Source organism: Protomyctophum parallelum, assembly GCF_964188405.1.
Source record: "Protomyctophum parallelum genome assembly, chromosome: 12".
NCBI lineage: Eukaryota > Metazoa > Chordata > Actinopteri > Myctophiformes > Myctophidae > Protomyctophum > Protomyctophum parallelum.
Genome location: NC_139712.1, coordinates 30,994,758 through 31,138,936, shown reverse-complemented (window position 1 = coordinate 31,138,936; position 144,179 = coordinate 30,994,758). Strand labels below are relative to the sequence as shown.

At 41.5% G+C, this 144,179-nt stretch overlaps 9 protein-coding genes across 11 annotated transcripts; 3 read left to right on the top strand and 6 right to left on the bottom strand.

The window, feature by feature from the left end:
* Positions 1-8,973: 8,973 nt before the first annotated feature.
* Positions 8,974-18,913, bottom strand: LOC310867640 (phenolphthiocerol/phthiocerol polyketide synthase subunit C-like; the record flags this gene model as incomplete). The annotated part of the gene is made up of 8 exons (XM_083777758.1): positions 8,974-10,326; positions 10,972-11,164; positions 11,708-14,544; positions 15,690-15,871; positions 16,424-16,630; positions 16,766-16,926; positions 17,516-17,669; positions 18,856-18,913. 8 exons carry the CDS (start codon positions 18,911-18,913, stop codon positions 8,974-8,976), a joined length of 5,145 nt encoding a protein of 1,714 aa, XP_083633884.1.
* Positions 18,914-29,362: 10,449 nt separating this feature from the next.
* LOC310867639 (patched domain-containing protein 3-like) lies at positions 29,363-33,528 on the bottom strand (the record flags this gene model as incomplete). Its single annotated transcript, XM_083777757.1, has 4 exons — positions 29,363-31,041; positions 31,899-32,044; positions 32,602-32,729; positions 32,830-33,528. The coding sequence occupies 4 exons, from the start codon at positions 33,526-33,528 to the stop codon at positions 29,363-29,365; spliced, it is 2,652 nt and encodes an 883-aa protein (XP_083633883.1).
* Positions 33,529-41,899: 8,371 nt separating this feature from the next.
* Positions 41,900-48,062, top strand: rdh12l (retinol dehydrogenase 12, like). The gene is made up of 7 exons (XM_083777975.1): positions 41,900-42,065; positions 42,334-42,449; positions 44,462-44,617; positions 44,858-44,962; positions 45,557-45,766; positions 46,217-46,409; positions 47,182-48,062. The coding sequence occupies exons 1-7, from the start codon at positions 42,052-42,054 to the stop codon at positions 47,300-47,302; spliced, it is 915 nt and encodes a 304-aa protein (XP_083634101.1). The 5' UTR covers positions 41,900-42,051; the 3' UTR covers positions 47,303-48,062.
* Positions 48,063-50,956: 2,894 nt separating this feature from the next.
* Positions 50,957-62,066, bottom strand: LOC310867638 (phthioceranic/hydroxyphthioceranic acid synthase-like; the record flags this gene model as incomplete). Its single annotated transcript, XM_083777756.1, has 7 exons — positions 50,957-50,983; positions 51,579-57,038; positions 59,388-59,569; positions 60,573-60,779; positions 61,392-61,552; positions 61,657-61,810; positions 62,009-62,066. 7 exons carry the CDS (start codon positions 62,064-62,066, stop codon positions 50,957-50,959), a joined length of 6,249 nt encoding a protein of 2,082 aa, XP_083633882.1.
* Positions 62,067-64,192: 2,126 nt separating this feature from the next.
* ptchd3a (patched domain containing 3a) lies at positions 64,193-69,877 on the top strand (the record flags this gene model as incomplete). The annotated part of the gene is made up of 4 exons (XM_083777755.1): positions 64,193-64,930; positions 66,701-66,822; positions 67,526-67,671; positions 67,929-69,877. 4 exons carry the CDS (start codon positions 64,193-64,195, stop codon positions 69,875-69,877), a joined length of 2,955 nt encoding a protein of 984 aa, XP_083633881.1.
* A 5,894-nt stretch (positions 69,878-75,771) lies between these two features.
* Positions 75,772-85,904, bottom strand: pks1 (polyketide synthase 1; the record flags this gene model as incomplete). Its single annotated transcript, XM_083777754.1, has 7 exons — positions 75,772-77,076; positions 77,314-81,276; positions 81,986-82,167; positions 82,751-82,954; positions 84,213-84,373; positions 85,191-85,344; positions 85,844-85,904. 7 exons carry the CDS (start codon positions 85,902-85,904, stop codon positions 75,772-75,774), a joined length of 6,030 nt encoding a protein of 2,009 aa, XP_083633880.1.
* A 627-nt stretch (positions 85,905-86,531) lies between these two features.
* Positions 86,532-110,160, bottom strand: yme1l1a (YME1-like 1a). 2 transcript variants are annotated; one of them, XM_083778667.1, is made up of 18 exons: positions 109,975-110,160; positions 106,887-107,018; positions 105,299-105,470; positions 103,532-103,633; positions 103,333-103,439; positions 102,136-102,286; positions 101,213-101,320; positions 100,727-100,900; positions 99,720-99,872; positions 99,007-99,139; positions 98,372-98,434; positions 97,944-98,056; positions 96,977-97,132; positions 95,372-95,523; positions 92,386-92,512; positions 92,001-92,074; positions 90,144-90,230; positions 86,532-89,018 (listed from the first exon to the last, which is right to left on the bottom strand). In XM_083778667.1, the coding sequence occupies exons 1-18, from the start codon at positions 110,008-110,010 to the stop codon at positions 88,872-88,874; spliced, it is 2,187 nt and encodes a 728-aa protein (XP_083634793.1). In that variant the 5' UTR covers positions 110,011-110,160; the 3' UTR covers positions 86,532-88,871. The 2 variants fall into 2 exon arrangements, with proteins under 2 accessions (XP_083634793.1, XP_083634794.1); XM_083778668.1 differs by having other exon boundaries at positions 101,237-101,320.
* Positions 110,161-110,825: 665 nt separating this feature from the next.
* Positions 110,826-121,710, top strand: mastl (microtubule associated serine/threonine kinase-like). 2 transcript variants are annotated; one of them, XM_083778063.1, is made up of 13 exons: positions 110,826-111,132; positions 112,521-112,658; positions 113,188-113,327; positions 113,415-113,503; positions 113,601-113,707; positions 114,049-114,226; positions 115,151-115,299; positions 115,424-116,557; positions 117,420-117,561; positions 118,170-118,184; positions 119,691-119,804; positions 119,984-120,085; positions 121,021-121,710. In XM_083778063.1, the coding sequence occupies exons 1-13, from the start codon at positions 110,938-110,940 to the stop codon at positions 121,176-121,178; spliced, it is 2,661 nt and encodes an 886-aa protein (XP_083634189.1). In that variant the 5' UTR covers positions 110,826-110,937; the 3' UTR covers positions 121,179-121,710. The 2 variants fall into 2 exon arrangements, with proteins under 2 accessions (XP_083634189.1, XP_083634190.1); XM_083778064.1 differs by lacking the exon at positions 118,170-118,184.
* A 605-nt stretch (positions 121,711-122,315) lies between these two features.
* acbd5a (acyl-CoA binding domain containing 5a) lies at positions 122,316-143,976 on the bottom strand. Its single transcript, XM_083777584.1, has 13 exons — positions 143,844-143,976; positions 143,314-143,447; positions 142,712-142,832; positions 141,022-141,094; positions 139,244-139,361; positions 138,204-138,452; positions 137,578-137,766; positions 135,978-136,072; positions 134,688-134,898; positions 126,946-127,154; positions 126,250-126,309; positions 125,550-125,659; positions 122,316-124,731 (listed from the first exon to the last, which is right to left on the bottom strand). The coding sequence occupies exons 2-13, from the start codon at positions 143,405-143,407 to the stop codon at positions 124,719-124,721; spliced, it is 1,542 nt and encodes a 513-aa protein (XP_083633710.1). The 5' UTR covers positions 143,408-143,447; positions 143,844-143,976; the 3' UTR covers positions 122,316-124,718.
* Positions 143,977-144,179: the final 203 nt, after the last annotated feature.

The window sequence follows — 144,179 nt, the reverse complement described above, 5'->3', positions numbered from 1 at the left end:
CAGTGTAACAGGGACAGACTCCTAGAGCGTGTTACCGGCTGATATAGCCTCTCCCGACCTATACTAATTAAATATTCTTTTATATGTTTTATGGTCATGATTTGCCAGGAACATGGTCTGGAACCTTGGTTACAGACTTACAATAAAGTATATAAATATTTTCAGAAAGCAAAACATGAATGGGTTCGGTTTTCCATCGGTGCCACCACAAAATGGCCACCATTGCTATGCCCAGAACACTGCATGGTTTGCACGCTACAAGGAACATACCATGTAATGCTTTAGGCTTCTAACCAACAGACACAGTAGTACAGTATGTGTTGCATCTCCCTTGCACGGTATGTCATTCATTCATTAACTGCAGTTAATGTGCAACTACTGTAGATCACACTAGGAACCGCACTTTATTAGCTGATTTATTACATGAACAATCTCAAGTATCATAAAGATGTACATAGTTATATGAACTTAATACGGTTGTAAAGATCCCTCCCCTTTACTGCAGGGTTTCCACATGGGAGCGGAAATGCTAACCTACTATCCTGTAAGTGTAACACAAAGATCTCTTGTTCTACCTATGACCTTTGACATGTACAACTCATAAGTTAGTCATCTGCCTACTGATCATTCCCAGACAGACAGACAGACAGACAGACTTTTACAATTGAGGCATTGAGCAAACGCTCCCATAGTTTCTCTTCCGGATTTCCCAGTATGGGGGTACAGGGGGTATTTCTAAGGTGCTGATTACGAACATTTTCTTGATTATCGGGTGATAACGGTTGAATGGGGTGCTTAATCCAGAGCGATTTGCAATCAAATGCATAGAAATAGGAAACTAGGATCATATTCATAGGTAAACCAAGAGCATTTCATCCTTCTACTACAGTATTTAATATATATATAAAAAAAATCCATAATATCTACATTGAAACTATACAAACTATATATCTAAATTATATTTTAGCCTTTGCATAAGCCTGAAAGGTTGTCGAGGCTAGGGCAAGTGCTACGGGCTATATGGTAGAGTCTGAAGAGGCGAGTCTTGAATACGACTGACTGAATATGATGGCTGACTTGGCCCTCTCAGTTATGTACCAGACTCAGACTGCCAGTCATCGTTAGCTAAACTTACACATACCTGATCTATTTGCATCAAGAGGAAGCTACATTACAGTGTGTGACACAGGATCTCAGTAAGACTACCAGACATGGTGGGCTTTCTTCATTAGAGGTGCATGCATGGGACCAGTGTTTATTTTGTAACTAAAACTATGATGACAAATGGCATTGCAACGCTTTCAAGGCCTGACAATAAACATTTTTGTCGACAAACTGTCGATTTTGAATCGTATATTTAGTTGACTAAAACTAGTCAAAACTAGTAATATGACATGACATTTTAGTCAAAAGACTATGACTAAAACTAAATCCGATCTAAAGCCAATCCTAGCCCGAGAGTTACAAGTTTATTATGTGAAGGATGAGGTCGCGGCCCCCTCCCATGCCTGTGTATATTTGACTGATCTCGTGGTAATATTTACAGGGGGTAAAATACGGGTTGGTGGGGTGGAAAGATAACAACGATGATGCAACCATAGAAAATAAACAGAGCCAGGGAAAATAATCTTTCGGCCCTGACACACAATGACGACCATGAAGCCAACTTGAACATCCCACCACGGGGCCTTAAGCCGGATATTAACAGTCTGCTCATTAGGAATGAAAAACTTCCTCCACGCCAGTTCCTTAACAAGTCTCATGATCCAGGCGCTTCCAACTCAGTACAGAGGTTATGAGATGCCTGTGTTTAGTGAAACATAATCGTCTCTACTCTGACAGGTGGAAACCTCATAAGGCACTATATATGTGCAAAACTGTTACTTTTTAGAATTCCATATAAGGTTTTTTCGGACCGGGGTCGATTTAATCCGTGTTTTGCAGCTGTCTATGTGGTCTATGGGGTGTTGGTGGCAGGCTGACAGCTAGTAATAGCCTACTACTTTCGGAGTCGCAATATGCAACGAAAAAACATACGTGTGTGCAACCACCTTTAATTTACGGAAAAACACAAAAAGTTACAATATGGAGATACAAGGTTTCTGCCCGACAGCGTCAATATGTGAAATCACACCATGGTATGTCGTGTCTTTAACTAGTTTAAACCTTTCGTCCCTGCAATGGGCACAATGTGAAATATTCAGTTTTTTAACAAATGACAAATGACAGTGACAATTTTTTTTTTTTGCTAATTGATTTGCTAAAAGCTTGTAGATTTGCAATGCATTGTTAATGTTTTTTTGTGGCACTGACAGACAGTAGGCTGACAGGAAATGGGGAGAGAGATGGGGAGCTGACATGCAGTAAAGGCCGTCGAGATCAGGAGTCGAACCTGCGGCACACTGCCAGACTGGATTGCCAGCCAAGGTGTCTGGACCGCTGAGCCATGGCCCAGGCCATTTTATAATACTTTTATAATATTTTTGTGATGCGTACGCATTGAATCAGGACTTGTTGAGCTTTAGATATAGGCTATTTTTTATATTTCTAAAAGTAGGGCTTAAGAGGTTATCTTACAGTTGCACACACATCGAAATAAGAAGGTGTCCCAGGCAGGCTGCTACAATGATGTACTGCTGGTGCTCCAGGCTGCATTCAGGACCCCATGAGGACTGCAGTGGTACTGCACACTGCCCAAGATCTATATATAGCAGTGAATGTCACGGTAGAGGCATAATGACTGTCTGCTATCCTTCAACAAGCACACAGCCGGGCATCACCAGAGTGACACATAAGTGAGATAATTGAAGAATTACCTCTTTGATGGACAGAACAGAACATGTGAACACTGAATTTGCTTTGGTTCTAAAGCAGCTGCTCACATTCATCTTTTGTTTGTTTTCTCATATATTAGTTTCTAGCTGTACTGTGTCTCGGGTGCAGTACTTAGTTTAGACAGTTTTTGGTTTAGACTAGTCATTGGTTAGACCAGTCATTAGTCCTACAACTACAACCTATCTCAAACCCTCACCCTAAACTTAACCTCCCACGGGGGAGCACACCTAAACCTAACCTTAACCCATGTCTAACCAATGACTATAGTCTAAACTAAGTATGCACCCCCTGTGTCTCAAGTTAGTTGATGGTGGGTCCAGCTGATACTGTTGGCAGTCTGCAGTGATGGGCGATGATTAAATAGCCTCAGAAACAAAACAGGAGTCACAGGACTAACAGGAAAGAAGGAAAAATATACAGTATGATCAGTCATTTCCTCTGAAACATTCTGTCCAATCTGTCCGTGTTGCACATCCTGAGTCTTTATCTTATTACAACTATAGGCTACACAATGTAGAAAAGGAATATTCAATTCCCACTGCAGATGGACAATGTTACAAGCAATAAATAGAAAGGAGTATTCCCACCACACATTTAGACTAGAGAGACATTCTTGACCAGGGGTTCCTAAACCTTTTAGCTGACAAAAAAAAAAAAACATGATGGGACCCAAACTGGTGAACTGCATTTACAAACTCACAACGAGCATTTTATGAGCTTGTAGATCTGACATTTTTGCTATTTTCTAGTGAACCAAAAATGTTGGATTAAGCAATGCAGATGCATGATGACCACAATAAGCCCCTCTGTAAAAAAAAAAAAAAAAGAAGCTCCTCTGAGTTATAGGCTATACTACAGGGGGGCCTGCACTACACAATATGTAGTTGGGGGGTCTCTCGTCCCTGCTTCACCTCTCTCAGTTGAATGGTCCTTGGACGAAAAAACGTTGAAGACCCCTGTTGTAGAGTATTTATAGTTCACAGGAGAGATCTGGGTTATAGCTGGACGTACGTAAGGAGAAGATAAGGCCAATTAAGCGACGGTAACCCACAGTGTACATTCAGGGCCACGGGGGACAAAGAGAGGGTTATATTATATAACGCAACCCGCCATTGTCTCTTTCCAAACAAAATTATAATGATTGAGATGCCTCTTTGGGACTGTTTTTCCGCCCTTCCAAGATTAGCCGTGGCCTACAACAACAGAAGAATAGCCTGGGGTGACATATACAGTTTTTCTTTCAGTGGGGGTACAGCGGCTATTACCATACTATACGTATGGATACTCTGGGTTGACTCTGCACTCAGTCAACCGGCATCCAGTGGTGGAAAGTAACTAAGGACATGTACTCAAGTACTGTAGTACACTTTTGAGGTACTTTTACTACTGGAGTATTTCCAATTTCTATACTTTTACTTCTACTGTAGATTTCGATTATTATTATAAAACATACATTACCCTCTTACATTTCGGCCATTTGAAAATAGCTGATCTACAAGCTCACAAACTTGCATATCTGCTATTTTCAAAAGATTTTTATACATTATTCGAAAACATGTGAGACATTCTGCATAATGAGTACTTTCTACGTTTGGTACTTTAAGTAAGTAGGCTACATTTTTATACCAATACTTTGTACTTTCATTCAAGTACATTTGGAATTCCGGACCTTTTCTACATAGCAGTATCTGTTGATACGTTTACTTAAAAGTTAAAAATGTGAGTACTTTTTCCACCACTGCATCCAAAAGACCCCCAAAGCAAGCGGGGGAGATAGGGGGCTATCAGGGAGCACATGTGTGGCGTACAGTTAAGCACTACAATGTGCATCAGTCAACGATGCCGTGCTGACATGAAGGGGTCCTGTCATCTGGTGCCTAACAAGCTCATTGTGGGGGGGAAATAAATAAATAAAAAAGGCCCGCAATTACGATAGAATAGATTGGTATCTGTAGGGGAAATGCAAGTTGAAAAGGCCTTTAAAGAATTTAGAGAGATTGAATCAGTAATGGGTGAACGGTTTCAGTCACCAAGACAAATTACATGTTGCATAACCACTCACAACAGAGGGGAGTGTAAATACAGATAGGCTACAGTATATGGGGTGAGGTGGGATTGGGTGGAGTGGAGTGGGAGGAGAGGGAAAAGGGTGCAAACTTAAAGATAATGCTGAATATAGACAGAAAGATGAACCATTTATAAAGGTTCTCTCTGAACAGCAGAAGCGAGATGAAGATTTTGAGATGTTTTGTCATGACCATGCACACATGAAGCTGCATTCTTTGCAGTACAAATAGGATTACTGGCCCTGTTGTTTGGGGTTTGTGACCTTGCAGCAAAACCCTTATAGTGTAAACATTCAAGTTGCTCGCTCTGCCAACTCTACTACAGACCTCTGTTAAAGGACAACATAATGTCAGACTTGTTCCACCACCTCTGGCCATGCAGTCCCATAAACAGCACTGCTGATTTGTAACTGTTTATTTTATATTTTATTGTGTTTGCTCCGCCACAAAAGGTGAGGTGTGTTGTGCAACCTGACCAATTCACCTCTACGAAATGATATAATAGGAGTACACGAGTAATAAGAATGTACAGCACTGGGAGAATTGTTTAGTATTCTTAAGGGTAACAAGAAGACTCGACCCGTTTCTGTTTTCCTCCCAGAATTTTCCCCAATGTGAGGGGTGGGAGAGGCTGGACAGCAGACGGCTGGACTTTGAATTTCTCTAACTATAAACTTTCATGACAGCAGACAGCCTAAGTACAAATATAATTTATGAAAATCTACTACATTGAAGTCTGTTCACAGAAGTTGTTGTAGGATATGTGGGGATTATCTGACGAGGTACCATTTGAGTGTGCAAAACCTTACATATACTAAATAATACTAAATTGTTTATAGGGTCAATATAAGTAAAATAATATAGCCTTTCTACAGGAGTATCTTTTTATATTTTTCCAAAAAGAATACAAACAGCCAATAGCATATTACAAAGTTATCCCCCTCACTGGTGACAATTCCGGGAGGAAAAACGGGCAAGCACCGGGTCGAGTCTTCCGGTATTCTTATTAAGCACAATAATGTCAATTGACAAATGTACAATCAATGAATCAACACACAAATATCAATCAATTGTTCTCGTATACTGCGGGCAGCCTATTCAGATTGTTAGGACCAGATGTATGCATCTCGTCGCCTGGCTATTGTCTCTAGACTCTAGGAAGCCGCACGTGGCGCCAGCAACAGATTAAGTAAACTGTTATGACTGACTGACGGTTTTAACCAGTGAACCTGCATGGCAAACACTGTACGGTCTGCAATGGCCCTCTACAATGGTAAAACATGAAAGAAGACACACATATATATACACACAGATAACTGGTTGTTGTATCACAGATAGCAAATATTACAAGACTTATCATAGTTTTTTAGTTGGATTTAATTAATTCGTTTTTGATCTCTCTTACCCCTTGCCCCCCACCACCCCTTCCCTTCCTCTTTTGCACCTGTAAACCTGTGATGTGACAATTAAGTGGATTCTGATTCTGTATATATATATATTTTTTTTTAAGATATTTTTTTGCGGCTTACGCCTTTATTGATTTTTTAAGGGATAGAAAGTAGGCTGACAGGAAACGGGAGAGAGATGGGGGGATGACATGCGGTAAAGGCCGTGTCGGGTCCGGGAGTCGAACCCGCGGCACACCGCGACTGGATCACCAGTCCGGTGCCCAGACCGTTACGCTACGGCCTGGGCCCTGATTCTGTATATTTGGCTTTTTATTTACTGTAGTCAAATAACCACATTTGACTGAAAACAGCAAACTGGTGCCTTATCTTCTTTGTGTCATATACACAACCCCAACCATGCAAGGCCTATTTATACTGAATAAGTGAATTTTACCGCAAGCCTACAAAGTGACATTATATATTAACAAGGGTACAGTAGCAAACCACTTGACCCCACTTGTTGCTTGAATAAATCATGCAATAGGAAGCAGGGTGGTAGGGGTTAGGGGCAGCAAACAATACAATGCGGATGGAAGCACACAAACTTAATTTAACTCTGTCTCCAATGGGATATCCTGTTGTGATCCTTATCAGGCCAAATAAAAATGCTACTAATTACTGTAGGCCTATGTCCTGTTCAGTGCATGTAAAATAAAGACCTTTTTCTCTCAATCTGCCTCCCGCCTGTTTCCGTCTCCCTCAAGCACACATGCACACGCTAGTGGTGGAAAGTAACCAAGTACATTCAACTGTTACTTAAGAAAAACAATTTACAGATATTTTTTACTTTACTATAGTACTTCCGATTTTCAAGAATTGTACGTCTAAACATCTCAAAGGATTTTACTCCACTATAATTATTCGTAAACTTTACTAGCTATACTTTGTAGATTTAGATTACAAACCACCTCAGACATACCTCAGACACCTAGTTCTGATGTGGAAACCTGTGAAATGGGACTTCTGCAGTGAGTATTTTACTTTGGGTACTTTAAGTACATTTTGACGCCAATACTTTTGTACTTTTACTCAATTCATTTGTAAATTCCGAACTTGTAACAGACTATTTCTACAACAGTAAAAAGAAGGGGGGAAAAGTGAGTAGCCCACTACTTCCATCACGTCTGCGCGCTTACTATGACTCTTATATGTGTGGGGAGGAAATGTTTTCTCAAGGCCAACACACAATCAGCTGATGACAGGGCACCACGTTTCCTGCTGTCCAACGCCTGTCACTGTGACTGTATACTGCAGAGAAGGACATGGACATGATGATACAACATAATGAATGAACCATTCCTGCCTTTTCTCTAATCTATAAAGTTTTACCAAAGTTATAATGTATTAACCTGTCTTAAGTGTACGGCAGGCTTAGCTATGGGGACAGTATATATGTGTGGTTATAAATGGGTATGGGGTGCCCCCTGGTGGAAATAGTTTGAAAGTTCATGGATGGGTACCGGAGGGTCTAGGACTAGGTCTAGGTCTAGGACTACGGTCTACCACCAAGTGTGGCCACTGGCCAGTCATAGTGGTGGAAAAAGTACTCACATTCTTTAATTAAGTAAAATGATCAATACTGCAATGCAGAAATACGTTGTTAAAATTAAAAGTCCAGAATTCAAACTGTACTTGAGTAAAAATGCAAAAGCATTGGTTTCAAAATGTAAAGAACCATATAATAGCCGCTGTGTGCAGAATGTCCCATTTCAAATGTATACAATTTATTAAAAAAGAAAAATAAACATATTTTTACCCTTTCCAGTTCATAACAAAATGCTGAGAGTAGTGTTTGCATTTTTATTTTTTTGTGGAATGAAGTATGGCACCAAAAACTCATTCAACATAAAATACACATTCATATTTCATATCATCGAGTAAAATAATTCCATTGATTCATTAAATTCATTTCATTTTTTTTACAATTTGTTTTATTCTCGTCTTACAATATGGATTGTTACATAAATGTCAGAGATGTCTGTGTCTGTAAATATAGCCGTCTTTGTGTTTTTTTTAACAGTACATTGTTCACTTTGTATATCAGTGCCAGTATTTATGTTAATCTGCATCTCCTCTTTTGAGATTGCGTGCTTTTAGAGATGTGCTGTGTGATTTTAAGATTCTAGCTATTACTCTTTTCATACCCACATTTAATTGTTAGTTTTCTGTGATAGCACTGACGAAGGTCTGAGGACCGAAACGTTTGCTTTTTAATTGCACCATGAGCACAGAGCACCATGAGCACAGAGCATGATAAAATAAAATAAATAAGTCTCAGTCTAAGGAGTTTTACTTCTTTTTCTATACAGTGAGCGAGTCTTTTCCTGTCAAAGTTTCCCTTATGTTTTTGAGACCACCGCTACCGTAGTCAAGTTTGAAGAAAAAAAGGACGAAGAAAGGCGCAACAGTTTTCTCAGTGCTTCAGTAGTTTTCTGTGAACAAATTAACTTTACTGAAAAGGAGCAAATAAATGTCAAATAAAATCCACACGTGGGTAGATTTTAAGATCAGCCAGTTTTCTAACACGTCAGAAAACTGAGAATGTATTAGCTAAAAACATTAGCTAAAATGCTACAATCATAAAACAATACTTTGACTATGTACAGTTTCTGTGTTTGACAGTTCTAAAGCCTTGTTGAAAAAGCATCTGTCTCTTCAATCAAGGTGGAGCCTTGGTCATCATTCATAATATGTTCACTGCTAGATCCTTCAGTTACGATGGTTACCAATGTGGACAGTGTGGCATTTGGGTTCAGCAGTTTGACCAGAGGCACATTCACACCTCTCTCCTGAAAGATGAGGTTCTGCAGAGTCATCGCTTGCATTGAGTCAACGCCTAAAGAGGATAGCAACAATTCCTCACTCAACTCACTCTTATCAATGCCAACGGCCTCACTAAGTAGAGATTTGACATAGTCGGCTGGTGGGACTGAGTCAGTTTGTTTTGTCTGTGAATTCAACTGTTTGGATTTTTGGAAGAACTCTTCCACCATGGCAGACAAACGCGTCGACATGAAGGTATTTTGTGAGATGATGCTGGATGCAATGTTTTTGAAGTTAAACCTGCACACAGCCTGTTGGGGTCTGTTGATCACAAGGCATTGTTCCAAGCTTGCATGAATCTCTGCGACATCCAGCACCATGATTCCCTTAGCCTTCAGAAACTTGTGGAAGTGATCCTTGTTTAAAAGAAGACCCAGGTTCAAAGCTCCCCAGTTGATAGACTGGCCTGGGAGCCCAAGCTTGCGTCTATAATGGCAGAACATGTCGAGAAACGAATTGGCTGCCGCATAGTTTGTTTGTGATGCATTTCCCAGAAAGGACGAAATGGAGGAGTAACACACAAAGTAATCTAACTCACAATGTCGTGTGGCATGATGCAGATTCAGAACTCCGTTCACTTTGGGCTTGAGGACCTTCTCATACAGAGATTCGTTAAGGGTTTCAATCAACCCGTCATGCAAGACAACGGCACTGTGGAACACTCCTCTGATTGGGCAAGAGGGGAATTTCTGACTGATTTTGTCGATAGTCTTGCTCACACTCTCAGAGACCGATATGTCACATTGCATGGCGATGATGGATGACCAACACTGTTTCTCTACATTTCGTATCTCTTGCTGCAGCTCTGTGTTTGGACTGCTTCTGGAGAGTATGACAACATGTCCTCCACCTCTCTGACAAATGAACCTGACCGTTTCAAAGCCCAACCCTGTCAACCCGCCTGTCACAACGTACACAGCTTGCTTACGGAAAAGCGTTGTCTTTTTAGGCAGCAATGGAATAACAGACGAACCTTTTACAGATTTTGCCAGGTCCACCACAGGCAGGGTCTTTAAATTGAAGTACGACTGTGATCTTTCCAATTGGTGATTGTCAATACTTTCGGGTGTCACAGTCTGCAAGGTAAACTTCTTAAGGGAAAATGATTTCCCATCCAAATTCATGGACTTAAGCCAGTGGTAAACATGGGACATCTGCGCAGCCAGGGAGCCCTTATTAAGAACCAGAGGCATTTGAATGGTCTGTGGACGAACACCTTCCCTCACATTTTGAAATGTGTCCTGAACCATCGAACACTGGGATTGAGATTCACAGACTACGACGACATCTCGTACACCAGGAACGTTGAAAAGTTTAGCAACCATAGACTCATCAAACTGTGGCAGGAGAACAAAGGCGTCCACTTGTTTTCCATCTACAAAAGATCCATTGCACTGTGTACTACATATGACATTCCATCCTGATTTGTGAGCTGTGAGAGTCAAAACTTTCATCAGCACAGAGTCTGGGACTGAACATATAATTCCCAGGTTCTGTTTGTTTCCGGCCAAAGCTCTGCACAGGATCTCCCATGCAAGGACAAAGTATGAAACACAAGGTGTTCTCCTCAGGAATGGGAATCGTTTGCTTCTGTAGCATGAATCTGCTGGGACTGAGACTATGGTTTCTGCCTGAATGGGGTAACAAGCAACGACATGATCTCCAACTTTAAACTTTTTAACATCCTTTCCAACTGCTGTAATTGTGCCACTGAAATCAAGAGCGAGAAGCTTAAGGTTCTGGGATGCTTGTTCGTTGAAATAGATAGTCTGACCATATTTCATATGAGAAACACTGACAGGATAATAGTCAGAAGTATGAGCACACATCTTGCTGATCTGAATATCAACTGATGACTCAGCAATAGGCTGGCGGTTATTATCATTGAAAGGAACAGCGGACAGCTTGGTCATTTTATATGCATCAGCTGTCTGAAAGATGCAGGGATCAGACAGTGTGGAGCAGAAGTTGCCGTCAAAGCTGCTAATATCACTTTGAACAGGGGTACGGACAATGGAAGGTTTCAAAACTGTCCCATCTTTTACTACCAATTCTGGGTACTTACTGCATGAGTATGATCTCAGGATTTGAGACAGTGCAGTGATGTCCTGATTAGAGGTGGAACTTATGTCAATCAGTTGAAAAGAAAGCTCTCGTATCTCTGCAGCAAACGCTCTTGTCATGCCAATCAGAGCAAAGCCTGGGTTTACGTGGTCTACTGTGACTTCAGCAGCACGGTAGGTTATTGCTCTGATAGAGTGAGGGAAATCCATTAGCTTCAGTTCAAGGACTATTCGGCGGAAAATCTCACAGCAGCTCACCACATTCTGCAGGACATTATCGGCTGCCACCGAAGACAGATCTTCTTTGCCCCACAAAAACAAGACTTCATCAAAATGTTTCCCTACTTCTGTGATGTTGAGATTTACCAAAAAAGTATGGAAGCCATGACTCAAGATTTCCTTTGCATGTGAGATGGAAATGAATTGAGATCTTGTATCCAGGTGTTGTTGCATTGCTTTTCCTATGCCTAACCGGTCACAGAAAACCAAGGCCTTAGGAAGATCAGGGGATGTGATGTTTTCAGAGACAACATCATTGTATTCATTGTGGTAGAAGTATTCCTCAACCACAAGAGTGCGACTCCCAAGGTACTTGAGAAACACACCTTTGACCTCAACCAGCACTCTTCCCTTTTTATCTGTGAAGAAGCCACAGACTTCAAAGTGATCATCACCCAAATCAATTGCTCTAATGTAGATGACCATCTCACGTTGAACGGGTTCCAAGACCTTTATACTTCCAATTTTGACAGGGAATCCTGGTCTTCCTGCAAAGGCATATGCTACCGTAACGGGTATAACTAGAAGTTGCATCAGGTAGTCAAATACAACAGGATGGATGCAGTAGTCGTGTAACTGAGGCCATAAGTCCTCTGGAACTGTTGCAAATGAATATGTCTCCATCAATTCCTCCCCATAATACACATCCCCCTTATTCTGGAAAACAGGCCCGTGCTGAAAGCCAGCTTGTGAGAGATACAAATAGAGATGTTCAGATCTCACCACAGATGTGCATCTTTTGTAGATAGTACTTAAAGAAATACTCTGTTCCTCGATGACCCTTTCTTGCTTGCAAGCTATTGTGCCTGATGCGTAAGTGCGAGCTGCAGAGAACACCTTGAAAGTAGCGTCATTCCCTGCCGGCACTAGTTGCAATTTCATTTCTGGTGTGTTCTGCATCAATTCGAATGGACTATGAAAATCTACACTCAGTTGAAGAGAGCGGAGTGGTATCTTTGGCTTGGCGTTTGCCATGAAAGCAGCCAAACCCAACTCAACATAGAAGGCCCCAGGGACGATGGGTGTGCCGTTGAATTTATGCTCTTGCAGGTAGGATGATGAGTCAGACAACACATCACAGCTGAATGTGTTGCTGTCATTGACAGTTTGACGCAGCACAGGGTGGTTAGTTGTTGCGCTTCTCTGTGCTGCTTGAATGTTTATATCGCGTCTAGAGCAATCAAACTGGTATCTTGGGAAGGGCAATGGGGATGTCTCACGTCCTCTGTAGAACTGACTCCAGTCTACCTGCACCCCCAGCTCAAAAAGCTTAGGTACAAGGCTCAGCATTGTTTCATGATCTTTCTCTGGCAGAACTGATCCAAGAACAGGGGTGTTGTTTCCTAGAGTTTCCATGATGTTCCTTTGGAGAGCTCTCCTTGGGCCAATTTCTACAAAAAGTGAATTTCTCTTTCCTTTCGATGCTACCGTCACTGCCTGCTCAAATAATACTGGCTCCCGGACATTCCTGGCCCAGTACATACCTGTGCTAAAATCATGCTGTGCTACCTCCTTGCCTGTCACTGTTGAGATCAACTCTGACTCTAGATCGTGCACCTGTAAGGAGCCGATCCTGTCTGTAATGTCAGATAGAATTGGATCCATCATGTGGCTGTGGTAAGCGGCAGGAACATCCAGAACACGGAGAAACAGATTCTGACTACTGTCTGATGCATGCAACTCACTATAGAGGCTTTCAATAGCATCTGCATTACCAGAGAGAGTGCAGGACTGGGGACTGTTGACAGCAGCGAGACAAACCCTGTTAGAATAACGAGGGATGGCATTAAGAACCTCTGACACAGCCATGTTGCTGATGACCAGCATCTTGCCTCCTGTGACTTTGCTCTGGAGGGTACTGCGGTAGTAAATCACCTTCACTGCATCCTCAAGAGACAAGAGGCCAGAACAGTGAGCAGCAGCGACCTCACCAACAGAGTGCCCAAGAATGGTATCAGGTTTGATCCCCCAGAACTTGAGGAGGGTGGCAATGCCAACCTGGATAGCAAATAGGAGTGGTTGGATAACACCTGGGCTTGAGAAGTCACTACTCTCAAACTCACTCTCAAGTCTGTCCAAAATGCTCAGTCTACTGAATCTTTGGAAGAGTTTCTCAATCTCTTTGAGCTTTTCTCTGAATACAGACTCCCGTTTCAATAGTAGCTTACACATGCCATGGTAGGTCACACCATTCCCACAGAAGACAAACACTAGCTTCACATCTGTGAAGGAAGGGGTGATATCTTTGCTCAGGGTAGATTTTAGTTGGCTCTTAAGCTCGGCTAAAGAAGAAATCACAATGGCCTTCCTATATCTGTGTTTTAGATGGCTTCTTCGACAAGCTGATGTGTACACCAGCGAGTCTAGGTCAACAGTGCTGTCTGCATCTACCTGTTTAATGGTGTCTTCCATTGTGGAAATGAGGGATTTCTGTGAATTTGCTGACATGACCAAATATTTAGTTTGTTTCAATGTTTTGGTTAGAGGAAGGCTTGTCTGTTTGTATTGTTTGACAATAGCATGTGCGTTTGTTCCTCCAAAACCAAAGTTGTTTACCCCTGCAATTCTGTCACCAGAGAAATTCCACATCTCTACTTTAGCAGGAATCTTTACATTTAGGGCTTTGGCATCTATACTGGAACTGTGTTCAGAGTAGAACACAGTTGGAACAATGGTTTCATGCTTCATCATTAACAGTACCTTAATGAGCCCTGCCACCCCAGCTGCAGACTCTGTGTGTCCAATGTTGCTCTTCACAGAGCCGATGCGGAGTGTCTCTGAACCTGGAGGCCTGGCTTTGGCGATGACGTTTGAGATGCTGCCAGCCTCAGTTGGGTCTCCGACTGGGGTTCCAGTCCCATGTGCCTCGATGTAATGGACATTCTGCAGGTCAGACTCTGAGTAGATTGTGCGCAGCAGCTCCTCTTGTTGAACCATGGAGGGTTTGGTGATGGGAGAGACTGTATGACCATCTTGGTTGACTGCCGTCTTGGAAATGACACCCCATATATGGTCGTCGTCTTTTAAAGCCTGCGTAAATAGTAAGAAAATGTAATGATATCCAGTAGATTTATATATATATATTTATATAGAGAGAGTCATGGGTATCACTGCATAGGCAATACTTTTATTTTCAAAGGTATCCCTGGGTAGGCAACCAGGCCTGGTGAAGATCTGTGCTCAGAGTGCACTTTTCTAGTTAATGATGACACACACTGTTTACCTGCAATCCAATTGACTGATTGATTACTTCATTAAGAATTTAGAAAACAGTACGTCAGTACAGTAAAAAAACAATAAAACTAAGCACACAAAAGGCCCCAAGGCCTCAGGTCCCCACATAAATCGCCCACCTAAAGCCCAGGTAGAACCCACTTAAAGCCCACATGGGCAAACCCAGTTACGACCAACCTTATTGGGCCCACATAAAATTGCCTAGTTGGTGCCCAGGTCAGAGGAGTAGAGTAGTTTGACAGGTTAATTTTCACTGTTCCTGACAGAAGTCAGTCTCTCCCACTAGACTAGATGCTCCATTTCCAACAAAATAATAAGCACAGCAGCTTCCATTTGTTTACTTTTGGAGTAATTTAAATCAACGTTCTGTCATGTGTGTCATGAAATCTTCTGTTGACTGACTCAAATACTTTATTATTGTCAGCATGACCAAATATTTATTACAGTAATTACATTATTTTTTATGTTTAAAGGGGAATTCCGGACAAAAAGGTTTTCTTGTCTTATAGATCTGATGTTATCATATCCAAGAATGAGTGGTACATGTGAAAAATTACATAACTCCCTCCTGAGCCCACCACAGCTCTGACCAAAGTGACCATGCATGTGGTGGGTTTAGCGATAAATCGCTTATCTTGATCTCTCCCTCTGATTTCTATCAGCTTGCAGAGCTGATCATGTATCAGGCAGCTCATACTTCAACACTTCTCTCACTTTTTGGCCATTGGGTATTTTTAAGCCAATGGGGAGACTTTCCCCCCAGACTCAAAATGTCCCATAGACTGAGAGGACGTTTTCCCATAGCCTGGGAGGACAACAAAAGAAGCTGGAAAGTTTGGAATGTTAATCTGTCTCTCTCTCGGATATAATTAATCACATTAGATTATGGTAAAAAAAAACAGGTAATCCAGAATTCTCCTAAAGTTTTTGTCAATCCGTACCTTTTTCAGTGGCTTTAGCAGAACAAACCCACAGCCCTCTCCTCTGCCGTAGCCATCAGCTGTGCTGGAGAAAGGTTTACTGGTCCCATCAGGTGAGATCATCTTGGCCTTGCTGAGAGCAACCAAGACATTTGGCTCGATGATACAATTGACTCCTCCACACAGAGCCATCTCACAGTCTCCTGATGAGAGAAAGGCAGTAGTTTATAGTTATTCACGCCAGATTCACGCCAGATTGAACATGAACCATACAGTAGCATATAGGAATGTCATAATTGAAACAATTTGTGAAAATGGGTGAACATTTGGCAAAAATAGTTGATCTAGGCTACAAAGCTTGCAGCTATTTTTGCTATTGGCGTACAACAAAGTATGTAGTGCTGTAATCCTACGCATGACCAAACTAAACAGGCCTGACAATAAAGGCCTGGCCATAACTGGGTCCGACAAATTAGCATACATTTTAGGCCCGCTCGGCCCTAAAACGTTGTGTCGGGTTTGGGCAAAATTTTAGAATTCTATATAGATGTCCTATCCTCGGTTACAACTGACCCTGCACTACACTGATTCTTTCAATAGTGTGACCATAATATTGCTTGTAAAAACATGTTATGCCTTTTTACAAGTTGAGCACAGGTACAGGTTACCTACGAAAGAAATTGCATTCAAATAGTTCAAGAGGTCTTTGAGTAAAGAATTATCCCCGGTCTCTCCAAGTATACTAAACCGCCAACCTTGTTTAATGGCTTGACAGGCCAGATGAAGAGCCACGAGCGATGATGAACAAGCGCTGTCTATAGCCATCGAAGGTCCAGTGAGGTTGAAGGCGTAGGAGATCCGGTTTGCAGCGATGCTCATAGACATCCCAGTGCTGGTCCAGTGGTTGATCTCACTTGCATGCACTTTCGTAGTCATTTGCTCATACTCTCGGTTCATGAAACCTGCAATACGTATAGTTTAGTGCAGGGTTTCAAAATATATATAAACATATTTCTTTCTACACATTAAAATCCGAACAGATAATTTTTTACGTATCAGATACAGTAACGCTGATTAACATATTCCGACCACCTTACCCAGAAACACTCCTGTTTTTGTGCCGCTGGCCTTTTCCATTGGCAATCCAGCATCCTCTAAAGCCCTGTACACACACTCAAGAACCATCTTCTGCTGTGGATCCATGCGCTCCACTTCACTGTCACTGATGCCGAAGAACCTGTGGTCAAATTCATTGAACCTACAGGGGAAATTGTCAAGCATTAAAAAATATATATTTATTTACTCAGGTAGAAACCTCTTATCTCCATATTTTAAATGTTTGTGGGTTTTTTTGTAGATTAATGCACTACTTGATCATACTAATTTTGTAGCAAAGGCTTGTCAACTTCTGATGTGAGAAACCACAGTCTGATGTGGGAAAAACAGTTACTATCATTTGTACCTTTTGTAGCAAAAGCTGTAAATATCTAGGACCCACACAGAAGAAAACCCTTCACCTGTACTTTTTCTGCCTTGATCAACTTTCCCTCCCCCCTCTCTTCTTCCCTTTCTTTGCTTTTCTTGGAAAAAATGACAAAATGATCTTTACTGTGACAATAAAGCTGACTCTGATACTACAGCGTCACACAAATTACAATATAATCAAAAGTAATGCATGAACCACAAGCGTTTTGAGCTCGAGCTACTTTTGAATTTGAATCCTGAAAAGTAACAGTTTTGGACATGTGAGGTTTCCACCCGACAGAGGCGATATGGTCCTATGTTGATAGTTGTGTTTCATATTAAGGTATTTGAGTAAGAAAAAGATGAATGATGAATAACCGTACCCGTCAATGAGAGCAGCCTTCGCTGTGCGGCACTTGCCCGGTTTGCTGTCATCAGGATCATACCATCTCTCTATGTCGAATCTCTCCTTGGGAATTGTCACAGAACAGTTCTTCCCATTCACAAGAACTTGCCAGAAGTTTTCAAGCCCCTCTCCTGTATACAATGATATATGATTAATTCCTGTCATGGTGTGTGAACATGAATATTTTTGGCATATACACTTATTGTTTATTTGCCCTCAAGCAAAGCATTTAATATCATAACCGCTGGAGTATTATATTATGATAAAACTGTTAAGTTGTTTATGCAGGTCAGCAACTTTATCATGTGAAGTACCCTGGGTAAACATAGTACATAGTACCTTAAAGGACCACTTCACCACTTTTCAACCTATCTTCATTATAATAGGTCCTCACTAATAATCATGAAAAAATGGCACGATTTCTTTCTACTCAGTCTGTGTCTCATAGGAGGGCTGTGGGCAGTTTAGAAACCGTCTTCCAGTGACATCATCATTAGGCAGATTTATTTTTGAAACAAGATTTTTTTACAAAAATATTTAGATTTTCATTATCGTGAGAACGATGGCTTCCATTTTCACATTGCAACTTTTCAGGACTAGAAAGCCTGCAGTTACTATTAGCTTGTATTCCCCATCGATGAGGTCACTGGAAGACTGTTTCTGAACTGCCCACAGCCCTCCTATGAGACACAGACCGAGTAGAAAGAAATTGCACTATTTTTTCATGATTGTTAGTGAGGACCTATTATATGAAGATAGGTTGAAAAGTGGTGAAGTGGTCCTTTAAGTAAACAGGACATCTTAGGTGGAAAAGGTACTTTTCTTTTACATAAGTATCAATACCACATTATAAAAATACTCTGCTACAAGTAAGAGTAGAAGAGTAACTAAAAACGTATTGGCAAGTATTGGCATCAAAATATACCTACTTACAGTACCAAAGTAAAAGTACTGACATTTTTAGACATGTGTCAATGGTTTTTACAATAATAAATAACTCCCCACTATATTATAGTGGGGTTCTGGGGAATCTGGAAATGTATTATCTTCGGTAACCAACTGTCAGCTTTGCCAAATACACACATTGTACACACTAATAATACATTAATATCAGTTTAACTAGGCTAGGAAACCAGTAGTAATTAACTACGGTAAGTACATTTACTTTTACTCAGTTGGTTTCTATTTGTGCAGTAACATGGCATGGTTCACCCAGCACTTGTGCCCTCATTGGTAGAATAGTAGAAAGTGTCTGTGGCCGTGCGTGCCTTAAGAATATATTTTGCTTAGAATAGGTTTTGAAAGTAAAATCCTTACCCCCTGGGAAATTGCATCCCATGCCCACAACGGCAATTCCATCGTCTGCTTCTTCCATGGCTTCACTGCACTACACCGTGAACAACTTCAGCCAATCTGACAAGTATTCATTTTGCATTTCATTAAACTGAGAAACAATTTAGTGCGATATGATGCGCCCAGAGTAGGCTATGGCTCTCTCACAACACACCATTTATACCTGCATGTGTACCTGGCTTACTGGTGATACTTATAGGCGACCTTTCAATAGTCATGGAGATGAAGGACTTTGATTGCCCACGTTATAGGACTTTGAATTACCTCAGAAGTTTGATAATTATGATGATTACAAGTGGTTAATGATTCTTCTTTCCTTGTTCCTCTGAATCTTGTTTATGTTCAGTGAACTGTGAACTTGATGAATTTAATGCTGAATATAGGTTACATCGTGCTTATTATCGTAAGATAAGCATTTACAGGAACAGAACATGAAAGAGATAAGAAATGAATAGAATGTGTAAAACCATATAAAAGGAGATCATTTAAATCATTTTATTACAGGATTTATAGGCCTACATGCATCCCGACACACAGCGAGATGCTTTGACACAGGTTCTGTCAAAGGGGATCTAGTGCGCGCGCGTACCTGCGCATGCACGTCAATTTGTTTTGGTAGCATGCTGTGGTACCCCGTGCAACAAGCATGACACCACTTATGCATATGACATAACTGATGGTACATGACTTTCCCTGAAAAGGAGTCACAAGATTAGATTTATTGAATTTCCAGGCAATTGATTACAATAGTACAGTCAGCTGTGTCAAAAGCAGAAGGTTTAAAATTGAGAGGTCACCAGAATAAGAGGCAAGCAGTAGATTATTAGTGACCTTTTTCCGGTTTCTATGTGAAAAGCATTGAAACAAGCAACTGTCTTTTTTGGGCAATTGATTACAATAGTACAGTCAGCTGTGTCAAAAGCAGAACAGAGGGCCCAGGCCGTAGCATAACGGTCTGGGCACCGGACTGGTAATCCAGTCGCAGTGTGCCGCGGGTTCGACTCCCGGACCCGACACGGCCTTTACTGCATGTCATCCCCCCATCTCTCTCCCGTTTCCTGTCAGCCTACTGTCTGTCCCTTCAAAAATCAATAAAAAAAAGGCGTAAGCCGCAAAAAAAATATCTTATTAAAAAAAAAAAAAAAAAAGCAGAACAGAGGATGTTTAAAATCGAGAGGTCACCAGAATCAGAGGCAAGCAGTAGATCATTAGTGACCTTTTTCCGTTTTCTATGTGAAAAGCATAGAAACATTTTTTTTATTTTTTATTTCCCTGATATGGTAATTTAGCCAGGTTGGGTTCACAAATGTAATTTGAAAAGGTGCAATAATGGTCAGGAATAATTCATATTCTTTTAAAATAGAATATTTTGTGTGTGTGTGTGTGTGTGTGCATGCGTGCGTGCGTGAGTGAGTGAGTGCGTGCGTGTGTGTTTCTTTTTTGCTTTGCGTTGTGAATGCATGCCCTTTAGCTGACTTTGTTTGAGTTTCTGTGCTGAACGTCTGTGCTAAAAATGAGATATTCACCAAGAATCACCATACGACAGCTAGGGAATGTATACTTGCTATTCTTGGATAATTTTTCTGGTAAACCGGAAAAGGTTATTAATTCTAAATTGATTGTTATTATTATTATTATTAAAGCTGCACTATGTAACTTTGCTCTTGCTAGTGCTAGTGCAGATATCTTGATGGAGATAGAGTGATAGTCTCTGCCTGCTTGCTCAGGGGATAAATGTAATCTTTATCGTGTCAAAACAAAAACAGAATGGTGTCATATAGGTCATGTCTCAACTAGACACAGGATCCTAGGCCCCATTTAGACTGCAGTCACCAGTCAAATCTGATTCAAATCAGATGTATTTCTCAAATCTGATCTTTTGGCCCAACCGTTCACACTGCAGTTGCAAGTGACCAGATCACTTGCAGATCTGTCACAGATCTGTGTGTTCAGACTGGCAGCCAAATCCAGCCTGAATCAGATCTGTGCCACATCCAGATTGGAATCCGATTCCCGGAAATTGCACCACCCCGTAGTAGGCCTATATAGTACAATATCCCGAGTACAGTTTTTCACTCTCCTTTACACACAACCAGAGAAATAGACAACACTCCGTGGTGATATATGGCCTTAAATGGCCCTTTCTCCAGGACTGCAGGAAATAACTAAAGCAGGAACATGGCATCTGGTTGTCTTCCCAGCAGGAGGTGCTAATAGCATGTCAGTAGATTTTCCAATTTACATTTATAGAAATGTCATGCAGCTATCACAAAGAACACCTGGTGTAATGAATAAATGTCATGCAGCTATCACAAAGAACACCTGGCATAGGACAGTGGAGGGACTGCTGAAGACCCAAACAGACAAAAGTTTGAGGTATTTTTTACTTTACTTGAGTATTTCCAGTCGGCCTACTTTTACTTCTACTCCACTATACAGTACATCTCAGAGGGAAATATTGTACTTTTTACTCCACTACAAATTAATTGACTTGTTTTGATTATTATTACAAAACATACATTAACCACTTCATCCCTATACATTTCAGCCATTTGAAAATAGCCGATCTACAAGCTCACAATGTGTCATATTGTAAAGATTTTGAGCACTTTTTTCCACCACTGCACCAGGTGTTGGACAACCTGGTGCAGACAACCTACAATCACTAGACAAAGTAGACATGCACCATCAAACAAACTCATGACCTTGTAGTCAAAAGGCCTAGTGCTCTATATACTGACTGAGCTACCCAGACCCAGTGAGAAAAACAATCGGGATTGGGGGTCCCAAAAAACCTGATCGGAGCATCTCTAGTTACTGCCCTTTATGCCGGCTGGCAAACCTGACAAACCTTCTGACCTACACGTAACTGTTTCCAGGTAAGCATAAATGATGAGGGGTGTAAAATTATAATCGAGTGCTACATTGCCATCACCAGTAGTTAATCATTGATGTTTCCTTGTTTCTTCCAGTAAGTTGTCTAGTCATCATGATGTGATTGCAAATCATTTTAATAGTTTCTTTATAAATTATGGTGAGGAGCTGGCTCAAAGCTTCTCAACTAGAACTTGTGATCCAATTAAGGATGACAGGCCCATTTTCAAGTTGGTTGAGATTACCGAATCTGAATTGGTAAAGATTATAAGGTCATTAAGAAACTCAAAAGCAAAGGATTTTTGTAATATGGACACAACCTTTCTAAAAACACACAAGGACGCCCTAATCTGTCCTATAGCTCATTTGATAAATCTATCAATAAAACAATAGCCGTTTTCCAAGTACATGGAAAACGGCTATTGTAACACCCATCTTTAAGGTGTAAAGTCAGAGTTAGACTCGGGTGGCATAGTGGGCGAAGTATTTCTGGATCTCAAAAAGGCATTTGACACTGTACACCATCAGCCATCAGGTACTTCTGTCAAAGCTCTCCTCATTAAATTTTTCTACAGAGGCAGTTAAATGGATGCATTAATATTTAACAAACAGGAACCAAAGTGTTCGTGTTGGTAGTGCTCAGTCAGCATATCTTAACTGTGGCATTGGAGTTCCTCAGGGATCAATACTGGGCCCTATTTTGTTTAGTTAATATATAAATGATCTGCCTTCCGTCTGTCCAACTGTCTCCATACAAATGTATGCCGATTACACAGTTCTTTATATACATGCTAAAAACAAACAACTAGCAGCAGACAAATTAACTGCAGCCATGGTCCATGTTTCTGACTGGCTGAGGAACTCATGTTTGCATCTGAATACAAAAAAGACTGTTGGTTTTTTTTTTAAGATATTTTTTTGCGGCTTACGCCTTTATTGATTTTTTAAGGGATAGAAAGTAGGCTGACAGGAAACGGGAGAGAGATGGGGGGATGACATGCGGTAAAGGCCGTGTCGGGTCCGGGAGTCGAACCCGCGGCACACCGCGACTGGATCACCAGTCCGGTGCCCAGACCGTTACGCTACGGCCTGGGCCGTAGTATCAGAATTTAAATATCTTGGAATTACACTAGACTCAAACTTGACATTTAAAAAGCATGTTAAAAATGTAGCCAATAAAATCTAATTCAATTTATCCAATTTCAGACACATAAGACCATATCTAACAACAGATGCAGCCAAACATGCATGCATGCTATGACTTTTTTCACACATAACCTACTGTTTCACAACCTGGTCACAGACAAATCTTTAAACCCCATAGAATCACTTTACAAACAGACATTAAAATCACTGGATCAAATGCCCAACCGTTACCACCATTGCCATATAGTTCAAAAGTACAACACATTTTGACGGCTTTAAACACTTTGCAGATGCCTGCCTCATTTTTAAGATCTTAAATGGACTTGCACCTCCACCACTGAAACAGTTCATAGATCGAAGGGACAGTGGTGACAGAACAACAAGGGCAACTACAGTACCAGAGGGTACTGTAAAGTGCCAATCAGACGTAGTGTGTTTGGTAAAACAGTCTTCTCTGTTAGAGCCTCCCATCACTGGAACAGTCTCCCTACAGAATTAAGAGAGACCTCCAACTATCTGACCTTCAAATTCAACCTAAAAAGGTGGCTAAAAACAACTCAAATCTGTAATCATGAGTGTCACCGGTGTCATTTCTCACTTCACTTGCCGTTGTTCTGTCCCCTGTACCATGTTGATCTGTTCCTGTATTGTACTGTATTGTATTGTGTTTTTGTATGGACGTAGTGTTGGGTGCTTGCACACATGGCATAAACGCATGGTGTTGTGTGCAGGCACACTACACATTGTCTTACTTTTATCTGTATTGTACTGTGTTTTTGTATGGAAGTAGTGTTGGGTGCTTGCACATATGCATGGCATCAACGTGTTGTGTGCAGGCACACTACACTTTGTCTTTCTTTTATCATTAATTTGTTAAGAGCCTGCCCAGGGACTACAGATGAAATTTAGCTTCGGCTAACTCTGGCCCATTTACATTGATGTGAAAACTGACATGTTGATTAATGAGCTTTGTCCCTGTCAAATAAATAAATAAAAGTATCATAGCCATGTTGTATAATAGATTAGCATAGACGGTAAACTGTTAACGTCAACCGCATTTCACAAAGCACTACGTAGTGCTTTGTGAAATGCGGTTGAGTTGAGTTCTGCTTCACTCAGTAGAAAAAGTCCTTTTGCACACCTACTGAAATAGACAGGTGCGTAGGAGCAATGAGAATGAGAACTTGAGAAGAACAAAAAAAGGGGGGACTGGGGGGAGTCCTTGTCCCACAGACACCGTCTTCACTAACAAGCAGGGGTCTTCAACAGGGGGTCCTCAGAGTTACTACGGTGGGTAACTCTGAGGACCCCCCCAAACATTTTGGGGGGTTCCATATCTTTGTGTGATGGGAACTTCAATCCTAGCATCCCTATTATCAGGGATCATTAGCCAAAAATAGCAGAGCTTGTAGATTGGCTATTTTCAGTAAAGGGGTGTTTGGTGTAGCGGGGACAAAAGTCTGAAAATACATACAAAAGGAGTATGTGTAATCAAACAAACCAAAATATGAAACACTGCATGATGACAGTGCTGTCAAACAAATCTATGAAGCTACCTATGAAATCTATTTAAAAAAAAGTAATATGTAGTGGGGGTCCTCTCTCTCTCTCTCTCTCTCTCTCTTGAAGACCCCTGACTTTAATACAGAAACATATTAATTAAGATCCAACTTTTCAGTTGCTTCATCTCTTCATCAGACATTATGCCTGATGAAGGTTGTATCTTCATACATTGTATCTCCTCTACATTGTGCTTCGTATAAGATAGGAATTACAGGAACATAACATACAAGAGATAACAAATAAGTAAAATATAAATAAAACCAACTGAATGTGTAAAACATACAAAGAGATAAGCTATTGAAAGGCATAAAGGCATAAATTGACATAAAGGTATGTTTTCAGATGTGATTTAACATAATTAGCTCGCTATAGGCTGCATCTCTAGTTACTGCCCTTTATGCCGGCTGGCAAACCTGACAAACCTTCTGACCTACACGTAATCTGTTTCCAGGTAAGCATAAATGATGAGGGGTGTAAAATAATAATCGAGTGCTACGTTGCCATCACCAGTAGTTAATCATTGATGTTTCCTTGTTTCTTCCAGTAAGTTGTCTAGTATCATAGCCATGTTGTATAATAGATTAGCATAGACGGTAAACTGTTAACAGTTTACCGTCAACTGCATTTCACAAAGCACTACGTAGTGCTTTGTGAAATGCGGTTGAGTTCTGCTTCACTCAGTAGAAAAAGTCCTTTTGCACACCTACTGAAATAGACAGGTGCGTAGGAGCAATGAACTTGAGAAGAACAAAAAAAAGGGGGGACTGGGGGGAGTCCTTGTCCCACAGACACCGTCTTCACTAACAAGCAGGGGTCTTCAACAGGGGGTCCTCAGAGTTACTACGGTGGGTAACTCTGAGGACCCCCCCAAACATTTTGGGGGGTTCCATATCTTTGTGTGATGGGAACTTCAATCCTAGCATCCCTATTCTCAGGGATCATTAGCCAAAAATAGCAGAGCTTGTAGATTGGCTATTTTCAGCAAAGGGGCGTTTGGTGTAGCGGGGACAAAAGTCTGAAAATACATACAAAAGGAGTATGTGTAATCAAACAAACCAAAATATAGTGCTGTCAAACAAATCTATGAAGCTACCTATGAAAACAAAACGTTATATGTAGTGGGGGTCCTCTCTCTCTCTCTCTCTCTGGGGCCCTTGGGCCTGCAAAACATTGAAGACCCCTGACTTTAATACAGCAACATATTCATTAAGATCCAACTTTTCAGTTGCTTCATCTCTTCAGACATTATGCCTGATGAAGGTTGTATCTTCATACATTGTATCTCCTCTACATTGTGCTTCGTATAAGATAGGAATTACAGGAACATAACATACAAGAGATAACCAGTGTTGGCAAGTAACTTAAGTAATATACTACTTTCAGTAATATTATTACTTTTTTCCAGTAATATGTAACTTAACTAGTTACTTTCACATTTTGAGTAATAATATTACATTTACTTTTTTCCAAAAGTAATATTATTACTATTTTCACGAGCCTTGGTGGAACTGTGGGTTTGAGTGTTTATTTATAATGGTAGACTGGATAGCTGGGGTCAAGTTGCTTGGCAGATTGCTGATCTGCTCTAGATCTAGACTCTAGAGCGGATACGGAAACGATGCACACTCGTCAGTACGTATGTGTGAAGTATCGGATGCAGAAGGGCGGGCCTTAAACCGTCCGGAACACGGAACAACAACCTAAACTAGTGTGTGTAACTTGTTAGACTGAACTGTTAGAGAGAAGAGACGTAAACAAACTAAGCATGGAGGAGGTGGAGGAGACAGAGACACCGGCACAACAAAGCGTTTCAAAAACATTCAATACTTGGAAAACATTCAATACTTGGAAGTATTCGCATCATTTTGAATATGTCCGCGATCAAGGATGGTGGAAGGGGGCCTGCTAATGTTGAAAGGGGGGCCTGCTAATGTTGAAAATGCAAAGTAAGACTTTTGGGGACAAAATTACTGGGGGCGAGAGAAAAAAGTAATAAGTAAAGTAATAAGTAACTAGTTACTTTTCTCAGGGAGTAATAAGTAGTGTAACTTTATTCCTTTTTTTAAAAGTAATAAGTAATAAGTAGTATATTAGTGTTAAAGTAATATTTTGCCAACACTGGAGATAACAAATAAGTAAAATATAAATAAAACCAACTGAATGTGTAAAACATACAAAGAAATAAGCTATTGAAAGGCATAAAGTCATAAATTGACATAAAGGTATGTTTTCAGATGTTATTTAACATAATTAGCTCGCTATAGGCAGACCTTTCTAAAGCTCTGTCGGCTGATGGCACTTCGTTATCCGAGGTGCTCAGATTCATAAGAATATCTAAATAGAAGGCTTTAAAGGTCATCAGTAAAATATTAAATTCAATTCTGAAATTCACAGGCAACCAGTGAAGAGAATCAAGGATGGGTGCAATATGGACAGATTAACAGTTAATACGCGCCATAGAGATGGGACATAATTGGTGTATGGCAGTAACAGAGAACATCATCAGGATGAAATTGTTTTATTGACGGTCAGTGTGCCATATCATTAGAAATTAAACTTATTAAAGTTTATCTTCTTTTGAAATATGTTCTTTCACATATCACTATCAGGATGTAATGATCATTAGACTCAAAGCAATAACCCCACCCCCCACCTCCAAATTCCCTCCCCATTCAGAGTTCAGTTTGAATGAATGTAGTATTGTGTGGAGGACACAATTTGCATACACACGTGAGAGGACTTAATTTAATTGACTATATTTTAAAAGAATACTATATTGCCTATAGTGCCTTGTATTTTCACTGAGAACTACAACTCCCCTGAGTTATCATTCAATTTGAAATGTTTGACATAGGTGTGATAAATCATCCAATCAAGTGATGAACATATATTCTGTCCTATGTCACTTTTTGATTATTATTATTAAGGTCAGTAGACCGAAAGCTTGCTAAACAAATACATTGATTGTGCGCAGATCTGAGTGTGCGGAGCTACCCTTTATTTGTTCTCATGTACCCTTTGTGGCTCCAGCACCTCTCTTAAGTTTTTTCAGTGGATGAGCGGTGGTTCTTAATTAATTTTTCCATTTTTAAAAGAATACTATATTAAAAATAATCTTCTCTCAATGCCAGCGTGCCAGTGATTCTCCCCTGTACTAATGTAGGCATGTGCCCCCATGCCTAAAGTTGCCCAGCCCTGAGATACCAAATTATTCACCTTAAGTGTAACTATATTGATCTTGCTTTACATATAAGTTAAAAAAACGTTCAAAGAATTAACTTATGTTACAATATGTGCAGGCTATAGCCAGTGCCACCCATGAATGTCACAACATGAATCTGTAAAGAAATGCCAAACTGACTTTATTTAGATTTTGACTTTATTTTTCAATCATGGAAATAGTTAAAAAGAAAAAAGAAAGGAAAAAACAAAACTGCAAATACTACAAATATTTACAAGCACCTTAACAGAAAACAAGCAACAAAGTTGCTTATAATAAGAAGACATGGCAACACCAATGATGTCCAGATGCTTTCCACCTGAAATCCTCAATTTCATCATACTAGGATGAAAATCTCCACCTATTAAACCTGGTGGTCTCTAGGGCATGGGGCTTCAACAGGGCGGTCCTCAGAGTTACTAGAGGAAGCCGCCAAATGTTTTTTGTGAAATTAAATACTTTACATTAACCACTTGAACCCTAGCACAATTCATCGCTGAAAATAACTGATTTATACATATAGCCGGGGGAAGACAAAAAATAAAACAAAAAAACATTCACTTACACAGCACTGATGTTAGTGACACTAAACAAGTAAATTAAGGTATAGGCCTATGTGAAATCTGTAAAATCTGCAACACTATTTTACACAAGTGAAAGTCCCTGCTTCATCTCTCTCTACTCAGCGAAGGGCCTTGTCCTTGGCCTGGAAAATGCTGAAGACCTCTGCCCTATAGGGCTAATGGAAATATTCCTGAACAAACAGTAACTGATGTGCACATATGGATCTGTCTTTTGTTTACATGATCTAAGGATATAAACTGTATACTCTGTATGGGGCAATGTGTTTGTAAAAGGACCTATAATGATCACATTGTTTAACTTTGTTCAGCACAGATCCCAATGCTCTACGCAGTGGTTCCCAAACTGTGGTGCGTGCACCCCTTGTGGTGCGCGAGTGCCGTCTAGGGGGTGCGCGACATGAAATTCCTAATGGTGGTGCTATGGTTTTATTTTAAATATATTATGCCAATATATGGCAAGTAATGCAGCATATAGCCTATGCTGCATATTATACTGCATATTATGCCATATTCAGGTTCATATATGTGCATATATTATGTGGATAAAAAGGAAATATATGTCTCTAGATAGCTTATGCCATTTATATTTCCATGTGGGGGCGTGCATCAGCTAGGTCGGGAGGTAACAGGCGGTGCATGGCCAAAGAGGTTTGGGAACAGTCTATTCACTGAATGAGCTACATTAACAGAACAGCTCATTTAAATGTCACATGCTCATAAGGCCATTTATCACCGTTTCCCACACAGTGGTTTGGGACCCTTCTTTGCATATTACTTCAAAAGATTTAAAACACGTTCGATGAAAAGTTGAGATTTTTCTCTTCTTTTTTGATTAGTATTTTATAAATAAATTTAAATAATAATTACCATGAATAATAATAATCTTATAATAGATATTTTTTCAAGTGAAAATTTTTAACTTAAATCTTTATTTCTGGGGGTCCCTGGAACATCATATTTTAAGATGGGGCGGCCATAATACATATCATTTTAGCGGTCCTTGACGTGAAAAAGTAGCACCACTGAAATACTGTAGCAACATACGTTTTTCTGAAAACTGCTAGCATTTAGAAGACTTCAGGCCTCAGGTCTTAATGTGTCGAGGACCGTCACCACTATTGTTGGACTGCAGTTGGACCTGAGAAGTCTTACGGTGAAACTGTACGCCATTAGTGTTTGTATTTGAATGATTTGAGATTTTTGTACAACACATTCCAAATAAGGTCAGAAAAACTGGTAAGAAAACGAGGCCGTGGACCGCCGCGAAAAGTATGACCAAGAACATGATCTTGAAGAAAGTTCTGAAAAGGTAGCTCTTGGCGGCAGCAAGCACCACTACTCCGAGAATGGTAGACATGGCACCTTGAATGATAGGATAACCCAGATTCACAACTGCCTCCGTGGCCTTTTCGTTCGCCGTGGGCTTTGAGCTCGAGACAAAAGCGTACGAAATGTGAGCGGTGAAATCCACGGAGAATCCAATACATATAACGAGATTAATCATGGACACAGAGTCCAAAGTGATGCCCCATAGTGCCATAAAGCCGGCCACCCCCACGATGATAGACACGACAGCAAAGGTGACCCACAGAGAACAAATGGGATTGGGAATTAGACACAGCGAGACCACCAGCATGGCGAGAGCGGCTACGACAATATTCTGGATGGTATTGGTGACGATAACGGCATACTGGTCGAAGTAAATGAAAGCTGGGTGATAAACCACAAGAGAGCCCGGACAAATGTCTGACTGAGCCATCTCCCTGATTTTAATCAACAGATTCTTCTCGTCCACGGGCGTTCTGATATTTATCGTCTGAATGAACATTCGAGACGTGTAGATGATGTTCTCTGCAACTGAAAAGTTAACGTCTTGTCTGAAAAAATATGTACTGGGTGATGCGTTGAAAAATTGTGGTAAATGATTAGTAAAGTTACTTTTGTCAGTCAGATTTAAGCCCGCGAATGCTCCATATACCAGGTATGCCTGAAGCCAGGACACGGTCAGTTCTGGGTCAACTCGTGGTTCATTTTCAAAGCTCAAATTTCCAAAGCTTTGCAGACAAGCATCTAGTTGATCACGGCTGCTCTGAACCCAATACATGAACTCTGGATCTGTCACAACAACCATAACACGAGGACCATAGTCAGAAAAATAGTCTTCATTATCGTAATATTTACCCACATAGGAGTCATCACGCGCTAAATTCTTTAGCTCTAAGCCCTCTTTCATGTTTATGCAACCATAAATACCTGTGGCCAAATATCCGACGTACAACAAAATCACAATCAACTTGGTCCACGTGTTTGTCAGGAATGGCCCGTAATAATTCTTAAGAAAGATCGTGACCGGCATTGGTTTCTCAGTTCCAGTGACCGGATCGTACACTCCGCCTACATAACAAAGGTCAGCACACGGGACTTCCAAATCTGGAGGGTCTGGAAATGGGACTTTCTGACAAGAATACCAGGTCCTATTGGCCCCTTCTCGTCTTCCGTTCAGGGCTAAGAAGGCGCCGAAGAAGGCGAGGTTGTACAGGTAGCAGAATATCACGGCCGTGCCGGTGTACATACAGAACGACTGCACAGAACGAAAGGGGGTTAGGAGACCGATGTAGAAGGCAAGGAGATCTGTCAGAGTAGTGATGGTGATGGAGACGGCTGCCTCTTTGTAGGTGGCCGCCATGCGGTCTGCTACACTCTGGTCCACTTGAGTCTGCTGCCAGGTGTTTATCATGATGAACATGTCATCCACTCCAATTCCTGTTGAGACAAATATTAGCAGAGGAGGTAGAATGTGAGATATATGTCATGTACTCATTAAGACCTGAGGCTGAATCTGTGTGTTCTCCGAGAACTAAATAAAGGTTGAAATGAAATGAAAAACCTGAGGCTGATTCTAAAAACAAATCTAAATCGTAACAGTTTTCTGAAAAACGTTTGTTGCTTGCTATAACAAAATAGTACCTTTAATCTATCTTAAAAGACGAAGATAATACTGCATACGTTTTCCTGATATACTAGTATATAATAATAGATATACTGTCAGAATCACCTTTTGTTGCGCTTTTATGTGCTAAAAGAGTGACTTTGATTGCTGTATCCCCATTACAATGGAAGTCAATGAGACCCTATTTTTATTTCTTAATTTACTATTAAACTGCACAACAAAGCGAAATAATTCATGGAATGGACTAGATCATAACAAGGTAAGAAAACACCCCAAACCTCTAGAAAAGTGGTCTTACCCTTTAATGAATCATTTTAAATTTTGTCCAATATGTATGGTAGACTCGGTAGAGTACAGTATGTTAATACAATATAACTTACAATTGGGGTGGTTGTATTTTGATAAAACTGCAAATTGACAACAACTGAAATGTCTTCTCTATACAACAGCACATGCCACATACTGTATTTGTTATTTGTGGACCTTGTGAGTGACTATCAAACATTATTGTAGCTACAATGCTACATGGAGCTCTGACATAAACTAGCTTTGACATTAGAGTCACAACGTCTCATTGACATTGATGATGTTATTGAATAAAAATGGGATGGAACAGGAAAATAACTGAATAGAGAGAGACATTCATTCTAATAGCGTTAGTGTAGCCTACCAAGAATCAGGAAGGGAGCCATCGCTACAGTCGTGGCAAAAGGCATTCCACAGTACAGCAACAAGCCAAAACTGGACAAAACTGCCAACCCGGTCGAGAGGACCCCGGCCAAAGCAACCCACACCTTGTTTCTCACACCGTCCAACCTAGAGACAAGGAGACAGAAATTGCCTGTTTGCTCATTATTTGTGTGCGTGTGTGTGCGTGCGTGCGTGCTGCTGTCGGGCATGCAGAAACAATGGAAAAAAACATGTTTTCCAACACTGCCTCATCAAAGTTGCTATGGCGACTGTATACATTGTCAGATACTTGTATGTGTCCTTATATTATCATCACTGTTTTTTTTACCATTAATGTGGAGAAAGTTGTTTTGTCCGTTATCAATTGGAATGATGATGTCAAACGGGGGGGGGGGGGGGGGGACCCTGAGTTTGACAGTTTGAGGATCCAATGGAGGCTTTTAAAACTTTTCATTGGTTCAATATTTCTAAAACCCACAGATGTAAAGGGTGTTCAATAGCACTGATTTATTAAAATAAGACATTTAATAAGTTGAAAAACTGAGATAGTTGGTTCCTGCCCGACAGCAGGCAGCAATATATTGGTGTTAGACATTTCTTATTTCAAATGTGGATGTGCCATTGTGAAACAATATATGTAAGAACATGAGCTGAAGGCTGAAGCGCAGAGTCATTTGTCTTACCTCATGCAAGACCAGATTGAGAAATTAATAGCCAGGGCATAAGTTCCGGAGAATAATCCAATGATGGAGTCAGAATTGCGATCAAACTCCTCTTCTCTCGACAGGGAAGTGTAATAGGACACATCCACCTGAAGATATTACACACTTGGTTATGCTTTTGTTTGTAAAATAATAAATGCAATGCACTGGGGAAAGTAAATACATATAGGGCACATTGCTTAGTCTTACCTCTTTCACTTGTATTTCTGATACGGTGCTGATGAATTTATGCAACCATTGGTTATTCAGTGATGCGTTGTTGTTCTCCTTCAGAAAATAAAAAAGCCTAATTGCATGTGCACTCTTTATTTGATCCGTTCCAGCAATCAGTTCCACGCCACCAATCTCAGAACCGAGGAAAGTATTGTTATTCATGGGGTAATGAATTGGGGTAATGTCAGACTCAGAACTGTTCACAACACTGAAGATGGAATTTGACATGCACTCTCCTCTGGCCACAGCACAGAGGCTTCTAAACGTCTGCTTATCTACTTCCATTTCTAAAATCTGGTTGTTAATTCCAATAATTTCGCTAAATGGTTCGACGGCAAGGATATCTGCAGTCGATGTAAAAATGAGCGATCCGTAAGTTCCCTCAGTATACAGCCTCTGACGAGAGAAATCGAGCTCGTCGTGTGGAAAATTGGTCTTGACGACCAGCCTCTCGTCTTTGGCCTGACCATTCACGGGCGTAAACTGGTTTTCGATACCTGTAGCCTGGCTCTCCATCTCTCCGAGAAAGTAAAAACCCCCACCGAGCGCCACGGATAAAACTAAAGGAATGATTAAAAACCACCAAAGATAGTTCCCGACGCATCTTCCAAAACTCTCAAAAACCCTGGCTATGGGTTTTTCAATGCAGTCTGTGTGACAGTGACATCCCGCCATTAATATAGTATAGTATAGTTATTGTATAGTTATAATCCCTTCTCTCCCGATGAGCACAGCTGTCTTTGGTCACCGAGGAGGAAATAACAATCCTCTCAACACGAGATACATGAATCTACATAAACACTTCCCATAAGTGCAATTCTCGTTAACCATTAACTAGTTACTAGGCGTCGTTTATTACGGTACAGCAGCAAGTAGGCAAGACAGTACAGGGATTGTCCAGACACATTTTTAATCCAGTATTTACGACGTATGAAATAGACAAAACTTAATTATTGTTAGGGTTAGTTGATTTTCAACTTTCAAACGGTTCCAAATCATATCAATATGTATATATATTGTAAATGTGTACGTCATGACGTGTTATCTGAAAATGTTTGTATGGCCAAGTAATGTGCAATATGTGAAACGGTGTGAAATCGATTGCATTTCTGGCTCAGTGAGCACAGGATGGCACTGGCCATGGTTAGAGCACCAGATACAATTCTCAGTCAATTCCTAAAACATGTCGTTGGTGGAAACCTCAAAAATAAAGTTTGTCCAAAACTGTTACTTTTCAGGATTCAAATTCACGCCATGTTTCAAGCTTGTAGATGTGCTACTTTTGGTGCTTTTGTGTGACGCCGTACTGTGATCTGATCACGTAGGCCGTGGGGTGTTAATTTACAAAAAACGAACAACAACAAAAAAACACTATGTAAGAGGTTTCTGCACGACAGCAACGATATTCTCCTGTGGCATTAGAAAAATCTTTTGCCCATTAAATGATGTTGTATGTAGACGTATTATGTATTGGACACAGGGCTCGACAGTGCGACTAGGTGCTCGCATTTGCTACAAAAAATATCACCGTGAGCTGAGAGTTGTAAAATGTAATTTGTAGCACAGGTGCGACTACAGGATTTGACCATTCAATCGTGATAAAGACAAGACTCTACAGCAGGGGTCCTCAACTAGAAATGATGAAGGTCCACAAATATTTTTTTGAATAAGACCGAGGTCCGGCCTCATGCGCGGCGTCCATCGGAGAGCGGGGCTCTATGCCCGTTTAGTATGGTCAAGCCAAGCTTATACAAATCAGATCCCCTTCCAACCAACCAATAATGGGGTGCAGAGTGCAGGCCCGGAGTGGAACTCCAAATCCAAATCACACTTTTGGGGGCCCTTGGGGGACATTTTGGGGGCCTTTGCAGCAATTTCACATGAGAAATGTACCATCTGAGTTATTTATATTATTAACTTCTTCCCTCCATTAACATAAGACACACAATGTAGTTGTGCTGCAGCAACACTGCCTGAATTGAATTGAAATTGACTGTGGCTGGCCTGGCCTGAGCTTAGGAGAGATTTTTATTTATTTATTTATTTATTTTTGCCTAGGGTCCGCAGAGAGGTGGTTGAGTACCCCTGCTATAGGATCATAGGGCCTGATTCTTCAACGCGCTTCCGCTTATATATTGACGTGACGCTGGCGGAAAGGCATTTACGTGGATTTCCCACATTAATTTGGAATTCATGAAAATGGCCGTGAACTTGACGCTGACTTTGGTTGGTCGGAAATTCCGCGAAATCCTCCGCCACCTCTTTAGGTGGCGGAGAAATTTGCGGAAGCATACACTTGTGTATAGATTTATTCAGAAGGCTTTAGTCTTCATGCTGAATCAATAAATTGTTCCCAAATCTCAGATAAAATATGTAGGCATGTGTCCCCAACATATTGGTCGATCAGCACATAAAGAATTATAGCCTATATAATAAAAGCTGAGTGCACTTGTATGCCTAAATGCATGCATTCTAGGCAAGTTATAGCCTAGAGTCCCATACAGAAACTGCCCCTGCAGTGCAAGCCCGACACCTTTTTATTTATTTATTAGGATATTACTATAGCATGCGCGATTGCGCTTCTCACTTGACAGCTTTCTACTCACAGCGCAACGCACTGTGAGCTTGTAGATCGGCTCTCGCGCATGTTAAAAAACAAACTCACAATTATAATAAGAACATAGGCTTATCTGCATTCTGCACTGTACGAATCCAACATTGTTTAGTGTAGTAATGCCTGCAGTAGACGGCAGGCCTATTGAAATTGTTTTGTTACGGAGCTCCTTGAGTCAGTTGACTGTCGGTCGGTGTGTGTGTGTGTGTGTGTGTGTGTGTGTGTGTGTGCAGGGTGTGTGTAGTGTGTGTGTGCGTGTGGGGGGAGGGGGGGGGGGGGCAGACAGCAGCGTGCTGCCGATCCGATTTACATTGGAAAATGAATAGGGCTATATAGCCCTATATAAAAAATAGAAGACCACATTAGCCTAATGAATGGCATCAGCGTGTTTGAAAGTCGGCCAGTCATATCAGTTTTAAGCCAGCTCACCTCCATTCGCGCTTGTTCACAAACATGACGGACAGACTTTATAATAATGTATATTGATATTGATCACATGCATGGATCATGGATGCCACACACAGAATAGTTTAACTCACTGGATAAACTCACTGGATTATAATTTCTTCAGACAAGAGGATCCCAGGCCTACGAGGTAGGCCTATAATATATTTACTTATGAATGTATGGGCTACTGTTCTTTATCGCGCAACAGTGTCGAGGGCCCATGCAGCCCCCCTCCCTCTCTCGTCTCTCTCTCTCTCTCGCTCTCTCTGAAAAGACGACTTTTGCATTGACATATCCGATATTTTAAATATCGGATATGTTTTACCTCTGCAAAGGTGTGAGTGAGCACCCGCCTTGGTCCCGAACTTAATTAAATAAATTATAATTATATAATATTGCTTCAGCGGAGCACGCACCGTTGCAAGCTTGCATAGCAGTGACCGCGGCTGTGATCTCAGACAAACTGCTGTCTGCTGAGTCATGCTTGAAGCCTTTTATGGTGCGATATGGGGCGTGGATCTATGCAGATGAGGTTGTCGGGTGCTTTTCCGATCACTTTGCACCCGCTGCTTTCAGTATGACATACACCTGCGATACGCCTGCGTACCTGTGGTACACACCACTCTCTGAATAACACGTCATCTCAACGTAGCTTGATCGGACGGATAAATACGATATCTGTTTCCGCCACCGTTACACTCTGGCGCATTTCGTTTTTGAAGAATCAGGACCATAGAGTGCAGAGAGACAGTGTAGTCTACAGCAAGTGCACATTCTATAGTCGCGGTTCTATACCTAAATTAATATTTCTGAACGGCGGTGTCGTTCGCCAAAAAGAGCAGAGCTACAAGCTAACAACGTGTCGAGGCTCAATGTGGCGTTCATTTGCAGATCTGTCCCCTTTGCTCCCACCGCCCCACCCCTCCCTGCGTTGCTGACTCTTCCCTGTCAGCAGCGGAGCGAACAAAGCAGGATAGCATTGTAGCACAGAAGACAGAAGGAGTTGCTAGGACCCCGACACTTTGAATACTAAAGTTATTTAGAAAGTTTGTAATGTTAAAACATCACTTGATATAACTTTTAACCAAACGTGGGTGAAACAGCGTGCAGCCGTGCATGCTGTTTCACGAGTTTGAAAGAGTGCACATGCGCACGCACATGGAGTGAACGGATTGATTGATATACCAAAACATCCCTTGCTTAGCACCTCTCTTACAAAAGCGTGTGCGCAGCGCAATACGAATGACCGACCTGGCTGGATATATTAGTCAGTGGCTAGCTCAGGTCCATTGCTCTAAATGCAACGCATTAGACTAGACTAGAGCTATGGACCAGAGCTAGTCAGTGGCCTGCATAACGAGCAATGGAAAAAAGGCAAAGATCCCCCCACCACACCGAGGTGTAGCCTATATGTCCGATGTTCTGTCTGAACTGAAGCACACATGCTACTTGGAAAAATCCTAAGCGTCGAGCCCTGATTGGACATAATGATTACCTGTAGTATCCACCGCTCTGTCTCCAGTGCTGGCTCCACAGCACAGTAGATGTTGGTCTGGGCCCTTTGGACAGGGGTCTTAGTGAAGTGGATTGCTGTGGAGTCCGTTCAGGTGACACCACAGTTCAGTCTGAAGTTGAACCACTCCGGGGTGGAGAGTACACCGTCGCACCAGTACCTGACAGAGAGAGGGATGTAATGTATATAGTACAATGAGTGCATACAGGTACTGTAAGCATACTCCTTTACTATGACTATTTCACTGTCAAGCCTTTAAATATGTCTGTCATTATGATAGTTTTCCTAGATCGGCTATTTTCGCTGCGCAACATGCTTCCATAGAAGACATGCTGTTGCCTTCTTTAGAATCCAAATGACTGAATTCAGTCATGGCGACTGATAACTTTAATCCATATGTATGCAAAGCACTTTGACATTGCTGTAACCCATCTTTAACCCTTTAACAATTTACTTTGGAGGGGGGATAACACAAACCTTGCAGTCTCTTGCCCAGAGAGCGGGTAAACAGGATGTTTGCTAGCTTGCTCTGGCAGTAGGCGGCATTCTTGTCGTATACAGTATGCCTTCTCAGTTCTCACTGTTGTTGTCGTCAAGCTTGATGGTCCCCCAGCTGTGAGCCATGGATGACACTTTAACAATCCTGGCTGGAGCTGACCGCTTAATGATGTCCTTCAGCAGATGGGTCAACAGGAAGTGACCTAGAAAAGTGTGTTGCTGTCAGGCAGAATATTTGTATCTATTGATATGCAGACATGCAGATGGAGGTCCGCGGCCAAATATATATCACATTTGGGGTCCATGACACGACAACATTTGAGAACCACTGGTTTAGGAGACACTTCTTTCACTGGCATTACACAACTGCTTGTGTCTATTATGACTGGACTGTCATGCTAGGGGTTATAATGCCTTACAATTTGGTTATAAAATGTGTTTTACCATGGTCACAATCAATGTGATGTCACATATAGCCTAACCTTCGCTAAAACATCTGTGGAAACACTCCACACGTCCCAGACTGTTCTCCCTTCATGGCTCCGAAACTGTCAAACAAACTCCCCATTGCAGACTGAACTGCACTGGAGGCATCCCCGAATGTATGCCGTAATCTGAAGATTCCAATTTAGCCCATGACAGTTGCTGCACCACTTAGAGCAGCGTTAGCCTCAATGACCTTTCAGTCTTATGCAAAGGCCCTCAGCTCTGAGCTCGGTAGAATCTGCACTTGGCTCGCTAACAAACTATCTCTACACCTGGGAAAAACTGAATCCATTCACTTTGGTTCAAATAGTAATCTCAGCAAGGCAGATGACTTCTTGATTAGAGTGGGTGACAATATTATCACACGAAAAGATGAAATTACCTACCTAGGTTCCATCCTGATAAAAAAATAAAACTGGTCAGGCTACTACTTGACCTCACCTCACCCCTGCCCACTTTGATAGGCTGGAATGGCTTAGGGTTGACGACAAGAGTATCTTGCAATGGGTCTGGTCCACAAGATTCGATACACCACCAAGATACCCATGTACCTGTCTAAATACTTCCTTAATGTCAACAAAGTCCACACCCACAACACCAGAGGGAGTTCAACAAACCGTGGTTTGTTGAACACCACACGGTAATTTCTCGAAGTTTCCTCAAAAGAATCAGTACAGTACAGAGCACAGTGCACTACAGTATACAGAGCACTGTACAATGCAGTAACGCCTACATTGTAAATTGTCGTGCCATGGGGTGATAGTACTTCCTTATAATTTGGTTATAAAATGTGTTTGTTTTACCATGGTCATAATCAATGGTCTGTATGATGTCACATAAAGGCCATGGTTAATTTGTTTACTGATAATTTGTTTCACAGACAAGCAAATGGATATGGCACAGGGAAGTGAAACACCCATTGATTCAATACATCTGATGGAAGGAATTTGTCAGAGTTGCAGTGTTATGACTCACAGTTATACATTTCTTTCTGTCACACAGACAAACGTTATTGAACCAAAAATAAATACGGACAAAAATATGGATCACTGGCTACCTCCAAAACAGACCTGAAATGCCATCTTTTAAGAGACCACAAGGGGAGGTAAACTCACTTCTCCCATAGAAAGTAGACGACATTCATTAATTCAATGCTCCTTTTTCTACTTTTTCTACGTTTATGAATTGAAATCATAGGACCACAATGGAAACAAATCCCAGATCTACGTGTCTCGCTGCAACATGTTGTAGATCAGCTATTTTCCAGTGTTCAGTTGCCGCACAACACAACTCAGATAGACGCATAGAAAGAATATTACAATGACGCCCTCTCGTGGCCGTAGAAAAGTAGAAGCAAAGTATAAACTATATTGTCACTGAAAAGGGTATGCCTACTATCAAAGGGTTTGCTAAATAAACTTTATTTAGTAGTAGTAGTAGTAGTAGACTAGTAGTAGTACTAGTAGTACTACTAGTAGTAGTAAGCCTGACACTCAATCTGAATTTTCATTTAGTTTCACTTCTGAATCGCCAGAACATATTTTCTTAATGGGCGTTGCTAGCGAGTAGTAGGGTAGTAGTAGTATGGTAGTAGTAGTACCAGTAGCAGCAGCAGCAGCAGCAGCCATAGATATATATATGGCAGCAGCACTAGTAGTAGCAGTAGTAGTAGTAGCAGCAGTAGTAGCAGCAGCAGCACTAGTAGTAGTAGAATTTGAACAGAAATACTAAACTGCACTGCATGTCTTCGCGCCCGGCCACCGGCGTCGCCTGCATTTGGAACCGGATCAATTCATTTTGTAGGTTGCTGATCCGGTCTAGAGCGGATGCGGTCTGTGCTCGAGCGTGTTTACTAGTCGTAGGTTTTGAATGCCAATCACGCCGTAGGCGGGCTCTAGACCGGATGTATTGGAAAAGGATTGCAGTTGGAAAAGGGTGACGCGAGGACGCGAGGTTGCCATGTCAGGGGTTGTTTTTCTGTAAAGTTTGCTTGTAAATAATATTAGAGTTGTGGGTTGCGTTTTTTTAAGGCTCGTTTCCAAAGTGTAGTTGCAGTTCTGTTGAAATATTTCGAATATTTTAACACAAATCTTAAGTTGAATGGACTCCCTCCCTGGCACAACCCATTTTCAGATGGGGATCCCGATCTGCCCAACTCTATTGGTTCTGTAGACAGACAACACATTAATTCATTTAATTAATTAATTCGTTAATTAGGGTGCCCTTGACGTGAAAAAACAAGGAAGCAAGCAAGCCCTAAACTACCAATAGACGCCTTAACAGACGACGTCACACTGATAAGAAACAGCAAGCACGTATATCGGCAGCACAAGAACCCTGCCTCTCATGAGTCTCATAAGATGTAATGGAAAAGTTCTAACTGCACTCACCTGTAGAAAAATGCCCCATCAAACTTTCAGATGCTGTTTTTCTCCCAGTGTGGAGGAAGAATGATTAGGATTTGTATTGTGATCTCTCGCCCTTGAAATATATATAATCCTTGGTTTCTGTTGTGTTTGAACAATAATAGCAATTCAAATCAGTCGACCTCAGAACGGGAGGTGCGCTCATGATCACGGCAGCAGAGCCTGTTTGTCCATGGCTGCACGCACCTGCAACCCATCAAGTATAAGTTATGCTTCGTCCCGCGATGGTGTCGCGCGCGCAGACCTCTACGATCACAACATCCGTGATGTGATGTGAGCTTGTATATCTATCAGCTGTTCTCTGTGCGCAATATTGTTGCGCTTTTAAGTATAAACTAGACCTGTACGTGCCCTTTGGCCACCGGCCTACTTGAGAGCGATGCAACTTGGGAACCTAATAATATAGCACCCGTTTTAACTATCTGTCTGTGTCCCACATGGACATGGAGATCTCTGTATTTTTCTGTCTGCCTGTGAGTGAGTGAAGAGTGCAAACTTGACTGTGAAAAGTGGAGAAAAGTAATCATTTGCAGATGATTGAACACATGGGTTGCCATGGCAATCAATTGGCTGAGGCAGAGGCTGGAAATTGCACAGGTGAGGGGATTTAGGCTGACCAGAGCATTTTGTGGTGGTTCTGGACTCTGGAGAGCCGTGGGTCCGACCGACTCGATAGTGAAGTCGGTGGGTCAAATGGTTCTCGAGTTACGTGCATTACAACCGTACACGCACACACACGCACACTCACATGTCGACTCCTAGGGTGCATGCACCTCACTAGCCAACACACAAGAGGGAGGAGGTTTGAATGGACTGAAACCAGCGCTCTCCAGAACAACAGGTGTGGAGATCTGTTGGGAACGGCATGAAACAGTCACGCGTGCGCCCGGCCCCAGTCCCAATGTTTGTAAACAGATAATTGGTCTATATTTCACTATACAGGAAAAACATGTAATAAGCTTATAATGAGCAGACATGGCAACGCTGGCTCAGTGCATGGTGATTGGCTGAAGCGTCTTTAAGGTAAAGGGTATTTAGTAAAGTACAGCCAATGAAGCAGAAGAGTTTAGACCACAAGAACGTAATCCATGAATGGCTCAATGTTAACACTTCATGAAGAATTCTGGTATGCAAGATAGGCTATTTCCTCCAGACAGCAGCGAGACTGACATTTGAGAAGGTCTTGTTTAGTATCCTGATATTATATAGCTGAGATGCCGAGGCTAAGGTGAGATATTACCCATATTTATGTTATAAAACAGATATAGTTGGGATATAGGAGGTGACGTTTTTATTGTTGCGTTAACATGGCCGGGCAACGCCTGCTTTAGTAGTTTTTTGTTAGATTAGCCTAAAACTAACTCTAATTGAGTTTAAACTAATAATAATAGCTTGGATGTATGCATGTATCATATGGCTATAAGAAGCATACTTATAATTGAGATATTGTCACAATTGGCACGCCTGTTGCTCAAGTTTAACTGATGTCTGTTTAGAAACCTTTTCCGGACACCCTGGTCATCTGATGCAAGACTGGATGACAAGACGGTGCTCATCACAGGGGCCAACTCAGGCATTGGCAAAGAGACAGCACTGGATCTGGCAAAGAGAGGTTGGTTTCACTGTTGCTACATTTTGTGAGAGAAATAAGCAACCCGACAGTGGTCCAGCAGTGGTTCTCAACCAGTACTGGTCCGGGCGGGGACCACCACCAGTGGTCCTGTAGGCATTCCAGGTGGTCCCCAGCTAAATGATGGAGAGTTGGTTTGGGTCCTTATAGACTAGAGCTTTAACCTTTAACTGTTGAGCATAAAATGAAAGGGTCCATTTTGTTTCAGTTTACTCACTCAAGAGCTAAATTATGATTGTTAAACATCTGCATTACTTAATTTACAACAACAAATTGTTATTTTGATAAACATTTGCCTGTTCTCTCTGCTTTGTTACCACATCAATACAGCATGGAATGCTGACGTGAATCTTTCAGTCTCCAATCATGATGACAAGGCCCAATGTGGTATTTCTTGTCAGGGCACATGACTAGCTACCAGTCATGTGTCATGCTACCATTGTAGGCCCATTCTATCATTCACTCATGGTGAAACCGCCGGCCTCAAGTTACACTTCTAGCACCTAAATCAACACGGAAGTATATTCTTTAGTATACTGTATAAGGAAACACTGGTGGTGTGTAATTTGGGGAAAGTGAATTATTATTTTTTTACCTGTAGAATAGGAAGATGGCAATAGTAGGCAGGCTATAGCATTTATAGTACCTAAAGGTGGATATTTATTTGAATGAAATAAAATGAAACATAACTGAAGATACACTGTAATTAGTTGGGGCCTCACTGCTTAAATTAAATGGGAATGAATGAGCATTCTGACTTCAGTTCTGCATGCATATACGTACCATTACCATTATGAATGGTTTATTACGATCTATTCAGTAAGTAAGACAATTTCAAAACATTTTTTAATTTTTTAAGCATGATCGAAAAGGAATAGGCAGAAGCGTATAGCTTATGTATGCCTATCCTCATTACATAAGAACGTAGAACATGTACTGGGTCTACAAAACAATCAACATTTGGACGAAACATAAAAAAACAGAATAAGACAACCACAAGAAAAAAGAACAAACAAACAAAAAAAAACACTTACAGCAAAAGCATAAAGTTCATACTTGGATCCCTAAATGGTAAATGGTGCATTTATATAGCGCCTTTCTCAAAGGCGCTTTACAGAGATTGTGCATTACATTCACCCATTCACACACATATTCATACACCGATGGCAGCGGAAACCATGCAAGGCACCAACCAGCACATCGGGAGCAATTAGGGGTTCAGTGTCTTGCTCAAGGACACTTCGACACTAACTCTGGGGGAGCCCGGGTTCGAACTGGCAACCTTGCGGTTACCATCCAGCCACTCTACCCCTGAGCCACTGCCGCCCTATCGTCGTTCACTTATACATTTCACATTTGCATTTTATTCAATTCTTCAGCATACCGTATGGTATTTATCCAATATCGCCTGTTTAAACCTTTTTTTGAATTTAATTAGATTTACACTTTGTTTTAAATTCTCGTACAAGCCATTTTGAATATTACCAGGAAGCATTTTATGTCTTGCTTTATAGATTATCTGTGCAGTTTTAAAGTCGACCAAAAAAAAACAAAAAAAAACAATATGCAATATGCAGATTTAACATGACTTCAGCCGATTTGTAACAAAAAAAGGTAACGCTTAGTTAATACAAACCAGCTTGTGATTGTCAGTGCATTGATGTTACTTACACTACAGAACCATTGGTGTGATGTTGCACCAAACATTTTAAGCATGTTAAATAAGAACAAAATGGTGACTTAACCACTTTGTCACAAGACCTTTGCAACCAGGACTCAGGTAAGGGCATATGTATGTCGACCCCACCCGCTTAACTCCGCCCCACCCCCTCCTGGTGCTGCGGCCATCTTGGAAACTAAACACAATATAAACAATGGGAGAAGGGTGGGGCCGACAAAGGCCCTTATTGTCGATGCATTGAAATTAATTTAATTAAAATGCAGAATTGAGTGCGATCTAATTTACACTTGTATTATTGTATAATATAATAAAGGTGCCAGGATCATCATGGCTTGTAGAGACATGGAGAGGGCACAGGCGGCCCTGAAAGAAGTCATCGACGGCTCTGGAAACCAAAATGTTGTCACCATGAAACTTGACTTGTCGGACACAAAGTCAATAAGGGAGTTCGCAGAAGCCATCAACAAGGGTAAGGAATGTACAAGAACAATCTGCTGATAGATCCCCATTGATTGTGGAATTTGTGGGTCAGTTTATCCTCTTGTATCAAACGCAGATACAGAACATAATACACATACCAGTTTATGTTCCATGCTTGAATGTTACTGTACAATGATGCTGTCCCCTTATGGCAGTGAAAACCTCATAGAGTTTTGACTGTTGTCAGCCACAATATTATAACTTGATTTCTAAATGTTCTTTTGTGTAGAAGAGACCAAACTCAACATCCTCATCAACAATGCTGGGGTAATGGTTTGTCCATATGGGAAGACAGCAGATGGCTTTGAAATGCAGATTGGGGTAAATCACATGGGTAAGTAAAACCATGTAGTGGAAGATAGTTTTCCCGGGGAAACTCTCCCCTGTCTGCTGAAAAGAAGCAGCTTGGACTCCTCATGCATAGAAGGAAGCATGGGGTCAGTCTGCTGCCCCCCCCCCCCAGGTTAGCAGAGGAAGTGTAGCGCCCAGGGTTACATTAGATAATTGACACTGGGTGAAAAAGTGGGTTACAAAATCGTGGGATAAAAAAAATAAAGAAAAGCGGAGTTAGGAGTTTTCGCCAAAGCATGTTTTAATACTTTCCATTGGTTCAATATGTATTATTAACCAACACACAGACAGATGTGTGTTCAATAGCATTGATTTATGCAAAAAAGAAAACATCTAAAACCTCAAAAATGGAGATGGTGGTTTCTTCCGGACAGCAACGATATGCTATGATGATTTTAATATAGGATAAATTTGCACGACTGTAAAGAAGGAGGTTTCACATCCTCTTTATCATTTGAATATTGTGGGACACAAGTTGCAACAGTCTGACCATGCAAGACTAGCCTGACTGACAGTAGTCTTTTGAGACAGACTGGTGACATTTTTCCTCCTTTGTTTCACGTATCTCATTTTATAGGTCACTTCCTGTTGACCCATCTGCTGATGGACTTGATTAAGCGGTCTGCTCCGTCCAGGATCATCAACGTGTCGTCCATGGCTCACACCTGGGGGACCATCAAGCTGGACGACATCAACAGTGAGAAGGCATACGACAAGAAGGCCGCCTACAGCCAGAGCAAGCTAGCAAACATCCTGTTTACCCACTCTCTGGCCAAGAGACTGCAAGGTCTGTGTCGTTATCCCCCCTCCAAAGTAAAAAAGGTTAAAATCCTCCGTTATGATAATACATAGCAGTTTTACAAACGGTTACAATAAAGGTGCTTTCTTCGCATACAAAACAAAACCTTACGATAATTACAAAGTTCTACACAAACAAAGGATGAAGAGTAAGAAGTCGTAAAAAATACAATAATAAAGCTAGCTACCGATGTTAAGATGTAGCATCAAAGACTGTTCTGTAAAAAGCGTGAAACAGTGTGGGCAGTATCACTGGATCATGCACTTTAAAATGTATTGGTTCCTTTACATGATGTTTTGAACCTGCATTTTTCATTATGTGTTAAAGTAGACACGAGTTAAACGTCTCAACAGTGCACCAGTCATGGTAAAGAAGTACAGTATGTTTCCCTGTATGCACTCATTTGTATTGTACATACATTTCATCTCTCTCCGTCAGGTACCGGTGTGACGGTGTACTCTCTCCACCCTGGAGTGGTTCAGACTGAACTGTGGCGTCACCTGAACGGGCCCCAGCAGCTCATGATGAGGATGGTCAGTCCCTTCACTAAGACCCCTGTCCAGGGAGCCCAGACCAACATATATTGTGCTGTGGAGCCAGCACTGGAGACAGAGAGCGGTGGATATTACAGGTAATCATTATGTCCAATACATAATTCGTCTACAACATCATAGGTAAAAGATTATTCTTCTAATACCACAGGAGAATGACAGCAAACCATGCAGAAAAATGTTTGTCGACTACCTTTTTTGATTGACTAAATAAAAACTAAGCTATGATGACAAAAACTAAGACTAAATATATTTTCTTTTCAAAAACAAAACAAAAGAAAATTAAAATGTTAGGGAGGGACTAGTGGAGAAGAGATCCAGTAGAACTAAAAGACAAGTTATTTTATGTTTGTGGGTTCGAATCCACCGTGGTGCATCTGACCTTGTCAAGTGTTAACACAAACACAATTGGCCCGTGTTTGGGGGAGGGAATCTTACGGTCTGGCGGTAGGCTATGCACTGGAAAAATGTGCATGACATTATTTTAATAGACTAGAAATACGAGGAAATGTTAATAGGGAGAAACGGTATCCAACTCAATCAACTTTAACGTCCGACACAAGTTTTCATGTAATGCGCGGTAAGACTACAGCGATTAGTATTATTGCCTTCACCTGGGTGTGTTAAGGTGTTCAACAACACAGCCATGCAAAATAACATTGACAGCTATGAGGTGACGGAAGCTTGCCCAGCTTAGCAACGGCTGCTAAACTATTTGGATTGGCATTGGACAACGCTTTTGTGGTGGGATTTAGCAAAGGGTCTATTGGCATAATGACTAAATTGGGGAGAAAAAGGGGTGAAAAGCAAAACAAATGCATGAATTTTTGAAATGCCTATCTCTGCCCACAGCGACTGTGCCCCGGCCACCTGCTCAAATGCTGGCAAAGACGACGACGTGGCCCAGAAGCTATGGGATCTCAGCTGTCAGGTGCTCTCCATATCCTGGGATGAAACGCCACCTCAGGAGTGAATGGTTCCATTTACAGTCTCTTAACGGACACAAGAAGAGTATGCACTAAGTAAGAGTGGGCACATCATTTTGTCCAAAATGTAAAATGGTCTTAAGTAATGTAAAGTGTACATGATTTGATTTTGAACATGCACAAGTGCATCATTATCAGACTTGGATTTAGCCTTCTACTTCTTGTTTATGCCCCCAAATGGATGGGTGTACAGGTTTTTGGAACAATTTGTAGGAATGTTAGGCCTTATCAAATGTTTACGGTAATTGTGTTCTAATCAATCATCTACTATTTAGCACAAAAAAATTGACAATTTTACATCAAGGTGCCCGCTCTTCTTTAGTACTCACTCTTCCTGTTACCCTCTTAAAGACAAACACAAGTGCTTCTTGACCAAGTTATACTGTGGTATCTTCATTACATGATTTATCTCAGTTACACAACCTGCCAGTATGTGCTTTTATGTTGTTCAACAATATTTTCATGTATGACGTTATATTGTGCACTTTTCATATCTTTCTATTTGTTGTATTACACTTTTACAGTATTTAACCCTGGTTGTCCCACATCAAATTCTGCTGTAACGCCTCATAACGTACTGTAAAACATGTAATGTTATTTTTAAAACAATGTTTTCTATCATAGAATACATTTTCATGTGATTTGAAATGGTAATATCAACTAAGCCTAGTTTGTCTAATGTCCTTTTCAAAAAATCTATATCTATATAGACAGTTGTAATACTGTATATAAAATGTGACTGGACAATCTCTGTACTGTCATTTATATTGGTGCTGTGCATACATGGTTAACAAGGATTGCACTAGGGAAAGTATTTATGTGGTTAGAAGATTGTTATTGTTCTTACCACAAGACAGTGGCTCATCGGGAAGAAGGGATAACGCAACTATATTACGGTAATATCTTGCAGAAATAGTTGGATAGAAAATGGCAGGATGTCACTGTCACACTGATTTGCGTTTGAAAAAACGATAACCAGCGCTTTCTGAAATTTCAGAAAATGCTTTGCGAGGCATCCTTGGTGCTTTTTTAATAATTCCTTTGGTTTTATCTGTGGTGCTCGGTAAGGGGTTTTACATACTCGGTGAGATGGTGAGCCAGGCTACAGGCATCGAGAAGACCAACTTTCTGCACAACAAGCTCAATTTCTCTCGTCGGAGGCTGTATAGTTAAAATGACAATGTTTCGATGTCTTGTTACATCTTCGCCGGGTCATAAACAAATACAGGCTATGAGTGATTTATAAACAGGTGAGAGGCCGTCAATGTCCAGACCAAAGGCCAACAATAATGGGAGTTGCAACTTTCTACACATGGAAGATTCACTGTGGAACTCACTCCCAACTCACATCACAGCTGCCCCCACTTTCGAAACCAAAAGCTCAAAACCCACCTTTTCAGACTTGCTTTTCCTACATAATTTACCCCCCATAATTTACCCCCACACACTCTTTGTTTCTCTACCTTTGGTTTCTAGTTTTTAAAACCTTTTTAACCGTTAACTAGGTTTTTTTGTTTCTAATAAAATAGTTTTAACTTTTTCTGTTAGTGACTTTGAGTATCTTGAAAAGCGCTATATAAATTGTATGTATTATTACTATAATATGTAATAATACATGCTATCTATATAGCATGACATGCTTTGCAAACTGAATAGGATGAATACCAGTATAGACGATACGCCTGGGGGGGGCGAGAAGTGACCTCGCTGTGCACTTGCCATATATGGAGCGTGTCTTGAGTGTACAGGGTTTGATGAGGTCAGATCAACATGGAATGGTCAGCTCCATATGTGAACAGGTCAGCTCCATATGTGGAGATCTAAGGGTGGCAGTGTCTTGAGTGTACAGGGTTTGATGAGGGCACAGGTAGGGCTCGGCAACAGGTCATAGTGATGTTACGACCTGGGCACAATATATGATGTCACGTGACAATAACACAAGGTTTTATAGTTAACTGCAACCTTCAGTCGCAAAAAATAATAGTTATTGCAGGGATGAATGAAATAGAGTTATAAATATAACTGAATGTGCAGCATTGAGTAGTACGGTAGAAGTATAAAATGATGAATGCCTTATCTCAACAGGGTGCCTTTGAAGGGTGCCTGAAAAGCTTGTTCTACCTGCTTAACGACGCCAGGGTGAAAGTGGTTAAACTTGAACAGAAGAAGGTTGGGAACAAAGTTCTGTCATGTATCCACACAAATATAAAATGTGATTTACATTCAAAGTTAGCAACATATAATAGTTTAAGATTTTGTTGTAATTTCAATTGGATGAGCAGGTGCATGGGACTTGGCATGTATAATATACATAATATACACTGTATATCGTCAATGTAGAAAATAAATCTTGAGTCCCAAGTCATGTTATAACTGGTAAATGTTGGCATGAAATTACACTGGGCGGTGAATCGATGGACTTTTGTCCATGTCTTCCCATTATGACAACAATAGTGTCCAGTATTACCACCACTGGCACATAAAATAATTGAAGGGAACCTTTAACAAATAGAAATATCTGAGCTGCATGGAACCTGTCCCTAGGTGGGGCTGTAGGCTAAACCATACAGTATGTAGCCAACTCCTACCCAAGCATATAGTATTTTGAATCTATTTCTATGCACAGGTGAAATGCTTAATTTGTGTTAAAAATAAAATAAGAATCAGCTGAACGTTTGTCATGCCAAATTATTGATTGATTGAGCATTTCACCATAAATCAAAAGTTTGTATGAAAACCATAAAAATCCACCGTTAAGTATACTGCATCTACAGGCATATGTAAATACTTCTCCATTTATTTGTTTTGCATCCTCAAACTTTATTAGTCTGTAGATCAGTGGTCTTCAAAAGGGTGTCCTCAGAGTTACAGGGGGCCGCCAAATCTGTGTTATAGGATAAACGTTTTACATTAACCACTAGACTCTAGCACCCCTGTTCTGAGGAGAACCTTAGCAAAAAATAGCAGATCTACAAGTTCACAACGTCACCAAGGCCGGTCGAGCGATCTAGCCTAACATATTGGTGGTCTTAGCTGAGTGGGTAGAAAGGCCGCCTGGGGGTTAGAAGGTTGTCAGTTTGACCCACAGTTGAAGTTCGTCCAGTCACAGACTCACGATGCAAGAGATAGGTAGAACTCAATTACAGGACGAGAGGCACATATAGATTTCAGATGATTTATTCTCATGAAAACAGGAAACATGAGGAGCACTAGCCTATACCCAAGGCTTAAAATTATATTTAAAAGAAAACTATCGTACACATCAGCCACAGCAAAGATAAATCACAGGTGTAAATATGTAATTCCACAATAAATAGCTTACTTATCGTTTGAGACAACAATATGAGTTCCTGACTTTCCAAAAATAAAAGCCTAAAATTAGACTAGAAAGGGGACACGGGGAGAACATGCAAACTCCACACAGAAATGCCCTTTTGCCAGCATTTTTAGCATTATTGATCATCGCATATTGTGCAGAGGATGAAATGATAATTATCACACACGACACACCTGGCAGCACTGCTATGACTTCAACTTATAACAAAGCACCAGAACTAACAGCATGGAGGTTTAAATAGGCTCAAGCACTAACTGGTCACAGGTGAACTCCACAGACAATCAACACTGGGATAGGCTACAAGTTAGGACACAGGTGCAAGAGCACAGGACTGGAGAGACAAGACAAGTAAACAGGAACAACATAGGAAACCAGGAGACACTAACATACTACAAAATAAAGGTACCAAGTAAAATAAAGTACAACTAAACTGCAACTAAGATACAAGTAATACACACTACTTAAAAAGTCACTCTCGTGTGAAGTGAGCTACACCCACTGTGGCTGCTACATGATGTCACTGCTTAAGCAAACATTAAAAGTCCATAGACTTGCACTGCCACATGGCATCACGAGGGGAGAGAGTGGCATTCTGACGCACCACCATTCCGACTATGTGGCTTCAACGTGCGGTTCGTGGTAGGGTGAAAAGAGCAGTCCTTGCACTAACTGAATACCTAATATCAACATCAAGACACAAAAAAACAGTAATACCGTTCTGACATATAAACCTCTAATCTGTGTATTAGCTTAAAGCATTTGCTTACATGTTTTTACAATCATAAATGATAGCTGAACATGCAATGCTTTGTCCATGTACTGTTCTAAAGCCTTGTGGAAATAGCATCTGTCTCTTGAATCAAGGTGGGCCCTTGGTCATCGTTCATAACATGTTCACTGCTAGTTCCTTCAGTTAAGATGGTTACCACTGTTGACAGTGTGGCATTTGGGTTCAGCAGTTTGACCAGGGGCACATTCACACCTCTCTCCTGAAAGATGAGGTTCTGCAGAGTCATCGCCTGCATTGAATCAATGCCTAAAGAGGAGAGCAACAATTCTTCACTCAACTCATTCTTATCAATGCCAATGGTCTCACTAAGTAGAGATTTTACATAGTCACTCGGTGTGACTGTGTCTGTTTGTTTTGTCTGTGAATCCGACTGCTTGGGTTTTTGGAAGGCCTCTTCTACCACGGCAGACAAGCGCATTGACAAGGCGGCATTTTGGGAGAGGATGTTGTACCTGATGTTTTTGAAGTGAAACCTGCATACGACCTGTTGGGGTCTGTTGATCACAAGGCATTGTTCCAAGCTTGCATGAATCTCTGCGACATCCAGCACCATGATTCCCTTAGCCTTCAGAAACCTGTGGAAGTGATCCTTGTTTAAAAGAAGACCCAGGTTCAAAGCTCCCCAGTTGATAGACTGGCCTGGGAGCCCAAGCTTGCGTCTATAATGGCAGAACGTGTCGAGAAACGAATTGGCTGCTGCATAGTTTGTTTGTGATGCATTTCCCAGGAAGGCAGAGATGGAGGAGTAACACACAAAGTAATCTAACTCGCAATGTTGTGTGGCATGATGCAGATTCAGAACACCGTTCACTTTGGGCTTGAGGACCTTCTCGTAGAGAGATTCGTTAAGGGTTTCAATCAACCCGTCATGCAAGACAACGGCACTGTGGAACACTCCTCTGATTGGACAAGTGGGGAGTTTCTGGCTGATTGCGTTGATAGTTTTACACAAACAACCAAATACAGATACATCACATTCCATGGCAATGATGGATGCCCCACACTGTTTCTCTACATTTTGTATCTCTTCTTGCATCTCTTTTGTCGGAATGCTTCTGGAGAGTATGACAACATGTCCTCCACCTCTCTGACAAATGAACTTGACCGTTTCAAATCCCAACCCTGACAACCCGCCTGTCACAATGTACACAGCCCACTTACTGAAAAGCTGTTTCTTTGTAGGCAGCAATGGAATAACAGATAGAGCACCTATTACATCTTTTGCCAGTGCCACCACATGCAGGGTCTTTAAGTTGAAGTATGACTTTGACATTTCCAGTGGGAGCATGTCAATGTTTTCGGATGTTACACTCTGCAAGGCCACATTCTCAAGGGAAAATGATTTCCTGTCCAAATTCATGGACTTAAGCCAGTGGTAAATACGGGACCTCTGTGCAGTCAGGGAGCCCTTCTGTAAAACCACTAGCATTTGAATGGTCTGCAGACAAACACCTTCCCTCACATTTTGAAATGTCTGAACCATCAAACACTGGGATTGAGATTCACAGACTACGATAACATTGCGTACGCCAGGAACGTTGCAAAGGTTAGCAATCATAGCCTCATCAAACTGGGGAAGAAGGACAAAGGCCTCCACTTGCTTTCCAAGTACAAAAGATCCATTGCACTGTGTACTACCGATGACATTCCATCCTGATTTGTGAGCTGTGAGAGTCAAAACTTTCATCAGCACAGAGTCTGGGACTGAAGATATAATTCCCAGATTTTGTTTGTTTCCGGCCAAAGCTCTGCACAGGATCTCCCATGCAAGGACAAAGTATGAAACACAAGGGGTTCTCCTCAGGAATGGGAATCGTTTGCTACCGTAGCATGCACCTTCTGGCACTGAGACTGTGGTTGCTGCCTGAACCGGGTAACAAGCAATAACATGATCTCCAACTTTAAACTTTCTAACATCCTTTCCCAGTGCTGTAATTGTGCCACAGAAATCAAGAGCGAGTACATTATGATTCTGGGATGCTTGTTTGTTGAAATAGATAGTCTGGCCATATCTCAATTGTGAAACACTGACAGGATAATAGTCAGACGTATGAGCACACAAAGTAGTGATCTGAATTTCAACTGATGACTCAGCAATAGGCCGGTGGTCATTATGGTTGAAAGGAATGGCAGACAGCTTGGTCATTTTATATGCATCAGCTGTCTGAAGGATGCAGGGGTCAGACAGCATGGAGCAGAAGTTAACACCAAAGCTGTTAATATCACTTTGAACAGGGGTACGGACAATGGAAGGTTTCAAAACTGAACCATCTTTTACTACCAATTCTGGGTACTTACTGCAAGGGTATGATCTCAGGATCTGAGAAAGTGCAGCGATGTCCTGATCAGAGGTGGAACTTATGTCAATCAGTTGAAAAGAAAGCTCTGGTAACTCTGCAGCAAATGATCTTGTCATGCCAAACAGAGCAAAGCCTGGGTTTACGTGGTCTACTAAGATTTCAGAAGCACGGTAGGTTATTGCTCTGATAGAGTTAGTGAACTTTGTTAGCTTCAGTTCAAAGACTATTTGGCGGAATAGCTCACAGCAGCTCACCAAATGCTGCAGGACAATATCGGCTGCCATTGAAGTGAGATCTTCTTCACCCCACAAAAACAAGACCTCATGAAAATGTTTACCTATTTCTGTGATGTTGAGATTTATCAAAAGAGTATGGAATCCATGACTCAAGATTTCCTTTGCATGTGAGAAGGAAATGAATTGAGATCTTGAGTCCAGGTGTTGTTGCATTGCGTTAGCTATGCCTAACTGGTCACAGAAGACCAAGGCCTTAGGAAGATCAGGTGATGTGATGTTTTCAGAAGCAACATTATTGTATTCATTGTGGTAGAAGTTTTCCTCAACCAAATGAGTGAGACTTCCAAGGTACTTGACCAACACATGTTTTACCTCCACCAGCACTCTTCCTTCTTTATCTGTGAAGAAGCCACAGACTTCAAAGTGATCAACACCCAAATCAATTGCTCTAAGGTAGATAATCATTTCACGTTGAAGTGGTTCCAACACTGTCAAACTTCCAATTTTTGCTGGGAAACCTGGTCTTCCCACAAAGGCATGTGCCACTGTAACGGGGAGAAGTTGCATCAAGAAGTCAAGTACAATAGGATGGATGCAGTAGTCGTATAACTGAGGCCATAAGTCCTCTTTAACTGTTGCAACTGAATATGCCTCCATCAATTCCTCCCCATAATACACATCTCCCTCATTCTGGAAAACAGTCCCGTGCTGAAAGCCCCCCTGAGAAAGATACCCATAGAACTGTTCAGATCTCACCACAGATGTGCATCTTTTGTAGATGGTATTTAAAGAAATACTCTGTTCCTCGATGACCCTTTCTTGCTTGCAAGCGATTGTACCTGATGCATAAATGGCAGATGAAGAGAACACCTTGAAAGTAGACTTGTTCTCTGCTGGCGCTAGTTGCACTTTCATTTCTGGTCTATTCTGCATTAATTCGAATGGACTATGAAAATCTACACTCAGTTGAAGAGAGCGGAGTGGTATCTTTGGTTTGGCATTTGCCATGAAAGCAGCCAAACCCAACTCGACATAGAAGGCACCAGGGATGATGGGTGTGCCGTTGAATTTATGCTCTTGCAGGTAGGATGATGAATCAGACAACACATCACAGCTGAAAGTGTTGCTGCCGTTGCTAATCTGACGCAGCACAGGGTGGTTAGTTGCTGTGTTTCTACACGCTGCTTCAATGATTATATCCCGTTGAGAGAAATCAAACTGGTATCTTGGGAAAGGAAATGGGGATCTCTCACGTCCTCTGTAGAACTGACTCCAGTCTACCTGAACCCCCAGCTCAAAAAGCTTAGGCACAAGGCTCAGCATTGTTTCATGGTCTTTCTCTGGCAGAACTGATCCAAGAACAGGGGTGTTGTTTCCTAGAGTTTCTATGATGTTCCTTTGGAGAGCTCTCCTTGAGCCTATTTCTACAAACACTGCATTATTTCCTTTAGATGCTGCTCTCACTGCCTGCTCAAATAATACTGGCTCCCGGACATTCCTGGCCCAGTACATACCTGTGCTAAAATCATGCTGCACTGCCTCCTTGCCTGTCACTGTCGAGATCAACTCTGACTCTAGATCGTGCACCTGTAAGGAGCCGATGCTGTCTGTAATTTCAGATAGAATTGTATCCATCATGTGGCTGTGGTAAGCGGCTGGAACATCCAGAACACGGAGAAACAGATTCTGACTACCGTCTGATGCATGCAACTCACTGTAGAGGCTTTCTATGGCATCTGCATCACCAGAGAGAGTGCAGGACTGGGGACTGTTGACGGCAGCGAGGCAAACCCTGTTAGAATAACGAGGGATGACATTTAGAACCTCTGACACAGCCATGTTGCTGATCACCAACATATTGCCTCCTGTGACCTTGCTCTGGAGTGTACTGCGGTAGTAGATCACCTTCACTGCATCCTCAAGAGACAAGAGGCCAGAACAGTGAGCAGCAGCAACCTCACCAACAGAGTGCCCAAGAATGACATCAGGTTTGACCCCCCAGAACTTGAGGAGGGTGGCAATGCCAACCTGGATAGCAAATAGGATTGGTTGGATAACACCTGGGCTTGAGAAGTCACTACTCTCAAACTCACTCTCAAGTCTGTCCAAAATGCTCAGTCTACTGAATCTTTGGAAGAGTTTCTCAACCTCTTTGATCTTTTCTCTGAATACAGTCTCCCGTTTCAATAGTTGCTTACACATGCCATGGTAGGTCACACCATTCCCACAGAAGACAAACACCAGGTTCACATCTGAGAAGGATGGGGCAATATCTTTGCTCAGGGTAGATTGTAGTTGCCCCTTAAGCTCGGCCAGAGAAGAAGTCACGATGGCCTTTCTGTATTTGTGTTTTCGATGGCTTCTACGACAAGCTGATGTGTACACCAGCGAGTCTAGGTCAACAGCGCTGTCTTCATCTACATGTTTAATGGTGTCTTCCATTGTGGAAATGAGTGATTTAGGTGAATGTGCTGACATGACAAAACACTTATTTTGTATCCATGTACTCTTTGGAGGAATTACCGACTGTTTGTATTGTTTGACAATAGCATGTGCATTTGTTCCTCCAAAACCAAAATTGTTTACCCCTGCAATTCTGTCACCAGAGAAATTCCACATCTCTACTTCAGTAGGAATCTTTATATTTAGGGCTTTGGCATCTATACTGGAACTGTGTTCAAAGTAGAACACAGTTGGAACAATGGTTTCATGCTTCATCATTAATAGTACCTTAATGAGCCCTGCCACCCCAGCTGCAGACTCTGTGTGTCCAATGTTGCTCTTCACAGAGCCGATGCGGAGTGTCTCTGAACCTGGAGGCCTGGCTTTGGCGATGACGTTTGAGATGCTGCCAGCCTCTGTTGGGTCTCCGACTGGGGTTCCAGTCCCATGTGCCTCGATGTACTGGACATTCTGCAGGTCAGACTCTGAGTAGATTGTGCGCAGCAGCTCCTCTTGTTGAACCATGGAGGGTTTGGTGATGGGAGAGACTGTATGACCATCTTGGTTGACTGCCGTTTTGGAAATGACACCCCATATATGGTCACATTCTTGTAAAGCCTGTGTAATAAGCAAGACAGACAGGTAGATGCTTTATTTGTCCTCGCGGAAATTCATTTTGCGCCAAGCAGCCACCAGGACACTCAAAATAATCACAAAATCACAGCACATAAACATGCAATACATGGACAGATCACACAATACACTGACAAATGTGACAATACTACACATCTCCTCTAGAATAAGCCAACAGTCATAGTTCGAGAGGCATCACATAACACAGGGATATTCAATTGGCGGCCCGCGGGCCGAGCGCCCCCTTGTGGCCCCTGGAAGAATTTTAGGGGAAAAAAATGAGAATAATAATAGGGATAATAATAGGGATAATAAAGGTTACAGGTATGGTGTGTGCGATATTAATTGTTTGATTACCATAATGACGGTAATCATTAAAGGACCACTTTTCAACCTATCTTCATATAATAGGTCCTCACTAATAATCATGATAAAATGACACGTTTTTTTCTACTCGGTCTGTGTCACATAGGAGGGCTGTGGGCAGTTCAGAAACCCACCCAACAGTGACATCAATGGAGAATCCAAGCTAATAGAAACTGCAGGCTTTCTAGTCCTGAAAAGTTGCAATGCGAAAATGGAAGCCATCATTCTCACAATAATAAACCCTGTTAGGGTCCATTTGGTTCCATTTGTACACAGTTACAGTTACAGACCCATAAGGGTCCATTTGGTTCCAAACCATCATTTCCCTGGGGACCCCCTGGAACTGCCTCCAGGACCCTGGGGGTCCCCGGACCCCGAACCCCACTTTGGGAATCACTGCTCTATGTAATCTGATCTTTATAGTCTGATAAACTATTCTCACGTAAATAAATCTTGTTTAAAAAACAATCTGCCTAACGATGATGTCACTGGTGGTCGTGGACGGGTTTCTGAACTGCCCACAGCAGAGTGAGTGTGTGTGTGTGTGTGTGTGTGTGTGTGTGTGTGTGTGTGTGTGTGTGTGTGTGTGTGTGTGTGTGTGTGTGTGTGTGTGTGTGTGTGTGTGTGTGTGTGTGTGTGTGTGTGTGTGTGTGTCCGTCCAGTCGTTAATGTCAAAGCAATGCTGTTTATGCACTGTCAAATAGGTCTAGGCCTACATCTATTCTAAGGTGGCATATACCTGTATAGACATATTATCCTGCTCATTACTGTGCGGATATATACATAAATCTTCGTGTTTGAGCACAAAAAGCATTTTGAGAACCCACTAATTTTGAGAGCACACTGTGCGGCCCCCCACACACAATAATTCTACAGTTGTGGCCCCCGGCCTAATCTAATTGAATACCCCTGACATAACACATGCTCTCTTTTCCAATAACGCCCTGATTACAGTACACAATAACATACAATATAAATACAAATACATTACAGGAAAAGAAACAATTCAGAGTGAACAAGTACAGCTAGATCTCAAATGGATCCTTACAAGTCTTTTAAAACGTTCAAGTGAAATCAAGTTACGGGTATTCAGTTTTAAGATTGATTGTAGACAGATCCGCATGTCAGGTGCATAGTAATGAAAGCCTGTTTTACCCAATTCGGAATTCACAATGTAGTTTTGGGAGCGGGTATGATGTTGGCCAGTTTTGGGATGTAATAGGCTGCTCAGATATGTAGGCTAGTAATTAAGGCTTTGTAGATAAAAACTGTTGTGCCTTTTCATACAGCCTACACCCATCCCAGTTATAAACCGGAGGGCAGAGTGGTAGATTGTGTCGAGTGGTTTTAATGACGACAGAGCTGCATGCTTGCAGATAACATCGCCATAGTCGATAACTGATCAAATTGTGCTTTGAATCAACTGCTTCCTATTGTTTTAATTAAAGCAGGCTTTATTTCGATAGAGGAATGCTAGTTTTGGTTTCAGTTTAGTGATGAGTTGTGAAATGTGGGTTTTAAATGATAGTTTGTCGTCTATCCATATGCCCAGATATTTATAGAGATAGATCTTTCTAGACCTAGAGTCCTACACTATCTTAACAGTATATCTTCGCTGTTCAGCAGAAGCGTGTATCTCCGTGTTCCCTTCTTTTTGTCTAATATCATGTCCTATTTAATACTTGGCTGTATGACAGTGTCACAAAAATAGTTGATCTACAAGCTCACAGCTGCTCATCATTGTTGTTGCATTGTGTGTGTGGCTCTGCTATTTACGCTATGACTTGCCTCATGACTTAAGCGAACATGCACAGCAAAATTCTGGGTGTTAAGTACATTTTACATATTTCACACAGCATAACTTTATCTTCTATTGACAAGCAACTTAATGTACAGTAAGTACTTTTTCATTGTCACAGCCAAAACGCATTCGCTGTATATTTCAGTGTTTTTCTTGTCAAAGCGTACCTTTCTTAGTGGTTTTAGCAGCACCACCCCACAGCCCTCTCCTCTGCCGTAGCCATCAGCTGTGCTGGAGAAAGGTTTAGTGGTTCCATCAGGTGAGATCATCTTGGCCTTGCTGAGAGCAACAAACACTCGTGGCTCCATGATACAGCTGACCCCCCCGCACAGAGCCATCTCACAGTCTCCTGATAACAGAGAATAAGCAATGAAACTTAATAATATTTACAAACTTCATGAATATGAATCATATTTCAGGCCATATTACTCTATGAGTATGATCTATAATCCCCTATGCATGGCCATGCCTATACTGTGCAGGAGGAGGTAGTAAGACCCTCATCCACACTTTAATCTCCGCCCGCGCCTGGTTTACTGTAATGGTGTCAATGTTCAAGCTCCCCAGCAAAGCCCTGGACAGACTGCAGTATGTGCAATACTCAGCTGCCAGAGTGCTCACCCATAGTACCAAACCATGGCAGCACATCACCCCCAGTCCCCACCCTCAAACACCTCAACTGGCTTCCGTTTAAACTGCTCCTCCTCATCTATAAAGCTCTCCATGCCCTCTATATAGCCACACGGTATACATAGACCTCCTCAAGGAGCGGAATCAGAGGTTTTCTGACTTGGGGCTCCTCACCATCTGCCACGGCAATAAGCAGACCCTCGGCGATAGAGCTTTCAGTGTGGCAGCCCCTGCCCTCTGGAACTCTCTCCCTCTTTCAAGTCCGCACTGAAGAGACAGTTGTTTACTCAGGCTTTTGGCAAATTGTTTATTTATAGTATTTTTTTTGTATTGTAAAGAGTCATTGGGTAAATAAATTCAAGTTATTATGATTATTATTATTAAGTTGACTTCAGCCTATTTGGGGCGGCCGTAGCTGAGTGGTTAGTGAGCCAGCCTGGGAAGCTCTCAAGCCAGAGGTCCTGTCCCAGGTCCAGGCCAGGCAACAACGTGTTAATGTGTGTCCCTGTCCCTGAGCTATCCCCAATCGCTGCAGGATTGGTAAATATTAATACTGAGTCACTGAGAGACACAATACTCTCAGTGACCAACAGGATCAAATATTAACAGGTTTCTTGGCAACAATCTGTCCTTTTGTGCAATCAATAAAGGCGAGAGATACAGTAACTGCAATACCTTTTTACACAACATGTTTCTATATACATTTAAGAAATACTGCCAACCTTGTTTAATGGCTTGACAGGCCAGATGAAGAGCCACGAGCGATGATGAACAAGCGCTGTCTATAGCCATCGAAGGTCCAGTGAGGTTGAAAACGTAGGACACTCGGTTAGCAGCGATGCTCATAGCTAGCCCAGAGCCCGTCCAGTGGTTGATCACACTGGGATGCACGTGTGCAGCGGTTTGTTCATAATCTCTGTTCATCAAACCTATAAGGAACAGAATTGATTGTAATGCCACACACACAGACAGTCATTTTGCATTATAGTATTTCTGTATCTAAAAGTGACGACATTTGTAAATTTAAGAAGTAGCATGACATTATTTTGTTAAAGAAAATCTAAACATTTTTGAGTGGTGCAACCACTCCAAGGAACAGCTTTGTCCCTGTGGGACTATGTCACTATGTTTAGACTACCAATAGGGGGTGCTGTTGCACCACTCGCTTCAGACTGGTCTGATTTTTTTTCCTATACACAGCATCCAGTGTTTAAAATGTTACCATTATGGTAAATGTTTACATTGTGAGTTCAATTAAATCTAAAAGCATTAATAGAGTGATATATCTGTAATAATGTGCATGCTGGTAGTTCAGCAGATGCTTGAAGAAGGTCTTTGACCAAAACGTTGCCTAAATAAAGTGTTCGTATTGCAAGTGCAGACGTTTGGTCTATGTGCACTTTATGTAAATGTTTTCTGAATACATGCTGGTAGTTCAGAATACACAACAAAGTATTTATTTCTTCTACACAGAAAAATCCGTAATGATAGATCCATTGTTACACTCAGAGTTACAGTAGCACTTATTTTGAGAACCTTACCCAGAAACACTCCTGTTTTTGTGCCACTGGCCTTTTCCATTGGCAGTCCAGCATCCTCTAAAGCCCTGTACACACACTGAAGAACCATCTTCTGCTGGGGGTCCATGCGCTCCACTTCACTGTCACTGATACCGAAGAACCTGTGGTCAAATTCATTGAACCTACAGGACATTCACAGCCATTTAAAGTTGACTTGTGTTTCATATTAATATTTTGAAGTTGTGTTTCATATTCATATTTTGAGTAAGAAAAATAATAACCGTACCCATCAATGAGAGCAGCCTTCGCTGTGCGAGACTTGCCCGCTTTGCTGTCGTCAGGTTCATACCAGCTCGCCAGGTCAAATCTCTCCTTGGGAATTGGCATAGAGCAGTTCTTCCCATTCACAAGAACTTCCCAGAAATTATCAAGCCCCTCTCCTGTGTACAATGTGATTTAGCCTACCATTTACAATCGTCATGATGGTGTGAAATTGAATGTTGTTGGCATTGTGAAATATTAATGTATACTGTTTATTGTATATTAACGCACAAAAATCTGCCGGTGCAATCTAAACCATTATTTATTCAAGAAAATTCATAAAAGCATTCTGAAAGTTTTGAAAGTAAAATTCTTACCCCCTGGGAAATTGCATCCTATCCCCACAACAACAATTCCATCTTCAACTTCTTCCATGGCTTCACATCGCTGTGAACAACATCAGCCAATCTGATAATCCCATGAAATAAATGTAGTATTCACTTCATCACACTCGATTAGCAACAATTTTTATACATATATTTGAGACGATTTACAGTACAGTACAGTGAAGTACAGTATGCCTCTCTGTTTGCTCTCACACACCTGGTATTGTATGTACAGTAAGTAGGCTATTTACCTGGTTGGTGATTCTTATAGCCCACTTTCTTTTCTTTTATAATATAAAACATTAATGATTGACTAACGTGACCATGGAGATGAAGGGACTTCAATGCCCACCTTTATGCAGTGGTGGAAAGTAACTAAGTAGATGTACTCAAGTGCTGTACTTGAGTAAAACTAATGTAGGTACTTTTACTTTACTGGAGTATTTCTGATTTTCTATAGCGTACTTTTACAGTAGGCTACTCTACTCCACTACATCTCGGAGGCAAATATTGTACTGATTACTATTATTTGAAAACTTTTAGTTACTATAGTTAGGCTACTTTGTGGGTTTTGATTATTATTACAAAACATAAAAAATCAGCCGCATGCATTTAAACTTGAAAATAGATTATCTACAAGCTTACAACTGTTCTGAGCTTGTAGATCTGCTATTTTCAAAATATATATATTTGTATACATTTTAGATAGATTCATGAAGTTAACGGGACATTCTGCATAATGAATACTTTTACAATATGTCAACTCATTTCGTTACATACATTAGATCAGTGGTTCTCAACCTGTGGGGTTCCCATGATTCTGGGGGGTCCCCACATGACAGTAAAGTGTCAAAAAAAAGAAGAAAAAAGAAAGACTAAATGAAATTAAATAAAAGAGACCATTAAATAATTAAGTAATCAACAAACTATAAAAACTGGTCAAACAATGGCCAAATTTTCAAATAATAATAAGAAAGGGGCAAAAAGGTCTCAACTCCTAGAATTCGCTTGTCAGGGTGGGGGCTCAAATATGATTATTTTGCAGATGCTTGGAATATACCAAGACTAGAATAACAAGGACTATTATTAACAAATAATGTAACTATGTAACATAAAAGGACCAAAGGCATTGTGAATGAGAAGCCTCTGTGTGGGAAATTATTGATGCTCAGCCTGTTCTGTTTATTGGGACAGTAGGACAGTAATGAATGAGCTAGGAAACGTTGTTAAAAGACCACAATTAGTCCTTCAACTCCAACTGACCATCATAATTGAATCACTATAGGCCTACTTTGTTGCTATGAATGTGGTCTTTCTCATTAACACACTCTTTGTTGTGGATATGGCAGGCTGAATTTGTGCATCTTTCCATAGCAACCATTTCTCAGTCAGGAAGGCCAACACAATGAAGATGCGCTCTAACCGTGAGTATATGCTAAAATGCTATTTTGATAAATAAATACAAAAACATATATTTTTTTACTGTGGTATTTCCAAATGAATAGGCCTAGGCCTACTTTTAATTCTACTCAATAGGGGCAAATATAGTAGGCATACTTTTACTCCACTACAATTATTTGAAAACATTTACCTTGTAGATTATGTTATAGACATTGGCCTATATGTGAAATTGGACATGCATACTTTAGGTACTTTAAGTATTATGATGCCAATACTTTTATACTTTTTAGTTTTTACTCAAGTAAATTTCGATTACCGGACTTTTACTTCAGACTAACAGTGTTTCTACATACCGTATAGTATTGCAGTAGGCCTATTGATATTTTAGGGTAAGAAATGTAGTAGGTATACTACAGTAGCCTACTTTTGCCACCACTGCCCAGGTGGGCACTTTCACTTAGTTCCCTAGGGTGGTCGCTCTAGGAGAGTTTTAACACTAGGACTTTACAGGCTAAGTGCGTCAGAAAATGTTAATACCCGTATGCATTTATGTGGCCTATTCAAGCCTCTTAGAAAATTAAGTTTCCATCTGAAGAGATGTTTTGACTAGGCTATAGGCCTATAGTTATATCTTGACTTAGGCTATTGATATCTATATCACTAATATTCTAGGCTTAGAATATCAACCTCGAAGTATATATTGCCTTAATTGATGTGGGACAAAATAGGCTTAATCACTTATAATAAGTTTGGGATATTTTTCTCCTCTGCAAAATGCCGGTGAACATGACTTGGTGCCGGACAGACTGCGTCGAGAAGCCGTTCTCTATCGGATACCAGAAGTTCGGTCGCTTCGTGGGCAGGCACCCGTGGTTTTTCTTCCTTTCGCCCATATTCATCTCCATCTGCCTCGGCGGCGGCTTCGCCTTCCTCTGGGACCGGGAGGCCAACGACATCGAGGAGCAGTTCACGCCGACCAACGGGCCGGCAAAGCTGGAGAGGTTGTTCGTGCGGGAGAACTTCCCCCTGAACAACTCGGTGTTCTCCAGCCAGAGGCTCTACTCGGACGGCGTGTACGCGTCCTTCATCGCCGTGTCCAAGTCGGACAACATCTTTAGCGACGCGGCACTGCGGGAGATATTAGGTTTGGACGAGAGGGTCCGTCGGATCAGCGTCACTCTCGGACACGAGAGGCTCGCGTTTGACGCGCTGTGCGCGAGGAAGTACAACAAGTGCATCTCCAATGAGATCCTGGGAGTGATCAATCACTATGGCCCCGGTGGGATCGAGGGCACAGATCGGTTGACCTTTCCGTTTTTTCGCTTTGGGTTCTCGCACATTTTTCTGGGCTACTCTGTCGGCGGGGTGAACGTGAGCGCAACGGTCGTGAAGAGTGCCAAGGCAGTGCGGCTCTTTTACTTTCTGAAGGAGTTCAACCGCACCGTGACGGACTTATGGCTCAACGAATTCCTCAGGGTTTTTCCCGAGAATCTGTCCACGCAATTCATAGAGGTATTAAGAGCCTGCATTTTTTTCTTTTACGGAACAAAGGAAATAAAGGCAAATACATCATCTTTGATTAAAATGTATACCGTTATGTTAAATGTATGATCAAATCATTTCCAAGAGAAATACGTTTGATTTGATACCATGCATTCATGTTGTGTTGGTGGCCTATCAACTCATTCAACTGTCCTCTAACTCCTTTTGCTCTTTGAAGCCCATAGGCAACAATAACCTATTCAAAGACGGAGAGAGAGAGAGAGAGAGAGAGAGAGAGAGAGAAGGGGGGAGAGCGAAGCCTATACATGTTTCAGTCAGAAAGAGAGAGAGAGAGAGTGTCAGTCAGAATTTCAGAAAGAGCGCAAGTGTCAGTCAGAAATAGAGAGTATAGGCCTACATGTTTCAGTAGAGAGAGAGAGAGAGAGAGAGAGAGAGAGAGAGCATCAACTATATTCCCCTGCAGACTACTAGGCCTAGTAATTATCATTATTCATTATGCTTTTGCAAGCTAATCAAATATTCTGCAGCACGTGATGCACATGGCTCATTCTTGTAAAGCCTTATAAGACATTGGGCCATTGTCCATTCTGACTGTCAGCCATATAGGGTTACTGCCATAGTAGTATAGTAGCCAGCCCATAGAGCCCCATTGTGAACCCGGACATGTTGAGTATACACCGTTTTATGTTAGAAATGTTTAGTATGGGTCCCCAGCATGTAGAAACTGATGTTATAAATGTTTAGTATGGGTCCCCAGCATGTAGAAACTGATGTTATAAATGTTTAGTATGGGTCCCCAGCATGTAGAAACTGCCGGATGCTAACTTGCATATGTTGAGAAATTTTCATAATTGGCATAATATCTGACCATACCATTAACAACCTATAAGGAAAATAAATCCCGTAAAATAGCCGTAATCACAAATGTCAGCACATTTGGGTAGTTATGTCATGTTATGTTAAATAGCTATGGCCGTTTATAGCCCAAGGAGTGTTTTCTTTTTGCAAAACTAATGCTTGGAATGGATTCAGCACCATGAAAACACCCTATTTTGACATGTCACATGCTACATAAAGCATGATGAAATTTGGAATATTTTGCCTTCTATAGGTTGTTAATGGTATGGTCACATATTATGCCAATTCTGAAAATTGCTCAACATATGCAAGTTAGCATCCGGCAGTTTGCAGCAATGGGAATCAAACAGGTGAATGAAATCAAGATACATTTTTATAGGACTCGGCACGTCATGTTTTCGTTCAAAGGAAGTAATTAAAATTAGATTTTTGATATAAAAATACACAAAAATGGTCTAAAAGTATGAAAAGCATATTTTTCATTTCACTACGTCTTAAAAAAAGTACTCCCAATTATTGTCAATATAGGTGCAAAGTTCACATATATTTTCGTGCATTTTGATCAAAGAGGAGATAGATTTGAACTGTTTTTCATATAATTAAAAAGGGTGGGTGATCTAAAGGTCAGAGGTCAAAAGTCAGAACACCAAAGCTGTTCGGCATGTGTATCAAACTTTTATTGCCGACCGTCAAACGATTCATGAGCTATGCCTGTTCAAAGTTAGCATTTTCAATTGAGTGCTATAGCGTCAACCAAATAATTACACACCTGTATCGGATCGGTACTCGGTATCGACCAATACGCAAGTTATGGGTATCTGACTCATTATCGGGAAGGAAAAACAGTAGGCCTACATCTCTAATTGAAAATGGTTAAAATCTATAAATGATGCTCTGGTTTTGTGCCTTTACCTTTGACAGGTTACTCACGCTACATCGCTTTCCAGACAGGTGGAATTTGAGGCCAATCAATGGGATGTCCTTCCCCTGTTTTTACTTACTTATGTCATTGCCGTAGCATTTTCCATTCTGTCTGCTTTAAGGTATGTATGATCTTGTTACCCAAATAAGCTTTTAATCCACTATAATTTATCTCATTCAATTTATAATCCCTGCATGTCTCATGAAGTTTAATTTGGCTAATCAAATATAGCATCTATGGATGGGACGATAATATCGTTGATTATCGTTGATAAAATATTTAAACTTTATTTGTCTTCTGCCATTTTAATGTGCAGCAAATTCAGTTAAACACTATATACTTGATAGAATCAATCTGTTTCACTCTCCACAAATTGATTCACCAAAAAATTGCAGATCTACAAGCTACAGCGCGTTACGTTGGAATGCGTAGATCAGCTATTTTTGGCGTAGATTGGCCATTTTAATGTGCAGCAAATTCAGTTAAACCCTCTATACTTGATAGAATGGACCTGTAAAGAGCACACATGGTACACTTATTTCACTCAATCGATTCACCCAAAAAATTGCAGATCTACAAGCTCACAGCACGTTATGTTGGTACGCGTAGATCTGCTATTCTTGGCAAACATCTGCCCCCCCCCACCCGGAATAGGGATGCTGGGGGTTCAAGCGGTTAAAAAAGTGGCATTTTAAGTTTTAAGCATATTTTGATTATCGGGATAATATCGTCAGTCGCAATTATTTTTGTCACAATAATCGTGACATGTAATGTTCATATTGTCCCATCTCTAGTAGCATCACCTATTTAATTTCCATTCACAGATTTGATTGCGTTAGAAATAAGGTATGGGTGGCTATGTTTGGCGTATTGTCTGCTGGACTGGCCGTGTTGTCATCCTTTGGCATGATGCTCTACATCGGGGTGCCGTTTGTCATGACCGTGGCTAACTCACCATTCTTGATATTGGGTAAGGATAGAATTAGCTGTCACTGAATTAAAGATACCCTGAGAAGGTGTATCAACTCTTACAAAGTTATTATTACTGTCATGAAAGAAGTAGGCTACAGCCCAAAATAAATATACAAGTCACTACAGTATAGCTTTAACATTTTCACACCACACATTTGAGAAATGTATAGTATAGCTTTCAAAACAAAACGAAACAAAATGGAACAAAACCACCGCACGAGCTGATACGCTGCTGCTCTTTTGTGTCACCCCCAGGTATCGGGGTGGACGACATGTTCATACTGATATCGTGCTGGCAGAATACCAACGTCCATGACAAGGTGGAGGACAGACTGGCCAACACCTACAAAGAGGCGGCCATCTCCATCACCATCACCACGCTGACAGACGTGCTGGCGTTCTACATCGGACTGATGACGCCGTTCCGCTCCGTCCAGTCCTTCTGCCTGTACTCCAGCACGGCCATCTTGTTCTGCTACCTCTACAGCATCACCTTCTTCGGGGCGTTCCTAGTCCTGAACGGCAGGCGGGAGAACTCCAATAAACACTGGCTGACCTGCAAGGAGGTGCCCAGCGACTGTCCAGTCGGTCGCTCCAAGTGGTACGACCATTGCTGCGTGGGAGGGGCGTACGACCGCCAGTCAGGGGCCGAGGAAGTACAGCCTATGAACCATTTCTTTAAAAAGTACTATGGACCTTTTCTTACCAAGCCCTGGACTAAAGTGTGTGTTATCCTGCTGTATGCCGTGTATATGATCATCAGTGTTTACGGCTGCTTCCAACTCCAGGAGGGGATAGATCTTCGCAACTTGGCGGCAGATGATTCGTACGTAGTGGACTACTATAATGACGAGAAGGCGTACTTCTACGAATATGGCCCAAATATTATGGTTGTCGTGAGGGGCCAATTCCCGTACTGGGACGAGAAGAACAGATCCGATCTGGAATCTTGCGTGGAGGACTTCAAAAGCTTGCCCTTCATTGAGAAGGACATATTTACTTCCTGGCTTAAATCATACAAATACTACGGACATCACACAAATCTCAATTTAAGCATCGAAAACGTCTTCAAGACAAACCTGGGTTCTTTTCTAAGCTTCTACTCTGACTTCAGGCAAGACGTGAACTTCACCAACGACTCGATCCACGCGTCTCGCTTCTTCATTCAAACGGTCAATATTACCACCGCTCTTGACGAAATGAACATGTTGAATAAACTTCGGGATACTGCCAAGAGATGCCCCATACCCTTAATGGTCTACCATTGGTCCTTCATTTTCCACGACCAGTATGCCGTGATAGTAAGCAATACCATTCAGAACATTGGAATCACCTCTGCCGTTATGTTATTCATTTCCCTCCTGTTGATTCCCAACCCCCTCTGCTCACTGTGGGTAACCTTCTCCATAGTTTCCGTCATAACCGGAGTCACTGGTTTCATGGCTCTGTGGAATGTCAATCTCGACACCATATCCATGATCATTCTCGTCGTTTGCATCGGATTCTCTGTGGATTTCTCTGCGCACATTTCGTACGCCTTTGTTTCGAGTAAAAAGCCGACGGCTAACGAGAAGGCTGTGGAAGCACTGTACCATTTGGGTTATCCCATAGTCCAAGGAGCTCTGTCAACTATATTGGGGGTGGTCGTGCTCTCTGCGTCTAAGAACTACATCTTCAGAACCTTTTTCAAAATCATGTTCCTGGTCATCTTCTTCGGACTGTTCCACGGTATCACCTTTATCCCTGTCTTCCTCACCTTCTTTGACGTTTGCAGCGGAAACTCGAGCAGCAGTGAGAAAACAAAGCCTGAAGATCAAGCTATGGGCAACTGCCAACCAAAGATCCAGCACGACAAAGGCGACGACCAGGACAAACAAATCTATGACAATCACACGTTTCTGTCCGATAATCATCCCAACGACCAAAGCCAGACCGGTGCGTCGGTATGGACTCTAACCGGCAACTCTGGTATCACCAGTCACACCCAGACCGTGTGCATGGCCAGTACCGTACCCATGTTCAGGGTCGATGGTCAAACCTACGAAGTTCATATGTTCACGCCCCCCAGTACAAATAGCCAGTCAACAGTTGTTGCAAACCAAATTCTGGAATCAGGGGAAAATGGTGTGATGGTTAACAGTCAACCAATGAGTCAGGAGAATAATATGCCTGTTGTCAACTGCTCAAATGTTGAATCTTTGTGATACATGTCCATGTCATGTTGTATATCCCATTGTGTATGTGGTTTCATAGTGTTTTATGGAATCAAACAATCACAGATATTTAGTGCTAATTCAAATATGAACCGATGGTACGTATAAAACACACTTCTAAAATGGTTAGTCCCAATACTTGATTCTGATTGGCTGGTTTCTGATTAGACCACGTATAAAACCTCACGATAATTTACACCTTATAGTCAGGGAATATTATCAGAATAATGTCAAATCTAGGAATACATTTCTTACCAAGTATTTTCTTCACCAATGTGTTTGTAAAGGTGTCTACTAAGTACTAACATAATCCATATTGATTTCTATTCAACCACCCTAGGGGAATTTTTGACAGCTGCTTAGTTGAGATACCATCAACAACCAATATAAGGCAAAATGTTCTCAATTTCATTATGCTTTAAGGAGCATGTGACATGTCAAACTAGGGGGTTTTCATGATTCTGAATCCATTCCAAGGGCTTGGGCTAAAACGGCCATAGACGTCATCACATTTGGGCAAGTGACTATGGCCAAACAAGGGTTTTTTCATGATTCTGAACCCATTCTAAGCATTAGCTTTGCTAAATTCGGCTATAGCCACTTGCCCAAATGTGCCCAAATGTGCTGACCTCATCACATTTGTGATGATGGCTATAGTCATTTTTAGCCCAAGGAGTGTTTTTCGTTCAAAACTAATGCTTGGAATGGATTCAGAATCATCAAACCCCCCTAGTTTGACATGTCACAAGCATAATGAAATTTAGAACATTTTGCCATATATTGGTTGTTGATGGTACCCCAACTTTCAGCAGATGTCAAAGTCCCCCTAGGGTGGTTGAATAGAAACCAATGTAGGATATGTTAGTAGACACCCTTACAAACACATTGGAAAATTTCTTGGTAAGAAATGTATTCCCAGATTCTATTAATATCCGCCGACTATTAAATCGGTTTATATCAATCCCAGGTGTTACAGTGATCCCACAGACTGTAGCTCAACTAGGGAAGGGGAGCGCTTTATTACTCATAGGACTGTGATTGGGTGGCTCAGGGCAGCCTTGTAAGCAAGCGCCTCCTATTCCCTGTCACTGAGAACAGCTGTTCGCTACGTCACTATGCTACCGTTTTTTACGTGATGTTCACAGACATATCAGCTAAATCTGGATTTTTTATCGAATATGTGACCTAACCCATGAGTTGTTATTCTCTATGTGTTTATTTGGCAAAGTGGCTCTCTGGTGGGCGCAAAGTGTGACTACTTTTGTGAATTAGGCAGTTTTATGGGACCAAAGGTCACAGTTAACAATGGATTTGTGCATTTCCTGTGTGTCGGGCACCATATATGGTGCCCAGGTCTCGTGACATCATGTGACATCATCAGGGATGGAGATGTGGAGGCCCAGATGTCATAGTAAATGCGACCTGCTGTCACAGTTAAGCCCATATATGGAGATCCCTGATGTCATCAATATTGGCCAGCAACTCTACATCTGACCTCAAAACCTTAGATCTCCATATACTGTATGGAGCTGACCTGTTCTGACATTCCATATGTTGATCCTTCCCCATCCATCCTTCAACTTTTGACTTGTACCTGTCCATTCAAATTTCAAACTCTAGACAGGCCTGCCCCAAAGTTATTAGTGCAGCCACGGCCGGCAGCCGGCGAGAACTAGAGTTCTTAACAGGCCCACCTGTCCATTCAAACTCTAGACGGGCCTGCCCCAAAGTTATTAGTGCAGCTGCACCTGGCAGCCGGTGAAAACTAGAGTTCTCAACAGGCCCAAAATGTAAGGCCCCGCCCTACCTGGGCCCTCATCAAACCCTGTACACTCAAGAGAATGTCCCCGCTACCACCCTTAGATCTCCATATACTGTATGGTGCTGACCTGTTCTGACATTCCATATGTTGATCTGACCTGCAGTTTGCCGTCAACGAGGCAGATGCGTGCACACTTCTCGCCCTCAGGCGTCTCACTGGAATTGCTATGTTTGTAACCAACAACAATAATTCACGCGAGGTCCGAGGGTACCTTGTATTTTATAATGTCTGAGAGAGTTGGAGACACCGCTGCACGTCGTCACCGTCGTATCTCACCACGTCTCTCAGCAGGCCTGGAATGGCCACTTGACGTACATGACATAATGCCCCCCCCCCCCCATTGTATTCATGGAGGGTTGTTTTTCAGTATAAAAATGTTGGTATTAGAGCTTGTTTGTTTGTCTGTGCCTCGACAGAGCAGGCGGTAGAGTGGTCTGCTAGATGCTTGCCGGTTGTGGTGGGTCGGTCAGGGCCGAATGTTTGACCCAGTCCAGCCTTGCCTCTCAGACATTATAAAATACAAGGTAACCTCACACTTCTTGTGGCTTATTGCTTTAATTTACCATACTTGGCTATTCAAGTAATTTGATGTTTACCACAGTTTTTAACTTTTATTAGTTTATATTTTCATAGACAACAGGTGTACTTGATGTTCATGTTTTATTTAAAAAAAAATCTAAAGCATTACTGATATTATAACATCTACAGTTTGTTAACCAGCTATGTAATGGTGAATCTGTACAAGATCAAATTAATTATATTCCTTCATCAACAGAATAATCCTTTTATTGATAGGAGATTCATTCATGGCAACTAGTTTGCTCTTATTTGGTACAAGCACATTTTCATCAGTGATGTTGTGATTAATAATAATGGATATTATGAACGGATAATATTACCGGTAATATAAATAGTATGAGTGGTAACTGAATACATACAGTACAGTACAGTGTTTGTTGTATTACCACAATGCACCACTGGGTGGTACTGTGGCAACATACCAAGTAAATGGTCTATCTATGGGCATTCCATTTCATGTTCCTCCATTTGTTAAATTATTAACGTAGTTATTAACATAGTCCAAACATTAAAACTAAATTCTCTGAATTAAGATTCATCATTTTGTTAAATAATAATGATATTGAACTTGACTTGTATAGAGCGCTTTTCCATAAAAAGTTACAAAGTGCTTTACAGACCAAGGTCAAAAAGAAAGGCAACAGGATAATGATTAAGCAAAGTAAACAGCAAAGTAAACTCAGAAGATAAAACTTAAGAGCCAAAATAGGCCTAACTAAAAGGACTTGATGGGTGTGTTCTATTCTTTAGAAATACTTAGCAGTTAAGCAGCTGAATTCTGTACCGATCAGAGACGGGATATACACTGTACCATAGCTTTTTTCCTTTTTTCCCCCTGATCCCAGTGTATAGGGAATTACAATAGTCTAACCGTGATTAAATAAAACCCCATCGTTTAAAGTTTCGTTTTTTGGGGTTCCATAAAACAGTGATTCTCAAACTTATTTTTCTCAGGGCACCCCTGAATGACATCGTTACTTTATAGAAGTGGTCCCCAAACTATTCAGTTCAAGACCCAAAAGAGTGAAAATAGCAGATCTACAAGCGCTTGTAGATTGGCTATTTTCACATAATTATTTTGTTTTTTATTTGTGGAATCTCTTAGATTTGTTTGTTTTGAAATGTATATATATTTTGCATAATACCTTTTCACAGAAATTTAACCACTTGAACCTGACAAGAACTTGGAATTGTAGGAGTTGAGGCATTACATTTAGTTTGACTCTGTTCCACAGATAAATATTGTGAAAATAGCAGATCTACAATCTCACAACGCAAGGCGTTGTGTGCTTACTTTTGATGCAGTATATTTTCCGATATTAAAAGTCACTTGTCACTTCACTGTCATCTGGGGATGCCACACACAGGTTGAAAACCACTGCGTTAGAGGGATTTTGTGGTTGGCCAAAAAGAAAAGCACTAAGAAAAAGTAGAAAACAAAAAGCACTAAGAAAAAGTAGAAAACATTATATTATTGTATTTATTATTTTATTATTACAGACATCAAAGGAGTATGGGCAATAGAAATAATGCTATTCCAGAAGGGCAAACAGTGGTAGTGTGTTTTATGTCATGTCAACAGTTATTCTTAACAGGCTAGTTTGTAGTGTACATTCTAGTAGTCCATATCTCTGTCGGGCAATGTTAATTTTGCAGGGGGGGGGGGGGGAGAAAAATCAGGAAATGAAGAAAAACATATATTTTTAAACAACGCAACGCTGCCTCGTCAAAGTTGTTATTGTGAATTTATATATTGTCAGATACTTCCATGAGAGGGGGAGAAGAACGTTTTAATACTTTTCATTGGTTCAATATTATTAACCAACAAACAGATGTAAAGCGTGTTCAATAGCATTGATTTATGAAAAAGAAGAAAAGAAAAAAGAAAAATGGAGTTAGCGATGAAGTGTATCAGAGTCAAAGCCAGAGTCAGTAATCTAAAAGAACAGAAAAGTCCTCTTGTGGAAACCACAATAAAATCTAAACAAATGCATTCATTTTAAACCTTTGTCCTTTGTATTTTATACATTGGCTATTGAGAAATGGCTTATGCTTATGCTGAGCTATACAAGCTCACTGTGAGCTTGTACATCTGATATTTCACCCTTTTTTTTTATATCTTGAAAGTCTTTGAGAACATTCGCATTTTCTTAACACAAATCTTCTCTCCTGGAGATCCCTGACAAAAAAAAAAAAAAAAAAAAAATCCTTCCCCCCCTCTGCCACTCAGGTGGAAGAGCGCATCACTGCATGCCTGGCTGACATCTCACAGTGGATGTCCTCCAATCACCTCAAGCTGAGCCCAGACAAGACTGAGCTTCTCTTCTTCCCAGCTAAGTCCTGCCCTATGCGGGAGCTAACTATCTCCGTAGACAACGCCCTGGTAACGTCTGTCCAAACAGCCAGGAACCTCGGTGTTGTCCTGGACAGTCAGCTCTCGTTCAAAGCTCACATCACAGCTGTCACTCGATCCTGTAGGTTCACACTCTATAATATACGACGAATTAGACCGTTCCTCACCCAGGAATCAGCCCAGCTCCTAATCCAGACAACAGTCTTGTCAAAACTCGACTATTGTAACTCCCTCCTTACTGGCCTACCAGCATGTGCACTTAAGCCTCTCCAGCTGATCCAAAATGCTGCAGCTCGCTTGGTCTTCAACCAGCCAAAATTCTCACATGTCTCCCCCCTGCTCCGCTCCCTCCACTGGCTCCCGGTCGCTGCCCGCACAGAATACAAAACTCTGATGCTGGCATTCAAGGCAACCAAAGGTATGGCTCCCCCATATCTTGCAAGTATGATTGAACCCTACAAACCCTCCCGCGCACTCAGATCAGCCAACGCAGGGAAGCTGGAAGTACCCTCACTAAAAACGCCGGGACAACGCTCCACACGTCCCAAACTCTTCTCCCTTCTGGCTCCAAAACTGTGGAATGCACTTCCCATTGCAGTCAGAACTGCAGCATCACTCCCAATCTTCCGCCGTAGTCTGAAAACCCACCTTTTTAGACTCCATCATGGCCCATAGCACTTACCCTACCACCTTAGAACGCATTTCTATAGACTTAGATAGCATCTGATACAGACTTATAGCATGTAATGTAGACAGCACTATAATTGCATTGTATATAGTCATAGCACGCCATAGTACATAGTAGTATATATATATAGTTTATATGTATAGTCTCATAATATAGATATTCCACTGTTACTTTCTTAGCTTACGCATGTTTTATGATAAATGCTTTTTTTGTGATGTATTCCCATGCTTTTGTTCTTGCTTATTGTAAGTCGCTCTGGATTAAGAGCGTCTGCTAAATGCCTAAATTGTAAATTGTAAATTGTAAAACCTTTACAGATGGCCAAATATATAGTCCGTGGCCAACTGGCCAAATATATCAATTTGTGGAGTCATTGGCATGAAAACGTTTGAGAAACGCTGTTTTAAACATCATGCAATGCTACAAATATATCAGAACCCTTCTTATCTTCCATCCCTACGCTCCTCTAGCATGCTCACCAATGTGTTTAATGTGCTGCTGGGGTCCATGATCCTAACCAGAGGCACATTCACACCTATCTCTTGAAAGATCTGGTTCTGTAAAGTCATGGCCAGCATGGAGTCAATACCCAGGGCATAGAGAGCCGTGTCGTCGTCGCCCATCTCATCGACGGCGACGTTGCTCACGTCACTGACCATCTTTCTCACACTGTCACGTACCGATTCCTGCCGCTGAAGCCTGGGTTCAGTCACCGTATTCTCTTTCAGCTCCACTTCCACCAAAGCCGACAGTCGTTCCCTGAGAGCAGTGTTCTGTGAGAGCACGTGCTTATGCAGATTTCTGAAGTTGAATTTGCATATGACCTGCTGCGGGTTGTTTATCAGCAGACACCTTTCCAGAGTCTCGTGAACCTCGCACACGTCCATGGTCATCATCCCCCTCCCCTCAAGGAACCTCTGGAAATTACCTTTATTCAGTAGGAGACCCAGGTTCAGAGGGCCCCAGTTTATGGCCTGCCCGGCAAGGCCAAGGTTTCTCCGGTAATGACAGAATGTGTCGAGGAAGGAGTTAGCCGCTGCATAGTTACACTGTGACACGTTGCCGATGACAGAAGAAATGGATGAGTAGCAAACAAAGAAGTCAAGTTTGTTGTGCAATGTTGCAAAATGAAGATTTAGTACCCCGCTCACTTTCGGTCGCAACACCATTTGGAAGAGTGATCGGTCAAGCATGTCAATCAATGCATCATGTAGTACCGCTGCACTGTGAAACACTCCTTTGATCGGACAAGAGGGGAACCTTTGTCCGATCTTGGTGATTGCCTCGACCACTTGCCCTGATGCAGAAACATCACACTGTAGATTTAGGATTGCCACGCCCCATCGTCTGTGGAGCGCTTCCATCTCAGTTTGCGTCTGTGCCGACAGAGCACTTCTGGACAGTGTTGCGATGCAACCTCCACCGCGATAAGCGATAAACTTAACAGTCTCAAGCCCCAAACCGGAGAGCCCTCCGGTCACGATGTAGACACATCTCTGCTTAAAGAGTTGTCTTGGCCTCGTGAGCACAGGTATATGAGACCTGTTGCAATCAGATCCTTCGTGGTCTAAGACTATTTGTTCCAGAGTCTTTGCTGTGAAGTAGGACTCCGTTTTCACATTGGTCTGAGACTCTTCTGTGACTTGTGACTTAAATAAATGCCCTTTCAGAGGCAGTGACATTGTGTCCAAACTCAACGACTTCAGCCAACAGGAAATCTTTGCACTCTGTGCCTTTAGACTGGCTCTCTGAAAAACAGCGGCCACGTTAATTTGGTAGATGTGTATATGTTCACTGTCATTTTCAAATATGTTCACTGCGACCGAGGTTGATATTTGATTGTTGCACACAAATATGACATGCCTCTCCGGACTGCCATGCTCCATTATCCCCTGCCAGGATAGGTGAAATGGTGGCAAGAAAACAAATGTAGAACACTGTTCAACGTTCAAGAGTTCTTTTTGGAAACATTGCCGAGAGATAACATTCCACCCTGACCGGTTTGCTGTCAGAGCTACGACTTTAAGTAGACCAGAGGCAGGAGATGACGAGATAATAGCCAACCTTCTGTGCTGTTTTAGCTGAGGTAATGTCCTCTGCAAGATCTCCCATGCCAATACAAAGTATGACATACACGAAATCTCTCTCAATATTGGGAGACTCTTTGTGTCGTAGCATGCTGCTTCAGGAACTGTAACCCTTGAAGCGGCAGCTACAGGGTAACAACAAACAACATGGTCTCCGACCTTCAGTTTGTGGACATCTTCACCAACAGCTGTGACAACGCCACTAAAATCCAAGGCCAGAAGCTTGTGATTGTGTGAAGAGTGCTCGTTCCAGTAAAACGTCTTGCCAAAGATCAGGTGTGAAACACTGACTGGAAAGTAATCACACGAATGCACGCATATATTCATTAGTCGAATCTCAACAGACTCGCCGTGGACTAGATCTCCTTGTGCTTCACAGGGCACGGCAGACACGTTGGCCACTCTATACGGATCAGCAGTTTGTAGGAGAAAGTCCTTCGTATAGACAGCAGGCCTATCCCCCTCATAAGTAGAGTCATTTAAGGGGGTATGTGCTATGGTTGTTGACCAGGCCTGGCCCTTGCTAATCGAGACCTGTTGGTGCTTGCAGCCGTTTATCACCGACACCAACGTTTGAATGTCGTCGCTGGTCACAGAGGCGAGGTCAATCAACTGAAAAGAGAGACCTTCCACCTCTGCTGCACAAGCTCTCGTCATACCGGACAACACAAAGCCAGGACTGATGTGGTCCACAAGCTCCTCGGTGGATCTGTACGTTATGACTCGGAGAGTGCAGGAGCGCTCGCACTGTTTCAGGGCTAGAACCACTTGGCGAAACAGCTCACAGCAAGTAACCAACGCTTCCAGTGTCCTCTCAGATGATAAATGACTCAGATCCTGAACACCCCAAATGAACAGCATCTCTTCTAAATTGGGATTAACGTGAAGTGTTTCATTTAGTATTACTTGAAGTTCACCGGACAGCCAGCTCTCTCGGTTTAAAATAACAGCCGATTCTAGGTGTACATGCGATCTAAGCGCTTTAGCAATTCCAAAATCGTCCTCGAAAACGACAGCCTTTATCTGGGAAATCACGTCAGACGCAGTATGGTTGATTGTGACGCTTTCACTGTGAAAGAAAGGTGACTCGGAAGCATTTGAGCGACAGCCCAAGAAAGTGATTCTCACTTGCCTTAGCTCCACGAGCACATGCCCATCTTTGGAGGAAAAGCATCCGCACACGTCAAGGAAGTCTGCAGTCTCCTGAGTAGCTCTAATGTATATGACCATTTCCGCCTGTAGTGCTCTTGTCACGGCTATGCAACCTATCGCAGAGGGGAATCCCGGCCTGGCTGTTAGCCGTCTGCTAGCTACCACGGCCGTCATCTGCAGGAAATAGTCCAAAACCACAGGATGGAGGAAGTATTTGTGAAGCTGGCACAGAATCTCACCGGGAACTTCAATCACCGTTATAGCTTCCTTGAATTCATGGCCAAATTGCACATCGCTGAGCTGTCTAAAGACAGGGCCGTATTCAAATCCTCCTTGAGAAAGTATCGCGTAAACCTCATTCTTGTCGATGACCGATTTGCACCTCTGTGTGATGACGTCAAGGGAAATGGTGTGTTCTTTTACAGACGGTTGGGAATTTGTGTACCTGCACGTACCAAATGCGTGTGTTGCTGCGGAAGACTGTACCTTGAATGCGGTCTCGTTTTCTGCATGCTCCAGGATGACTTCCATCTGATGAAAGTTTGAACTCAGTGTAAACAGACTGTGAAAAGTTACACTGAGTTGGAGCGAGGAAACGGGCACCTTTGGTGTTAAACTTGACATCATCGCAGCATAAGCCAGTTCAACGTACAGCGCCCCTGGGGCAATGGCAACACCATTGATCTTGTGGTCCCAGAGATAGGGAGTAGTCTCTAATGAGAGAATGCATTTGTGTACTTTATGGTCGTGTTTTGTTTGGGAAATCATCAGTGGATGGTAAGTGGAAACACTTGGTTTGTTTCCTTTTGCCTCAGCTTTAAAGTTCACCACTTTCCTCTGGTTATCAAACTGATAGACTGGAAACGCAGATGGAAGTGTCTCGCAGCCACTATAGACGCGATGCCAATCCACCTGGACGCCTAGTTCAAAGAGTTTCGCAACCATGGACAACATCGCATCATAATCATTCTCTGGCTGCACTGAAGTGAGAACGACGGTGTCATTTCCCAAAGTCTCGAGTATGTTCCTTTGCAGGGCCCTACGAGGACCAATCTCCACGAAGACCAGGTTCCTCCGTGTCTGTTCATCTCCGGCAGCAGCTCTTAGTGTTTTCTCAAATAAAACCGTCTCTCTGATATTCTTCGCCCAATACCTGCCTGTGCTGAAGTCACCGATTGAATATTTATCTCCGGTCACCGTCGAATAAAGCTCACACTCCACGTCATTGATGGCCAGTGGGCCAATGCTTTCCGCAATTTCGCCAACTATGGGATCCATCATGTGGCTGTGGTAAGCGGCTGGGACATCCAAGATACGGAGAAACAGGTTTTTATCTGTAAACTCGCTGCTCAGCTTACGATGGAGCGTGTCTATTGCGTCTGCGTCACCTGACAGAGTGCAGGACTGAGGGCTGTTGAAAGCTGCCAAGCAAACTTTCCCAGAGAAAACAGGAAGTATTTGCAAGACCTTTGCCACGGCCACATGACCGACTACAAGCATCTTGCCTCCTGTGACCTTGCTCTGGAGGGCACTGCGGTGATAGATCACCTTCACTGCATCCGCAAGAGACAAGAGGCCGGCACAGTGAGCAGCAGCCACCTCACCAACAGAGTGCCCAAGAATGGCATCAGGTTTGACACCCCAGTGCTTCAGAAGGCTGGCAATGCCAACCTGTATCGCAAAGATAAGAGGCTGTACGACATCAGGTTTAGTGTGATCATCATTATCGTAGCCGTCTGCAATTATTTGCACGATGCTGATGCTTTTGTAACTCTGGAAGAGGTTCTCAACCTCTCTGACTTTTTCTCTGAATACAGGTGCGTCTCGCAGAAGCTGCTTGCACATGCCCCTGTAGGTAACCCCGTTACCACAAAACACTAGAACCAATCGGATGTCCGACCTGATCGGCACAGCCTTTTTGTTCAGCGAAGTTGTCAGCTGCCTTTCTAAGTCTGAGATGGAAGACGTTAAGAAGGCTTTTCTATACTTGTGTTTGTAATGGGTCCTCATGCATGCCGAGGTGTATGCTATAGCTTGAACGTCAGCGTCTTTATCTCCGCTTAGCCTCTGGTGAGTGTCTGTGATGGACAAGGACAACGACTTCTGTGATGCTGCAGAAATGACAAAGACCTTTGGACAGCCTTGGGCGATCGTTTTGCGAACAGCATTTTGCCTGTATTCTTTTACTACTGCATGTGCATTTGTGCCACCAAACCCAAAGCTATTAATCCCCGCTACTTTCTCCAGCGACCCACTCGTCTCCCATTTCTCACATGTGGTGGGAATCCGTATGTTCAGGGCTTTGGCATCTATACTGGAACTGTGTTCAGAGTAGAACACAGTTGGAACAATGGTTTCATGCTTCATCATTAGCAGTACCTTAATGAGCCCTGCCACCCCAGCTGCAGACTCTGTGTGTCCAATGTTGCTCTTCACAGAGCCGATGCGGAGTGTCTCTGAACCTGGAGGCCTGGCTTTGGCGATGACGTTTGAGATGCTGCCAGCCTCTGTTGGGTCTCCGACTGGGGTTCCGGTCCCATGTGCCTCGATGTACTGGACATTCTGCAGGTCAGACTCTGAGTAGATTGTGCGCAGCAGCTCCTCTTGTTGAACCATGGAGGGTTTGGTGATGGGAGAGACCGAGCGGCCGTCTTGGTTGACTGCCGTTTTGCTGACAACCCCCCAGATTTTGTTGCGGTCTCTCACAGCCTTGATAAAAAAAGAACACCATTGCATTGTTGTTATTATTCGGCCAGCTACTATACTGGGCATCTGTGGAATTCCAATTGTTATTATACGGTATGAATGACACAACATGACTGAAAACTAAATATCTGAATCTGTTCCATTAATGGACTTCACCTGTTTGAAGTGGATGCACCTGCTTGAGGTACTTAGTACCTCAAGTAGTGTAGTAGTGATCTATAAGAGAGTGAGTAGAGAGGCATATATCTCCCCTTATATGTATTTGTATGTATATTGTATATGTTTGGTTTGTATGTATTGTCCTAGACTTTTCTTTTTCATGTATGTTTACACAAGCACAATTCAATCAAAAGTAAATGAAATGAATGGAAATATTCAAAAATGAAAAGAAAATATTGTTACTGTTGGGCTTAAACCTCACCATATTTTAACTTTTTGTGGTTTTCCGTAAATTAACGCCCTACTTGGTCATATACTATACAGAAAAGTAGATCTGCAAGCTATAAACGATTTGAATCCTGAAAACAGAGTAACAGTTTAGGTCAGGACATAATGACAGAGACGATATCCCGATATAGAACTGACTTTCCAACTAATAAAGAAAGACATAATTGACTCATTTCAGAATTGAATTTCATTGCAGCAACTTTTGCGATTTGTCACAGACAAGATATGATTTTGTGACATTAAATAGAGGGAATAAGTAACATACATGTTTCAGTGGTTTTAGCAGCACCACCCCACAGCCCTCTCCTCTGCCGTAGCCATCAGCTGTGCTGGAGAAAGGTTTACTGGTTCCATCAGGTGAGATCATCTTGGCCTTGCTGAGAGCAACAAATAATCGTGGCTCCATGATACAGCTGACTCCCCCACACAGAGCCATCTCACAGTCTCCTGAGTTATAAAATAAAGAAAACAGTTAATTTCATCTACTACCTTTTCTCACTGACGAAAACTAAATAAAAACGAAACTATGGCGACTAAAACTAAGACTAAATATACTGACAATTTTGTCAACAAATAAAACTAGACTATGATGTTAGGGAGGAACTAGTGGAGATCCAGCAGAACTAGAAGATATGAAGTAATTTTATGTTTGGTTGCACTTGGGTGTTGTGCTCTGTAGATCAGCAATAGCTGATCTACAAGTTCACAATGTGTCGCAGCATGGCACGTTGTGAGCTTGTAGAGCGGCTATTTTTGGTGTAAATCAGGTATTATGGCCAAAATAACGATGTCAAAATCAACTGTCAACTTAATTATAATTAGTCAAATAAAAACCTTTCAGAAAATGTAAACAATATGACTAAAACTAAATTAAATTGTATTCAAAATACTATGTCTAAAAAGACGGCAACATTTGCCGTCACAATAACAGAAAGAAACAGATCGACACTCAAACACACAAATTTCTCACTGGATATAGGCGAAACATTTATGCAGGGAAAGGGAACTTGCACAAGCACATAACTCTTACTCTGTTTCATAGCCTGGCAGGCCGAATGCAGTGCCACTAGAGACGAGGAACAGGCACAGTCGATGGCGAAGGATGGGCCGGTGAGGTTGAAGGTGAACGATATCCTGTTGGCGGCCATGCTCATAGCCGTGCCCGTGCCGTGGTAGTGGCTTATCCTGCTGGGACTGTGGCTGAGGATGCGCTCATAGTCCCTGTTCATCAGACCTGCAACAATAAAGTTCAAATTTCTATATACCTTTTGTGTATTTTTCCCGTAAATGAATTAGTACTAATTGATCATACTACAGCGTCACACAAAAGTATAAAAAGTAGCAGATCCACAAGCTTGTAGATAGCAACTTTTTCTATTTTTGAATTTAAGTTTCCTTCTTTTTTTTTCTTTTTTTGTTTTTCTTGTGTGTGGGGGTGGTGTCACACCGTGACATACAGACAGACAGACATGTTCTGCCTGGCTTCCATAGTAATGGCTCAGTGAATGGCAATAAACTCAACCACGTGCTAAGTTCAAAACCAGGATTTACAGTAACGCTACAATTGTAAGCTGTAAGGACTCGCACTATATTGTTCTGAGTAAAACTGTTATCTAAAATTCAAATGTAAAATGTTTCATGCACTCTGCTTGCAGCAAAAGTTAGAGATGTACGATACCATTTCTTCCTTATCGATACCAATAACTTGCATATTGGTCGATACCGAGTAGTACCGATCCGATACCAGTGTGTAATTAAAAATAATATAGGTCTAGGACAAAGTTGGGTCCAGAGACTCTCTGGGTTTCTTGAGGGGGTTCCAAATAGACCCTAACAGGACTGTAACGCTCAGTGTACAAATGGAACCAAATGGACCCTTACAGGTGGACCATTTGTATACTCTCAGTTATGGGTGTCCCTGAAATTAAACGGTTCGAGAACCACTGATCTAGGAATAAATAAAAATCCCATTAATGTCACAGACGAAAAACTGTCTAAGTCCACACTATTTATCCATAATGTATAAATGATAGATAAAGTACAAACGAAGCCTTTATGTGGAGGGGTCAGAATGAAATTTGGACTTAAGACTGTTTTTCGTCTGTGGTACTCTATTGTGCAGCAACAAGTTAGTAAAATAGTTGTAATGTAAATAGTTATTGAGAGAATAAAACAGTAGTGCAACCTCAACTGAAGCAATCAAAATATGACTGTAAAAAAAATATCATCATGTAATGTGACAATTGACGAGGTAACGGGATGGCATAGACTGATACCAGCATTTTAGGCAGTATTGGCAGCTTTTTACGATACTGGAATTCAGCGACGGCTCCAATTTTTTTTGACTGGGGGTGCTGGCTATTTAGAGGGGCTAATTCATCTCGGTTTACATAGAAGTCAGTCACTTGGGCTTGTTTGGAGGGGGGCTTAAGGGGGGGGGGGGGGTCGGAACTCTACCTAGAATGACAGAGATTGGTTACGGTATAGGTTACCTATGTAAACCCCTGTCCTGGTCCCACTGACTGCCTCCATGGCCACACCAGCGTCTTCCAAGGCTCTGTATGTGCACTGTAGCAGGAGTTTCTGCTGGGGATCCATAACATCAGCCTCAGCTTCAGAAATGCCGAAGAATCTGTGATCAACCTCATTGAATCTGAGGAGTAGATGGATGGATATATATCCTTCATTAAGCATTTTCTCTTTTTACAGTAGGCTACTTTTATGTACATGGTTTTCGAAAGAATACTGTATTTTTCCCCCCAATCTGTAGAGAGCAACGGTTCCCAAACCTTTTTAGCTCAAGCCCTGGGACCCAAACTAATAGAAATAGCAGATCTACAAGCTTACAAGTCCACACTTGGTGCCACGTTGTGAGCTTGTAGATTGGCAATTTTCACTATTTTTCTTTTTACATTTATTCATGAAGAATGTTGGAATTGTTTTGATAATTTCTTTATTTTTTGTACATTTTAAGATGTAGAAAACGAAATAAATTGTACTTGCGCCCTACACAAATTGTTCCACGACCCAATCTTGGCTCCCGACCTACTGATTGGTATCGAGTATGCTAATAGCCTACAATACTACTGCTCATCTAGAGACATTTAGATCATGTCAAAGGTCATGTCTCACCTAGACAGGTATGGGCAGTCCCCCCTAGACAGTAGTAGACACAGGTTCTGACACAAAGCTTGACATTATGGTCAAGATTCAATTTATACCCTGAGCAAGCAGTCAGGCTCAATTAGATCAAATGGTAAAAAATGCAACACATACAGTAAGCAGAAACCAGGTTCAAATCCAGGGTAGAAGAGGAAGTTACATTGTATCTTATCTTTCCCCTTTTTACTTTTGTATGCTTTATTGTATTGTTCTATACTGTGCTAAATCAAATCAAATAAAATGTGCAGCTTTAAGAAAAGGTATTTACTGCTGTCACTTAATTTCAATACCCTGTGTCTGGAGCTTACCCATGTATGAGGGCAGCTTTGGTTGTCTGAGTCTTTCCAGGTTTGCTATCATCAGGATCATACCAGTATGCAGTGTCAAACCTTTCTTCTGGGATGTCGGTAACACAGTTCCTCCCCTCCGACAGCACCTTCCAGAAATTCTCCTGCCCCTCGCCTATTACCAAACACAGCCATAGCAGGCAGTGGTGGAAGAAGTACTCAGTTATGTACTTAAGTATTGACATCAAATTGTACTTAAAAGTACAAAAAGTAGAAAGTATTCGTTATGCAGAATGTCCCATTTCACACGTTTTCAAATGTATAAAAGTCATTTGAAATATAGCCGCCATAGGACTGAAGTGGGTAATGTATGTTTTGCAAGAACGACCAAAATCCACAAAGTAACTAGTACCTAGTTTTCAAAAAGTTGTAGCGGAGTAAAAAGTACAATATTTGCCTCTGAGATGTGGTGGAATAGAAGTAATAGGAGAAAATTGGAAATACTGCAGTAAAGTAAAAAAAATACATAAAACATAAAAAAATACATTTAATCGAGTAAATTTACTTTAGTTTATACCACTGCCTATCAGCAAAACACAGCCTTATGTTATAGAATACCTAAAAAGAAAAAAACACTATATAAAAAAAGGGGGAAAAGAATCCTTTATTCTTACCTCCTGGGAAATTGCATCCGATCCCAATAATGGCTATGTCTTCTTCTTCTGTGAGCGCCATGATCATGTTCAGTTAGCAGAGTTGATCGACATATTCTGTTGTCTCGCAGTCATTCTCAAACATACCGGGATTCCCCTAAAATACAGTCTATAAACCATTTCACAAAGATGCTCAACTTGCTGCCGAGTTTGCTCTCAACTGAAGATGTTCCATCTCCATTGCCTTTTATAAACAGTGTCTTGAATCAAAGCAAAGGGGACCATGGGGACAAAACAATAGACACCCGTTGACTGTTACCGACCCACGACGGCTTCATTTGTAACCAAATACTAATTACAGGTTAAGATGGTGATCTAAAGCAAGGGTTCCCAAACGTTTTAGCTCAAGACCTACAAGAGAAATTAGAGGTCTCCCAAAATACAAGAGCACATTGGGATGCAACACGATATGAGTTTGTAGATCTTGTACAGTAGATAGATCTACAAGATCTACAAACTAGCATGAAAATAGATCTATTTTCACAACTAAAAAAAAAGATCCATGGAACAAAAGAAATTATTTTTTTCCCTTTCTTTTTTACTTACTCAGCTCTTTGTGATTTTGTCAATGCTAGATAAATGCACAGGAAATGCAGCTTTTTTTGTATATCAAGTCATGTAAAAAGAAATAAACTAAAATAAAGCATAATCATAGATCAACTTTTATTTAAGGTTCAACCGGGTCCATTTACAATTGAGCGTGAACCAAATCACACACTTAAGAGTATTTACATTTGCACTCATATACAAGTTACAGCAGAGTGATCGTGCAGAAAAACAAGCCTAACCCAATCAACCTCAGTCAGGCATGATGAGCCTGAGCCCCGTTTTAAAACAGCAATGCTCTTAGAAAGTTGGTGTTTGGTGGTTTCGTTTTTTCAGTTTGTAAAGTCTTGATTGTTTATTTTGTGTGGTAAAACATTTGTATGTTATTATGATATCCGTGTTGGAGCCCGAGGAAAGGGAGGGAGAATCTTACCTGACCTGACTCAAGCTGAGTCAGCCCAGCCGGTCTTTGGTCCAGGCAGAGAATCAAACCTCTAAATTCTGGGTTGAATTTAGAAAATGATATACGTGGGCTTACCACAAATTTGGAGGGACAAAAACAGCACATGAATAAATAGAAACTCTAGGAAAGGGTGCTTCTCTGAGCTAGGCCTGTCACAATTATTACATAATGGTCTAACTGCAAATGTTTGAGATAATCACAATTATTTGCATAATCGTCAATCGTTTCCATGTTGAGAAATTATTTCAACTATTTTTTGCCCTGTGCAATTTGAGATTACTAAGGCTAAAAGGCAAACAGAAAAACTTTTCAATGTTCAATGCAAAAAAACACAATTAAATCGTAATTATTTGTGTGACAATTAATCGTCAACTTAAATGTGTAATCGTGACAGCCCTACTCTCAGTGCATGTCTCCGCCAGGCCGGGTTGCCTACCGAGCAGAGTTTCACACAGCTCTGTCCAACGGTGCCGGAGATTAGCCGGCCACAGACACACTGACTGACCGACAGTCACACTGACTGACTCACAGATGGACGGACGGACAGGACTCCCTCTGGCCTCTGGCCGTGCAGCCCGGCACAGACAATGAGTACTCAAGCATTATGGTGGATGGAAATGAATGCTGTAAGGAAAACAGTGGTTTCCAACCAGTGGTCTTTGAGGGGGTCTACATAATTAGAAAATGTAGAAGAATTCTTATTTTTTATCACCGTTTGCCTGTTCTCTCTCTTAATGGTACCACATCAATACAGCATGGAATTGTGTACAAACTCTTCTATAAAGATAACCAAATATTCTGTAGTTTTGGGTCTGAGGCTAAATCTAATCAATGGTGGTCCATGGCTCAAATGCTAAATAAATAATGGGCCTTGATCTGAAAAGGGTTGAAAACCACTAAATTAAAAGAAACGGAACAATCCACAAGTGTTCAACAACAATCATGAATTTCACTGAGCTCTTTGATAAGAGTCCCATCTACGGTACATTCTACATGTAACTCTATGGTTCTACCATATAGGGCATAGCAGTGGTAGCCATTTTGTGGTGCCACGGATAGAAAAACGATTCATTTTCCCCACAGAGATTTCTGAAAATATTTATCTAAATGATTTTATTTTGAAAACAAGGGTAATTTATTCAATATTATATTATATAATACAATAAAATATTCAAATATTTTTGGACACATGGTAGCTTGGTTCCATGCATAAAATAATTAAGCTCTATGAGAAAAGAAATAATGGGGTTTCTATCTGTGGCACCACAAAATGGCCACCGCTGCTATGCCCTATTCAAGTCTATGTACACACATCTACAATGAATGCTTAGCTTAAATTAAATAAATCCAAGTTATGTAATAATTTGATCCGAAGAAAAAAAAAAGATTGTGCCTCATAAATTTGATAACATACCAAATCTGAGATTTTGTTAACGTACAAAATGTTCTACAGACAGCTGTTCACTGAAAACTGAACTATGTTCACAGAGGGGGTAAACTAAACTCCCTTGTGTCATATCCATTTATTGAATATAAATAAATAAACGGCACGTCTGCACTAAATGTACCCAAATAAAAATTAAAATTAGGAAATTGGTTGAAAACAAATGGTCGCACATATATAGAGGGTATGTGCATCATCATACGCAGAAGTTATGCAGGAACGCCTACAGAGTGGAAAAAAACTACTTTCTGGACAGCCCATACATCCAAACAAAACAGTCCTATCTGTTTATATTAAAGTTTAATACAATCAAACCGTGGCAAAGTGAGAACGTTGTTTAATAATTAAACAACGTTCTCACTTTGCCACTCACTTCATGCATGCGCATACCCTCTATTTTCTGTGCTCCATTTCGGTTATGAATACAAGAGGATACAGGGAAACAGAAAGGAGAAACTACAAGGCCCTCCAATCCATCGCACAGCTTGATTATACAAACAAAGAGTCTAAATTGTCTGGTCTGCTGACTGAGGAGTCTAGGTGGAAGCCTGCAGCGCCTTGCCCTCCAGAACCAACTTGATCTCTTTGGCGTTTAGAGTCTCGTAGGTGAGCAGGGCGTCAGCCAACGTCTTGTGCTCCTTACTGTACATTTTCAAGAGGTGTTTAGCGCGCTCATACGAGGCCTGCATGGAAGAAAAACATCCATTAATCACCCAGGATTAATTGGAATGGAAACATTTTCCAGGTAGGTGACTCTGCTCTAGGTCTGAGGATGTCAAAACAATGGTACAGTAGTTATTATTGTTAATGCTTTCTATTAAACTATTGGACTGTCAAGTAGGTTGCAGGGTAGCCTGGCTCCAGCCCTGAATCGCTAGTACCATTAATAAAACATGTCCTGGCCCAGGCCGTAGCGTAACGGTCTGGGCACCGGACTGGTAATCCAGTCGCAGTGTGCCGCGGGTTCGACTCCCGGACCCGACACGGCCTTTACTGCATGTCATCCCCCCATCTCTCTCCCGTTTCCTGTCAGCCTACTGTCTGTCCCTTCAAAAATCAATAAAAGGCGTAAGCCGCAAAAAAAATATCTTTAAAAAAATAAATAAAACATGTCCTGGCCCGGGCAGCTGGCGTAGCCGTCTGGGCACCTTGGCTGGTAATCCAGTCTGGCAGTGTGCCGCAGGTTCGACTCCCGATCCCGACGGCCTTTACTGCGTGTCACTCCCCCCCCCCCCCCCCCCCCCCATCTCTCTCCCCATTTCCTGTCAGCCTACTGTATACCTATCCCTCTATAAAAAAGAAAATAAAGGCGAAAGCCACAAAAATATTAATGTATATATATATGTCCTGAACTAAATGAGAATTCAGACGGAGTGTCAGGCTGCAGGGTACTGATAAGACAGTAATATAATGATCATGTAGATGGTAGTAATATAATCATGTAGATGGTAGTGTGTGTGTGTAGTTGTTGACTACTATATGCTGTAATAATTGGATGTTTTCTTTTTTTATTGTATGCAGTTAATGTTATGTTTGTAATGTGAGACTAAAAGTAAAGGTTTGCAAAACCAACGTTTTCTCCTCTCTGAAATAAAGCCATTTTAGTATGCAAATCTTGGGAATATTGGCTTGTGTGGCTTCAGTGACCATTGGGCTAAAGAATGGTTCAGAAGCTGTGTTCACGTTCACTCTTCCATTGGAAATAATAGACTCATAAAAAGGCGGCCAACTACTTCACACATACGGTAAACCTGAACCGGACATGGCATGTCTTTCATTCTTTTCGTCTTATCTTGGGGAAAGCTCACCTTCAGCAGAAACCTGATTTCCTGCTCGATGGCGGCTTGCGTCTCTGGGCTCTGCTTGGACAGGTCAGAGTAGGTCATGACACCAAGCTGCAAACAAACACAAATGAGGGTTAGAGTCCCATCGAGCTGCAACCAGACACAATCACATTTGTATACCGATATAACGTCTTGCTCAAGGACACTACAACATTACTTTGGGGGAGCCCGGGATCGAACTGGGAACCTTTCGGTTAAGTGGCCACTCTACCCTGAGCCACCCCCAATGAGAGTGAGAGTCCCATCAAAGGGAACAGTTAGATCTCGAGTCTTATGCAACTGCCACAAATGGTTACTGAGCACAAGAGAACAAAGACAGCTTCCAGGGAGCTATTTGAGAGACTAATAGCTACAGTGTTCCAACCTCTTAAGGCATAATTACATGTCGTGCTGACAATGGGCTCGACATTACAGGTTAAGTAGAGGGAACAGGGGTTGATGTTAGGATACTACGTACCATCTTCAAATAAATAGAAAAGAAACATAGGTAGATCCACTGGGTTGACACTAACGGTTGCCCGACTGCCCGTGGCAAGTATGCTTTCAGGTTGCCCGACGGGCAAGTGCATTCCGTCTTCGTTAAATATGATTGACTATTCATGAAGCACAATGCTACCTTTTATGCAACCATCAGTTGCACACATTCTGTATTTCACGGTGACTGTCGCCACTCGGCAGTTGACATACATTTGTTCTACACGCGAAAGTTTCACCTATCATTTTATAATGGAGGGATTACTTTTTGGGCAAGTGGTCATCAACTTTGGGCAAGAAGAACATGACCTATAATTGCACAACAGGTAAGTAAGTGTCTCTGAGACCTTATTGTCAACCCAATTGGTGTATGTCTAGTTGTAGTAGTGAAAATCTCTTCAGAACACATGAGTGAGAAAGGGATTATAGGGAGGTGGGAGCAAAGTCTGGAATGTGTGGCCTGCTCATAGAGACCATGAGATCCCTCAGCAGTAATTTGGCAGGGAGCTCTAGTCTCAGCCTCATTTTCACTATGCCCGATACTGCCTAAAATGCTGAATGATCTGTATTGGGGGAGTATGTCAGTCTATGCCATTCCGATACCGTGCAATTAATCGCATATACGTTATTTGCAGAGGATACATCAATTATTTTGCATTTGGGCCCAGTCCGTAGCGTAACGGTCTGGGCACCGGACTGGTGATCCAGTCGCGGTGTGCCGCGGGTTCGACTCCCGGACCCGACACGGCCTTTACCGCATGTCATCCCCCCATCTCTCTCCCGTTTCCTGTCAGCCTACTTTCTATCCCTTAAAAAATCAATAAAGGCGTAAGCCGCAAAAAAAATAATATCTTAAATTATTTTGCATTTGAATGCTTCAGTTGACGCTGCACTACTGATTTATACTCGTACTGTACCATTTATAAAAACAATATTTTACTAACTTGTAGTTGCACACTTTAACCATTATTAATTGAATGTTCGTTTATTCCTAGATCAGTGGTTCTCAACTTTTACATTCAAATGGAACCAATAGACCCCCAAGGAACCCACATTGAATTTTTTAAGGGTCTCCTATAAACAATTTACGCCATAATGTGCCTCATTACGTCATATTGTCTCTTCATTGTTAATGGCGTTTAATGTTTGTGTGTTGGCACCGTTTTACATCACCATTACATCACCTTATCAACATGAGTTAGACTTTAATATATTACCGCCCCTCACTTCACACGGGTGTGATTTTTTCATTACACACTGGTATCGGTTCTGTACTCCGTATAGAATCGGTATCGTGAAGAAAAACATGGTATGTACATCTCTCTAAAACAAATCCAAGTTGCATACCTTGTCACTCATTCCAAATCTGGTCACCATCAGCTTAGCTATTTTTGTTGCTCCGTCAAAGTCGCTGGATGCTCCTGGGAACATAAGTTGCATATTTGTTGTACATTTACACTGTACTACAATTTTGAGCTATTTTTACTTTACTGGAGCATTACCAATTTTCAACACTTTTACCAGCAACTCCACTACATCTCAGAGATAAATATTATAGTTTTACTCCACTAAAAGTACATTGTAGATTTTGATTATAATTTTCAAAACATATATTAGCCTTATATACATTTCGGCTATTTGAAAATAGCCAATCTACAAGCTCAAAATGTGTCACAATGTGATGCACTGTGAGCTTGTACATCTGTTATTTTAAAGATCCACCACTGCTTACCAGTGGTGATTTGGTCGTCTCCAAAAATTAGCTCTTCTGCCACACGGCCGCCCATGCTGACGTCCATTTGAGCCAAGAGCTGGGCTCGTGTCTCACTCCAGCGGTCATTCTCTGGGAGCATTGACACCTGTAGGGGAGATCATGGAGAAACACACAATAGCTTTGGGAATTGGGTACATGATGGACGGTATGCCTGCCATAATGGTCATAATAGAAAGGTTCATAGATTTTGAAAAATAGCCGATGTAAAAGCTTACAACTAGGCCTGTCAAAGTTAACGTGTTATTAACTAGTTAACCTAGGGCGCTTTCACACCGGACATGTTTGGTTCGTTTAAAACGAACCATGGTCCGCTTACCCCTTTGGTTCGGTTGGTGTGAACGTGCATACGAACTCTGGTGCGGATCAAAGAAACGAACCATGCTCCGCAAAAAAAGGCCGGACTCGGTTCGCTTCCAAACGAACCACGGTGCGGTTCGTTACTGGTGTGAATGCATTCGGACTTTATAGAGGACCAAATACAGGACGATAGCCAAAATAGCCGTCGGGCGTCGGCAGTTGTGAGGCTGCATTAATAAATAGTTATAAAAGCATGTATTGATATGACAGCTGACAGTCTGATTTTAATAGTAGACACATACAGTATATGTCGAGGCGCAGCGCAAATGTAATGGCAGCGTACGAGGTTCACATGCGCAAAATGTACAAGTTATCGACATGGAATGGTGTATATTATGGTAGCCTACACGATGTAAGCTTGTAGATCTGTTTATTTTAAGCATGCGCAAGTTATGGCATGCAAGTTATGACAAAGCATGCGATGCATGAGTCTCTTTCAACTCTTGTCCCCTCCTTTTCTTTCTGTGTGTGTGTGTGTGTGTGTGTGTGTGGGCGTGCGCACATGAGGGGGAGAGACCTATATATTTATATGGGAGAGACGCAGAGACAGAGAAATATTTAAAATCATCCATGTCGCGCAGGCCGCACGTATAGAGAAAAAGCAAATGTTAAATAAGCTATACACAGCCAGGTGGTCCCAAATGATTAATTGATTGCATCACTATAGCAAAAGACGTAAAACTAGGTCAACTCAATTAGCTGCAGCGGAGCTGTTCTGACTGAAGCTCAATAACCACTTACTGACCACCTTCAAGTTTAAACCATAAGATGACATGGAAATGCCCGCCGATTTGATGCGCAGAAATAACATATATCTAATCGGGTTAAGGTGCACACATGGAAGAAAAGTCATTTTTATCGGGGATACTTGTTGTAGGCTATATAGTCTCCGTGAATTGTATGAATGAGCAGCAAGCACATTGTTCAAACACCTGCTCCTCTGTTCATCTGTTGCTCTTATTTGGCTAATAAAATAATTAATAAGAATGAATGCAATAGCAAGTTGTTGCTGTCTGTTCTCTTCTCTCTGTGTGACTGAAGGTTGCCCCAAAATTTGTAGACAGTGATTTCCCCTCATGTTCTTTTTCCCCTCACCATTTGGTTCGCTTAACATGTCCACGTGTAATTTGTTTACATATTTGGTACGCTTTACAAAGTCCAGTGTGAACACCAAACAGACCAAAATCAAAATGCAAATATTTGGTCCTTGGTCCTTGAGCCGGATCTTCTAAGCGAACTTTGGGTGTGAAAGCGCCCTTACAATCCTCTTAACAGCACTATTTTCTTTGACGCGCGATTAACGCACTGAAGTTTGACAGAATGGTTGAGAGACACATGTGAAATTGTGAATGCAGGCAGTCAGTGAGCCCCGCCTCTCCCCCCCCCCTCCTCTCTCGCTCTCTCTCTCTCTCTCGTCTAGCCTGTGCGCACTGGGCTGGGGGAGTTGAGCTGTGAGCAGTGCACTCGTCTGAATGCCTCCTTTTGGACTCCTTTGGACCCGTTATTAATTAATTTGCTCCACAATGTGTTAGATCAGAATCTGGCATTGGGCAAAAGCAAAACTCTGGCCGTTTTGGTTGACAAATATAGCAGTCAGACCATGCTAATACTAAAGCTAATGTTGACAGCATGATTGCGCGTCCTTGCAGGAGAGAGAGAGGCAGGGAAGGGGGCCTCTCGTCTGGAAGTGTGTGTGAGTGTGAGAGAGAGACTGTGTGTGTGTGTGTGTGTGTGTGTGTTGAGTTGAGTTGATGATTTTGTTTCCCTCTTCCATGGCATTTGCAATAAAGCAAGCATTCTCCCATATTGATAAGAGTATTTCAAACTTGAAAGGAGTGGTTCTGAACCAGTGGTGCGGGGACCACCAGTGGTCCCTGAGGGTGGCCCGCAGCTAAATGATGAGAGTTGGTAACCAAATGAACCCTTGTAAATCTTTAACTCTTGATAGTGTAAAATGAAACCAAGTGTGTCCATTTTGTTAAATTTTACACTCAAGAGTTGAATAATTGTTAAACAGCTGCATTAATTACTAAAGTTAATTTAAGTCTACACAATTAGAAAAACATGTTATTTTGATCAACATGGCCTGTTATCTCTCGTAATGGTACCATTGGCCAACATCAATACAGTTCTTTAGTTTGGGTCTGAGAGGCTAAATGTCATCAAATGGTGGTCCGTGGCTCAAATGCAGAATAAATAATGGGCCTTGATATGAAAAATCTTGAAAACCACTGATTTAAGGTATATTTAGAACGGATAAAAAATATGCGATTAATTTGCGATTAATCACAGTTAACTATGGACAATCATGCGATTAATCAGATTAAATATTATAATCTTTTGACAGCCCTACTTACAACATGTGCTTTGTGAGCTTGTGGATCAGCTAGCTATTTCCACTATTTTGTAACATATTTTGAGTATATAATATGAAATATGGCCTATTTAGGCCATAATAAAAAACAATTGCTGCTTTTGCCTTTTATTTATTTATTTTATAGAGGGATAGGGTGACAGTAGGCTGACAGGAAATGGGGAGAGAGATAAAATAAATAATACTAATTAAAAGATGGGTAAATGTACTTACGTGGCCAAGAGTCGGACCTCTAGGCATGATAGTGGCTTTATTGATTGGCATTGCATCTTTGGTGTAGTAGGCAACGATGGCATGGCCAGACTCATGGTAGGCTGTGATGGTCTTATTCTTCACGTCAATCTCCACACTCCTCCTCTCAGGGCCTAGAGACAAGGACACAAAGGATAAGGAATAATTAACCCATTTCTGTTAGTGGCTCTCAAACATTTTCATGTCAAGGAGTTGTCCCACAATTATATATATATTTTGGCCGCCGAACCAATCTCAAAATATGTTGTTCCAGGGACCCCCAGAAGCAAAGATTTGAGTTACAAATGTTCGCATAAAAAAAATATATATATATATACACACACACACACACACACACACACACACACACAGGTATACATATATATATTCAGAGATTTACAAAAAAAATCCAGATTTTTCAAAAATAGCTACATCTATGCTATGAGCTTGAATTATTATGTGCTATTCTTTTACAGACAAAGTTTCAAATAATGGTTAAACTGGTTAAAAGCTCAAGTGACATGGACGCTTTCCAGGTCTTAAAACTAACTTACTAATAATCAATGCCAAGAACAGAAAGAAGGTCGACCAAAGGCGTTAATCTAGCTGAACCCTGAGAACTCTCCTGGTCACAGGAATTAATTCGAGTGACACCACAAATTCATTGACCTGACATTCTCCCTGCCTACACAGTCTCATCTAGCCCAATTTGACCCGAGCTCGATTCTACAAATGTCTTCTAAATGATGACAGTTTTCTGAAAACCCCATCTTTCTATATCAGTGGTTCTGAACTTTTTACATGTCAAGGACCCCCAGATTTATCTGTATTTGGCCACTGACACCCATCTGAAAATATGTTGTTCCAACTTCCAGGTACCCCCCCAGAATGCTATAAACACCAAAAGGGGTTCCCGCCCAGAATGGGCTAGAGTTCATTCCATAGTTAATCTGTCTGGTGCATGGATTAAAGCTAAATTAAATCTCACAACTGAAAACGTTGTATTCACCATGTCTTAATGTGCGATTTGTGAAAGTGTAACACTAATTATCCCTAAACAATTTAAACAATGTCAAAATATGATGTTTTAGTTATATTGTTCCTGCTGTTCTACATACTGCCAACGAGGTACAGAAATAACCGATTGAGGATTTAACCTTTGCTTTTATGAAATATCCGAGACCAATAGGGCTTATGGAAGATGCTTCTGAATCTGAACATATTGCTAGTCTGACCGACCACTTCAAATGCTCTAATCTTAAGGAAAACTTTAACTCCAGACTAAAATAACATACAGGCTAATTTTCCTACTTATATTGATCCCAAATGGCCTTGCCATGGGGTCTACAAGCTTGCAACACATTGCGAGCTTGTAGATAGAATAGTGCAACACTGTGCAACATGAAGACAAGACATGTTGGCTTCCTTCTATGGAATCCAAATAATTTAAATCAGTCATGGGAACTTTAATCCATCCATGCTCATGTGATGCTTTAAAGTAGTAGTAGAGAGTGTGTGTGTGTGTGTGTGTGTGTGTGTGTGTGTGTGTGTGTGTGTGTGTGTGTGCAGGGCCCTGTCTCTATTCACCCATGAGGATCTTGTCCTTGGCAAACTCCAGGTCCCACATTGTGACCATCTCCTTCTCGTCCACAGCTGCCTTCAGGGCTGCCTGGTTGACCAGGTTCTCCAGCTCCGCCCCAGAGAATCCCACTGTGCCCCGGGCGATGATCCCAGCCTCCACGGCTTGGGAAAGAGGGGAGGGGGGGACAGATTTAAGATGTTACCAGGGCTTTGAAACAGTGAGGGCTTTCACGTGACGGGAACAATAAGGTTCTGTCCACTGTGTGTGAATATATTTTTGCAATTATGTTAGCTTAGAAGGCACTTGTCTGACTAACTGATGCTTAGGTGCTGCAGAGGGTGGTGAAAAACAAACGCCCAGAACATCACCCACAGCAGTCTTCCTTCTTTTGAGGATATCTACGTCAGCAGGTGCAAGAGCAGTGCGTCCCGCATTAAGGAGGACCCCACTCACCCGGCGCATAAACTGTTCCACCCACTCCCTTCAGCTAAGAGGCTGCGGTGAATCAAAGCCGGAACTGAAAGGCTCAAATGCAGCTTCTGCACAGAAGTTAGACTGATGAACGGCCAATATATGCACATACTTTGGCTGTTCTGCCTTGCTGTGCTGTTATGAGTTGGGTGTGTGGGGTTCTGAGGTTATTATTCTATGAGGTTAGGCATAGTATTTGTGAGATTAGGTGCCGTTATACAGAATATGCTGCCATGCTATCTTCTTTTGATAAATGCTGGCTGGTACTTTATTGCTGGTCCCGAGTTTCACGTGCAATCATGTAAATGACAAATAAAGTGAACTTTGAAAATGAAATTTTGTCTGGAAAATGAAAATGAGTGACTATGGGTTACACTGCCAGTAATGATTGTCATCGTCATCATTCGACAATTTAATTTGACCACGATACATTTACCGGTAGTTCAAATCCTACACGCTTATAAATCATGTTCTCAAGTGTACTTTTCCATTGTAACCTACCAGGGTCTACTTTGATCTTGGACAGGTACCAGTTGAGAATTTCCGTGCGGCCTTTCACATCGGGCCTGGGGACTGTCACCTGCATGTCAAACCTCCCAGGCCTTATCAGAGCGCTGCAACGTAAAGCAGATGTAGATGTTCAGACACGTGTGTCCTGACATTTGTGACATGGGAATGGTATTCACACTGGTTTTTTAGAGCATCTCTATTTGACTCTATTTTAAGTCAAATGTAATTTTTGGTCATCCATCACAGCAAAAGGCTCCTAGTTTATCCGAAGAAAACTCAACCCTACCTTACTGTCAACTCTAAACTAGAGTTTACATTCAGTTCCATTCAGGTACAGCGTGAGATGACAATTTTAAATAAATGTCAAATTTCAATCCATTATCAACATCACATCTTGCATCCAAAGAAAGTAAACATACTTATCCAAAGCCTCTGCGAAGTTTGTAGCACCAATAACGATGACACCCTCATTAGGTTTGAACCTGTAAAAGACAAAGCATTCCTTTCATCAGTATTTCATCATATCCACACTGTCTGAGTTACAAATCATAATGTTCCCCATCCTCTATAGCAGTGGTTCTCAAAATCTTTTGTGCCAAGGACCCCCAAATTGATACAAATTAACTTGCAGACCCCGCAATTTGAAAATATATGTCAGAGACCCCCATGTGTGGCTCTAGAAAGGACCTGCAGTTTGACAGTTTGACCCTGGACCCCCCCCTCCACACACCCACAAGGGTCCATTTGCTTAACTATCAATGATTTTGCTGGGGACCTCCTGGACGCCACTCAAGGACCCCACTCTGGTCCCTTTTCCACCAAAATAACTTTGGTTCTAGAACTGGTTCCGTTCTAGATTCTTGGAAACGTAGTGCTTTCACGGAACCGCCAGTAGGAACACTGGTTCAAAATTAGGCAGGAAAAAGGAACCGAAACGGTTCAACCCTGGTGAAAAAGGGGCCTCTGAGAACCACTGCTCTCTAGATGTTAGGGCGGGTCTACAGGGTGACCCTGCAATCACGAGCCCATTCACAGTGAATAGCCGCCAACTAACCCGTCCATCTCTGCCAACAGCTGGTTGATGGTTTGCCTGGAGTACGGGTGCATTGGCGACTCAATCCTCTTGCCTCCAACACTGTCCAGTTCATCAATGAATATCACACAGGGAGCATTTGCTTTTGCCTCTTCTGTAAAGCACAAAAAGAATAGGCGTGATAGTGTGATATCATCCACCATTTTGATATGCTTTAATATTGGACACTGTTCAAACAAAATGTTTATTGCGGTGAAGGATCACAATATTAGTCCTTGTTTGACACAATGCCATGTGCATTGCTGTTCTTTTAAAGCCATCAACAGATTAGTTTTGGCGTTTACATATTGGTGTTTTCAATCTATTCCCAGGCCTTTTAATCAAATAATTTGTAAAACGACATTCATAATGATCAGGCGTTGACACAAACGTGACTGCCCGTGGTAAGTATATAAAACATTCGGGCAAGAAGTAGAGTTTGCTTTCAGTTTGCACGACCGGCAAGTGTGTTTGAGTGGGGCAGTTGCACTCATTCCGTTTTATCGATTGGATTTAATATTAATTTGTTGCTTCATTCTAATGTGGAATGCGTGATACCTTTGATGTGAGTTTCAAGCATGCAAGTAGTAAGTGAAAAAATAAATACAAAATAAATGTGTTGAAATGAACGGTAATTCACGTCAACCCCAATAATGCCCCTCCACTCCAACAACAGACAAGCAAGACAAACTCACTGAAGAGGTTCCTGATGCGGCTAGCGCCAACGCCCACGAACATCTCGTCAAACTCGGACCCAGAGGCGTAGTAGAAAGGCACGTCGGCCTCCCCGGCCACCGCTCTCGCCAGGAGGGTCTTCCCTGTGCCTGGTGGGCCGATCAGCAGGATCCCTGAAGAACACCACAATGGAGGAAACAATTAGCAGGAATCTTCTTCTTTTTACTTTTGGAACAATAATGAAAAAAAAGGATTTCTGAAAACTTAGTTTAAGATTTAGAAGGCATTTTAAAAGGCCTAAATGGGTTGGGGGAAAAAAACTAGTATGGAGTGCAGGGCAGTGGTTCTCATATGCATCTCAAACATTGTTATTGCCAGGGACCCCCAGAAGCAAAGATTGAGATGGTGTTGTACTGTACTTGTGCTGTACGACAGTGGCTCAGGGGTAGAGTTTGCGGATGGTAACTGCAAGGTCGCCAGTTCGAACCCGGGCTCCCCCAGAGTTACCGTCAAAGTGTCCTTGAGCAAGACACTGAACCCTTAATTGCTCCTGATGTGCTGGTTAGTGCATTGCATGGTTTCCGCTGCCATCGGTGTGTGAATGGAATGCACAATCTATGTAATGCGCCTTGGATAAAGGCGCTATATAAATGCACCATTTACCATTTACTGTACAAGCCCTCATCCCTGGCCTTTGTGTGTGTGTGTTAGGCTGTGCATTAGTGACACTTGGTGGTGAACAAATGCTATAACGCTATTCTCGTGATCGGACAGACCCAGCCACCCAGCCAGGTATATATATTATATATATATATAATATATATATTCAAAGATTTGCATACATTTTCACGATCTTTCAAAAATAGATTGTGGTGTAGGTATAGTAAAGATGATTGGTCCACGGCCAAATACATATCATTTTGGGGGTCCTTCGCACAAAAAAGGTTTGAGCACTAATGATTTAGAAGGAATCTGCCTGAGGTTAAAATGGGTTAAAGAAAGATTTTGGTAAAGCCACACTACCTACCTTTAGGTAACTTTCCACCCAACACAGTGAATTTCTGGGGATTCCTGAGAAACTCCACGACCTCTTGAAGTTCGTTCTTCGCTTCATCCACTCCTTTGACATGATCAAATGTCACATTCTTCACCTGGACGGGGTCCATGGCAGAGTCCAACCCGGACGTGGTCCGGAACCTTACTGCAGAGATCCAACAGAAACAGAACCCATTCAAAAGGAATGCATTTCTATGTTTTCCGGAACCTTACTGCTGCAGAGATCCAACAGAAACAGAACCCATTCAAAGGAATGCATTTCTATGTTTTCCGGAACCTTACTGCAGAGATCCGGGGGAAGCCCGCATAAACAATGGGGGGCGAGTGCGTTTTTGGCGAGCGTTCTGGTTACCTCCAAAACCACCAAGTAAACTAAGCTCTCATCTCATCAAGGTGTGCAAGCAGGGTAATGGAAGTGACTAGTGTGCTAAAAGAACAAATGAAAATGGACACAAACCAGCATCAGAAAAGGAGCCTTTACCCGAGAGGAACGGGGTTTTGTACAGGCCGTACATGCCGATGAGGAGGAGGGCTAACAGCACCAGTCTGGTTCTTCTCTGGGAGTCTGTCGACACAGGGTACAAACCAAGGTTAGTGCAAATAGACTTGGCACAATATTTGATAATATCGAATACCACAAGTGCTATGGTTATGAGTCCTTTTTGAAAGCTGTAGATGTACTTGGGCCTGAGGTCACGTGGCCCCTGGCATCTGACACAAAATCACACGCATATATTGGAAGAAATGACATGGTTGATTATATCTAACCTTCATATTTTACAATCACTTATGATACTTACAATAGGCCTAATAGCCATTAGTTTATGTTACAGGCGAGCCTATCTTGTTATGATTCAGTAGCCTTTGGAGCAGCCACACACTATAACTATGATTTCTGTCCTGTGCTCTTGGCAGAACTACTGTACCACTGCCATGAGTGTTTTCTGTACTTCTCCCCATGTACATAAAGCATAACCATCAACACCTACAATATTGTCTTGACTCCAATTTGCCTCATCGATTGCTGATTAATCCAGAATTCCATGACAGTAGGCACTGACATTTTGTATCACATGTGTCTTGATAAACATTATACAATATAGAAATATTGAACAATTCCAGGTGAGCAGTGTGTGGGTTTTTTTTTTTACATGGGTATATTTTATAGGAGATATGACTTCTAGCACTACAGAGAGAACACACATACCAGCTTCAATGCAGTGCTGCCACCCAGTGACAAAATGCTGCAACTGCTAATGATATAAGTTACGAAATTGTGGCCTACACTTTGGCTAATCAAGCCGATGTCAAGGGCAGTGCACACAAAGTGCACTGCCTTGTGACGGGGCGAATGGAAGTGGCAGGGCAGCAGGCACATACCGTGGGTTCTTTGGGTGAAGACCTGAGACCTCATGAAGCCCTCGGTGAAACCGCTCTTGAACGCGTCCTGCTGGTTGTCTGGAAGGTTCTTCTGTTTCACCACCTGGTCCAGTGTCTGTGCCTCTGGTCCCTTTTCCCTCATGAGCAATCCCTGAGAGGCAGAGGAAATATGAAATCATGGGAACAGATCATAAAAAAGAAACAGGTGTCTCTGTGCAAAAGAGACAGAAAGAAGAGCGATTGGGTCTCAATAGGACATCAGCGCATTCAGCAGGAGTCCTCATCATGTCAGAACATGACTGAAAGGAGTTAACTAGATTCCATGAAAAATGTTGTTAGGCTAAATCCTAATCTGAGATTTGTGAAAAGAGCGCAGGGTTCATCATAGGGTTTTCAGGAAGATTAAACATTATTAGTTTAGTTTGACCACTTCAAATACTCTTTCATCTTAAAATAAATAACCGGAAATAGGTTATCTACAACCTTACAACACGTAAGATGGTAGATAACCTCATTTCAGTGCATGACATACTTAGACGAAATGCAGACAAGTCCAAATGACAGAAATCAGTCATGGCGACCGATTCCCTCAACACTTTTGTGGCTTCCATGTGTTAAAACCACTTTTCTACAATTCCATCACCTACCATAAAAATCACACACGTGTGAACTGAGTGGTGCAATTCCCCCCCCCCCCCCCCCCCCCCTCTCTCTCTCTCTATCTCTCTCTCTCATTAGAGTCACTACCTCTCTCACTCTCTCTCATTAGAGTCACTACCCCTCTCACTGTTTCTGGCGCCCCCTACTGCTATTTTTAAGTCACATACTCATGCTCACACAGACACACAAACAAGTACGAGACAGACACACACACAGACACACAAACACATACGAGGACATTGCAAGCTGGTTGTAGGAGTGGTTGCACCACTCAAAAATTGCTATAGAACAAGCAGCGTTTAATAAACATAATGATATAGATACACAACTAACTACTTTATTTTTTTTGGATAAATTGATCTTACTACAGCATCAAAAGTTAGTAGCAGATCAAGTTTGAAGCTTGTAGATCTGAAAAGTAACAGTGTTGGACATTTCTACCCGACAGCAATAATATTCCGAACCATTTCCACACTGTTGGAAGGAACGGTCAAGGCGAGAGAGAAGCACACATAGGTGAGTAGCGAACAAACAGACCTTCAGGAAGGTTGGTGTGTGGGCCTCTGTCTCTGCTGGACCGTCATAAGCAGACTCCAATCGTCTGCTCCGCCTCAGTGTTTTGAATCCTCGATGCTGGACCCATACTGGACCCAAAAAGGACAAAACGTCAAACATCTCTAAAAGCCTATGCAATACTACGTACAGTAACATGCATGTGCTTGGTGCAAATTCTTACCAGGCAAGTACTGTAGCTCTGAGCAGACAGCTTTCAGTGCACTATGGTGTTCTCTGTGAAATAGCGGTGAGCCAAATACACCCAGTCTTCTGTGAGAATACCCTATGAAATAAATACATTTTGAAATAAACAACTATATTTTAATAATGTTCAATCTCTATAGGCTACCCATAATGCAAAAGAAAATAGGCTTTTGAGTCACTAACCAGGAAAACATAGTGTCATTTTAGATTTTTATTTTTATGGCTATTCAATAACAGCAGATCGTGTCGCGATGCAAGCTTTTATTTCTAATTGAAAAAGTGTGAGAACTACTGATTTAGAAGGCATTTTAAAAAAATCGGCCTTGGGTTAATATGTCACACTAAAAAGGTCTAGTCTAGTCTGTTGGTACATCCTCCCGGTGGGGACTCCTCACTGGCAGGTGAGTCCGTAGGATATTACAACAGCAGTGACAACAAAGAAATGTGTGTGTGGGGAGGAATCATTTGGCATAAAAAGCTAAAATAAAATAATAATAAATAAGGGAAAAAAACATGTCCAGTTTCCTGCAGTGTGGTCACTTGTAGCTCAGTTGGTACTAGGGCTGGGTGCAATAACCGCAAAAATGTGGAACGCCTTACCAACTGTCATTAAGACATGTAAATCCCTTGACTCCACCCACCCCCACCCACCCCTTTCCCCCCTCACTGTATAAGTTTTTCCCCCTTTTTACCTCCTTTATGATGATTTCCTCTTTTTGGCTTTATAGAAATGCATAGTGTACAAATTACAAAATGATATGATGAATTGAAAATGGTGGACCATCTTGTAAACAAGTGTAATGCTTTATGGCAGGGGTATTCAATTAGAATAGGCCGGGGGCCACAACTGTAGAATGATTGTGTGTGGGGGGCCGCAGTGTGCGAGCGAAGCGCGGAAATGTGTGGGTTCTCAAAATGCTTTTTGTGCTTAAACACGAAGATTTATGTATATTTCCGCACAGTAATGAGCAGGATATTATGTCTAAACAGGTATATGCTACCTTAGAATAGATGTAGGCCTAGACCTATTTGACAGTGCATAAACAGCATTGCTTTGACATTAACGACCATCAGCTGGACGGACACACACACACACACACACACACACACACACACACACACACACACACACACACACACACACACACACACACACACACACACACACACACACACACACACACACACACACGACCACGACCACCAATGACACAAGTAAGATGCGCAAACGCGGGAAGCGAACGCAGCTCGTGTGTGTGTGTGTGTGCTACAGCTGCGCCCTGTGTGTGTGTGTGTGCTACAGCTGCGCCCTCTGGTGGCGGGCGGGTGGTGTAACAGCGGGACAGACAGACAGACACACAGACACACAGACACACAGACATTCAGCCCTTGCTGTCATAGTAAGTGGCTCACTGCGTTCGCAATCATCGTTAGGCAGATTGTTTTTTAAACAAGATTTATTTACGTGAGAATAGTTTATCAGACTATAAAGATCAGATCATAGAGCAGTGATTCCCAAAGTGGGGTTCGGGGTCCGGGGACCCCCAGGGTCCTTGAGGCCAGGGGGTCCCCAGGGAAATGATGGTTTGGAACCAAATGGACCCTTATGGGTCTGTAACTCTGAGAATGGAACCAAATGGACCCTAACAGGGTTTATTATCGTGAGAAAGGGGGGGGGGGGGTTATTACCGCCCCAGCCCTAGTTGGTACCACAGCTTTCCAAAAAAGGTTCTTCTCCTCTTACCATGTTTGTTCTGGAAGAAGGTGTCTGCTGAGACATGGGTGGTCCTCCACGGTGAGGGTGGGACGGGACAGGGTTCCTCTGGTCCCAGTGTGGGCAGCAACCTGCTGACCAGCTCATCAAGCTGGCCCACTTTCAGCTCGGACAACCCCAGCTCCTTCAGGCTCACAGTGGGCTGGAAGAAGATGCATGTGATTTGTGAAACAGCATTAAAAAAAAGCCTCCAGAACACACTGGCACCGTGTTTCCCTAAACTATGTAAAGTTAGGATTATGATTTTTTGGGGGGGAGTTTTGGTCAAATTGTTCCTGCTGGTCTACAACCAGTTGACGAAATTGAACATTCCAAGACCAGGGTTCAAGGTTGTCTTTATTTGTCTCCCTGAGGAGAAATTCGTCTTGGAGACATCCTCATGATCTAAGGCTTAGATTATGAGGATGTCTACCCCCCCCGAATCTATCTATGTCCAGGTGGTTTGGCAACCTAACTGTTAAATACAAATCTCAAATTAGCAAATATGGCTTAGAATCTAACCTGGACATAGATAGATTCTATACTAGCCCTGTAAAAGGTCGACTCCGAAAAGCCTAGTGGCTGTATTTTGCGTGTCTTAAGTACCAGGTCTTATTACTTAACTTAAGACCTGGAGGCGTGATCAATGCCACTTGGCTATTCTGAGTGGCTAAAGAGCATTGACCACGCCTCCAGGTCTTGAGACAAGCTCGGAATATTGTATCTGACCCCTTGCATGTGTTGTACAGAGAGTACGAGCTAATGCCATCCGGTAGGAGGTATAGAACTCCACGGTGTGTGTATAATAGATTTAAACACTCTTTTGTTCCCCTGTAAATCAAAATGCTCAATCAGAGATTGCCGAATGCACTTTACTGACTCAGAGATTCAGGGATTGCCAAAAGCACTTTATTGACTAGTTGCACTTTATCAAGGGAATGTGTGCAATATCTCTGTTTTGTGTATGTTGGGAGTTTCATGGTGTTTTTTCCTTTTCGTATGTGAACGTGTCTGGTATTTGTATGCAGCTGTGACTCTGTCTCCAAGACAAATTACTCCCAAGGGAGACAAATAAAGACAACCTTGAACCTTATAATACTCTAATATTAAAATAACTAATAACCAAAAAATAGCCTGGGGACTTCAGGAGAGACAATCCAAATAAAATACTGGAGCACTCGAGTGGTCTACACATATTTATGATTTTGCAACACATGGAGACGTTCCACTCTCCAAGACCTAAAGAGCATTGTAATGAGCTGGCAGGAAGCAAAGGCCCAGGCCCAGAAGAAAGTGAGATAGAGAGCCCTGGTAACACCATATGCCCCTCAACGGGGTAAAGACGATTAGGTCAAGTAAGCCAGTATGATCATTATTATTAAAGCACATTGAATTGCCTTGTTGTTGAAATGCGCTATACAAATAAACCAGCTTCATTCATCTTTGTTGACTCTGTAATCTGCATATGGCTCATCATATATTAAATAAATACTAGCAAGGGGGAAAAAAGCTAAATTTCTTCAGAAAAACTATAGTGAATTAAAAAACACTGCATTTGTTTCCAAGTGTTACGCCCTACCTCGTTGAGCAGAGGATTGTGTTCAGAGGTGAAGTCCTTCTGCAGACTCTGGACTGAGGCAGAGGCTGCAGAGTTGACTGAACTCTTCAAGGAATGGAGGGCATTGATGAGCTGGGTGAGGGCCACTGTCATCTGGGAACATAACATCACACAGGTGGACAAAGATATGAAATATTAATGCAAACTGACACAATGTTGATAGATGAGTTCAACAATATGTGTCACACCACAGGTTTATATGTGTACAAATGTGGGTGGAAATATTTGTATACAAGCTTCATGTGCAAGGAGGGGGCACCACGTTGGAACTCTTTTCCTATGGATCTAAAGCTAGAGACAGATGGTAATGTGGCTAGCTGCGACAGAGCAGATCAGAGGCAGGAACATAGGGACGCGCAGCTAGCTACTGTCAGTGCGCGAGGCGGTACAATGGGATGTCAATAAGGAAGTAATGAAGAGAGAATTTCAGAGCTGCCAAAACAGTCAAACACAGATTAAAGATACTTAATGGCTTTTAAGTGACATTTAGCCTGGGTCAGATGGCACGGGACCGGGTTCCGAGCGGTCAGTGACATCGAAAGGTTCTTACGACTAATGACAACTGATATAGAGCATAGCATTTTGATTCATAAAGTTCTTGACAATATAACACATTCCAGTTTTAGACCATTTCAGCCTAATATCTCTCTTTTTTGTGTGTGTGTGTGTGTGTCATCACTGTTAATATTTTTTTTGTACTATACTACTTTACTATGTAAATAAAGCCAGGTATTGGAGCGGGCCTCATAGAACTAGAATGCCTGTGATCATTTAATTATACTTCGTAAATTTTCATGTATCACAGGCATAGATCGCTTGCATGATTTCTGGTAGAACTTTAACATGTGCGGCATAAATGTGATAAATGCTCCGTTTGTACTCACCCATTAAATAATTCCAAAGACGTGGAGTGAAATATGGTCCTCTAGTTTTATATCCATGTGAAAGTTCTGGCACAAAACGCGTATTTAGTGAATTATCTTCACTTTCAAGAGATGCACACGGACGCCTTTCTCTCCGGCGAGAGGGGCCCGGAAAGATCGATGAACTGATTTTAGATACTTCCTGTTGTTTACCGAAGACGTCATCACAAATTGACCAAGGAAACACAAAAGTTTGGGTCACACAATTGGCAGGTGCTTTGCGATAGGTGCTGGGTAATTAATCACACCACCTGCCAATTGTGTGACCGCAAACTTTTGTGTTTCCCATGTCAATTGGTGATGACGTCTGCGGTAAACAGGACGTATTTGTAAAATCAGTTCATCGATTGTTCCAGCCCCCCTCGCCCGGAGAGAAATATGTCCGTGTGCATCTCTTGAAAAAGTGGAGATAATTGACTAAATACACGTTTTGTGCCAGAACTTTCACATGGATATAACACTAGAGGACCATTTTTCACACCACGTCTTTGGATTTTTTTTTTTTTTTTTTTTTAAGATATTTTTTTGCGGCTTACGCCTTTTATTGATTTTTGAAGGGACAGACAGTAGGCTGACAGGAAACGGGAGAGAGATGGGGGGATGACATGCAATAAAGGCCGTGTCGGGTCCGGGAGTCGAACCCGCGGCACACTGCGACTGGATTACCAGTCCGGTGCCCAGACCGTTACGCTACGGCCTGGGCCATCTTTGGAATTATTTAATGGGTGAGTACAAACGGAGCATTCATCACATTTAGGCCACGTATGTTAAAGTTCTACTAGCCCTACAAGTCAGAACCCAATGCTACTGAAGTTTCTGACATTTTTGAGACCCAGATAGCATGGGGTCCTATTCCACCTCCACCCTGCCACAGGGTACGCACACATAATTAAACATAAATACCTTCGGATATGTCCTTCTGCGCTCTTTGAGGGCTTTTGTTCGTTTGAGTGTGTGAACTATAAGTACCTATAAATACCGCTGCGAATATCTCCTGTGGCGCGGAAGCCGTTAAGTATTTCTATTCTTTGTTTGACCGATTTGGTCGCTTTGATTCTTCTCTTCCTTCCTTATTTATCGACACCTCATTGTACCGCCTATCTGGCTAGCTAGTGGCTATAGCTATGACAGAGCAGATCAGAGGCAGGAACGTAGCCTTGCACAAGCCAACCGCACATCGGGAGGCGGTACAATTACAATAAACGGTAAATAAACAAGAAGAATCAAAGCGACCAAATCTGTCAAACAAAGTACTTAAATATATACTTATATATATATATATATATACTTAAAATACTTAACGGCTTCCGAGGCACAGGAGAATTCGCAGCGGTATGTATAGGTACTTATAGTTGACACATTCAGAATAACTCAAACGAAAAGAAGCCGTCAAACGGCAGACACGACGTATCCGACGATATTTATGTCCGCGTTCTATCATTTCAATATGAAAACACAGATACGCACAGGGACCCCGCGGGTAGCCCGGTTCGGCACGAATCGATTGGGCTGACCCAGGGGGTTCCGAGAGGGGCTAAAGTTCTACCAGAAATCAAGGAGGCCTTTCTATGGCTCTGTATGTGAAATACTGTACATACTGTATGTAACAACAAGAGCCGTTCTAGGGCTACGGGCCTCATAGACATGACAGTGTTATCCAATGTTTCTGTGCTCTGCATTTACATGCAGACAAACAGTATGTCCTTCCAATAAGGTTATGTAACTTGAGCACTATGATAATGACTGGATATGCGCCCTTTAATTTCTACCAGCCTTGATGTTACCATGTACAACTAGATATACGTACACAATCCTCTCACTTTACATTGAATGTATTGCTATGGTATAGCAGCACAATGATGCCATCGTTAAACAACTGTATTATTGTTACAGTGACGAGGCCTGAGCCCTGACGCCGGCCGGGTATCATTGGCCGCTAACTTCCGTTACAAATAATAAACAATATACAATATACAACACATTTGATAATAGTTGTACATAGTTTTGACATTATTGTCACCAAAACGAAACAATAGTTCAGATTTTTAACAAAAACGCGAGGAAGCTGTAAGGTTATGAATACTAAAAACATATCAGTTGAATTAGCATCGTCACATTGTTATTACCTGCTGTGGTTGGAACGTGGTTGAAAATGAAAACATTATTATTCCAAAAATATGATAAATGAAAAATGAACTTTGAGGGTTGGTTTATGTGGGAGTAGACCCTCAGAATAATGTCCTCTCTCTCTCAGAGCTCCGTCCTTGTTTTGTTTTCCTCTTGTCACACAATTTATTTCAGACAGAATGCAAATGGCCTCCCTGGAAGAAAGGTCAACTAGCCTACAAAATGACGTCAATTGAATGACTACCACCGGGTCAAAGTTGCATCATAAATCCGGAGCCTTTTCTTTCTTTCTTTCTTTCTTTCTTTCTTTCTTTTATTTTTCCATTTTTATATTTTCTAGTAACTGCTGTTTGTACTGTTATTTTGTGATTTGTAATGTTTATATTGCATCATTACATATTTTTGGATAGCTATTTTAATATTATGTATTATTATTATTATGTACATAATTGTAGGTTCATTTATCCAAATCTGATCAAACTATATCAATCATAAAAAACATGTTGGACATAATTATTTCATGCACTGGTTTTATTTGTAATCCCATGTAAACACTTCTGCCCGATTGAAAATAAAATATACAAATCTAGAACAGCCCCCTAGCCTTTATCAAATATGTAATCAATCATATATACACACCAATCCCGGTTCATGGGATAAAACCAAAACATGTGGATGTCTAGTGTTTTTTTAGGTGAATAGATTTGATGTTAAAATAATAATAATAATTTTGCACAGGCGATTTATTTTATGTGCGTGATGACGCATGTAGGAAAAGGACCCCAGAACGGAGCGGAAGAGCGGAATTCAAAAATTCAAAACAAACAAACCTCACCCACTCACCCAAAGCCTCACCCTGTCCTCCTCTCCTTTCAGCGACATGTTTTTTTAATTCAGTTAAACGGGTAGTTAAAGATACAAACACAACCTGATTACGGCTTGGACCTTTTGAAACGCTCATCATGATGACGGACGCTAACACAACGGAGGGTCCTCCTGTTGGAGACGGTGGTCCAGAAAACGGTATAACGTATAACGTCCCCAAGGCGCCCTCCATTGAAGACTTCGACATTCTGAAGCCCATCAGTCGCGGTGCCTTTGGACAGGTCTACCTCGCGAGGAAGAAGAACTGCAACACACGATTATATGCAGCCAAGGTGAGTGAGTCAGGAGGGTTTTTTTTTTAGAACTGAGGGAACTGAGTCCCCTTTTCCAACTCGCCCCGCGAAAAGTGAAGAACCCCAATGTTGTGGTGTTTACAGTACTATTAAACAGTGGTTGTTGTCAAAGTGGGGTTCTTATCAGGAAGTCCCACTCCCCAGAAAAATCATCATGAGGAACAAACCTGAGGCCGATTTAACAAAAATGTCCTCTAAATCAATAATTATCAAACTTGTTCTTGCCAAGTACCCCCAAAATGATGCACACCACCATCTGAAAAAAGGTTTGTGCAGGGGCCAGGGACCCCAAGAAGAGAAGATTTGTGTTTAAAAAGAATCACATCCGTGTGAAGTGAGGGGCGCGCTTATCATCACACATCACATTCCGTGCTCCACCAATGTAATCATCACAAATCATTCCGGCCAATCTTTGGTGTCTTCACTATTCTGCCCTCACTTTTATCTTCAATATGTACTTTGCTCAGCCAATAAAATCATCGCTATGGCGTGAATCACAAGCCAATGATTCACAAGCCAATGCTTGTGTGGTTGTGTTCACACAAAGCTGGAAAGCTGGGTATAGGAGCGCACTATGTAACTTACCTCGCTTCTACCCTGGATTTGAGCCTTGTTTCCTGCGCAAGTGCTGACATTTCTACCATTGAGCCTGCCTGCTTGCTCAAGGAATAACTTGAATCTTGACTGTAAGCAGGTAAAAATTCGTGTCAGATCCTGTGTCTAGGTGGGACATGACCTTTGACACGATCTTTATTTTGTCTCGGGGAGACAAAAAAATACAGCCACCCCAATTTTAGAGTTTATTAGGAATAGGATCCCCATTAGCTGGTACATAACAGCTAGTCTTCCTGGGGTCACACAGAACATAACATGCCAAAGCACCAGTGCTCGCCCATAGTCTGCTGTCACCCAGGCAGATCGCGTGCACGCCCTTCTCCCTCAGGCGTCTTACTGGTATTATATTAACAATACTTTACCTGGTTAAATAGATGGTATGCGTGTGAAGTTCTGCAGGAACGCCAACTGAGTGGTAAAAAAAAATACTTTGGCCTTGACACATACATCCAAACAGAAAAGTCCCATCTGATTGCATTTAACAACGTTAAACTCACTGTGCCACTCACTTTATGCATGCACATACCCTCTATAGCGGCACTATTTAACTTTGTTAATTGTTAATGCAAATCTGGTAGAGTCAACCAGATGGGACAAATATGCATTTTATTTATTACAAAAGTTAAATAGTGCCGGTTTAAGCCCTATTGAAAAATGCAACACATTTTGAGCTTGTATATATGGTATTTTTGAATAATCTTTGTACTAATTTTGAAACATTTGTGAAACTTATTTTTCTTTCTTTGTTTTAGGTCATGAAAAAAGCCGACATTGTTAACAAAAACATGATCGAGCAACTGAAGGCAGAGAGGGATGCACTGGCGATGAGTAAAAGCCCCTTTGTGGTACATCTGTACTACTTGATTCAGACTAAAACCAAGATTATCCTGGTAATTTGTGACATTGACATTTAGTTGAAGAACAATTTATTTTCTCCTTTGCAGCATTAAACCCAGTACAGTCAGACAACTATTAGAGTGAAATTTGAATTTATTGGGTAATATTTGAGCATAGACGCACAGCAAATGTGATGATTAACAATAATGTTGTGATAATAAAAGCATGCTTAAAACTAGAATGCCACTTTTGTTGACCTATATACTGGGGGGTAGTGGGGAACGCTCACCAACATAGCCAATCCATGAGCTCACAACACGTAAGCTCATACATCTGCTATCTTTGGTGAATCAATTTGTGTAGAGTGAAATAAGAGCGTACTAATGACCAAATACGTTCTTTACAGGTCTGTTTGATCAAGTTTAGAGGGCAGTGGAACTGAATTTTGCAGCATCACGATATATTCAAATTACACAATACGATTATTGTGATAATATCGTGATATACGTGATAATTACTGTCCCATCCTTAACCAAGTATGCGCCATGCTCCCATTATTCATATTTCACATTGCTCACACAGGTAATGGAATACCTCATTGGTGGAGATGTCAAATCGCTCCTTCACGTCTATGGCTATTTTGACCAGGATATGTCCGTGAAATATATTTCGGAGATTGCACTGGCTTTAGACTATCTACACCATCATGGCATAATTCACCGGTAAGTCTGATCGAAAATATGCGTAATGATGTTTATTTTTGCCTCTGACTGTGTAACATGTCATTTTACGGAATCCTTAATCTTTAGGGACTTGAAACCAGACAACATGCTTGTGTCCAATAATGGACACATCAAGCTAACAGACTTTGGCCTTTCCAAAGTAAATCTTGACCGAGGTATGAAAACAAACCATGTATCGCATCATAATTCAATATATCATCCTGGACCCTACCAGATGAATAATATATAATGATTTTGTGTTTATGTTGTTAGAACTGAACCTGACGGATATCTTGACAACACCCTCACTGGCAAAGCCTAAACAAGATTACTTCCGTACTCCAGGTCAAGTCCTGTCCTTGATCAGCTCCCTGGGATTAGTGAGTGATGTATATTTGTGTGCGTGTGTGTGTGTGTGTGTGTGTGTGTGTGCAATGCATGTATATGTATAGTCTCTGTCGGGTGGAAACCCTACAGTATGTCCAAAACTGTTACTTTTCAGGATTCAAATTCAAAAGTAGCAGCTCAAAAACACATCGCTTCACGCCACATATAAAATTATCAAGCTTGTGTGACACTAGTTGAGTATGATCAAGTAGGGCATTCATTTACAAAAAACACAAGGGGTTAGATTAGAATATGCAGATAAGATTTTGCCCGACAGCAACGATATGTAAAAATGTTAAACATTGTCAACTCTCTTCTTGCTTATCCAAAACAGAACACGCCTGCACCTGAAGGTAGTCGCCACCACTGTAGTGCATCGGCTGCATGCAGTCCCATGTTCTGTGGCAAAGCAGCGCAACGGAGAAACACCTACTGTTCGCCTATTCTGAGGACAAAAGAGTGCTCATACTCCCCCGTTGGGTACTCATGGAAACTAGGTATGTTGCATAGGGGTGATAAATATGGTAGATATGGTGATAAATATCGTGGAGACGATACAATGTCTCTACGATATGCCGTCAGAGATATTGTATCTATTGTGATACAGTGAATGCACATTCTATGATTGGTCTAAATGGTCTGTTACTCCTTTTTTTGTTTTTGTTACCTTTAGGTGGTAACTTGAAAAAGAACCATAAAAACGCAAGAAAATATTTTGTGATAATATTGTGTAATCGTAATACTGCTTGAATTTTTTTTGATTTTTTTTCCTCCCTATCGCCCACCCCTAAAGTTACACATCAAGCTCAAATAATAATAATAACAATACAACTTTATTTGTATAGCACTTTGAACAAAACTGTGATAGAACGTCGCAGTCCCGCCCCCTTTCAGAACGACGAGGGCACCAGGAAATAATTTCCCACTCAGAGAGTATTTATTTAAACTAAAAGGCATTATGATTTAACCCTCAGACAAAGCCAACAGCCGAGTTGACAAATCATGACGTTCAAACACATTTTTTGGGGCCGAACAAATAAAAAAAAGGGCAGTGTACAACATGTTTTTGAGTTTTCTTTCTAATTATTTGTTCGGCCCAAAAAAACACTCTTTCAAAACCCTATGGGAAAAATGAATGGGGAATTATTTCCTGGTGCCTCGTCGTTCTGAAAGGGGGCAGGACATGCGACGCTCTATAAAACAGCAATAATGAAATAACAATACGATTTTGAGTACTGTTGCCATCTGAGCTCCAGTCTAGACCCAAAATGTTCAGCTAGCTAAACCACCTAGCAAAAGATGACCTGGTCTGTTGCTAAAGTCATGCTTATCAAGAGAGAGGGAATGGGTCAAACTCTGCAAGACAAGCTCTGTCGTGTGTGAGGGAAGTGTTGACTTTAGCCTTGTTTTCGTTGCTCTTCCAGGACCCAACAGAGCATTAAACCCACGCAGCATCACCAAGAATCTGGCCCCCATCCTGCAGAAGTCCAGATTAAGAAGGGTGGATACACTGAGTGCAGCCAGCACAATGGCCTCTGCTACTGACTCTGATGGTGGTATCAGTCCACTGTGGGAGTGTGACGAGGTCTGAGAAAAAATATCTGTTCACCTTTATTTTAAGGTTTAAGGTTAATTGTTAATTATAAACAATCTTATTAGAATAATTTTGTGACAATTTGTAGATTTGTATTATTTGCTTGCTTCCTTAGAAAGAGAATGAAGAAACCGCGTGTGAGAGGAAATTGCGCATGCAGTCCATGTTTTGTGACACAAAGAGAGAGACGGTGACAGCAGAGCCGAGCATGAATGGACAGGACCGTGCCCTGACCTCACTGAAGAACATGGAGCTCCCTGCCAAGGCCACTAGAGAACATTTGGATTCGGCTCCTGGGGAACCGTCTAAGATGTCCGATCCAGACTCCCTTGCTACAGGAAAGGCTTTTCCCTTCAACCAAGATGACGTTTCCCCACCTATGACAGAAGAGAGTCAAACTGCACTGCCCTCTTGTGTTAAGAGGCCCTTCTCGGACATGGAGAGGAGTGCAGAGACATTGGAGACCCAAAACAAGAAATGCAACGCACTCTACACGAGATCCTGTCCAGTCCCAGGGGATGATTCAAAGCGGCATACTGGCATAACGGGCATGTTCTCTGCTGTTGACATCATTGATGACTTTAAGCGGGAAAGTGGTTTGCACGACGAACCGAAACTGAAGCACTCCAGTCCCATTGCCAAAAATCTCTTCTTTTGTGATCTCGAAGAGCTGGAGGAAGACGTCTTTGTCGACAGTGCACAAGAAACGGCAAACTCAAGTTTCCCGTTTGGTGAAGGCCGCGACGTGTGCAGAAGTTTGAGCCTCGACGGGTCCGACGGTTCCATGCTCGACCTGTGTGTCACCGCTGACAGCCCGGGCTCGCGGAGGCTCAGCAATAGTCCCGATAAACACGACTCAACTTCGTTTGAGGAACTAGTGGAGAATAGGTGTGCGCCCCTCACCAAAAAATCACTGGCCCAAGCGAACGCCTTCACCAGTGTCGAAACGCCGAAACTCGGCCACGGCGAACCCAGGTGTTCGTTCCGCGACTGCGTCCCAGAGCTCGCCCCCGGCGGCGTTACGGAGTCGCCCTCGTTCCTCAAGCCGAGGAACGTGGTGGTGTTCCGCAGCTACTGTAGCTCCATCAACCGCTCCAACCTCACCTATAACACCTCGCACCTGAGCCTGGCCTCTGTGGAGCACATGGACCTGTCCATGGCCGCTTGTTCCAGCCACAGTCTACCAGAGGTCACCACAACTCCAGTCCAGAGAAAAAGACCCTGCTCCACCAGCAGCAGTGCCTTTCAGGTACAAGAAGCAGGGCTGTCATGATTATGTCACGTATGAATAAAGAGTACATTTTGGTTTGCTAGTAACCTAGCCTCACTTCGTGTTGTAAGCTTGTAGATCTGCCATTTCAGCTTTTCTTTTAATGCATGAAACATTTTCAACATGGAAACGATTATAACAAAAATAATTGCGATTAGACCATTATGTAATAATTTATGTAATAATTGTGACAGGCCTAGGTACAAGCATGGATTGTTCTCAGTCGCTATGACTGATTTCAGTCATTTGAATTCTAAACCATCCAGCAGTCTATGGAAGCATGTTGCGCAGGGAAAATATTTGTTTGGTAATTATTTCAAGATCGGAGCATCTGAAGTGGTAAAAGTAGCAATATGTTCAGAAGCATCTTCCATAAAATCTTAATAGTCTGGGATATTTCATTTAAAAGCAAAGTTTAAAGCCTCAGTCTGTGATTTATTCACCAGGTTGGCAGTATGTAGAACAGCAGGAACAATATTACTGGAACATCAATCATTCATAATACATATTGTGTTAATTGTTTAGGACTCGTGCTAGTGTGGGGACAGTTCACAAATCACACATTAGCACTTGAACATACAAACATTTTCAGTCGTGAGATTTGATTTTGCTTTAAGTCATAGGCTTACAAGTCATAGGCATAATGTGCATTACATTATTTTTCCTCCAGGAAACCTTTAACAGTTTGCAGGAGAATGTGAAAATCAACACTAGTTTAAATTGAGAAAGTTTACAAGCATCTATTTTTGGTCATGGCATGATAGATGATATGTGTCAAGTCTGTACATTTCATGTAGTTCTTGACTAACAACTTTGTGGTTGATTTTGGCCCTTACCTCAGACTCCCCAGCCTATGACGACCTCCCATACTCCCTTCAGGACCCCAAAGAGTGTCAGAAGGGGTGCCCTGCCTGTGGAAGGTGCACCAATTCTTGGAACCCCTGACTACTTGGCCCCGGAGCTTCTCTTAGGGAAACCTCACGGTATTCAAACAAAACAAACACCATGCACTGTAGTAATAATAATGTTTTAATTTTAAAATAAATATATCCAAAATGTTTTTTTGCACTTAACGACTCTATTCTGATGTGAACATCCAGCAAAGATAGCCGATCTGCAATGTCACAACGTGGCACGTTGTGCGCTTGTAGATGATCGGCTATTTTTGGTGAAGCTATTTAGTGTAGAGCGAAAAGAAGAGGGCGCCTAGTATAGAGCCCTGAAGAACTCTGGGGGTCCATTTGGTTTCATTTTACACTCTCAGGAGTTACATTTAGATAAAGATCTGCATTACTTAATTTACAAGAACTCTACACAATTAGAGAATGTATGTATTTTGATCAACATTTGCCTGTTATCTCTCATGTGGTACCACATCAATACAGCATATTATATGTTTTTGGGTCTGAGAGGCTAAATCTCATCAAATGGTGGTCCGTGGCTCAAATGCCATATGAATAATGGATCTTGCTATGAAAAGGTTTGAAAACCACTGAACTAAGTATATAGGCTTATAGGGCATTAAGTGGGTAGTGTTGGATCATTAATGAACACTGTAGCCTTTGTGACGGACATTCTCTTTGAGTTTCAGGGAATGGTCGGTGTGGTAAGTTTCTACATGCATGTTCAACCAGCCTTGCTAATATGCCAGAGGAATATTGGCTGCTTGGCTTTACAAATGTGCCCTTCCCCACAGCTTCTGCAGTTCTGCCAAGGGCTGTCACGATTACAAATTTAAGTTGGCGATTAATTGTCACGCAAATAATTGCAATTATTACCTAACGATTTAATTGTGTTTTTGGTGTTGAACATTGGAACTTTTTTTTTTTTTTTTTTTTTTTATATATTTTTTTTTTTGCGGCTTACGCCTTTTATTGATTTTTGAAGGGACAGACAGTAGGCTGACAGGAAACGGGAGAGAGATGGGGGGATGACATGCAGTAAAGGCCGTGTCGGGTCCGGGAGTCGAACCCGCGGCACACTGCGACTGGATTACCAGTCCGGTGCCCAGACCGTTACGCTACGGCCTGGGCCAAACATTGGAACTTTGATATGAATCAAAATGACATTTCTGATTGCCTATAAGGCAATAATAGATTGATAATAAAAGATTGCACAGGGAAGATAAGATATGACAAGTACCGTAATTTCCGGAATTTATAAGCCACCACTTTTTTTCCCATGCTTTGAACCCTGCGGCCTATACAACGGTGCACGTAATCTATGGATCTAACGGCCACTTACACAACGGACCTTATCTCTATGACCTCTATGCGGCTTATAGTCCAGTGCGGCTTGTATATGTACACATTTGGTTTTTCCCCTACATTTAGCTGGTGCGGCTTATATCCAGGTGCGCTTTTTTAGTCCGGAAATTATAAATATTATAAATTATTTATTATAAAATTATAAATTATATTTAGTCCTTAAATATACAAAGAAATTACTGACGTATCTATTTACTGACAAAATAAGTAAATACCGGTAGCCGAAATAGCTGATCTAGTAGCAGATCTGTTATTTCTGCTTTTTTATTTTTGACAATTATGCAAAAATTATTGTGACAGGCCTAGTTCTACCCCCTTTTGATTGGTTTGGTGTGCAACTTTACTGAGCCTGATTGGAGGAAAAAGAGAAAGGACATCGTTTTGTTCATGTCATAAAAGTGGCCATGAATGTCAGAAGGCCTGAACTAACAAAAAAGGATACATTCTAGATGTCCTTATATTCAGTGGTATGTGGGATAAAAAAGAAAAAGCAATTTCACTTTGCAGCATGCATATCACATCAGCCTGGGTCTCTGTGGTAACATTATACTTGTATTTTATGTACAGTATATAGTTTGTTTACAGTTACAAATAATATATACTGCACGATTAGCTACAAATACAATCATTTAGCATTACATTTTACTCTTAGGCATTTAAATTGAATCCATTGTTCCAGAAATGTAATCCTCGTGTCTGGTCTATGTTTCTGGTGTGTAATCCTTCTAACTTGGTTCCTGCTTCTGCCACTGCAGTAGTTTTAATGCACACACTTAATGGGAATGAATAAAATAGAGTGAATATTGATGTCAACTGAAATGTGACCCTTCCCTTTATTCATGTAGATTTCATGGTTGACTGGTGGGCTCTGGGTGTGTGTCTATTTGAGTTCCTTACCGGTGTGCCTCCATTCAACGACGAGACTCCTCAGCTGGTCTTTCAGAATATCCTCAAAAGAGGTGAGGTTTTTGTATTTGCTTTGTGTTTTTATTCCAATGATATAAGTTACGTTGTTTATTCTTGTTGTAGTTTATTATGGTTTTGTTCGGCCTGTCTGGAAAATAACCTTTCCTGAGCAGAATGACAAAGATTTAAGTGTTTCTTAAACCTGCATCGCTTTCAACCATTTTGATTTTAGATATCCCCTGGCCTGAGGGAGAGGAGGCACTATCGGACGACTCCAGGCATACCATTGATACGCTGCTGACAATGGACATGACCAAACGGGCTGGTCTCAAGGGTGAGAACCACATTAGTAAATTATTTGGATTCAAATGAATTGTTCATCTGTCAGCACCGATGTCTTAGTTCTAAAAACACTAAGGGCCGATTCATACTCCTATTTTAGAGCTGAATAAAAGTCGGTTTGGCTCTGTAGAGCCTACAATGTGACGTCATTTGAGGTTCGGGGGCGGGTACCGTCCTAAAGTCGGCTCTTCGGTGCTACTGAAAATGTCTGACGAGCCGGAATCATTTCGGCACTACAGCGCCGAAACAGCGGTAAAATAGGAGTATGTGCTGTTGTTTAATTGAAGACAGAAGAGGAAGAAATCATATGGTTGACTTTTGTATTTTGCCATCACTGATCTCACTTGTATAATACATTGTGATATTTGGTATAACAGTATAGCTATGATTTCTGCCGTGCACTCTTGGGAGAACTACCTTACCACTACCCGAGTGTGTTGTAATTCTCCTCATCATATCATGAACATAAAGCATACATCACCACCTGACAACATTGTCTCGACTCCTATATTGCCTCATCGATTATTGATTGATCCAGAATTCCACGACAGACTCGTAGTGAAACATAATTCTTTGTCACTCTGGGAGTATTCAAATGATAAAAAATTGCAGTCGTTTAAAGCACATACTGTTTTCGGCTCAGATCAGTGAACCAATAGGATCCACCGCGTTGTACTCGCCGGCACCTGCCCCTCTAGACCAGAAGTCACACAGGCTGGGGCAGGTTACCGTTTCCCTAGCAATGGGTCTGGACCCATTTGTGGGTCAACAGACCGAATTTTGAGTCACGTCTCGAGTAGAAATCCAAATTTATTTTCCTACATAATATCGCAGTGAATTCATAGAGCACAAAAGGGACGAGAAAGCAAAATTAACGTCAACTTTGTGTTGCCACTCTTAATTTCTGTTTTGTTTTCTGTCCACCAGAACTGAAGTGCCACCCTGTGTTTGAGGGCTTCGACTGGGACAACCTTCAGAACCAGCCGATGCCCTTCATACCCCAACCAGTGGACGAAACGGATACGTCATATTTTGATGCCAGAAACGAAGCGCAACACCTCGCCCTGTCCCGCTTCAGTCTATAGTGGAACACAAACAAATATAATACATTTTATCACTATGGGAAAACATTTTCAGTTAATTATACTATTAATATATAATGCTCACCAAAAATATCCACCACCAATTAGTTGGCAAATATTGACAACAAAATGGACTACAGCCATTTCGAGCCTGAGGAATCTGCGTTTGTGGCTGTGATTTTTAAAGATGTAATTTTACTCTTAAACACTTTGTATTTTAAATGCAGCAATAAAGCTAGAGTCTAACAGTTGTATTATGATATAACACTTTGTTTTTACGTGCACTGGAACTGTGTGTGAGCAGTAACTCTGAGTCAGTGGAGTGGATGCGGAGAAGGACCCGTGAACATTTCGGGAGGTTGAAGATAGGGATGGGATGATATGAAAATTGTATAAAATAACTGTGATTAACAATATCGCGATTGTGCAGCACCTGGCAAACTGCATTCTACAGACTGACATGTGCATGTGTTTGTTTTATATTGTTCTGAGATTAAGGTCTACACAAAATGTTGAATTAGCAGTTGCCTTAAATACATATACCATTCTCAAACATTACTTTGTATTTTGTACTTTGATTTGTATTCCAACAGTATTGTTTAGAATAGATGGTATCATGAGATTGCTGTGATGTCTATAATGTGTATCCTGTTCTTCACACTACATGCTTTAAGATACAATTAATGTTGAGTTAAGGCTTCTATTGCTACGCATTTACATTATAAATGTGACCTAGGATTTACTAGTTTGACTAAGCTGTTTGCAACAATTAGTATTGCCTTAATGTGATAATTTCAATGGTGGAAAAAGTATTCACAATTTTTACTTTTAGTAAACTTTTAGTTAATACTAAAAGTAAAAGTCTGGAATTCAAATGTAAATTTGGTTAATGTATGTTTTGTAATAATTATAATCTACAAGGTAACTAGTAACGTAGTAAGTACAATATTTGGATCAGAGATGTAGTGGAGTAGAAGTAAGTGTTGGAAATTGGAAATACTCAAGTGAAATAGAAATACCTCAAAATTGTACTTACTTACTTACAGTACTTAAGTAAATGTACTTCCTTTCGATCACTGGATAATTTAATTAGTGTGCGCATGTGTACATGGTGCAGTATTTAATCTCCAGACAACTCAAAAGGCTTCATGAAAACTTTATTTGAGGCTTAGATTATCACTGACATGCGAAGTACGCCACGTTTCCACCCCAAAATAAAGCCTTAGTCCATTTTAGTAGAAAGGTAAACTCTTAATTAAAACATGGCTCTGGAAAGATTCTCAATGCGAGTGCGAGATACAAACCTCATGTTAATATATATGATATACATTGTATTCTCAACACAGGAGAAAGCAATTAAAATATTGCACTTTATCTCAACTGTACAGCTATTGTATACAATACTACAAGTATAAGATCTCACTGCCTTCTAAGTATATTAACACAACGTATAATGTTATAAGTCATATATTAATTCATTGTTCATCCATCGCACAAAATCCATTTCAAAGTCTGCCATATACTTATGTCTTTATGTACAATTATGTAGCTACATTAAACATTTACATTTGATACATTAAACATTTACATTTGATAAAATACAACACAAATCTGAAATGCAGAGAAAAATTGATGTAAAGTGATAGGTGTTATTGTTTAATTGGGCATCTAACTGTAGAGTACAAGGCTACACTTGGTAAAAGAAAACTACTGTATACAGCCCGTTATTATGACTATGGAGTACAAGTTTCATCTCATGGCTCACTAGTTAGTCTGATCTGCATTGTAATTTGGTCCGATATTGAACAGGTTATGTGTGGATGAGGTTAAAGCCTCACTATGTACCGGTAACTGTTTTATGAATGCAAATATATTTTGTCCAATCTGTATGGTAGACTATTAATACAATATACAGTAACTCATACAATTGTGTTGTATTGCGACATTTAGGTGTCAAAGGTCATATGTTTCACCTAGACACAGGATCTGACACAAATCCCCTGAGCAAGCAGGCAGGGCTCTATTAGCTCAATGGTAAACATGTCAGCAGGGAACTGGGTTTAAATCCGGGGCAGGAGAGGAAAGTTACATAGTGCAGCTTTAAACTGCAGTGTGAATGAGCCTACAGTAATGACCCACATGACTGTACCTTATGATGACGAGGCACTTTTTTAACAATAATAATGATGACGTTGGGTTACCACTGATTCACAAAAACCTGAATAAAACCTAAATTAATTGATATGCAATATGGCAGTTACTGTATTAAACTACTAAACAAGGCCTTGTTCAATCTAAATAAAAACATTTAGCAGTAACTTCAATCCTGCTACATCATCACGTATCAACCTTTTTTCATACAGTTAAAACCTTACAAGCAGTATGTTAAATCTAACGTTTCTAAAAACAAAACAATAAATAATAAATTAACTTATTTCCAGAATTTAAAGGATCAAACAATGCATTGTTACATTCATTCCACCTTCCTAAACTACAGTTATGACATTTTAGCAGCATTGCCTAAAAGCAACTAATGAAAGTGAAAGGTGGCAGAATAATGTATAATAACCACATCAAGCAAATGTGTTTCAAATGAAAAGATAATTAGCCCTGTTTTACAGTATTGTGCAGTAGAAATTAAACCATTTGAAGCTTCAGTAAATCAATCTATGAGTATGTTTGCAATTTTCTAACTAGAACCTGCTAATACAGTAGAATAATAATGTTCAGAAGCCTGTATTAGTATAGGCTATAATGCCGTACATTCATATTTTGTCTTTGATTCCACAGCTAGTTCCACAGACTTGTTGTAAGCCATCTTCCATTAGTGCCATCTTTAATAGTGCAAAAAGCTAGTTATTGAGTTGTGGGGGATAAAAGCCTAATTTATACCTCTGTTTGCCGCACGTCATACAACCTTGTAGCTTGCCGAAAATCTGCCACTTGCGGCTAGAAGTTGTATACATTAGGCTTAGGGTCGATTCATACTCCACTTTTAAAGCCAAATTTAAATCGTTTCGGCTCTATCCAGACCACAAAGTGACGTCATTTAGAGGTTCGGGAGAGTGGGTACCGTCCTAAATTTGGTGTGACATCCGAACTAATTCTGGCATTCCAGCGGCATTTCCTCATTCATTCAGCCCAGCTTCGAGTTACATTTGTTTCACCCCCCCCCCCCCCCCCCGGCTGCCTGTAGGACGCACCCGGCCAGCGAGGTCCAGTCAGACATGTATCTGCGGTGCGAAGCTCATTTACCCGGCCCACGAACATATTCATGTCAAGGACCTCCAATATATTTACAAGTGACTTCGGCATTAGCCGTGACTGTGAGCGAGTATGAATTGACTTTTATAGAGCTGAAATTAAGTTGGGTCGACTCAGGGACCCATCCCGAACGCACTTCATTCGGCTTTAACAGTGGAGTACGAATGGACTCTGGGACGAGGAGATTGGATAAGAAGGTAAAGCTGTTAGCTACCAGAAAAAAGACATTTCTTCTTCGAGGTGGTTCTATGCCATGGTGTTCAAGGAGCCATCTGTCCTTCAGTTGATTCGTCTAGAAAGAGGATGCAAGAACACATTTAATACAATGCTACCCCAGGCCGTAGCGTAACGGTCTGGGCACCGGACTGGTAATCCAGTTGCAGTGTGCCGCGGGTTCGACTCCCGGACCCGACACGGCCTTTACTGCATGTCATCCCCCCATCTCTCTCCCGTTTCCTGTCAGCCTACTGTCTGTCCCTTCAAAAATCAATAAAAGGCGTAAGCCGCTAAAAAATATCTTAAAAAAGAAAAAAGAAAAAAATACAATGCTAAGCACGCTATTAAAAATGTGGTACCTCAATGAGGTACCACATTTTTAATAGCGTGCTCAATAAAGGAGAGGATGTTACACTATTCATTGTACATTATATATACTCAAAATGACATTGAGCTTTTTTGTTAAATAAACATTTGACCTCTTATTTAAGTTATTTTATACCATTTTGGAACCGAAATAGGGAACCGTTAAGAATCCTAACGATACCCATCCCTATACCTCATGTATCGTTGCTGTCGGGCTGTCATGAATTTGTGCCCTATTTCATCATACTACGGTGTCACCCAAATGTAGCAAAAATTGCAGATCTACAAGCTCAAAATGCGATGCGTTTTGAGCTTGTAGATTAGCCTTGTTTTTATTTGAATCCTCAACAGTAACAGTTTTAGACATAGGAGGTTTCCATGCACCTGACAGGAAAATTCATATCTTGTTATGCGTTTATTTAGAGTTGTAATACAGCAATACCCTGATGGCTATGGTGAATTATGGAATCATGAATATTTCCGAGGCTTATTATTTGGATGTGTAATTAATTAATGAATTATTATTACCTTTTCCTCCTCTGAAGCAACAGGCGGATTAGCCATTGCACCACAAAGGGCCAAATGACAGCAAAGGCCACAGTGCTGGGAGAAACATCGAAAGGCCACCAGGCAGGTTTCTAAGTAACAGAATAAAGTTAAATGTAGCATTAGTATCATAGTGGGGGAAATTACAAGACAATGTATGCCTTAATCTACATAACAATCTACAGTAGATGCATTAAGTCAAATGATTTAAATCACTGTGCAGTGCCTACTCATGGTTGATGTAAAGCTGCACTATGTAACTTTACTGTTCTACCCCGGATTTGAACCCAGTTTCCTGCACAACCATTACCATTGAGCTAATAGAGCCTGCCTGCTTGCTCAAGGGATAAATTGAATCTGGACCTTCAGGTCAAAATTCATGTCAGATCCTTTGTTTACGTGAGACATGACGTTTGACACAATCAAAATGTCTCAACAGAAGAGCAGGGAGACAAAATACAACCTCGCCAATTATAAACATTATTATTAACATACTCTACCACACAGATTGGACACATTTACATTTTATTAATTAAAAGAAAGGTTATATAGCGCCGCTTTAAGTCACATCTGGGTTTGGTTTGGTTAAACAACACAAAGGGCAGTGTCAGTCCATGAAGCCGTAAATCTGCCCCAATAATAAATAATAAACCAGATGGTGTAATACATCTGCATACTGTACCTTACTGCTCTTATTTACTGGACGGGGAGAGTAGGTTGGAGATAGAGCCATTGATCTGGCCTAAAGAAAAGTATGAAATTAAATAAGATATAAGTCAAAACTGGTTGAATTCAACAATTAATTCAATAAGGCATGCTATTCAAAGTAATTCACTAAGGCAAAGACACATAAACTCTTCCTGTACAATTATGATGCAAGACATGTAATTCAGATGCTATAATGCGATCTGGCACCCAGAGTTGCAATACTAACCCTCGACGGCCCATTCATCCAAACAGAAAAAAAGCTTTCCGTACAGCTGCAATCTTGGCGAGTTTAACGTTGTTTAATACAAATCAGACTTTTCGGTTTCAATGAATGGGCTGTCAATGGTTTACTGCAACTCTAGATGCCAGATAGCATTATAGCATCAGATCTCAGTTGCTTGTGTATTGCTTGCTTGTGGAAAATAGCTGATCTACAAGCTCACAATGTGTCGCAATGTGATGCACTGTGAGCTTTTCTGCACAATGAGCTACTTTAAGTACATTTTGATACCAATACGTTTGTACTTTTACTGAAATCAATTTTGAATACCAGACTTTTACAAGTAACAGAGTAGTTCTAACATTGAAGTATTGATACTTTTACTTAAGCGAAACATGCAAGTACTTTTTCCACCACTGCTAGGTACCTAGGAAGGTACAGCTGTCTGACCTGGCTTGCGGTGAGAGCCTCCAGCGTGTGCAGCCTCTCCAGGACACTCTGCATGTCCTCCTGCAGCCTGCCCAGTGCCACCACGATCTGTTCGTTCAGATTCCCTCCTGGCACGCCCCCCGAACCTCCCCCGTGCTCGCCGTCTCCGTCTCCGCTGCCTTGCACGTGGGCCCCCGGGGCTCCGGAACCGGGGCACGAAGATCTGGAACCTTCACCACACCACAGACATTATGTTGTTCACTTTTATCCCATTTAGAACAGAGGCCGATTCTATAGACGCCTTCTAAATCCTGACCAAAGTTATCTGAAAAAATATTAAGAAATTACAAAAAGGCCAATGGCTAGTGAATTCTTAAGTCTCATAAGTTCCTTTGATCTGACGTGACTTCCGGCAGCATGCTGTGAGAACGCCGAACGCCAAACCGCCGCTTCTATATTATGTAATTAAAAAATAGGTAGGCTACTTGTGTGTTCTAAATACCAACAACTTACAAATAATAACAACGACTAAATCGATGCCAAGCAAACTACGCAGCGGGATGGATTCCGAAACACTTGGAAAAATGATCAGAGACATTGTACGAGATGAAATCACAAATGCATTTGACACAAAGCTGAAACCGATACAAGAGGAGTTATCCAAGCTAAATCTCACACAGCAAGAGTGCAACTCCAAAGTGAGCGACTTGGAGACGGCTGCAAATCTCACAGACGAGCGCCTGGTTTCACTTGAACAAAGCTACAATACCTTACTGGCGGAGAACGAAGGGTTAAAAGAAAAGACATTATCACTTGAAAACAACAGCAGAAAATACAACCTGCGCATCCTTGGACTGAAACGTGGAGTGGAGGCAGGTAAACCAACTGCCTTTGTCACCAAACTTTTGTACGACCTGTTCGGCGAAGAGGAGCTGGGGCCGCACCCGCTACTGAGCATTGCCCACCGCACGGGACCAGAAGCTACAGACGGAAAGCGCTGTATGATCGCTCGATTATACAGTTTCGAGACGAAACGTACGATCCAGCGCCTGGTGGGAGCCGCGAAGGGCAAACTACAATACGAAGAACAAGAAATACGAATCTTCCCCGACATCCCAGCCGAGCAGAGGAAACTACAGGCCAAGTTCAAAGATGTAAGAGCCCTTCTAACATCAGCCAACCTGAGGAACGGCATCGCCTTTCCAGCCGTTAAGCTACTGGTAACTTTCAAGGATAAAAAACATTCATTTACCTCGGCCACGGAGGCGATGGAGTTCTATGATCAACAGGTGAAACCCACTCTAACGAATCCAAACAGCGCAACAGAACAACCCGACGACAGCACCGATTAAACAAACCCACAATTAATTGCGGGTATGATAGCCACACTAACAGCCTAAGCAATTTCCTTTTCGTTTTGTTCTTTTTTATTTTCTCCCTTTATGGTGTTCCCCTCTTAAAGCGAGTAGGCTATACAACACATTATTTAGAAAACCACTGTCCTACACAGTAATCGAATAATTTAATTGTACTATAGCCTACTTAGAAATGCGACATGGTCAATGACAATGTGCGGGGAATCATTTAAATTAATTAGACATGAAGCGGCGCAAAAAAGCGTTTTCTGTTCTCCACTTTAACGTGCTGCAGCTCCACATAGATGAGGTGGAGTTATAAGAGTCAATGTAGGACAACAATTCCTTTTTGTATTATTTTTTGTTTTATTTATAAAATGATATATTTGTCCTATTCGGGGTTGGGAGGGAGGGAGGGGTGGGAGGGCAGGTTGAACAGCAAATGGATTTGGGATTCAATTAGTCTAGGTTTGTTTTTTGATTTGCACATTTCTTCTATTATATTTTGTTATCTGCTCCTTTTATATTTCTATGGCCACAGACATGTTTTTATTAATTTCCTGATTGAATACCCCATACGCATGAATTATGGTTAGATTAAATGTTTTTTCATGGAATGTTCAAGGCATCAATGATGCAAAAAAACGTCGTGGATGCCTGGACATCTTTAAGGAGAAAGCTGTAGATGTTGCACTATTGCAGGAAACACATTTACTAAATGACGATATCTGTAAATTAAACCATGCTGATTTTAAGGTAGCAGCTTTTTCTGCAGCCCAAAATAGAACAAAAGGAGTAATTATTCTGTTTCGGTCAAATCTTAAAATTAGCATTATTAAAAAGGGAAAGGACCAAGAGGGAAGAATTGCCTATGTGAAAACTGTTATTAATGGACAAAAAATTGCATTTATTTCAGTGTACGCGCCCAATACCTATAACAACTTATTTTACGTATCGTTGTGTTCGATTATTAACGAAATGAACGAATTTAAAATCATATTGGGGGCTGACTTTAATACAGCCGTGGAAACCATAGACAGAACATCCAGGACTAATGTTAATTCACCAAGCACTCGTGCTGTAAAGAATTTGATGCATCAGTATGCCCTCGTAGATATATGGCGCAAACACAACCCTCACAAAAAGGACTATACTTATTACTCCGGAAGACATCACTCTTTCTCTAGAATCGACCTTATGCTTGTTTCTCCCCAAATAACACACATGACCTCCAAGGCAGAAATAGTATACATGTCACTGTCAGACCACCACGCAAATGTATGCACTGTAATGCTTGATAAAAACCCCAACCGTGCAACCCGATGGCGGTTTAACACCACTCTCTTACAGAACCCCTCATTTTGCGAGCAGTTTAGAAACTCCCTCAAAGAATTTGTACGTTTTAATAAAGACTCAGTTTCGGACGCTCGGATTCTGTGGGACGCCACCAAGGGGTTTATAAGGAATAATACAATTTCGTTTGCATCAGCACAAAACAAAGCACGACTAAGAGAAATCACCAGCCTAGAACAAACCTATGCATTATTAATTCACCAGCAACATGCTAGTTTTTCAATCGAACGAGATAGGGAAATATCAATGGTTAAAGTTCAGCTAAACGGAATCATCGCAAAAAGGTCAGAATTCCTAATCCATAGATCAAGACAATCTCACTACCTTGATGGTAGCAAACCAAGCTTTTTATTAGCCAGCAAATTGCGTAATAATGACCGGCTAGCGGATATACCTTCAATCCAGGCAGAAGATGGCTCCCTTTTACATGACCCCCCATTAATTAACAAACAATTTGAAAAATATTATCAAACATTATATCAAAGCGAAATTAATGACTCCTCAGAAAATATGAATTTATTTTTTAATGATTTACAGCTACCAAGCCTTTCAGCTGAGGAGAAAAATAATCTCGACACCCAAATAACAATAGAGGAAATATTAATCTCATTAAAGCAAATGAAAAAGGGTAAATCACCTGGATTGGACGGCATCCCACCAGAATTCTATCTCACCTTCTGGGACGACCTTGGACCCTTAATACTCAATATGTTTCATAAAGCTCTTCAGGAAGGTTCTTTTAATAGAGATGTTAAGACAGCCATCATATCACTTCTGTGCAAACCTGGCAAAGACCCCACACTCTGTACAAGCTATAGACCAATATCTCTATTAAACTCAGACAAAAAATTGTTTGCCAAAACCCTAGCTTTAAGATTAGATAATATTCTACCCCAATTAGTTCACCCGGATCAAACAGGCTTTGTAAAACACAGATTAGCTACTGACAACGTAAGGAGATTACTTCATGTTATATCCTCCGCAACTAACTCCACTTTGTCTCCTTCAGTCGTATCGATTGACGGAGACAAAGCCTTTGACCGCTTAGAATGGAGCTTTCTCTGGTTTACACTGAAGCGTATGGGTTTTGGCAGACAATTTTTAAGTATGTTAAACACCCTATACAATACACCTTTTGCCCAGGTACTGACTGGAAGCCATTTTTCATCCCTCTTTTCAATTAGCAGAGGTTCTCCACAAGGCTGCCCAGTTTCCTCGCTGCTATTCGCTATTTCACTCGAACCATTAGCACAGAAAATACGTCAGTTACAAACATCAACTCCCATAATGGTGGGGAACATTTGCAACCATATATCAATGTATGCAGACGATATTTTATTATACCTAGGAAATACACAGTGTGACTTACCATTGATTATGGAAATATTTTCATCATATAGTGCTTTTTCAGGCTATAAAATAAATCTGAAGAAATGTGCCCTTTTACCCCTAGGCAAGGCAGTCACATATCCAGGACTGCAAACCGAAATACCTCAGGTTTCGACCTTTAAATACCTAGGAATAAATATCCTCTCATCTATTGATAGAATTGCCGTTACTAATTACAACACCTTACGCAATTCCATTTGCAATGATCTAGACAGATGGATCAATCAAAAATTAACATTAAGCAGTCGAATATCCATTATAAATATGAACGTATTACCAAGGGTCAATTTCATATCAAGTATGCTTCCATTACCTACTCCTCCCCGTTACTGGAGTCAGATACAAGGCCTGGTTACAAAATTCATTTGGAAGGGGGAACGACCAAGGCTGAGGAATACAATACTTTACCAAAGTAAGCAACAAGGTGGATTTGAATTGCCCAATTTAGAATTATATCACATCTCCTTTGCCATCCGCTCACTTGAGAAATGGTTTTCCCAAGAAGAGAATATCCCATGGCTTCTGATGGAACGCAGTATAGTCACACCCTACAAATTGAATGAAGTTCTGTTCAGTGGCACATTGAGTAAATACTGCCAAAATAAATTTGGTCCTATCATATCTCATTCCATTCATATATGGCAACAAGCCGAAAAAATTGGAAAATGGAATGTTAAATGGCATATACATACACCAATTTTTAAAAACACGTCATTGTGCTTAGAACGCAAACCCTTGGTCTTTCCATCCTGGTCCAGTTGTGGCATCCATACTCTCTCTGACATATTCAATAATGAGGGTTTAAGATCATTTGAAGACCTTAAGAACAGCTATGGTTTACCAACAACCTCTTTCTTCTTCTATTTACAGTTAAGAGCAGTTCTTCGAGCACATGAGGTGCCGTGGAGAAATGCTCTACCTGTTCACCCACTTTTTGATTATATAACCAAGATTCCTAAATCTGAAGGCTTTGTATCTTATTTGTATAAGAAGTTAAGAGAATCTACATGTCCGCCAATGGGTGTCTCTACAGTCTGGAATGTCGATCTAAAGAGTTGGCAGCGGCCGACCAATTGGAAAAGAACTTGGGAAAATATTTCTCTCTCATCACGAAATTATAACTATCAAATGTTGAATTTAAAATTTATCCAAAGATTCTATCTAACTCCAAGAAAACGGTTCCAACTCCAGCTCTGTACGACACCCATTTGCACCCTATGCAACAATAACAAACTGGGGACGTATATGCACATGATGTGGGAGTGTCCAGAGGTCAATCGTTTTTGGTCTAAAGTTTCAGAAGTATTAACTGAGGTAATGGGAACTAGAATTCCCCTCTTGCCTAATATTTTCCTGTTGAATGATGATTCAGCGATTGGGTTGACATTGACAATGCCACGTAGAAGACTCCTGCTCTTAGGACTGACAGCTGCAAAGAAACTGCTTGTCATAAGATGGAAACCTCCCCATAAACTTGAGACCTCACAATGGATCCTCTCATTAATGGACATGATCTTTCTGGAACTCTCTATAGCTCGATCCAACGGGGCACAAGAAAGCACACTTGACGTCCTGTCCACAGCTCTAGAAAAACTTAAGTCATGCCAACGTCTCTGATGACTGTTTTCCCCCCTTCTTGGTTTGATTTTTCCGGTTGTGAAGTATCAGTCTTTCCTTGTTTACTATTATTATTATTATTATTATTATTATTATTACTATTATGATTATTTTCGATGTATTGTGACCCTGTCTGTTTAGCTGTTCAACCTGTGGGGTGGGTGGGTGGGTGGGAGGGTGGGGTGGGGGAAACCCCCTTTTTTCTTTCTTTTAACAAAAAATAAAATAAAAAACTTGATCACAAAAAAAAAGAAATTACAAAAACAATCATGTTGCTAACAAGAACCGCCAAGTTTATCCAGATGAAGAGCCTTGGCTCGAAATGTGGTCAATAAAGTATAACTTTTGGAGCTGATTAGTGTGTGGGTTCTTTTCTCTTTTTCTGATGCTACTTTTGAACCCAGCACCTCTACCAAGTGATGTGTGTGGCAGTTCACCCTGCCACTAACAGCACATCACACTCATAACACTCCACTACAATACACCATGACACAATAGCCAGGGGCCTTGTTCATTAGTTTGGTGGGTGCACACACTAAAACCAGTATTAACATTGTTCCTGTGCTGTTTTCCAAATGTATTGTTATTTTTTTCTTTATTGTTTACCATTGTATGTATCAAGGTTATGACTTTTGTTTCTTGTTTTACCACAGTATATTCCCTGACTTCTGGGCAGAGGCAAAGCACCAGAGGAGTGGCTCAGGCGGCCTTATGTGGAGTGGGAGATCATGATTGGTCCATGAGTGGACCATACCATCTGTGGGTTTTGTTTAAAGAGAAGAGTTATTATATGAACACTCGTTTGAGTAATATGGTCAATAGACTGCAAGGTGTTTATACCATTATGGGAATTATATATATTGTCTTTGGACATGGGCTAAACTGGATTGTAACTTGTAAGTTTCAAGCAGGGATGGTTGGGTCTATTGGGAGGGGCCTGGCCTTTATAAGCAGGAAACCTGCCACTGCCCAGGAGTCATTGTAGGGCTGTACCTGGAGCTGAGAGGACCTGTAGCCAACCTGGCCAGTTTATGTGTACAGTTTGTTTGACGGGAAACCACCTCCATATTTTTTCTCTGGACACAATTAAGGTGAATAAAAGCAATTGATTGCATCAAATGACGCTGTCATGACATTGTCAATACTTTGAGTATTCCAACTAAGTGGAAAATGTTTGAGTAACTTTGAGTATTTTGAGTATCTTGGAGTATTTTTGAGTACCTTGGGGATTTCTTTGACTTTTTGAGGACTAATTCAAGTGCCTATGGCACATTCTACCCGCACTCAGTACAGAGTGTGACTAAATCCTGACCAAAGTTATCTGAAAAAATATTAAAAAATTACAAAAACAATCATGTTGCTAACAAGAACCGCCAAGTTTATCCAGATGCCTTGGCTCGAAATGTGGTCAATAAAGTATAACTTTTGGAGCTGATTAGTGTGTGGGTTCTCTTCTCTTTTTCTGATGCTACTTTTGAACCCAGCACCTCTACCAAGTGATGTGCGTATTCTATTCGTTTTTGTAAAACAAGAACCCCAAAATGGGTTCCTGTCTTTAAAGGTAAGTTAAAACACAAAGTGGTTCTGGTCCTTAATGGCTTCTTGACATTTTCGGTCATGTAAAAAAAAAAACAGATGTTTTTTAACTTGAAGTTGTCGTTTTACTGACCTCTATTGTGATAGATTGCTGCAGCAGGTTTTTACACAATAAATCCCACGTGTAGCCATCTAACTAATACTGTGAAGTCACTAAACAGCCACCCCAAAAAATTAAATCTCAAATTCCGTCGACTGCACTACCTCCCAACCTCTTCTTCTGCATTTTGCATTATGCAGAATACAATGTCCCACCTGACACCAGTGACTGAAAATAGCTAATACCTATAACCGCTAATATATGACAGTGTCAGTGATGGCAAAATAAATAAACTATTCTGTCATTAATTCATAAGCAAATGTGTTCAGAATTAAATTGTAAAAATGCCAATGCCTCATAGATAGATGGATAGATAGATTCTACAGTAATTAACAACGGATGGCCTGCCTCACCCCTTCCTCTCCTGACCAAGGAGCTGTCGGGAGCATTCTTCCTCTGGGAGATCAGCCCGCCGGCCTCTCCGTCCTCTCCTCCACACTGGATGCCCTCTGGGGGACTGGGGGAGTCCCCCTCTGGGACCCTGGGTGGTGCATGGGGCTCCTCCTTCACGTGGTTCTCCTCTTCATCCAGGTCATCATCAATTGACTGGTTATGATCTGAGCTCTGGGGAGGGAGAGCACACACAGGCTGTCGGGAGGAAACCTCATAACTCCATTTTTGAGGTTTTAGATTTTGTTTTTGTGGCATAAATCAGTGCTATTGAACAGCCTTTACGTCTGTGTTTCGAAAATATTGAACCAATGGAAAGTAGTAAAAAGTGCTTTGAACAAAATCTCTTAACTCCATCGGACCCTAAAAATGTCTGCTAAAGCAACTAACTCCACCACCTCTCCTCATGGAAGTAATTGACGATATATAAAGTTATAACACCAACTTTGATGAGGCTGTATTGCTTTGTTTTAAAAATATAAGGTTTTCTTAATTACCTGTGTCCCTTGGAATTTACTATTTTATCATTGACGTTTACGTGAGAAGCATTTAGCAGTCAAAGGCATTTGCATGCCTTGGACTTTCTCATCAAAAGGGAATACTGAAACAACATGCTACCTTGCCAAACCAAACAAATGGTTTAGCTGGCAGAACTTGATCTCAAATCAATGTCCTCAAGTAACTATGTCCTTTGAAAAGCCAGTAATAATAGTAGGAATTTTCTTTGGTGGTTAAGTGGCTCAGTAGTTAATGCAGACACATTGTTTTAAAATGTGTAGCACATTGAAATAGACCCTATGACACATCAGGAGCCCATTAGTATACATGTAAGTCTAGGCCAATGAGTTTTTGCTAAAAGTATTATGTTGTATGTCTGTGTCAAATATTGATGAAAATGTCCATCACAAGCTGCCATGGTATGGTTAATGGTGCAGTGGGTGATTTTCACAGTTCACATACTCTGGCGACCCCAAGTGGCAGCTAGTGGAAACTGTTTGGAAAATCATGCCACTAGCAGATGAGACAACTGAAGCTCATTGTGTTTATGCACTGCATTTCAATCCTATGTGATTGAGATGCAATTTATATTTCCATGTGGGGGGTGCATCAGCTAGGTCGGGTGGTAACGGGGGGTGCATGCTGTTCTACAGTATACCAGTCCCACTCCTGAGATGCACCAGACCAGCCTGAATTTGGCTCGAGGGTGGAACCATTTTGTTTGCGTGTCATGTCAGTTCGTTTTTGTGACTTGCCTCTTCCTGACCAAACTGATCCACGGAGTCACAGTACACCTCACTGTCCGAGTCACTGGTCACGTGCTGCGGTCCACATGCATCGCCATTAGAATCTATATGGTGGGAACATGGAAGAGCAACACCAGATTGACCCAATAAGACCTGAGGACGATTCTACAGATGCCTTGTAAATCAGTAGTTCTCAAACTTTTACGTGCCAAGGACCCCCAAAATTATATGTATTTGACCGCGCAGAACCCCCGTATTTGACCACGCAGGACGTGCAGGAAGCACACACACACACACACACACACACAAACCTTTCGCGGCTTGAATGGGTTAAGGCATCTGAATTATCTCTTTACAGTATATTGTAGAATAGAATAGAATTATAATGACTGACGTGTATTTATAGCGCCAACAGAACTAATCATTTTTGAGGGGCACTAGCCCTAGCCTGGTTAATAAACCAGACCGAATGAGCCGTTGGCAAAAATAAATTGCCTGCCGGCGGATTTCGGTCTGGAGGGGCTCAATTGTATGCCCATTTCCTACACCAGAGAATGTGGGCGGCCAATAGGGACACGGTATGCAATATGGGCGGGCTTTGGTACAGTGACTTTCAATGCTTGAGACCTTTGACTGACAGTAGCTCTGACCAATTGCGTCAAAGAGAAAATGTTTCCCTGGAAATGAAATCCAAGCTGAGCCTCCCCAGACTAATATCCGCGGTCCGTGCGATATTAGTCTGGTTTATTAACCAGGCTACACTAGCCCCTCCTATATACAGGTCTAATGTTTGTTTTTAGTTCAATGTTGGTTTTAAAAACACCATTGACAATGAAGGGAAAATTCCCGTCATGTTGTCTCTTTATTGTTAATGGCATTTAATGTTTGTGTTGGCACCATTTGTTTTATATCACCATTACGTCACCTAATCAACATGGGTTAGACTTTAATACATTAGCGCCCCTCACTTCACACGGGTGTGATTTTGTATTACACCATTAATAACGCAACACTGGACCAGCTTAGTGTTGGTGAAAGCGGCGAGTTGCCTCAGCTCTGGGTGAATAAAGCTTAGCAGATTATCTGATCACATGTCCAGGGATATGTAGCCAGGGGCAGGCAGCCAGTGCAGGCCGAGTCCCCAGACCCCATGAACAAACTAAGTGTTGGATGGGAAAAGGAAGGAAACTGAACATAAATGAGTTCTAAGTAGCGATGTGCCGATGAGACATTTTGGCCGATATAATTAATTGCTGTTATGGCCGATAACCGATATTACCGATGTCGATATTAATTAATCGGTCTGATTGATGAATCGAACCGATGTCGATTAATCTAAAAACAACTAGAATCACAAAGTTGTGTCAGCGTGTGACTTGCGTGCATCTATGAAGATCCCTTTATTGAGTAATGCATGACCACATTGAGCACTACAGGACATGATGACAGTGTAATAATTCAATGTCAAAGGCCCCACATAGAGTGTGGTTCTCAATCTTTATTGTCTCAGATCACCCCTGTAAATAACGTTTTCATTCACGGCAAGTATTCGACGGCACCCACTTTGAGAAACCCCGGTCTAACCATAGACCGTACAAAAGGGTCTAACCTGTTATGTGGTGTCCGTTGAGTCGAGGCTCCGTGGAGCTCCTCGCGTCCTCCTGGTAGTCATGGCCGTTCAGCACCGCCTTGGAGTGTGTGCCGTTGGTCATGTGGGCCAACTGCCCGTTGGACAGGGGCACTTTGGATCTCCTGGACGAGCCCTTCTTCTTTGGCAACGGAGGCGACAATTTCTTTTCTGGAGTAAAAAAAAGGAAAATCCCTTTTGTTCAGCCGCTGATATTTTATGACGTCTACCTACTTCACCTCCAGACTTGAATTCACTCGTAAGACCTGAGGCCAGTTATACAATTCCTTGTAAATCTGTAGTTCTCACACATTTCTTTCTTCTAAAATGTTTAAAAAATAGCATGAAATTACCCACTGTGGGCTTGTATATCTGCTACTTTTGAATAGCCAACGCAAAAATCTAAAATGACATGGATGCTTTCCCCAGTTTAATGGGTTTAAATCATCTAAAAAAGAACACACTTTGCAAGGCTCATAAAACGGCCATTTTGAGGCGATTAATATACGTAGTGATCAAAAAGTCAGAGAGCAGTCAGAGCACTGACGCCAGAGAAGAGCTCTTCTCTATTTATTATCATTATTATTATTATTATATTAATACTATACCTTTTTTGACCTCTTTTATCACTACTTCCTCTTCATCTTCCTCGTCATCCTCATCATCTTCCTCCTCCTCCTCCTCCTCATCCTCCTCCTCCTCCTCCTCCTCCTCATCCTCCTCGTCCTCGTCGCTGCCGTCCAGCAGTGGTTGGAGCGTGGGGGGCTTGGTCTTCAGGGTTCCGTTCATCTCCATGGTTCTGATGATGCTCTTTGCCATGCTCTTTGTAGCCATTCCCGTCATCATCGTATCAATCCCTGAGCAACAGAACAGGACTTGTTGCGACTTGCAAGAAGATGACCAACTATTCAAGAAACTATACATCCTCATGATAAAATAATGTTTATATATGTTCTATTCTATGATAATCATAATTCATAATTATTATGATTATAAATCTCTGATTAAACTGAGGTTAACGGATATACAGTACTGATAGAGCAGACTGCACATGATGACATGATTATATGGGCACATGTGCTAATAATGATGACTCAGTCAGGCTAGCAGGTACCACTTTTCTGTGGAATTTCTTAATCTCAGACTTCCCAGTAACTGCACAAACGTTTAGTGCACTGTTTCGTGGAAGAAAATACAAATTCTTCACTTTGCTACAGTACTAAATGCATGGTCAGGGACCAGTACCACATGCAATACCTTCATGGACCACCTGTTGAAAACCCCTGATTTAAAAGGTTTCACACATAATAAACGCAAGAGAACCATACAATACCATACAACCTCTACATTATGATTAATCTAGTTGCACAAACTACTTCTAGGTTTACTAAACAGCAGTTTGACTGCAACACTATACAAAAGTATACACTAAACTACCACACCAGACAAAAGTATACAAATTTTACTACAGCACCAAACAAAATGAAGTTTTACACATTATAGGTACTTGCCTTCAAGTTGCCTAGCAAACTTTGTCAAAACGGCTGAGCATAGAGGGCAGTTAAAAAGAACGGTTAGATTTGACATTTCAAAACACAATGCGCACATTTTGCATTAGATATAACTTTATGTGTAATGTTAATTATACCTGCACTCAGGTCTGATATCTGAGTGATCTTTTTATTCTCGTCGACGAGCTCGTAAAACGGGCCGAGTATCCTCAGGAGTCCCTCCACCTCCTCCGTGATAGGCATGCCCTCCAGGATCTACATACCCAACATATAGTAGCACAGAGAGGATGTCAAGAGTTCACAAGTTCCCTCCTCCTGCCTGCATCTGGGCTCTCTCAAGCAGAAACCATGAACCCGGAAGCAGCGGGACAAAAATCTGATATCTCCATAATAATTTCGAGTTGTAGTCTTGTTAGGTTGTGTTTACATTGCGCTGTGGCACAGCTTCAATATGTCAACGTCTCGCGTTGATCCCGCCTCTAGCGGCCGCATACAGCCGCATATCGCTCCGGACAGAATTGGTCCGGAGTACATCGTCTCTGACCCAGAGTTCCCAGGCTCTCCCTAATGGCAGAATGCAAATGTTGTCCAGCAGGGGGAGTGGTTCCACCAGGCTACACATTTGTATGGGTCACGAGTAAATATGTATCCCTTTATTTATGTTTTGCTTCCTATACATTTTCAAATGATTTTTCTCAAAGAAATTCCAAGAATTGGAAAACAAAAGGTAGTGAAAAATAGCCGATCTACAAGATCGCATTGCTACATCTTAGGGGCTTGAGGATCTGTTATTTTCACTAGTTTGGGTCCCGGGGAGACATCAAAGTTATTTTTCTTGAGCTGAAAAGATTGGGAACCACTGCTGTAACTGACGGCCTACTAGTAACACTGTAATACAGTATACATTTACAATTAGATTGTAGGCATTTTAATGGCAGATGCTCTTAATCCAGAGCGAAGGTAAACACAAGGTATAGTACATCAAATGCATAGAAATAGTAATCCAGGATCATAGCTAAACCAAGAACCTATCATCAGTCTAGAAAGTAGAATATATATTAAAAAAGGAACCTGGCATCTGTCTACAATATGACATGCTATGTAATGTAAATTATATTTTAGTCTTTGCATAAGCCTGCAAGGTCACGGAAGCTCGTCATCAAAACCACTCTCAAAGAGCACTTCGAAACTGGCCCCAATAAAAAGTCAAAGGCGAGGGCAAGTTCTACGGCCCTGGCTAAGGAGGAGTCTGAAGAGGTAAAGAGGCAAATAAGATGATGAATTGTGTAGGGCAGTGGTTCTCAAACTTACAATGGTCCCTGACCAATTTGACGGTCAGGGCCCCCCCAATATTGACCTCCAAATTGTTACAGATTAGTCCATGTATCCCTGTTTGGAAAGATATGCCAGGGGTCCCGGAGGTAAGAGAAGATTGTTATTGCATGGCTCTATAGCCCTGATTCATCATAACCTTCTTTATTTCAAAGACCACTAGTTTGGTATGCATTTAGGCACCCTCATATGAAGACTTTTAATTTTAATCTCTGGGACCCCAATCTACAATGTAAAATCATCAGTGTCAAATTAACTCTGAGTGTACAAATATTTCCACTGAAAATGAATTGGTTCAGAAGTTCAGAACCCTAAAAGTTGGTTCGGAACTGAAACAAAACAATGGCCGCCGTTTCTGTGGAATTACCATGGTTCCAAGAATATAGAATGGAATCAGTTCTAGAACCAAAGTTATTTTGGTGGAAAAGAGGCCTGAGAGTTGCAGACCCATAAAAAGTCCATTTGGTTCCCATCATTTGGCTGGAGGCCCCCGTGGAACCCCAGTCCCCGGACCTCACTCTGAGAACCACTGGTGTAGGATGTTACTAATGAGGTAAACTAGTGACTGGCAAAGATTACCTACCAGCTTCATTTCATCTACATAGGCCGCCATTGCTTCTTCCTTTGGCATCTCTCCAAGAGAATTCCAAGCATCCCTGCACAGAGATTGAATGCATGATAACAGAACAAAGTCAAAACTGGTTTGAACAACTGTCACTCACTCAACGGCGTCAACTCCGGGAGTGCTTGAGGGCAGAAGCACCCACTGACACAATAGGGCTGAAGCTCCCCTCCCCCTGGTCATTTTGTCACGTAGGGACACACCTTTACGGTGTTCACAGACAAACAATTGTTGTGATTGGTCGGAAAAATATCGTATCCGGGGGAAATACATCTGACGCAGATAAGTAAGCCTGGGACCGAGGGCGAGGCTACTTATTTCCTAAATATTCTAGAAATACAAGAAAAGACAAAGTGGGTAATAGGTGACATTCCTTGTCAATATGGGAAGCACCCTATGATCCGACGGACCATTGCTCCAAAGGAGCATTGGTCCGAGGTGCGCTGGGGGTCGGGAGAGGGTTGGGGTTAGGTTTAGGTGTCTGCCCCGGGGGAGGTTAGGGTTAGGGTGAGGGTTTGAGGTAGGTTGTCGATCGGACCAATGGACCGTCGGCATATTGACGCGGACCCTGTCAATATATCAGCCATGTGAAGTCCAGAGAACACTTATCATAACTTGAGGATTTAAGGCGAAGCATGATAACGTTCAATGGCAAATCCAGATGTCATGTATTGGTTAGTCAGGTCACATGACCACTGACCAGGTACAAGGGTGATCAGATTGTATAGGTATTTAGCCAAGAAAAAAAATGAATACATGCCATCTTCCCGTATTTGCATGAAGTAGGACGTGACCGAATACAGGTCGGTGTCTATTATTTCCAATGGAAGAATGACAGTGAACACAGCTTCTGAAGCATTCATTAGCCCCATGAACTTCCCAAGATTTTCATGCAAAAATGGCTTTTCTCAGAGAGACACATCAGGAGAACATCAACTACTTTACTGGCAACTTTTATCTGTCCCAGACTCCCAGCAACACACTCTCACAGGCATCAGTAAACATATAGGACGTTCGCAACATTTGCCGTCAGACAGACCATTTGTAGGATTTGTGTACCATTTTGCCTCTAGTGACTCGAACTGGGATGGTCTTAAATCAACTCTCTTTGGTAGGGACACATTGAGGGTAATATTTTGTTATCAGTGCTGCTGGCTCATTGCAAGGGCATTAACCCATTCTGACCTGAGATCAGATTCATACGAGGTTTCCACTGGACACACACTGGTCTGATGAACCCATTCTGACCTGAGATCAGATTCTAAAAATGTCAGTCGCTCTTCGATTTTTCAAAAATAGCAGACCTACAAGCTCGTAGCGCGCCACTTGGTTGTAGATCTGCTATTTTTTCAATAGCTAAAGCATAACATGATGCTAACACCAAAATAGGTTCCCGTTCAGAATGGGTTAAGTGCTGCATCACACTGGGCCCCGAACTTGCAGGAACCGGGGCACTAAGCGACAGGGCAAAACTGAGAGAAGACTATAGTATTGTCGAAAGAAAGACTAAACAAACAAAATATTGAACCAATGTCTGCTGACGGAACCGGTAAGGCGGTGAAACGTTTCAGAATCACCCGCCTCTGGTGAAGCAAGTTGACATGAGGACAACAATGATAGTACATGCACTCGTCAACCTGTCAATTCTTACCATTTAGCTTTGCCCACAGCGTCCCAGAACCCAGGCCGTGGTATATTACACGGACCTAATGTGGCTTGCTTGTAGTAGCTGTAGAATTTGAGCATCATGTCATTGGAAGGTTGAAAAGAACCTGTAGGGGAGAAGGTTAAAATGGCAAACAAGACCATTTAGGTTAGGGGCTGTGGTTCATTATAATTTTTTGCATCATGCATTTCTTTAATTAGCGAAATACTGTCATTGGCCTTTCAGTTGCCTTTAGTAGTGAAGTATAGGAGTTGTAAATTGTAATTCTCATCATATTAACGGCAACCCAACAGCTACTGTATACTGCTTGTGCGGTATGTGGGTTAAGCCTTAATCACACAAGCTGCTCAGCTTTCCCCTTGTTTCCCACAAGCTGTTTTTGACTGATTGATTGAATACTTAATTAACAGTTTGCAAAAAAAAGTACAGAGGTACAGTTATACAATAATGCTAGTTTCCATTATGGTCCAATGAGTTAAATAAGGTGGTGTGAGGCTATACAACCCTCAACCCACCTCCATAAGCCCCATTGTGTGCTACAGTTCATTGACTGGTGGAAGCTGGATTAATGGCTGCAGACAACTCACCGTCTGGGGGTAAACTTTTGATGACTTTGACAGCCGCTTCAAACCTTTGCTGTGTCAAATGGTTCTTATCATCCTCCATGCTGACGACCTCCATTATGCCACAGGCCAGAATATTAATTTAGAGGGCCGTGGACCTGTGGATTAAATACAATATTACATTTACAATGAGCCTAAAATAAAACGCTAAACCGAGTCCGACATGTGTGGGCAGTACGGGCTGCATGTAATACTGATAATAATGACATAGTGCATGCTTGTCAACATCAGTAAATAATGGTAAATGTGATGTTATAACGTTATGTTATTTACACGTTATAATAAATGCTATGACGTTGTAATAAAAACTATGTTTTCACCCTATGAGGAAATCACCACTTGAGGATCGGTTGTTGTGCCGTTTGTGTATCTGGGACAACAACACTATAGTCTAGTGTGCAACATAGATCACTCAATAATTAATGTTTGATCATGAATACGAAGCTATAGCCGTGTGCTATATCTCTTATATCTTGGAAAATCCGCAGACTCACCATGGATCGGCTGGGCCGGTGGGCCTATCTGGTCTGATCAGAAAGAGAAGAGTCCTCTGTTTTGCTCTCGGACGGACGCCATGAACAGCACAATATGACAAACAGTACGTCTGTAGGCTACGGCTGGGGGAATTGTAGTTTTATAATCTGTGTGACTCACACTGGGCCTACAAGGTCCACAACGCACCATCACCTGGATGTGGAAGTAATGGTGCTCTGTGGGAAATGTAGTCCCTGTGACATTTTCGTAACTTGGAGAAATGTAGGCATTGGGACTGGGCGCACGGGACGGGTGAGTGACTGTTTCATGTAAACTAAACTCCCAACAGATCTGAA

Coding starts and splice junctions, on each gene's coding strand:
- rdh12l (XM_083777975.1), top strand. Junction 44,963..45,556: donor GATTGGGGTAAATCACATGG/GTAAGTAAAACC, acceptor CTCATTTTATAG/GTCACTTCCTGTTGACCCAT. Junction 45,767..46,216: donor TCTGGCCAAGAGACTGCAAG/GTCTGTGTCGTT, acceptor TCTCTCCGTCAG/GTACCGGTGTGACGGTGTAC.
- yme1l1a (XM_083778667.1), bottom strand. CDS start 110,010: ATGTTTTCATTTTCAACCACGTTCCAACCACAGCAG. Junction 99,873..100,726: donor GGGTGGAAAGTTACCTAAAG/GTAGGTAGTGTG, acceptor GGTGTTCTTCAG/GGATCCTGCTGATCGGCCCA. Junction 98,435..99,006: donor CTGTTGGCAGAGATGGACGG/GTTAGTTGGCGG, acceptor TGTCTTTTACAG/GTTCAAACCTAATGAGGGTG.
- mastl (XM_083778063.1), top strand. CDS start 110,938: ATGATGACGGACGCTAACACAACGGAGGGTCCTCCTGTTGGAGACGGT. Junction 115,300..115,423: donor CACTGTGGGAGTGTGACGAG/GTCTGAGAAAAA, acceptor TTGCTTCCTTAG/AAAGAGAATGAAGAAACCGC. Junction 119,805..119,983: donor TCAGAATATCCTCAAAAGAG/GTGAGGTTTTTG, acceptor TTTTGATTTTAG/ATATCCCCTGGCCTGAGGGA.
- acbd5a (XM_083777584.1), bottom strand. CDS start 143,407: ATGGAGGTCGTCAGCATGGAGGATGATAAGAACCATTTGACACAGCAA. Junction 138,453..139,243: donor GATATCAGACCTGAGTGCAG/GTATAATTAACA, acceptor TCTGTTGCTCAG/GGATTGATACGATGATGACG. Junction 134,899..135,977: donor ATCAGTTTGGTCAGGAAGAG/GCAAGTCACAAA, acceptor CTCCCTCCCCAG/AGCTCAGATCATAACCAGTC.